The 144,179-nt window shown below is 39.9% G+C and overlaps 1 protein-coding gene and 1 non-coding gene across 5 annotated transcripts; both read left to right on the forward strand.

Annotated features, from left to right (window-relative positions):
- Positions 1 to 38,314: 38,314 nt before the first annotated feature.
- Positions 38,315 to 38,387, forward strand: TRNAK-CUU (transfer RNA lysine (anticodon CUU)). Its single transcript has one exon. It is a non-coding gene; the product is annotated as a tRNA-Lys (tRNA).
- Positions 38,388 to 59,409: 21,022 nt separating this feature from the next.
- Positions 59,410 to 100,873, forward strand: MORF4L1 (mortality factor 4 like 1). Of its 4 annotated transcripts, XM_020975969.2 has the most exons (14): positions 59,410 to 59,498; positions 65,221 to 65,267; positions 70,407 to 70,474; positions 75,436 to 75,552; positions 76,734 to 76,820; positions 77,897 to 77,977; positions 80,203 to 80,259; positions 86,391 to 86,416; positions 89,187 to 89,275; positions 90,429 to 90,530; positions 97,075 to 97,163; positions 98,634 to 98,806; positions 99,187 to 99,271; positions 100,158 to 100,873. In XM_020975969.2, the coding sequence occupies exons 1-14, from the start codon at positions 59,459 to 59,461 to the stop codon at positions 100,240 to 100,242; spliced, it is 1,146 nt and encodes a 381-aa protein (XP_020831628.1). In that variant the 5' UTR covers positions 59,410 to 59,458; the 3' UTR covers positions 100,243 to 100,873. The 4 variants fall into 4 exon arrangements, with proteins under 4 accessions (XP_020831628.1, XP_020831629.1, XP_020831630.1 ...); XM_020975970.2 differs by lacking the exon at positions 80,203 to 80,259; XM_020975971.2 differs by lacking the exon at positions 75,436 to 75,552.
- The last annotated feature ends 43,306 nt before the right edge of the window (positions 100,874 to 144,179 follow it).

Here is a 144,179-nt window from a genome sequence, read left to right on the forward strand (position 1 = left end):
GGGAACAACATAAACTGAATTAATCACTCTGCCAGGTTCAGCATTTAATGTACTAACAGTACTGAACCCTTAGAGATAGCAGCCAGTTAAATAAACACCCCAAGAATTTTTTTTAAAAAGTGTTTTCAGGCACATTCTATTCATTAGTTGATCCCTGAAGGGAGATTGGGACATTAACTGCAATGTTTTGTTGTTCTTGTTCTGACTGTTTTATCCCTCCAACAGTACAGAATGGCACTTATCTGGTTTTATCTCATCTAGTTTTAAGAGTGTTGTCTGCACTCTAAGAGGTTAAGTGACTTGCCCAGGGACACACAGAGGCAAGTGTTAAACTCACCACTTTGAGATTCAGAGCCAAATTGGGAATCTCCTGAGAGCAAGAGCCTGACAAGATAGGACCCAAAAAATTAACATGTGAGTCATCATTCAAGAGAGTGCCTCCAGAGGAAAGAGCTCACAAATGAGTCATCCTGAGGGCCGCTGTGAGGATTTGATCCAGGTTCTCCAGTTGGAATGAGCCCCGCCATGGAATAGTTGTCTGTTGGTTAGTTCTCAATGTTCTTGATCATGAAAAGATGGACCAAGAGACCCATGGCCTTACACAAGGCAAATCATGTGATTCTTCTGCTCAAAAACATTCTGTGGCTCCCCATTGGCCAAAGAATTATGTCCTACCTCTTTAGCCTGGCAATGGGTTCTTCTGCAACCTGGTCTCAACCTACCTTTCTACCCCCTCTCCTACTGATTCTCTTTTCTCCAGAAAGAATACAGCCTTTCCTATCTCCATTCTATTCGCTCATCTCTGCTGGAAATCCTAGCCATCCTTCAAGGCCCAGTTCAAATGCCATCTCTTCTGGGAAGCCTTCTTTGTTTCAATAACCAGGAAGGATCTTACTCCTTCTTCTGAACTTCTGTAATATTTGCCTCTACCTCTCCTGAAGCATCATCATCATAATCATCATCATCACCATCACCACCACCACCACCATCAGCACCAGCACCATCATCCATTATACAGTAGCAGTTTAGGGTCTGCAAAGCAATTTCCAAATGTTATCTCACTTGATTCTCCCAATACATAGGTGCTATTATTATCCCCATTTTACAGATGAAGAGACTGAGGAAAAGCCAAGCAATTTTGCCCAGCTAATAAACACCTAAAGCAGGATCTGAACTCAGGTCTTCCTGATGCATATGCACACTGCCATATTCTTTATTATGGTTATTTCTGAGTTTGTCTTTTACTAGTTTCTAGGGACTGTTTCTCAGTATTCCATAAAGGGCTTCTCACATGGTAAACACTCAGTAAATGTTCGTGGAATGAAGGAATCACTGAGTATAAGGCCTTAAATGAATGTGTAGTTTGCAGACTTCACCACAAGTGACCTAATAGTATTTTAAATGGAACTTACAGCAAAGAAATAAAGCCCAGTCACGGGGCTTTATTACACATTTACACATTAAGTATATACTTAGCCCAGTTATATGTATCTAACCCATGGCCTAGTGTTTCAAACTATGGGTTCAAAATTGGGAGAGCTTTACTCTAACCCCCAAACCCCGACATATTTCTTTTGCTCGCACTCAAACCTGGGGTTGCTAAATAGGCAAGCCCTTCACCAATGGACCTACATTATCCATGTAAGTCAGCATAATAGAGAAGTCCAGGTCTTTAGCTCCCCCACTTCATACCTTTAGTTCCTTCCTGATCCTTCATCCATGTGTGGAACCACTTGCAAATCCTCTTCTCTCTTCACAAGCCTGGTACTGTCTTCTCTCTTTCTCAAAGGCTAGAGAGTAGAGCTCACAGGCTCAGGGTTGTTTTAGAGCCAACCTTTAGGCTGGTGCTACACAGGAACTCTCTTTCTAAAGGCAGCTGGGTAGCACACTGAGAGCTGGGCCTGGAATCAAGAAGACCTGAATTCAAATCTATCCTCAGACAGTTACTAGCTTGTGACCTTGAGCAAGTCATTTAAAGTGTTTGCCTCAGTTCCATCAACTATAAAATAGGGACTGTAATAGGAAGCTATCTCACCAAGATGTTATGAGGATCAAATGAGATAATATTTATAAAGTGCTTAGCATAGTGCCTGACATAGTAAATGCTTAACAAATGCTTATTCCCACGCCCTACCCCTACTTTCCTTAGAAGACTAGTTCTTCGACTACTTGGACATATGGCTCTCCTATCCTATCCTGGGGCTACCAGGCTCTGTCATTGCATTTCCAGGCTGGGTTCAGGTACTCGTAGTGCCTTCACAGACACTTGTCTTGGGCTGAGCAGATAAGTACACCTCAACTCCCATGTGCCGCTGTCCCAAGACAACCATGATCAGCCCCATGGGGGCATTCCCCTGTCCTACAGCGCTCACGCCCCCTCTTAATTCTGCTGCTCTCTGCTAAGCCTTCTGGAATGGGGGAAAGGTCAGCAAAGAAAAATGGCTTTGGTAGCTATTGATGCTGTTTCGTCATTTTTCAGTCACATCCAACTCTTCATGACCCATTTGGGGTTTTATTGGCAAAGATACTAGAGTGGTTTGTCATTTCCTTCTCTGGTTCATTTTATAGATGAGGAAACTGAGGCAAAACAGAGTGAAGTGACTTGCCCAGGGTCAAACAGCTAGTAAGTGTCTGAGGCCAGATTTGAATTCAGGAAGATGAGTCTTCCTTACTCCAGGCCCAGCACTCTATCCACTGTGCCACCTGCCTGCCAATAGATGAGATATTATCAAATTCCAAAGACTCATAAATTACTTTGTCTTCTCAAGTTGATCAGAGAACTCCTCTAACTTACTCTCTGAATGAAAATTGAACCCTCTTTTCTCAGACTCTCCTCATTCTGTAGGCTATACCTGACCTTCATTTCTCATGAGTCTTCAAAATTGATCTGCATGTTAGCAGAGGCTTCATTCCTGGTACTCAGTGAGCACTTAAGAAATCCTTGTTGACTCACTGACTGACTGAGGTCTCAGCATACCTCATATAAGAAAATCCACCCTCTCAACCTTGTGTTCTGAGGAGGAAGCTATAGCCAGGAGACAGGACAAAGAGATCTCACAAGCTAGGACAGTTTCATCCAGATGAGAAATGGAGACAGAACCTCCTCCATGTTCAAAGAGTACAAAGCCTTAAGTCAAAGATCTGAGATTTTCCCTGAGGCACTTGCTTCATTGACTGATACAGAACCTTCTACACCTTAAGACTCTGTGAGTAACTGTGACCCTCAAACCCTTCAACACTTGGGAGCCAGCTCTGAGGATGGATAAGGGTGGTTCTTGGATGGCAGACAAGTGGCTCACTCTCAGCCCAGGCTAGAATCTTTATCTCTGGCTAGGATCTCTGAAGCCTTAGGGCATCTTGGCTTGGAGATGACTCTGGGTTCCTAACGGCTATGCCAATTGTAGTATAAGCTGGAAAAGCATCCCATATAGCCTGGCATTTGGAGGCCAGCCTGGAGAGTTTTTCCAAGAGGCTCATTACTAGGTAGTTGGCCAACAGATACTGATTTTCTTTTATCCACAAGAACTGCCAAAGGGTGGAAAAGTCATACTCCATGAATGGAGTGCAGACACTAGTGAAACTATGTATCTATGTATATATAAATATATAATACTACACACTTGTTTTCCTTTTTTAATTTCTTTATTCTAAACTTAAGAAACACAAAATAAAATGGGCAATTCCATATATACAGCAGAATATAAAAAGAGGCTTACACATCAAAGTGCATCTCTTTTGTGTGTGCTTGTTTTTCTGTTTAAATATAAAATACATTCGTCCTATAACCTTCAAGGCTATCCTGCTTGCCTGTGATTCTTTTTTTAAGGTATTTTTTATTTTTACTATATTGGTTTAGTTATCCATGAACAATTAGTATTTCTCCAATTATTTAGATCTATCTTTATGTGTGAAGAGTTTTATAATTGTTCATATAGCTCCTGTATATGTCTTAGCAGGTAAACTCCCAAGTATTTTATACTGTCTGTAGTTATTTTATGTGTATATATAGTTTTCCCCCAATTACATGTTAAATCAAGTTTAAACAATAATTTTTTTCTGAAGTTTTGAGTTCTAAATTCTATCCCTCCTTGCTCTCCCCTCCCCGCTTCCTGCTATGGTAAACAATCAGATATAGGTTATACATGTGCAATCATGTAAAACATTTCCATATTAGTCATTTCGTACAAGAAGACTCAACTAAAAGAAAAAGAATTAAAGAAAGAAAGTGAAAAATATCATGCTTACATCTGTATTCAAACAATATCAGTTCTTTCTCTGGAGGCAGACAGTATGCTTCATCATTAGTCCTTTGGGATTGTCTTGGATCACTGTATGGCTGAGAATAGGTAAGTCATTCACAGTTCTTCATCGTACAACATTGCTGTTATTGTATACGACATTTTCCTGGTTCTGTTCACTTCACTATGCATCAGTTCATGTCAGTCTTTCCAGATTTTTCTGAAATCATCCTGCTTGTCATTTCTTATAGCATAACAATATTGGTTAGCCATTCCCCAATTGATGGGCATCCCTTTGATTTCCAATTCTTAGCCACCACAAAAAAAGCTGCTACAAATATTCTTGTACAAATAGGTCCTTTTCCCTTTTTCCCAATGTCTTTCGGATCTAGACCTAGCAGTGGTATCGCTGGATCAAAGGGTGTGCTCAGTTTGACTGCCCTTTGTTGCCTGCGAGACTTTTCAGCCTTCTGCTCTCTTATGGGCATTTAAAAAAAAAGGCATCAATGACCCTGTCTTCTTTTTTCTTTGCTATCTTATCCCCCCTCCCAAGAAAAAACTGAAAAGGACAAAAGAAAACAAGCCTTTGCCACATATGTGCAAAGTCAAGCAAAACAAATACCCACCTTGCTAATGTCCAGGAATTTGTATCTGATTCCCCAAATTGAGTCCATCACTTGTCTGGAGGTGAGTGAGTAAGGTAGCAGGCATCACACACTTTTAAAACATCATACAAAGTACTTTCGTATTTCATTCTGTCCGAGGGTCAGTTTGGTATAAAGAAAAAGAATTCTGGCTCTGAATTCAAAGGACTAGGGTGAAGATCTCACCAATGAGGCAGATCACCTAACCTTTCTGGACCTTGGTTTCCTCAGTGTATAAGCAGGGGCTTGGAACTAGAGGGTGTCTGAGGTTCCTTCCAGCTCTAGGATGCTGAGTTTCCCAGAAGGCCTGTGAGCTGAGTAGATATTACCAACCCCCATTTTCCAGAGGAGCTTGGCCTCAGAGGTCAAGCCACTTGCCTGGGGTCACCCAGTAAGTGGCAGAGGGGACATTTTATCCCAGATCATTTGGCTCCAAGGCCAGTCTTCTTCCCCCTTAACCAGGCAGACATGGGCAGTGGAAGAGATGTGTGAAAGGTCAGGTCTGGCTAACTCGCTTGCCTCTCTTTGCCTCTTAGAGCACTTCTAGAAAGCTTTTAGCAGCCTTGTTTTATCTGTATAAAGGAGAAACTTAACAAGATATCTTGGGGCTGCTTAGTTTTGATCTCTGTAAACCCTTCTTTGTTATGTGATCTTACAATGACTTTGTTTGGGGCTATGGTGACATGTTTGCCCTTGGGTCTGGACCTCTACTCAGCTAGGATAATGGGCGCATACCAGCTCTCGGCATGACTTGGACCCCTTGAGCATGGCCTAATGTGTATTGATTCCAGTGCTTACCACATACAATCTTGATGGGTGGAACATTCCTCTCATTTGTCCAGGTTAGCCTCACCCCAATAATTCAGCCTTTTGGCATTTCTTAGATTGGTTTATTGGAAATTACTTTAGGAGAGAGCCAGAGAAGGTGTTCTTTGGGGTAATAACACAGCAGCTGCCAATAGACCTAACAAAGACCCCAGCCTCTCTCTCTCTCTCTCCCTGAAACAAACTGTGGGCAGTAGATAACAGGAGAGAAATCCTTTACTTCTATTATAGGCTGATATAATAGGATTGAGAAGATGCTGGGATCTGTTGCTAGGACTTAGAACAGCTCCATACAAGAATTAGACAGCCCAATCAATGCCGAAAGCAGTAAGCACTTCTGTTTGGCATATTTATGGGAAGGCCATGTAGTTTAACTGGAAATGTTCCAGGAGATATGGAGGGAAAAGCTGAGGCAGCAAAGGAAGGGTTCTACAGTTCTAGGGCTCAGACTAGGGCAATAGCTAACACCTGCAAAGTTCGGGTATCCTATTAGATCCTGAAGGTTAGGACTGGCATCTCCAAGCTAGGACAGTCCACTAAGTTTTCAGACTGGGACTGCCATTGAAACTGAGCAAGTGGGATGAAAAAGGGCAGGCCTTGGAACCATTTACACTCCATATGCATAAAAACATCTCTGGGGGCAGCTAGGTGGTGTAGTGGATAGAGCTCTGGCCTTGGAGTCAGAAGGACCTGAGTTCAAATCAGGCCTCAGACACTTGACACTTAACTAGCCGTGTGACCTTGGACAAGTCACTTAACCCCGACTGCCTCAAAAAAACCCAAAAACGACAACAACAAAAAAAAAACATCTCTGAGATGAAGAAAGTTTATGTGTTTTCTAGAGTACATTCAGCTGGGTCTGATCGGTTTCCTGCTGCTGAGGTCCCAATTAGAGAGTTGCCAATCAATGAGGAAACTGGAAATTTCTAGCTTGGAAGGTTCCAGGCATCTATAAAAAGGGAAATACAGGAAAAAAAGAAAGGGTGTGGATAGGAAGGAAACAGGATGCTGGACAGGGAAAGACTAAGCTCACACACCAGAGGTTCTTCCATACTATGCATCATGAACTTGACACCATTCACTTTCCTGGATGTTCACCTGCTGATCATGGTCCTTCCTGAAATATGACACCCAGAATTGAACACAGAACTCTAGATGTGGTCTGACCAGAGGTCTTCTGGTTCAGGCCCAAATTTTACAAAGGAGGAAACTGAGGCTTTGAGAAATTGACACCCCCTCAGGGTCACACAGGTAAGTGGCAGTGGTAGGATTTGAACCATAGGCCTCTGACTCTTCATTCCTCTCCAGGTTGCCCTGCTGACTCCTCTCCCCAGGACTTTCTCTACCGTACCACAGAATCCTCCTTACCTTGGAAGCTCACTTTGCTCCTAAACTACTCACATCCTACCCTTCTGGCCTCTCCCTTTGATTGGCCAGTTCCTCTGAGAACCTCCATTTTTAGGGAGAGGCCAAGGCCAACCATGTGTTCATCTCTCTCCAGAGTTCACTTCCAATTCATCTCCACAGGACTTTCTCTCCCATGCCCCACCACCCCCACTACTTTTGCATCTACTTCCTCCTTCCTTTTCAGCTCCCTGTTATGCATTGTCTTCCTCCATTAGAATGAAAGCTTCTGGAGGGCAGGGATTGTCTTTCTTTTTGCTTGTGCTTGTATTCTTAGCACTTAGCAGGCATTTTTGGGGGCACAGTGAAAGGGGCAGGTAGCTTTGGGTTGGGATTTTGTGTGAGGGGAGTTGAGGGGAATGGGAATACAGAAGCAGGCAGTAGAGAATGGGCTGTGAGGTTTAGATGATGGTCTACAGGATTTCAGAATACCTCAGATGGGGAGGGTATGACCAAGGAGAAGCTTGTCAATTAAATGGAAAATTAAGAGAGATTTTCAAAGTCAATAATACAATGACCTAGGGGTTGGGGCAAGGGCCAAGGGGGGGGGGCAGGGTCCTTTCAAAGTCTTGAGCAATTCTGGTAAGGGAGCAAGAACCTGGAGCTGAAGGTGTGCCAAGGCAGGAGATGAGGCCAGAGCCCACGTTCCATGCTTCTGAACCCAGCTTCTTTGACTCACGCCTTGCCCCACTCTTCTCCTTCACTTGGCTCATACAATGAGATCGCCCTTGTCCTTGTCAGGGCAAAAGCCATTCTAGCCTGTCTTCTCCAGCAGACTGCCCCCTGTAATCATCTCCCCTCCTCACTATTTTTCATCTCTTCCTGTCCCTGACTCTTCTGGGCTAAAAGAGACTGCAAAGCTGCCCATCTTCCCCCATCCTTGAAAAGTCCTCGTCCGATATATCCATTCATGGCCATTTTTCTCCTCCCTCCCAGAAAAGGCCTTGGTGTCTCCTCTCACTCTCTTCTTCACCCCTTACAGTCCAGCTTCTGGCCTTATCAAAGCTGCTCTCTCCAAGGTTACTAACAAACAATCTCTTAGTGGCCAAATCCAGTGGCCTTTTCCCAATCCTTATCCTTCTGGCTCTCTGCAGCTTGGACACATAAATCTGTCTTCTCTGGGATTCACCCTTCTCTCTAAGCTACCTCTTTTTTTCTCCTCCCACCCATCTGACCACTCCTCAGATCCCTCACTGAGCCTGAGTGAAAAAATGCCAAGGACTCCCACTGCACCCAGGGCCTTCTCCAGTCATCCTGATCGACATCTGGCCACTGGACCCAGATGGCTCCTGAGGACAAAGTGAGACTGGTAACTTTGCACAGCCCTCCCTCAGTTAAATCCAATTCACTTACAAGTCATGACATCAGTTTCCCTATGTCCTGGTCCTCTTTGAGAACAAAGGACAAACAACACAACAGCATTGGCCCTCACACTTAGTGAGTGTTTAACAAATACTTGTGGACTTAGTCCCTGGACTCCAAATCCAGTGTTCTTTCCACCTAGGGATGCTTTACCTTGCCTTCTGCACCCTCCCTGTTTCCTCAGATCTATATGGGCCCCAAGGTGCAGGGCCATGGTGATTCATCTAGAGGAAAGCAATACAGGAGTTACCAGTCCTCTCTCCACAGACCTGCAGACTCTGGGAACCTAGCGTTGCCATAAAAAATGTATCACCATTCGCAGCAGGGGCTTCTGTCTGCTCGGTTTTGCTTTGAAGTTTACCAGGTCAGAGACTGAATTTCCAAAGGCTCTTATCCTGCACTTTGTAGACTGAACCATCTTCAGACACTAGAGAAGGTAATAATGGAGGCCATACCTTATAAAGAAAGAGGAGCATTGGGTTGTGTGCTGGGCAAGATGACCTTGAAGGTCTCAGGCATTTCTAACATTCTATGAAACGTTTATAGGTTTTCACTGAAGACCAGTCCTGTCTCTTTTACTAACTTGCCCTGTAACCATAGGCAAGTCACTGGGCCTCAGTTTCCTTATGTTTCAAATGAGGGGTTTTGGAATAGACAAGTAGCTTTCTTAGGTAGTTTTCTAGTTCTAACATTCAGTGATTCTACTACGCCCAAGGCTAAGTCCCCTTCCCCTCTCACCCCAGTATATTGACAGTTTTAAGTTGGGGCTCTATGGCCTGATAAGCTCTTTACCTTTGTCTATACTGTTTGATAGTCAGGTCTCCATCTCATCACTCATGCCCACCAGAATGTTGATCCTCACTCTAGCTATGACCATCTACAACCCACAGCCCAACAGAAAAGATATTCACAACAACCTTGTGAGACAGTTACGATTATCTCCATTTTACAGGTTTAGAAACAGAGCTCTAGAAAATAGGATCACTGGTCCAAATTTGGTTACATCTGACAAAGTGAGATTGGACCAGTACGGGGTATTTTTCTATCACTACATTCCCAGAAATCCAAGCCTAGGATCCAAGCCTTTTGACCACCCAGTCCTCTTGCCTCTGCTTGTTAGAGTTTTTCTCTTCTGTCTTGAGCTATTATACAAGTTTGCCCCAATTAATCTCTTTGTGATAGTTAAAAATAAAAAGCATTTGGTATTGATTAAGAAAACAGTAAAAACAAATAGGCCTTTAAAAAAAGCCACAGTAACCTAAAGACTTTAACCCAGATCATTCTGGCTTTAAGGTCAGACCTCTGTCCATTAGATGATGCTGCCACTTACCTTATATATTGTAGGCACTCAAACATTTGTCAAATTTAAGTGAATGAAGGCTACATCCAATAAAAATCCAAAATTATTAAACAAAAACAAAAACAAAAATTCAAAACTGCTGCTAAAACCCAAGCAAAAAAAAAAAATCTTACCTTGTCTTTCAAGAATTAAAAAAAAGTTAGAAGTATCATGCTACTATTATCTGTCTTACAGATAATCTTGTCTAAAATCTTTATTTTACAGATAAAAAACTCAAATCTCAGAAAAAGGAAGCGATTTCACTTCAGTACACAGTCAGGAATTGTTTACATTACCTTTTCCTGGGTGTAGGGAACTTCCTCTACCACAGTGTGACAATTTGTAATTTTAGAGAGCCACCTAAGACTCTGAGAGATTAAATAATTGGCCCAGGGGGGCAGCCTAGGTGGCACAGGATAGAGCACCAGCCCTGGATTCAGGAGGATCTGAGTTCAAACCCAGTCTCACACACAAAACACTTACTAGCTGTGTGACCCTGGGAAAGTCACTTAACCTCATTGCCTAATCAAAAAAAAAAAGTTAAAAAAAATAATTGGCCCAGGGTCACACAGCCAATATATCTCAGAGGCTCTTCCTGCCTCTGAGGCTGGCTTATGTTTATTGTTGTTGTTGTTCAGTCTTGTCTGACTCTTTGTGACCCAATGGACCTTAGCACTCCGGGCCCTTCTATCCTCCACTATTTCCCAAAGTCTGTCCAAACTCATGTTTGTTGCTCCCATGACACTATCCATCCATCGAAACCTCTGCCGTGCCCTTCTCCCTTTGCCTTCAATCTTTCCCAACATCAGGTCTTCTCCAATGAGTTCTTTCTTTTCATTATGTGGCCAAAGTATTTCAGCTTCAGTTTCAGTATTTGACTTTCCAGCAAATAGTCTGATTTAATTTCTTTGAGTATTGACTGATTTGACCTCTTTGCTGTCCAAAGGACTCTCAAAAGTCTTCTCCAGCACCACAACTCAAAAGCATTAACTCTGTGGCACTCAGCTTTCCTTACAATCCAACTCTCACAGCTAGATATTGCTACTGGAAAAGCCATAGCTTTGACTATGTGAACCTTTGTCAACAAGGTGATATGTCTGCTTTTTAGCATGCTGGACAGATTTGTCATAGCTTTCCTTCCAAGGAGCAAGTGTCTCTTAATTTCATGGCTGTAGTCACCGTCTGCAGTGATCTTTGAGCCCAAGAATATAAAACCTGGCATTGCTTCCATTTCTTCTCCCTCTCTTTGCCTGGAAGTAATGAGACCTGTTGCCAAGATCTTAGTTTTTTTTGATGTTAAGTTTCAAGCCAGCCATGTACCCAGGACAAAAATCTTCAGCTCACAGAATTCTAGGCTTTAGAATCAGAAGAACTAAACTCATATAGAAACTCGTCTGTACAAAAGGACCCCTGCAGGCTGCATAAATGTAATACCATCTATGGTTTATTGCACTTTTTATTTTGTGAATTTCCCAATTACATTCTAATCTGGTTCAGGATGCACTTGGGAGGGTTTATCAGCCACAAACTGCTAGGTGGTGCTATAGTGCACCACTTGCTGTAAGGGAGACCTCAATTCCAATTCTACCTCAAGACACTTACTAGCCATATGACTCTGGGCAAGTTACTTGCTCTCTGTTTGCCTCAGTTTTCTCAACTGTAAAATGGGGATAATAATAGCACGTACCTCCCAAGGTTGTTAGGGGGATCAAAGGAGACAAGTAGTGCTAGATAAATGTTTATTCCCTTCTTATTCTTCTCCCTGCCCCCACCTTGTGTTCGACACCTCTGATCTTTTTTTTTTAAGGCAATTGGAGTTAAGTGACTTGCCCAGGGTCACACAGCTAGTAAGTGTCAAGTGTTTGGTCTGAGACTTCAGGGCTGGTGCTCTATCCACTGCACCACCTAGCTGCCCCCGACACCTCTGATCTAAAGAACCTTGACATATCTTGGACCCAGAAGGCAGAACTCAAAATAGTGGGGAGATGGATTGAAACTTTAGGTAGGGAAATGTCCTCATAATTAGAGCTGCCCCAATAGATATTGAAAATAGGGAAAGTTTCAAAATCAAATTGACCTCTTGAGAGAGATGTTGATGGAGGAATTCTTGTTCGATTAGTGGTTGGCTAGATGGTGTTTAAGGCTTCTTGTAATTCTAAAATTCTATAAATATCCAGTCTAATCCCCTTGTTTTGTAGATGATATAATGAAGGAGAAATGACTTACCCAAGGTCACTCAGGCAGAGTCAGAATTCCAACCCAGGCCCTTTGACTGTCTTAATCCAGGGAATGTCTTCCTACTAAATTATATGGCAAATGAGGTTAAGTTTACACGTCCGTGTTGCCTTGCCATGTTTCTGGGAGCTGACATGGCACAAAATTTGAGGCATTTGAATATACGGTTAGTGGAGCCATGAATTGTTCCTACCATTCTGGAAAATAATCTGACTTTTGCAAGAAAAGTCACTGAGCTGTTTTTGTCTTTTGGTACAGAAATTCCCCTTCTGGACATGTAACCCTAGGAGGTCAAAGAGAAAAAGAAAAGTCCCCTATATCCTAGAATATTTAAGGCAGCACCTTTTATGGTAGACTCAAAAAGGGAAGCAATAGAGGCCCTGTTCTGAGGTCAGAAAGACTCATCTTCCTGAGTTCAAATCCAGCCTCAGACACTTACTAGCTGTGTGACCCTGGGCAAGTCACTTAACTCTCTGCTTGCCTCAGTTTCCTTGTCTGTAAAATGAGGAGTAGGAAATGGCAAACCACTGCAGTATCTTTGCCGAGAAAACCCCCCAACAGGGTCACAAAGAGTTGGACACGACTGAAACAAGTGAGCAACAAAAGGAGAGGGAGAATCCCAAACCATGGAAACAAAATGGAAGCCAATAATTTGGTGACTGGTTGATTAAATTATGATGTAAGTATGTAATAGAATGTGATTGCAGCATCAAAAAGTCACAAATGTGAGAAACTCAGAAAAGAATGGAAAGATTTATATAAACTGACGCAAACTGAATTTCCTTTTTTTTTTTTAAGGCAATTGGGGTTAAGTGACTTGCCCAGGGTCACACAGCTGGTGTCTGGGGGCCAGATGAGGTCCTCCTAACTCTAGAGCCAGTGCTCTATCCTCTGCACCAGCCAGCTGTCCTGCAAACTGAACTTTCTAGGATTCAGAAAGCAATACATACAATGACTACAAGAACATAAATGGGAACAATAGTAAAAAGTGAAATTGAACTTTGCATAATTGTCATGAGCAGGCTTGGCTCCCCAAAGAGAGGAGAAGCTGTGCCTCTATCCCTTCTTTACAGAGGTGGGGGATTACTGGTACAGAATACTACGCATACTGTCAGACTCAGTTGATTTACAGAGCTTTTCATTTCAGTTTTTGTTCTTTGTTACAAGTGATGGCTCATGGGAAAGTGGAGGGGGAAATTTATGTTTGGAAATGAAGGTGCTACAAAATATATTTCATTGAGTTCTGTTTTTTAAAGAAACTTGAAATAAAGAAATGTAAATTAAGTACAAATTTGGTATAAAGGGATTTATATCAAAATATTCATAGCGGCACCATTTGTCATGGCAAAACCTGGGAACAAAGCATACTACTCAGCCAGGCAATGGTTGAACAAATCATGGTAGAGTCACGGAATAGAACATTACTGTGTAGTGGGAAATGACAAATATGAAGAATTCAGAGAAACCTGAGAAGACTGGTATGAACTGATGCAAAAGTGAAGTAAACAGAACCCAGAGAACGTTATCCAAAACAACAATAATAATGGAAATAAAAATGATACAGAAACTCAGAAGAGAATCAATGACCCATTTTAAGCCTAGAGGTCAGATGATGATAAATGCTGAATGTGGCAGACATGAATAGATACAGATGCCACCTGTGCTCCTTGGTTTGACTTGTTTTTTTCCTTGTGTGGGAGGGTCTGAAGCAGTGGAGGGGCTGGGAAAGGATATACAGGGAAATGGTTGTTTTAGAATATAAACACATTATTGATAAGAAAAAATCGTTAATGACCTGAGCAGTGTGCACGGTATCCTTCCAACCCACTCGTGCAGGCCTGGAGTTGCCAGCCCTTTTACTAACCTAAAAAACATCATCTTGTTCAACACAACACTTCAAAGGGCTGCTGTGTCCCTGAAGGGGACATGATTAGATGTCACAAAAGAAGATTATCCATACACTCCACCTCTGTTCCTACCATCAGGAAAGAAAGTCTCATTAGTACATAACCCAAGTCCCTGAGTGTGCGATTAATAGATGGCAGTCGACTCCAAGGTCTGCTTCTGATTTCATGTGCCTGTCTTTTAACTCGGGCTCAAAGGAAAGGAAAAGTGGTTTCCAGGGAGGGTCCTTTAGCTAAAAATAGTCAAAGACTAGATTAATCATGACTTGTACATTTCTTCAATGCTTAAAAGGATCCATGATTTCCTCTGTGTAGGTAAACCTTCCACTCAGAGTCCCTCCATGGTTCAGTCAAGGATTTTTCTGAATGGTTGGGGTAGAACAATCCCAAGTGGCCAGCCTTCTGGTCAAGCATCTCTCTAATCAAGGTTGGTTTCAGGAAGAAAGAAACATTTCCTTTCTGGTCCCTTTGAGAGACAGTGTGACATAGTGAATACTTGGAGTCAGGAGGGCCAGAATCCCAATCCTGCTTCAGACAATGACCAGCTGTGTGATCTTGGTTATATTACTGTACCTCTCTGGGCCTCAGTTTCCTCATCTGTAAAACTGGAGGGAGGGAGAATCAGTGGCTTTCAAGGTCCCTTCCAGCTCTACAGCCATGATTCTACATATGTGATGCATATTTTGAAGCCTTTCCAGCTTGCCAGGATCTGTCAAAGTTTATAATCTTCTTGCCCAAACTCCCATAGTTAGTAAATGTCTGAGGCAGGCTTTGACCCCAAGCCCTCTAACACCAAATACAGCATTTTCCCCACTGTGCTACATCACCTCTCTCAATAATACTGATTTCATTCTATAGCACTTAAGGGTTAGCAGAGCACTTCTCTCATGAAAAAGGTGTGAGACCAGTTGTGTCAGTGTTATTATCCGTATGGTTAAGGGCATAGGCTCAGACCTGGGGAATGACTGGCCTGGAAGAGACACTGAATGGAGATCTCAACACAGATCTCCTTTCTTCATGCCCACTGAGTGCTTCTCCCATTACACCAAGTTCTCTCTACAGCAAGACTTGCCATCTACATGAGATAGAACAAATAAATGCCAAAATAATATATTCCTTATACAGCAAATATCTGGGCATTAAAATGTGTGCATTTATTAAAATAATATAAATAAGCATCCCTTGCTTGAAGTATCCACTTCAGCCTAGGAAGCTGTATATTCTGCCCTCCCCCATTCTTGACTCCATGGTCGCAGAAAGAATACTGGACCAAGAGCCAGGAGACATACATTTTTGTCCCAGACCTGCCACTCACTGTGTGATCTTGCTCAAGGGGAATCACTATGAAAGGATCAGAGAACTAAATTCTTAAAGTCTAAAAGAACTGGGTTCCAATGCTGCTTTTGATACTTACTAGTTGGGTGACCCTGGTCAAGTTGTTTCACTTTGATGAGACTTAGTTTTCCAATCTGTAAAAAGAAAACACTGATCAGATGCTGAAGTGGTTTGCCATTTCCTTCTCCAGGCCATTTTCCAGATGAGGAACTGAGGCAAACAGGGTTAAGTGACTTCCCAGGGTCACACAGCTAGTAAGTGTCTGAGGCCAGATTTGAACTCAGGAAGATGAGTCTTCCTGATTCCAGGCCCAGCACTCTGTGCACTATGGCACCACCTAGCTGCCCCTGGAAAACCTTAAAGTGTTGTATAAGTGCTAGTATTTTATTATTGTTGCTAAAATAACTCCTATTTGAAGGACAATGATACCTGTAGACTCTGTATCTAGAGTTGTGAGTGAAAACCAAACAAGATAACAATGCTTGTAAAGTGGGGTATCAATGTCAGCTATGATTGGTAGCAGGTGTTGGTATTAAAATCCCAGTCAGAGGATAACAGACTGACATCTGGAAAGGATCTTCAAGGTCATCAAACCCAGTCCCCTCACTTTATAGGTGAGGAAACTGAAGCGAACAATGTTAAGTGACTTGCCCAGGGTCACACAGCTAGTTAGTGTCTGAGGCAGGATTTAGACCCAGATCCTCCTCACTGCAGGCCCAGCTGTCTGTCTACACTTCCCCCCCCCCATCTCTGAGGACAGGGGAGTCACCTTGACCATATGGCCATTCCAAACCTTTAGTGGAGGTCGTGAAGAAGGCATCTCTATCCACAGTTATTACCCACGGTGGAGGCAGATCAGGCAGCCATACAGTAGGACAGTGTGTGAGATGCCCTAGAAACCCACTGTGACCTTCCCTGTGCCTGGCCCCGATTCAGCTCCTCTGCGTCCTGCACCTTCAATTTCACCCTCTCTACTGGATCCTTCATTCCTGTCTACACATATACTGAGATCTCCTATGTCTTAACAACAAGCAAACAAGTCTACCTCTGACTAAGCTGGCCGCCCCTCCAGGTCTAACCCTACCTCACTCTCCCCCCAATGTCAGACTTCTGGAAAGAATCATCCATATTTTTCACCTCCCTTCCTTCACCGCTCACGTGCCCAGCTCGAGCACTCTGGCTGCCTCTGCTGAAATAGCTGGCTCCCAGGGGGGTTCCGCTTCCTTTTGGCCTTTCGTCTTTCTGTCCTCTTTCTTGACTTCGCGGGGGCAGCGGACGCTGGCCACCAGCTCCTCCTTCTTGAGTTTCTCTTTCCCTTGGTTCCTATGATGCTGCTGTCCTGTGACCCTCTCCTCCAAAGCCTCTTTGTCTGATTCCTCATTCTTCTTGTAAATGTGGGTATGACTTAAGGTTCTGTCCTTGGTTCCTTTCTCTTATTTCTCTCTTCTGCAGCTTCCATGATCACCTCTATGTAGGCAGCTCTCCAGGCTGTATCTTTGGTCTCGTCCCCACAGATTCAGTGCCATCTTGATGTCACATGGCACCTCCAACTCCACATGTCTAAAACCGACCTCATCACCCCCCCCATAAAAACCTTACGCTTCTCATTAATTTACCTGTTTCTCTCATCCCCACAACTATCTTCCCATGCAGTGAGTGAGGGACCTGCTTTAGAACCCAAGTTGACTTTTTATCCAAGAACTCCCAGAATTAATGTGTCTGAAGAATGAGGTATTGAGGTAAAAATTGTATTAGTACTACCTTGTTAAATGATATATGCAATAACTGCATTATATATAATATACAATTTATGTTTATGCAGACATACACATACATACCTTCCTCAGATGTATGACCTTAAGTAGTTAAAAAACAAACTGCACAAAACAGACCCCAAGATTTCCTATACAAAGCCTCTGTTCTTCCTTGCATGGTGAAATGTTAATGTTTTTTCAATGATCATTAAGTTTCACATTAAAAAATACATTTTAATTTTAAAAAACCAAAAAATTCAAAGCTCTGAAAGAACAAGGGAAGGCCCTCCTATTCAGTGACCACTCTCTGAGGGTCACTGTGTCTTCATGGTTGTTACTGTTGCCAAAGGTCAAGACCTCCAGTTTAAGAAGTACTGGCCTAAAGCATGAGGAGTCAAGTGACTTACCTTTTGTCACACAGCCTGGATGTTTCAGAGGCAGTATTTGAACTCAGGGCTACTTGGCTTAGAGGCTGGCTCTCCACCACACCAGAGTTATAAGTCCTATGGCTCAGAATACTCCCAGTGTAACCTGAATCAGATTACAATATAATTTGGAAATATTTACCAACACCAATGAAGATACAATTAAACACAAATAATGTTAATATGTAGCTTTCTAAGTCTATATGGGCCTGCAAGGATGTGTGAGTTAGTAGCTATTTCTACCTCACTACACAATATTGTCTCCCCCCAGTCTTTCCATTGTCCCACTGCTCTGCTGTCTCTCTCCCAACAGATCAAACAGGGCTGTGTGACTTTGGGTAAATCATCTTACCTAACTATGCCTCAGTTTCCTCATCTGTTAAATAAGCAGACTGGGCTAGCTGATCATTTCCAGCTCTAACCCACGTCCCAGGATGCTCAGGCTCCCCGTTCCCACCCTCCCATCCTAACCACCCTCCATTCTTTTCACACACCTCATAATTTAAGAACATGATTTACACCAAACAACTTACCTTTCCCCAATTAGTTTGAGCTTGCTCTTCTTTTTCTCTTTCTTTGTTAAGCTACACTTGAAGCTGGTAGAACTGCTGATTAGGGCAGAGGAGAGGAGATTTTATGAAGGTCTCCATGGTACTGATCCTTGCTCCTATCTCCATGGTGATACTAGCAAACGATGTGATTCCAACATGTAATTTGCTTATTTAAAATTTCATAAGAAAAAGAAATCGAAGAAATTAGAATAGTCAATGAGGAAACAAAACTATCACTCTTTGCTGGTGATATGACGGTATATTTAGATAATACTAGAGAATCAACTAAAAAACTAGTTGAAATAATTAACAACTTCAGTAAAGTTGCAGGATATAAAATAGCTTACATAAATCATGAGCATTTCTACATTTTACAAAACAAAGTCCGGGAAGAAGAGAAAGAAAAAGAAATTCCATTTAAAATAACTGAAGACAACATAAAATATAAAATAAATAATAATAATAAAAAAAAATAAAATATAAAAGACAAACCCAGGAACTATATGAACACAATTACAAAACACTTTTCACACAAATAAAGTCAGATCTAAATAACTGGAAAAACATCAGTTGTTCATGGGTAGGCTGAGCTTATATAATAAAAATGACAATTCTACCTAAACTAACTTACCTATTCAGTACCACAAAAATCAAACTACCAAAAAATTATTTCATAGAGCTAGGAAAAATAATAACAAAAGGTCAAGAATAAATAGAATCAGTAAAAAAAAAAAGTGAAGGAAAGTGGCCTATAAGTACCAGATCCCAACTATATTACAGAACAGTAATCATCAACAGTCTGGTACTGGCTAAGAAATAGAGTGGTGGGTCAGTGGAACAGATTAGGTACACAATACACAGTAGTAAATACCATAGGAATCCAGTCTTTGATAATAAACCCAATGATCCAAGCTTTTTGGCCAAAAACTCACTATTTGACAAAAAAAATGCTAGGAGAACTGGAAAGCAGTTTGGCAGAAACTAGGTATAACTAGGTATAGGTATAGCTTGGCAGCTAGCTGGCGTAAGTGGATAGAGCACCAGGCCTGGAGTCAGAAAGACCTGAGTTCAAATTTGACCTCGGACACTGGCTAGGTGCATGAACCTGGGCGAGTCACTTAACCTCGTTTGCCTCAGTTTCCTCATCTGTAAAATAAGCTGGAGAAGGAAATGGCAAACCACTTTAGTCTCTTTGCTAACACAACCCCAAATGGGGGTCACAACGACTTGAACACAACTCAACAACCAAAGGTGATTTTCTTCTTTTTTTAACCACCTCCTCTCCCCTGCTGCCTCCATCCCAGATCACCACCTTGTTGTGGTGAAGGGGCTTGAGCAGCTCAATGAAACTACGAGCTATGCCATGCAGGGTTACCCAAGACATATAGGTCATAGTGGGGAGTTTTGACAAAAGATGATCCACTGGAGAAGAAAATGGCAAACCATTCCAGTATCTTTGCAAAACAAAAACAAAACAAAACAAAAAAACAAAAACAAAAGCAGACAAACCTATGGACAGTCCTAAAATGATGAAAGAGATGGCATCAGAAGATAATCCCCTCAGGTCAGTAGGTATCCAACATGCTACTGGGGAAGAGCGGAGGATAAGTAGCTCCAGTACTAACGAACCAAGCCTCTGGACCAAGGCTGACAGGAAGTTCAGCTGCAGGTTCATCTAGTGACAAAAGGAAGTCCGACGCTGTAAAGATCAATATTGCATAGGAACCTGGGACAGAAGCTTTATGAACCAAGGTAAGCTGGATGTGGTCAGATGGGAGATGGAAAGATTAAACATCATCATCTTGGGTGTCAGTGAACTTAAATAGTTGAGAATGGGTGAGTTTAATTCAGATGAACATTTTGTAAACTACTGTGGGCAAGAATCCCCTAGAAGAAATGGAGTCACCCTTAGAGTCAAGAAAAGGGTGAGAAAAGCAGTACTGGAGTACAGTCTTAAAAATAACAGCATTATATCTGTTCGAATCCACAGCAAACTGTTCCATGTCACAGCAATACAAGTATTTGCTCCAACCACTGATGCTGAAGAAGATAAAGTTGATCAGTTCTATGAAGATCTATAACATCGTCTAGAAACAACACCAAAAAAAGAGAGATGTCACATTTATCATAGGGGATTGGAATGCTAAAGTAGGAATTCAAAAGATAATTGGAATGATAGGCAAGTTTGATCTTAGAGTACAAAATGAAGTAGGGCAGAGACTAATAGAGTTTTGTCAAGATAACTCATTGGTCATAGCAAACACTCTTTTTCAACAACACAAAAGGTGATTCTAAACATGGACATCACCAGGTGGTCAATTTAGAAATCAGATGGATTATATGCTTTGCAGCCAGGGGTAGAGAAATTCTATAGTCAGTTAAAACAAGACCTGGAACTGACTGCGTCTCGGATCATAAGCTTTTCACTGCAAAATTCAGACTTAAATTGAAGAGAGTAGGGGAAACCATCAGCCCGTATAGGCATGACCTAAAAAACATCCCTTATAAATATGAAGCAGAGGTGATGAATAGATTTAAGGGATTAGATCTGGTAGATAGAGTGCCTGAAGAACTATGGACAGAGGTTCATAATATTGCACAGGAAGCAGCAACAAAAAAATTCTAAAGAAAGAGAAGAGCAAAAAAAAAAGCAAATTGGCTGTCTAATAAGGTTTTGCAAATAGCTGAGGAAAGAAGGAAAGTGAAAAGGAAAGATATACCCAATTGAATGCAGAAATCCAGAGAATAGCAAGGAAAGATAGGAAGGTTTTCTTAAATGAACAATGAAAAGAAATAGAAGAAAATGGTCCAATGGGAAAAACAAAACATCTCTAAGAAAATGAGAGATATCAAGGGAAAGTTTCATGCAATACTGGGCATGATAAAGGACAAAAATGATAGAGATTTAACAGAAACAGAAGAGATTAAGAAAAGGTGGCAAGAATACACAGAACTATAAAAGAAAGAGCTTAACATCACCAATAACCAGGACAATGTGGTTACTGATCTAGATCCAGACATCCTGAAGAATGAAGTCAAGAAGTCAATTGGGTCTTAGGAAGCATTACTAACAATAAGGCTAGTGGAGGTTATGGAATTCCAGATGAGCAACATAAAACCCTAAAAGATGATACTGTTAAAATGCTGCACTAAATATGTCCAAAAATTTGGAAAATATAACAGTGGCCACTAAATTGGAAAAGATAAGTTTACAACCCAATCCTAAAGAAGGACAATGCCAAATAATGTTCAAATTACTGTACAATTTCACTCATTTCACATGCCAACAAGGTTATGCTTAAGATTCTGTAATATAAGCTTCACCATACCGGAAGAGCAGGCTGGTTTTTGAAGAGGCAGAGGAATTAGAAACCAAATTTCCAACATTTGCTGGATTATGGAGAAAGCAGATGAGTTCCAGAAAAACACATTTTCTTTTAAAAATTTTAAGTTTTATCACATCATATACCAAAATAAAGTCAAAATGGGTTCATGATTGAGATATAAAGGCTGATACTATAAGCAAACTGGTAGAACAAGGAATAGTTTGCCTATCAGGTCTATGGAGAACAGAAGAATTCATGACCAAACAGTAGATAGAGAACATTACAAAAAGCAAAATGGATAATTTTTGATTACATTAAATTGAAAAGTTTTTGCACAAACAAAGCCAATGCAACTAAGATTAGAAGGAAGGTAGAAAATTGGGAAAGAATTTTTACAACCAGTCTCTCTGATAAGGTTCTCATTTCTAAAAAATATAGACAAAAAAAAAATAAGACAAATTTATAAGAATACAAGTCATTCATTCCCCAACTGAAAAATGGTCAAAGGATATGAACAAACAGTTCTCAGATGAAGAAATTAAAGCCATCTATAGTCATATGAAAAAATGCTCTAAATCATTATTGATTAGAGAAATGCAAATCAAAACAACTCTGAGGTACCACATCACACCTATCAGATTGGCCAATATGACAAAAGAGGAAAATGATAAATGTTGGAGAAGATGTGGGAAAATTGGAACACTAATGCATTGTTGGTGGAGTTGTGAAATGATCCAACCATTTCGGAGAACAATTTGGAACTATGCCCAAAGGGCTATAAAAATGTGCATACCCTTTGACCCAGCAATAGCACTTCTAGGGCTATATCCCAAAGAGATCATACAAATGGGAAAAGGACCCACATGTACAAAAATATCTATAGCAGCTCTTTTTGTGATGGCCAAGAATTGGAAATTGAGAGGCTGCCCATCAACTGGGGAATGGCTGAGCAAGTTGCGGTATATGAATGTAATGGAATACTATTGTGCTATAAGAAATGATGAACAGGCTGACTTCAGAAAAACCTGGAAATACTTGTATGGTCTGATGCTGAGTGAAGTGAGCAGAACCAAAAGAACATTGTACATGATAACAGCCACGTTGTGGGTTGACTAATATTGATAAACTTAACCCTTCTCAACAATACAAGGATCTAAGATATCTCCAGAGGCCTCGTAATGGAAAACCCCATCCACATCCAAAGAAAGAACTATGGAAGTTGAATTGCTAACATTTTTTTTCTCTTCTGTTGAGTTTTGTTTCCTGTTTCTGATGGTTCCTCCTATTGGTTTTAATTTTTACTTACAACCTCACTAATGTGAAAATATGTTTAATAGGAATGTAAATGTATAGCCTATATCAGATTGTGCGCCATCTTGGGGAGGGTGGTGGAGAGGAAGGGGGAGAAAAATGTTAAACTCAAAAGCATACAGAAGTGATTGTTGATAAATCAAAATAAATTAATAAAATTTTTTAAAAATTTAAAAGTTTTATTCATGTATTTTGTTTTTACTTTAAAGATTACAGATTACTTCCACTTTATGAGAGCTCTCATATAACAAACTTAAATGTTAAGTAAAACAAATAATACAATAAACTAATTTGAAAATGTAAATGCTATTTTACATCAATAGCATTCCTCCAACTACTTTTTTTCCTTTTTTCTTCCCTCCCCCTCCTCCCACCCTAGAGATGGCTCCCATTTACACATATGTGTGTAAAATAGCTTATACATACTTCTATTTATCTATTCTTTCTCTGGATGCAGACAGTGTCTTTCTTCATATGTTCTTTGTAGTTAATTTGGGCGTTTATAATAGTCAAAATGACTTATTTGCTCAAAGTTGTTCTTAAAACAATATTGTTGTTACGTATACAACATACTCTTGGTTCTGCTCATTTTACTCATCATTATTTCTGCAAGTCTATCCATGTTTTTCTAAGATAATCAAGCTCATCATTTCTTGTAGCCCAGAAGTATTTCATCAGGATCATATACCCCCAACTTGTTCAGCCATTCCCCAATTGGTGGGCATCCCCACAATTTTCAGTTCTTTGCTACCACAAAGAGAGCTGCTATAAATATTTTAGAACATATGGGTTCTTTTCCTTTTTCTATAATCACCTTTGGAAGCAGACCTAGTAGTGGTATTGCTGAGTCAAAGCATATAGGCAGTTTAATAACTTTTTGGGCATAATTTCAGATTGCTCTCAAAAATAGTTGGATCAGCTCACAGTTCCACCAACAATAAATTAGTGTCCCAATTTTTCCACATCCCCTGCTTCAACATTTCGTCCTCGCTTTCCTCTTAAATAATTTTAGCCAATCTGAATGACATCCTAAATGATATCTCAAGGTCATTTCAATTTTCATTTCTCTAATCAATAATGATTTGGAACACTTTTTTTTGTATGACCATAAATTGTTTTGATTCTGCTCCATTGACTACACTGAAGCCTCTGTGTGGATCACAACAAGTCTTCAAAAATGTGGCAGTGCCAGATAATCTTACTTGTCTCCCAAGGAACCTTTATGCGAGCTAAGAAGCAACAGTTAGAACCAAACATGGAAGAACTGATTGGTTTAAGATTGGAAATGGAGTATGACAAGTTTGTATACTGTCACCTTATTTATTTAATTTGTGTGCAGAGTACATCATACAAAATACCAGGCTAGATGACTCAAAAGCTGGAATTAAAGTTGCTGGGAGAAATATCAATAATCTCAGACATGCAGATGATACCAACTCTGATGGCAGAAAGTGAAGAGGAATTCAGAAGCCTCTTGATGAGAGTAAAAGAGAGTATAAAAGCTGGCTTGAAGATTAATATAAAAAAAAACCCTAAGATCTTGGCAACTGGTCCTATCTCTTCCAGCAAATAGAGGAAGAAGAAATGGAAAGCAGTGCTTGGTTTTATATTCTTAGGCTCAAAGGTCACTGTAGATGGTGACTGCAGCCATGAGATTAAAAGACACTTGCTCCTTAGAAGGAAAGCTATGGTAAATCTGAACGACATACTAAAAGGCAGAGATATCAACTTGCTGACAAAGGTCCATATGGTCAAAGTTATGGTTTTCCCAGTAGCAAAGTATGGGTGTGAGAGTTGGACTACAAGGAAGGCTGAGAAAGGCACAGAATCAATGCTCTTGGATTGTGGTGCTGGAAAAGATTTTTGAGAGTCCCTTGGACAGCAAAAGACAAATCAATCAATACTTAAAGAAATTATTTCAGGCTATTCCCTGGAAAGTCTGAAATACTGAAGCTGAAGCTGAAATACTTTGGCCATGTAATGAAAAGAAAGGACTCATTGGGAAAGACCCTGATGTTGGGAAAGAATGAAGGCAAAAGGAAAAAGGGACAGCAGTGGATGAGATGGACACTATCTAGCATCATGGAAGCTACAAACTTGAACTTGGATAGACTCCAAGAGACAGCAGAGGAGGAGAGAAGGGCTTGGGGTGCTACAACCCATGGGGTCATGAAGAGTCAGACATGACATAATGCCTGAAAAACAAAAAAAGACATAGATCAATATCTTACACCATATACCAATATAAGGTCAAAATGGGTATGTGATTTAGATATAAAGACTAATGCTATAAGAACATTAAGGAAGAATGGAAAATTTTATCCATCTGATGTACAGGTAAGGGAAGAATTTGTGACCAAACAAGAGATAGTAAGCATTACAGGATATAAAACAGATAATTTGGATTACATTAAATTAAAAAGGTTTTGCACAAGCAAAACCAATGCAGCCAAAATTAGAAGGAAAGCAGAAAACTGGTGGTGATGGGGAGATTTACAGCAAGTTTATCTGATACGTATAGACCTCATTTCTCAAATATATAGAGAACTGAGTCAAGTTTATAAGAATACAAGTCATTTCCCCAATTGATAAATGATCAAAGGATATGACAGGCAGTTTTCAGACAAAGAAATCATAGCTATTTATAGTCATATGAAAAATGCTCTAAATCACTATGGACTAAAGAAATGCAAATTAAAACAACTCTGAGGTACCACCTCACACCTATCAGATTAGCTAATATGACAGAAAGAGAAAATGATAAATGTTGGAGGGGATGTGGGAAAACTGGGACACTAATGCACTATTAGTGGAGTTGTGAACTGATCCAACCATTCCAGAGAGCAATTTGGAACTATGCCCAAAAGGCTATAATACTGTGCATGCCCTTGGATTCAGCAATGCCACTACTAGGTCTGTATCCCAAAGAGATCAAAGAAAAAAGAAAAGGATCTATGTGTATAAAAATATTTATAGCAGCTCTTCTTGTGGTGGCAAAGAATTGGAAATTGATGGGATGTTCATCTATTGGAGAATGGCTGAACAAGTTGTATATGATTTTGGTGGAATACTACCATGCTATAAAAAATGACAAGCAAGATGGTTTCAGAAAAACCTGGAAAGACTTACGTGAACTAATGCAAAGTGAAGTGAGCAGAACCAGGAGATCATTGTACACAGTAACAGCAGTATTGTACAATGATCAACTGTGAATGACGTAGCTATTCTCAGCAATGCAATGATCAACATCTGAAGGACTTATGGTGAAAAATGCTATCCACCTCCAGATATGGAACTGATGGAGTTTGAATGCAAATCAAAGCATACTTTTTCATTTACTTTCTCTGTTTCTCTTGGGTTTTTTTTTTGGTCTGTATTTTCTTTCAGAACATGACTAATATGGAAATATGTTTTGTAAGACTGCACATGTATAACCTATGTCAAGTTGCTTACCCTCTTAGGGAGATGAGAGGGGAGGGAGAGAATTTGGAAATCAAAATTTTAAAAAACAAATCTTAAAAATTATTTTTACATGTGATTGGAAAAAAATAAAATATTAAAATTTTAAAATGCCTTCCCAGGCTGACTTCAATGACCTTTCCAGGTTCGTTCCCCATTTCTTCCCTTCAGGCACTCAGTGCTCCAGACAAACTGGTCTTGCTATTCCCTGAGCATCACAACCCATCTCATGGCTCTGTGCCCTCGTCAGGCAGTCTTCTCTGCCTGGAATGTATTCTCTCCTCGTCACAGAGAATCCCTTGCATCCTTCCCAGTTTGGTTCAGGTACCACGTCGTACTCAAGGCTTCTTGTGATTCCCTCAGTTACTGTCTTGCTCTGGTTTGAGCTTGTTGTACAAACTGTGGTCAAGGCAACCAAACAGGCTCTTTGGGTGACTTACAAAAGGAGAAGAGAAGTAAAAGAAAGAGTCATGCAGTCCCACCAGAATCCCATCTGGACAGAGGTCGAGTGATAGTCACTGGTCTGAATGGGATGAAGGACATTTGAGTCAAAAGACCCAGAGCAACCATACACTATCCTTTATATATCATTGTTCTCTTGGGTACTTGACTCTGTTGGACGATAGTCTTTCCTGGTAAGGTGCTGATGACCAGGAAAAAGAAAGCATAAGAAAAGGAAGACGGATGGAAAAGGAAGGGGACTTATGCCTTGTGGTCCATTCAGTGTAGGCATTTGGCCACAAAGTCAACGGTCACGTTTTGATTTGACAGTAGCATGATTTGGGATGGTGCTCAACCTCCACAGCTGCTTGTACTCCCCACCACTCAAATTATTTTGCTTTCATTTTCTCTATCATCTATCTACCTATCATACATCTATCTATCTATCTATCTATCTATCTATCTATCTATCTATCTATTTACCTATTATCTATCTGTCTATCTATCTATCTATCTACCTATCTATCTATCTGCTTATTTATGTGTAATGGAGGGACTGGCCGATGAGAACCTAGTCCTTAAAGCACATGCTGATTTGTTTTTCCTGGTGGGTTACGTAGAACATGCACAATATTCCCTGCAGGTTTCAACCCTACATGTAGAGGCTTGATGGGCCTACTTCAACCATGAATGACTGAGAGGCTGGTACTGTGGTGATGAAGAGTCTTCTAATTGGCTGAGGAATCATAATAGAGGATTTATACAAAAAGTCTGAATGGACTTCTCACTAACTGCCTTGGAAACTCCATTAAGGATGCCAGCCGTGAATCTCCAGCTGGGAGAAAGGTAGCAGACCCTATTTCTTTCTCAGCTGCCATGTGTCCAAGAATATATAGCACCTCTGATTCTTCCATCCTCTTCTCTGCTTATTCTTTCCTAATTATAGATAAGTGGGTAACCAGAGACACAGAGAGCTAAGTCGAGCAGTGGATAGAGTTTTGGACCTAATTTCAGGAAGATCTAAGTTTAATTTAGGTCTCAGATATGTACTAGCTGTGTGACCCTGGGCAATTCCCTTTCCTCAGTTTCCTCAACTGTAAAATGGGATAATAATAGCACTTACCTCCCAGAGTTGTTGAGAGGATCAATTTGAGAAAACATGTAAAGTTCTTGGCAAGCCAGAAGGCTCTATATAAGTGCTAGCTATTATTACACTGGACCAGGTTGTGATCTTGTGAGCCCTGAAAGGTTGGAAGAGCCAACAGTGTTCCCTCACCATCATGAGTTGGTAGCAAGAGACTACTGGAACTGATGACAACAGGAGCTGAGTTCAGTGAAATATGACCAGCTTGACCCAGTCCGGCTGGATAGACCTGTCATCTGAGACACCAAGTCCTTTAAATGAACAACTTATCCCCTGGCCATGACATCCCCAGAAGTGAACTTGGATCTCGCTGAGGAGGGAAAGAGATTCCCAGGGTCAAGAACTGAAAGGTACCCCTCTGCATCACCTATTTCTTAGTATTTTATGTTTCAAGTTTGAGCTCACTTTCTCTAGAGACTGAGTGTGTGTGTACAGAGGGGAGCACACTCCCCATTTGGAATATTGTGGGTTTTTTTGAATATCTTCTCTTTATGCTACACCTTCTTAATAAATATCCCTTTGTAAAACCTAAATGATATCAACTGTTTAATCAATATGAGAAGCATACTATATTGGGGTTCATGAGCAATACCATTAGAATTCCCCAACCTACCCAGTTGTCAATATCAGTGGAAGTTGGGGAATTAGCAAAGGAGAGTGCAGTACATGTGTGTACTACTGCTTCTCTTAATAGAATGTAATGCCTTTGAAGATGGGAACTGTTTTGTTTTTGTGTCTATAGTCCCAGGCCCTGGCACTTAGCAGGCACTTAAGGCTTGTTGAGTAAATAAACACAAGACTTTGCTGAAGAAACAATGGTCCCTCATCTCAAGAAGTTTTTAGTCTAAGTAAGAAGCAAGAAACTGTCAAGATCTAAGATGTGATTGAAGATGACTCTGTCAGCTTGAAGCACAGAATCACACAGAATTTCAGGATTGAAAGGGACAGCAGTGGCTATTGAATCCAGCCTGAACGTGGAAAAGAATCCCAGCCACCGCACTGTAGACAAAGGGTCTCATCCAGCCTTTGTCTGAAGACCTTCAGCGACTGGGAACATAAATAGCTATTATGTGCAGGGAACTATGCCAGGGAGAAGAGATCAAGGTAATTAAGATCTGGTTTCTTTTCTCAATCAGCCTAGCAAGAAGGAATGCAAAACACACTCAGAATCAGAAACCTCGGGTTTGAATATCAACTCTGCTATTCACTACCTGTGCAAACGTGGGTGACCCATTTAATCTTGTGGACACGTTGAGTGTGAGGTGTTGAAGGGTCGTCCAAGTTGAGATGTTTCAAAGGTAGTTGGAAAAATTGCAACTAAAGAGAAAAATCAAGACTGAGGATATAAATTTGGGAATCTTTCTGTGGAGGTTAGGGTTGGAATGGATAAGATGGCTGAGTAGGAAAGAAAAAAAAAAGAAGGCTGAGGATCAAACCTCTGGAGATGCCTGTACTTAAGTGTAGAGGGAGGAAGAAGAACCCCAAGAGACTTAGAAGGAGCTATCAGAAAGGTGGGGTGGGGGCTGGGCTTTCAGCTTGGCCCTAGACAACTGCACAAGGAGTAGCGGCTCGAAGTTTTGAAGGAGCAAGTTTATTCTTGGTAAGGAAACAACAAAGATGGAATGGGCTGCCTTAGCCGGCCGTCTTCATGAGGGGTCTTCAAGAAGCCCTTTCTTGGGCGGTCCCTCGTTGGGGATTCCTGTTTGGGTTCAGATTTGGCCCCCCGGTCTCCAAGATCCCTTCCAAAAGTTAGAAGCTTTGATTCTGGGATATTTTGGTGTATCTGAGGATTTGCATGCCTTGCATGTAGGGCAGACTGGACGTCTGAGTTGCTTTCTCCCATTAGTGGGATCTGAGGATTTTTTTTTGGTTACTTCTGATAAATAAATTCCTCTGTTGTCAATATATGGTGTTTCTTCCATTCTCTCAATGTTCTATTTTTGCAGCTGTCAAACTGACACTGCTGAGCCTTTAATAAGCTTTAGTCATTTCAACTCTTTCTTCTTATTTCTCTTCCCCAAGGCTTAGAAAAATCTATCTATTAAGCATGTTCATTTTTTTAGTATACAAACAGATGTACGAAACCAGTGGCCTCTCTCTACATTCCCTCTCCTCTGTGTCTCTGAAGTTTCTGATGCTGTTTACCTCTTCCGTGATTGAGGCCATCTATTATGAGCTCCCTCTTTCCCCCCTCTTTCCTGTGCTCAGAATCTACATTTTTACAGGTTCTGCATAGTGGAGAGAGCATCGGTTTGGAGTCAAAGGAGTTGGGTACAAATCGCAACTCTGAAACTTACCTACAATATAAACCGTGCAAATCATTTCCACTCTCTGAGGCTCAGTTTTCCTGCCTGTGGAGTGAAGGGGTTGGCCTAGATCAGGAGTGGGGAGCCTGTGGCCTCGAGGCCACATGTACAAATAACCTCCCGAAAATGTGCTGGTCTGAAGGAAATGCTGGACTCCTGACATGGTCTGACTAGGAGAAGGTAGAGTGGAACTCTAATTGCCCTCATTTTTAGCAAGATGCTTTCTAACTGCAGCCTGGCATACCATTAGCAAATCCCCATCTCCCCCTTTATCCCCCTTTGTCTTTTGGCTGCTGTGGTTACTCATAAGATCACAGAGCTAGAGTTGGAAATGACTTTAAAGGTGATCTCACTCACTTCCTGCCCCTCTCCCCCTTCACAATTTTACAGATTGGGAAACTGAGGTCCAGAGAAATAGAGTAGGCCAAGGTCACACAGGGACAGAGGCAGGACTTTATTTAAAAAAAAAGTTTTATTGATGTATTTTATTTTTACACTACAAACTTTTACATATTACCTTCACTCCTTGAGAGGTCTCTTGTAACAAAACAAGATAATTCAGCAAAACTAACAGCACACTGACCTCATTTGAAAGGGGTATGTACATCATTCCACATCTGTAGCACCATCCCAAGCTCAGTTTTTAAAACTGCTTTTTTAATGAACAGAACTGTAGTTTATCTCCCTCCTACACTCCACTCCGCCTCATTAGGAAAAAAAAAGAAAAGAAAAACAAATTCCTTGTAACAAATATGCATAGTCATGAAAAACAAATGCCCTTATCAGCAATATACAAAAGTATAAATGTCGGCCTCTCAGCCTTGGGGTGTGCCTAAGATCACATGAGTCACCAGACCCTGATGATTCACTGACCAGATGCATTTCCAGATGGAAATAAGGCAGGCCATGTTCAGAGAAGCCTGGTGCCCTTGTATCCTCATCCCATATTCTTGTTTTTGTTAGGGTAGAGTAAATCTCCTTTGTTAAATGTTCAAAAATACCTATTTACAAATGTCTCAATCTACACCCTAAATTCATCACCTCTGTTAGGTTGTAGATGGGCATATTTCATGCTTGGTTCTCTGGGATCATGAATGGTCACTGTATTGATCGTAATCCCTACAGATTTCAAAGTTGTTTGTCTTTATAGTGTTGTGGTTATTGTATAAATTTCTCTTTGAGTTCTGCTGATTTCATCCTTCCTTGGTTTACAAAAATCCTCAAAATTGTTTATTTTCATTATGTTGATAGTATAGTATAAATTGTTCTCCTCACTTCATTCTGCATCAATTCATATACATTTTCCATGTCTTTTTAAAATCATTTTGAAATTTTGAATTCAATCCATTTTGAAATCAATCCTCAATTCTTATAGCACTATAGTACTCCATTACATTCACAGACCACAACTGATTTGGCTGTTCTTTAATTGGTGAGCTTCCTTTTAGTTTCCAAGGTTTTTTTTTTCCTCACCCCTTCTCCCCACACAAAAGCCGCTATAAATATTCTTGTATAGATAAAACCTTTTCCCATTTCTTTCATATCTTTGAGGGTATAGGCCTAGCAGTATATGGATAGCTGGGTCATAGGGCTTGTACTATTTAGTAACTTTTTTGTGTATCATTCCAAAATGCTTACCAGCATAATTGTACCCATTCACAGGTCTACCAACAGTACATTCATATGCGTGTTTTCTCACAGCCCCTCCACCATTTATCATTTTCCTTTGAGGAGGGGAGGCACTTTTGCCAATCTGATTGGTATGAGATGGACTCTAAGAATTGCTTTAATTTTTATTTCTCTAATTAGTAGTGATTTGAGACCATTTTTTTCATATGGCTATAGATAGCCTGGGTTTCTTCCTTTGAGAATTGCCTGTTCATATCTTTAGACCATTTATTACTTGGGGAATGACTCATACTCTTATTCATTTGAATCAATCCTTTAAGCATCTTGGAAGCAAGGTCTTTGTCGGAGAAACTTGCTGCAAAGACTTTTAATCCTAATTTTACTGGATGTGTTTGTGCAAAACCTTTAACTTTATATAATCAAAATTATCCATTTTATCTTCTGTAAGCCTCTCAATCATTTATTTGGTTATGAACTTTTCTCCTACCCACTGATCTGAGAAGAATTTTTTTTCATGTTTCTCTACTTTGTTTATGATGTGTCAGGTTGGATTCAGGGCACAGATGTGACCTTATATCTAGGACATCTAGCCTTTTGGAGTTTATCTTAGTATAAAACATGAGGTAGTGTAAATAAATCTAATTTCTTCTACACTGCTATCCAATTTTCCTAGCAGTTTTTGCCAAGTAATGAGTCCTTATGCCAGTAGTTGGGGTCTTTGTGTTTATCAAATACTAAGAGGGTAATAGATACTTTTGCTTCTTCTGTATATTGTATAGCTAATCTATCTCACTGATCAATCTCTCCATTTTTAACTACTACTAAAATAGTTTAAGAATTACTGATTTGGGGGGGGGCAGAGCCAAGATGGTGGAGTAAAAGCAGTGACTTGCTTGAGCTCCCCCCCAAACCCTTCCAAATACCTGTAAAAAATGGCTCTAAATTCTAGAGCAGTAGAACCCACAAAAAGACAGAGTGAAACAAATTTCCAGCCCAAGACAACCTGGATGGTTGATTAGAAAAGTCTATTGTGCCAGTCTGGGAGAGGAGCATAGTTCAGTATGGGCCACATAGGCTAAGCAGGCAAAGACCAGGCCTCAGCGAACCTGCTGCAGTCCTGAGGAGATTGAATCAAGGGGAACTGTGGCAGTTTCCAGATTTCTCAACCTATAAACGCCAAAGACAACTTAGAAGGTCAGTAAGAAAAGTCTGTGACCTCAGTGGGAGAGAAGCTCTGTCCCAGCCCCAGTCCCCGATGCAGCCTGGGGTAGCGGCTGCTTCTGGAGGTCTCGGCCCACAGACTGATGGAGAATCGTGTGACTGATCAGAGACGGATTCCAGGGATCTCTTTGCTGGTGCTGAGGCAGAATTCTCTTGCTTTACCTGTACCTGGATCTGGGTCACAGTTCTGGATGGCGATCCTGTGGTGAGGAGGAGTGCTGGCATGGTGGAGCTTGTGGTGGCAGTAGAGAGGGAATCCTCCTCATAGTTCCAAGAAAGAAAAGAGTGCTTGTGGTTACTCATAGACCATAGTACAGGCCAAGAAAGGCCTTGATCATACCACCTTGGAAGAACTGAAAATTTACAGGTCCCTACAAGTATCTCTGAAAACAGCTGCATAAAAACCTTTAAACTTGGGACTGTACATTTTCCACACAGGAAGCAGACCCCTACCTTCACAAAGAGTTTATAACTCAAGAAACTGGCTGGGATCATGAGCAAACAAAGGTGCAAAAAAAGTCAGATCACAGAATCTTTCCTTGGTGACAAAGATCAAAACATACAACCAAAAGAAGACAACAAAGTCAAAGCTCCTGCATCCAAAGCCTCCAAGAAAAATATGAATCAGTCCCAGGCCATGGAAGAGCTCAAAAAGGGTTTTGAGAAGCAAGTAAGAGAAATAGAGGAAAAACTGGGAAGAGAAATGAGAGAAATGCAAGAAAATCATGTAAAACAAGTCAACAGCTTGCTAAAGGAGACCCAAAAAAATACTGAAGAAAATAACACCTTTAAAAAATAGCCTAACCAAATGGCAAAAGAGATCCAAAAAGCCAGTGAGGAGGAGAATGCCTTAAAAAGTAGAATTGGCCAAATGGAAAAAGAAATCCAAAAGCTCACTGAAGAAAATACTTCCTTAAAAATTAGAATGGAGCAATTAAAAGCTAGTGACTTTATGAGAAATCAAGACATTGTAAAACAAAACCAAAAGAATGAAAAAATAGAAGACAATGTGAAATGTCTCATTGGAAAAACAACTGACCTGGAAAATAGATCCAGGAGAGAGAATTTAAAAATTATTGGACTGACAGCCATGATCAAAAAAAAAAAAAAAGCTTAGACATCATCTTTCAAGAAATTGTCAAGGAAAACTGCTCTGATATTCTAGAACCAGAGGGTCAAATAGAAATGGAAAGAATCCACCAATCACCTCCTGAAAGAGATCTCCAAAGGAAAACTCCTAGGAATATTGTAGCCAGAGTTCCCAGGTCCAGGAGAAAATATTGCAAGCAGCCAGAAAGAAATAATTCAAGTATTGTGGAAACACAATCAGGCTAATACAGTATTTAGCAGTTTCTACATTAAGGGACCACAGGGCTTGGAATATAATATTCCAGAGGGCAAAGGAGGTAGGATTACACCCAAGAATCACTTACCCAGCAAAAGTGAGTATAATCCTTCAGGGGAAAAAAATGATTATTCAGTGGAATAGAAGACTTTCAAGCATTCTTGATGAAAAGACCAGACCTGAATAGAATATTTGACTTTGAAATACAAGAGTCAAAAGAAGCATGAAGAGGTAAACAGGAAAGAGAAATCATAAGGGACTTATTAAGGTTGAACTGTTTACTTTCCTACATGGAAAGATGATATTTACAACTCATTAGACCTTTGTCAGTATTAGGGTACTTGGAGGGAAAAAAATTACATGTATAGATAGATTGATAAATAGAGGGCATAGGGTGAGTTGAAGATGAATGGGTGATATCTGGAGAATAAAATTAAGGGGTGAGAGAGGATTATACGGGGAGAAGAAGAAAGGGAGAGGTAGAATGGGGTAAATTATCTCATATAAAACAGACAAGAAAAGGCTTTTACAGTGGAGAGGAAGTGGGGGAAGGTGAGAGGGACTGAATGAATCTTATTCTCATCAGATTTGGCTTAAGGATGGAATAACATACACACTTAATTGGGTATGGAAATCTATTTCACCCTACAGGAAAATAGGGGGGGAAGGGGACAAGAGAGCAGAGGGTTGATAAAGGGGAGGACAGACTGGGGGAGGGAGTAATCAGAAGCAAACACTTCTAAAGAAGGACAGGGCCAGAAGAGAGAACAGAATAGATGGGGGGGGGGGGCAGGATAGGATTAAGGGAAATATAGTTAAGTTTTCCACAACATGACTATTATGGAAGTGTTTTGCATGACAAGTATAACCTCTATCGAGTTGCTTGCCTTCTCAATAAGGGTGGATGGGGAGGGAGGAAGGGAGAAAATCTGGAACCCAAAGTTTTAAAAACAAATGTTAAAAAATTGTTTTGACAGACAACTGGGAAATAAGATATACAGGAAATGAGGTATAGAAATCTATCCTGTCCTACGGGAAAATAGAAGAGGAAGGGGGTTAGAGAAGTGGGAGGGGGATAGAAGGGAGGGCAGATCAGGGGAAAGGTATTCAGAATACATGGTATCTTGGGGTTGGGGGAGGGACGAGATGGGGAGAAAATTTGGAACTCAAAATCTTGTGGATGTGAATGTTGAAAACTAAAAATAAATAAATTAATGAATCTTTTTTTAAAAAAATTACTGATTTGCAGCTTGAGATCTGATACTGTTAGGCCTCCTTTGTTCCCACTTCTTTTCATTATTTCTCTTAAGATTCTTGATCTTTTTTCCCCTCCCTATAACAGTGACAGCTAACATTTATATAGAGCTTACTCTCTGTCAGGAACTGTGAGAAGTGCATTATAATATGTATCTCATTTGATCCTTAAAACAATTCTGGAAGGTAGGTGTTTATTATTCCCATTTTACAGATGAGAAAACTGAGGCAACAAATCGAGTGACTTGTTCAGGGTCACACAGCTAATAAGCGTCTGAAATCAAAACTGAACTCAGGTTTTCCCAACTCTAGACTCAGTGCTTTATCCACTGTACCACCTAACAGCCTCAAATACGAATGTCGTTATCATTTTCCATTTTTTAGTATAAAGAGCTCTTTTACGCTTCAAAAAATTCTCAAGCCCTTCCCCCTCTAAGCATGAGTTGTGCTAACAATATGTATTGATTGGGAAAATTCACAATGACAAAAATCTATGATGATTTTGAACTCATGACCATAACTTTATAGTCTTAAGGAATTGCAAGGATTTGAGAGTATAATTGACTTGCTCAGGGTCACCCAGCGTCAGAGGTCAAACTTCACTCACTTGTGGCTTCAAGCCCAGTTACTGCTCGTATCAGGGCTGCCTCCCTAATCTGAATTCATGTACTTTAAAATTAATTTGTATTTCATTAATCACAATTGCATTTCTGTCCACTCGAAAAAATGTAATGGGCATATGGAGAGTGCTGGGCTTAGAAACATTAACTAGGTAAGCTACCCACAAGAAGTCAGGTAACTTCAAGCAAATTTCTAGGGTTTCTCTAGTAGGTTTATGTATGGGTTGCAATCTGTATGGGTGAAGAGAGTTCTCACAATGGGACTTTGAAACACATTTATGAAACCTTTTTCTTGGAATAATTCCTCAGCTCCTCAGGAACTCTGAGCCCACTGATTTGTTGGAAGGGCCTGTTAAAGGATGTGTTAATTTAACTAAAATAAAGCAGGCTCTAATGCTGAGAAAATTGAGTTTCTGTTTCTGCTGGTGCTGTTAACTAGCTATATGCTCTTCATCTTGAAAGAGCTCACTAGGGTCTGGAGCATGAGACCCTTGGGTCAAGCCCCAGCTCTGCCAACTTCTTACTTCTGTGACCTTAGGTAAGTCATTAGGCCATTTAGCCTCAGTTTCCTCACCTCTAAAATGAGAGGTTAGAGTCAATGACCAAAAGAGTTTCTTCCAAATCTCAAAGTCTTGGTTTCACTGCTTTCTTTCAGAAGTCCACAAAGCAGGCATAACTATTTCTTCATCCAAAATCTGACTCGGGAGCCTTAGGTTAACTTCTGCTTGGGTTTAGTTTTTCTGAAAGTCTTACTGTACCTTAACAGATGATCACATCTTCATCAAGCCAACAAGCACTGAGCAGATAAGGAAAGGCAAAGGACAGCTCCAGCTCTCAAAGAGCTCACTGTCTGATGGGAGGATCAAGATGCAAACAAGAAGGATACAGGACACATTGGACATAATCTCTGAGGGAAGGCACTAAAATGAAGGGGATCGGGAAAAATTTCTTGCAGAGAGTGAGATTTTAGTTCGAAGGAAGAAGGCACGTGGCAGGAGTTTATCTGGTGACATGTACATTAGATATATTCTGAAGACACGCAAAGTAGCCTCAGGAAGGCAGTGACATGAAAGTGAACCGAGAAAGGCTTCTTCTTGCATAAGGTGGAATCTCAGCTGAGTCTTGAAGGAAGCCAAGAGGCAGAGATGGGGAGGGCGCATTCTAGGCAGGAGGAAACAGCTAGCGCAAAGGTGGGAGATGGAGAGTCCTTTGTGAGTTGTAGACAGGAGAATGGTCACTGGATTGCAGAGTGCACGGTAGGGATGGAGGAAGTACGGGTCTGGGAAATGCAAAGAGGGAGGGGATCTCGAGTCACAGGTCCAGGGTTTAAATTCTCTTTAGGACATTACCGGTGTGGCCTTGTGCGAGTCACTTAGTTTCTTCATCTGGAAAATTAGGGGTTTGGGCTAGATTGTCCTCTAATGTCTCTTCTAGCTCTGTGATCTAGCGAGCAATCAATCGATAAGCAATTTATTAAGTGAAATGTGCCAGGCCCTATTCTAGGCGCTAGGAATGTTAGGACAAAACGAAGTGGACCCTGCCCTCTAGGTATTCATATTCTTCGGGAACATGGAAACTGATAATTATATACAAAATATACCTAAAGGTCCTGCAGCATAAAGTCACAGAAACTTAATCTCTGTGCCTCATTTTCCTTATCTGTAAAATAAGCCAGCTGGACTAAATGTCGGCCACAATCTCTTCTATATTAAACTGTCTGCGAAGGTTCCCTGAAGTCACTCTCTCACCCCTGCCCCCCAACCCCCGCGCTCCCAGAGGAAGGGGATAACAAAAGCATAGATCGTCTTATTCTCCCGCATTTTCATTACCTGCCACAGTAGCTACATTCTCAGGTCTGGGTTCTGTAAGCAAGGGTTTTTCCTGGTGATCTGCAAGCCAAGGCAAAGAAGTAATTAGTACATTTACTAGGCAGGGCAGTTGCAGGACTGAAATGGGGGAAGGGGTACTCACCACCAGGGGGCAGTGACGTCCTTGTGAAATCATGGGATTAGCGACTCAGAGTTGGTTGGGGGGGCGGTGTATGGTCTTAGAAGGGACCCACCCGAGAATCGCAGAATCAAAAGTTCAACCCAAACTCCTTAGAAGCAGCAAAAAAAACTTCCCCGAAGCAAAAAAGTGCTGGGTGAAACATCCCGCTCAAACTGCAATCCATCACGTTCCTTAAAAGGAAGTGCAGCTTCTAATCTATGAAGGGACAGGGAAAAGCCCAAATTTCCAACCTGCCCGGCTAGCTCAGTCGGTAGAGCATGGGACTCTTAATCCCAGGGTCGTGGGTTCGAGCCCCACGTTGGGCGGGATGTAATTTTTCTCCGGCCACATTTTAGACCCGGATTCTCAAAAGATTAAAAAACAACTCTAGGTCGGTTTCCCGGCTAATCGACATAATTTCCAGCAATCAGCAGAACCAGAAGCTTACAATGTATCCAGGGCAGAACGGTGGAAAGACGCGGGAAATAATCAGGCTCGCTGCGTCATTGCTTTCAACCCGGGCTCGGGCGGGACGTCTCTCTGGCTGCTTAGCTATTTGTTCCCCAGAAGAGGCTTTGAAGGACACAGTGAACGGATGGAGAGGAGAACTAAGATCCCACATTCTACAGGAAGCCTTTCACAATCCCTCTTGCTCTGTTAATTATTTCCTATTTATTCTGTACATAGCTTGCTTTTTATGTTGTCTCATCCGTTAGATTGTAAGCCCCTTGAGCGCAGGGGCTGTTATTTTGTCTCTCTTTATCCCCAGCGCTTAGCAGTCTGGCACACAGTAGGTACTTAATAAATATTTATTTATTGATTAATTGATTAATATAGACTCTTGCAGATAACTCTTTGGAGAACTCCCTGATCTGCCACCTCCCTGACGGAGATGCTCTTTTAATTCAAACTACTGGCCCCAGCTTTGCTTTTCTGCTCATCCTTAAGGGAGGGTTTAGCCAGCAACCCCAGAGCTTCACAGTGCACTTTTAGCTAAAAGGGACTTGGCCGAAGGTATAGACCAGTTTGAAGTTGCTAGAATGAACTTCATGTCCGATTAGCACCCCCGACCCCCTCCCTTTTTTCCTTTTCCTTCTGGTTACTCTGTCCTTATAGAGCCAGACAAACCTTTATCTTCTCTCTCCCTCCCTGAAGTGTTCCAAATGCATCCTGAGAACCAAACCCTTTTTCCTCGGCATCCATCTTCCCCCAACAATCCATTTCAAGGGAGGACTTGGCTCTCATTTTGCCAACCCCAAATGCTAGAGCCCTGACCTGTATTTGTAAGTGCTTTCTGGCAGTCCTCAGATATTTCTCCTGATGAATTTCTCTGGAAGCCAATATTTAATTTACAATGGAAACCATTTCAGGTTCCTGGGCCTCGACAGATTGTGCTGCAATTTCTTAACAAAAACTGTCAAATTTCAACAGCTTGACCTGAGCCCTTAGAAATAATGAAAAACCGCAACCATCCCGCTATCATAGAAGAGGAGCGATGCTCCGTGTGGAGGAAACATTTTCCCAAGAAAAGCTAAATTAGGTTTCACAAAAAGGAAGGTGGAAATTGACAAGAAATGTGTCCAGAGAGTAACAAAGAACAAACACCCACCTTTAATAGAAAACAAACAGCTCTGGCCAAGTTGTCAGTTTGGTTTTGATTCTCTGTCTTCCTCCTGGGTTGGTGGGGAGTGCGGGTTTAGGAGGGGATAGAGTGCTGGAGGTGGAATAAGAAAGAACTGGGTTCATTGGAATCCAGACATAGACCCATACTGGCTATGTGACTCTGGTCGAGTTCCTAAAATTTTCAGTGCCTCGAGTCACTTTTCAAAGACTTTCAATAGAAGAACAGTTGCTGATCTGTTTTGGTAGAGAGAGTTTCCCCAGGAGGAGGTCCCTACAAGAGTGAAATTACAGGTCCGGCCTTCCTTCCCATCCTTCCCCAACATCCCAAATAGCAGTTACATCATAGGGTTGTTGCTAGAATTGACTATGGAAAACATTTTGCAAACCCTAAATTGCAGCACAAATGCCTGTTACCATTTTCTGAGGTGTAAGTGTTTTTGTCTCTATTCTCCTTCCCCTCACAACCCTCAAATCAAAAAGCAGAAAGAAAGGACCTGATTCTGGAGTTTTTGCCTATAAATCTTAGCTTCACTTATAATACACTGTTTTGGAAATAACTACTGGACTATGAGCTCCTTGAGGGCAGGGGCCTTAGCTGATTTATCCTTATAGTTCTGCACTCCCTCCAGCTCCTAACCACACGGCATGCAGCTGGCACTTCATAAATGACTAATAAACAAATAAAGAATGAATGAGTCATCTAAAAGGCCTAATTTGCCCATTTGTTCCATGTTTTATTAAAAACAGAATTAAAATAAACTAGTATGCAAATACAAAAACATATAAAGTAAAATAATAATATTTCCCTTGCCTCTCTGATTTTGTTTTTTGTTTTTCTCTAAATGGATGATTTCACCGGTGTGGGGAAACTCTTAGTGTGGAAACTCCTTCCACTGACACTGTGGTTTGTAACTTATAGCCTCAGAGAATTGCCTAGGCCACTGACAAGTTGGTACTTGCCAAGGGTCACTTAGTTGTGTCAGAGATAACACTTGACACGTGCCTGATGTCAAAGTTGGCCTTCTCTTTTGCCATGCTGCTTTTCTGGGAAGATCATTTTCCTGCTACAAACTGACAGAGGAACACTTTGGCATGCAATAACTGAACTCCTTGTTCCTAACAAAGAACAAGAAAGCCAGTACCATCTGACCCTTCAGAGATGGAGCCTGTGGTAGAATCCAAATTTGCATTATTCCATAAACAGCCACAATTTATAATGCATCTTCCTATGTCTGCTCTAGTTTCTCCACTGGGTTGTAAATTTAAGAGGGAAGAAATATCCAGATTATAAAGCCAAAGGAAATAGACCTTGACTTAAGAGGCCTGGGTCTGAGTCCCAGCTCCATCCAGTACTGAACCTGCACCTACATATACCTTTTGTCATCTTTCTGAGTTACACTTTCCTCACCTGTAAAATGGGGTAATAATATTTTGACTACCTGCCTCACAAGGTTGTTCAGGGTGCTTTGTAAACCGTGAAATGCTGCATAGGGAGAACTATAATTACCCTGAAATGAATCTGTAGTCTTATCGATGTGTACAGCTCCACTGAGGAGTTCTAGCAATAATGATTATTTATGCAATCTTGTACTGTTAGTGGCTGATTAGGTGGGGGTGGGGAGGAGAGGAAAGATCACTGAGGCTTTAAGTTTCAGGTGCCTGGGAAAATGATGATACCCTGGCAGAGATAGGGAAATTGGGAGGGAAATGTGGATGGATATAGGCCTGTAAATGGGATCATTGATTTAAAGCCAGAAGGTGCCTGAGAGACTGTCTAATCTAACTCATTCATTTTATAGATAGAAAAGTCCAGAAGAAGTTAGTCAAGAAACATTTCCTAAGCACCTATTATATGCCAAGCAGCTTGAATGATTTGGCCAAGGACATATGAGGGGCCTAATGACAGAAGCAGGATTTGAAGCCAGTTCCATTTCTTCTAAGTCCACTACTCTTTGGCATGTTGGATTTGGGATGGTGGCCTCCAAGGGGAAATGCCAAATAGGCAGTTGGGCTTGTAGGGCTAAAAGCCTAAATGAGAGGACAAAATAAGAGATAGAGATTTAAATTGTAAGCAGAGAGGGGAAATCACGAGAATAATGGAGCTCAGTGATGGCAAGAAGAGATTGGAGAAGTGGGATAAAGAGGATTTTTTTTTTTAACCTATAGCTCCTCGTGGATGGCCTCTGCAATCCCTTCCAGCTCTGAGATTCTGGCCCGTGAGAACAACATTTTACAATTGTGTAGCGACACAGAACAGACATAGACAGATGCCGGAAGAGCAGACGGAGGGACTGGACAATTAAACAGGCTCGTAGAAACAGAACTTCTTAGTTAAACACCAGAGGCAGATGGCAATTTGCTTCTGCACTTCAAGGATCCATGATTTTCATCAGAATTCTTGTCTCCACCCACACAGATTGCTACTGTTCCTAATAGGTGTTTTCTCTGAGTTGCCATGGCTGATAAAATCCACCACCTGTTCTCCAAACCTCAGACTATGATCTTCCTGGAATTTAAGCACTCTTTATTATCTTTGAAAAACCTGCAAGAATTCACATTTCACTTCACAGCCTTCCAGAGTCCAAGATCATTGCCATATTCTAGATAGGTGTTAGACTAGGACTTTAGTCCGAAGGATTTAAAGTTTCCACATTACAATTATTTTAAAGCTTTATGACTTTGGACAAATCATGTTTGGGTCTCAGTTTCTGTACCTATGAAATGGACCAGATAGTCTCTAAGTTCTGTATCCCATGATACTATATATTTTTGTCTTTAGAGATGTTTTACCCCTAAATTAGAGCCCTTGAACCTGCCTGATTCTCTTTAATTAAAATTAATCAGCTCAGGAAAAAAATGTGTTCTACCCTCTATCAGAGATGGGGAATCTTTGTCCTTGAGGCCATATGTCCTCAAGTGTGGCCCTTTGGCTGAATCCAAACTTCACAGAGCAAATCCTTTTATTAAGGGGATTTGTTCAATGAAGTTTGGATTCAGCCAAAAGGCTACACTTGAGGACCTAGAGGGCCACATGTGGCCTTGGGGCCCCAGGTTCCCCACCCCTGCACTCTGACTTAGGAGTATATTCTTTCTTTTCTGTGCCTCCTGTTAGATGATCATCTTGCTATTCATTTTTAATTAAATTAATTTTCTCTTCAATTAACAAAAATCAATTTTTTCTCCTTTCCTGTTGTCCTCTTTCCATTGGAGAAAGAAAAAAGAAAAAGAAAAACAACCTCCTTGTAATAAGTGCACATAATTCAAGGAAAACAAATTCACAGATGTAATCATTTCAGTTGGTCATTTTTATTCAAGGCTGACAGAACTAAGGTGTGATGATCTGGAAACCACAACGATATACGAAGAATAGAAACCAGGGATATTTGATGTGGGGAAGATGAGAGTTAGTGGAGGCATGATTTCTGTCTTCAAGTATTTGAAAGGCTATTATGAGTGAGAGAGAGGAATACAGTTTATTCTGTATGGCCACAGACAGCAAAACCTAGACCAGGGGTGGTGTTTTATAATAGGATTATAATAATCTTTTAATAATAAACCCCTTAATAAAAAGATTTGCTCTGTGAAGTTTGGATCCAGTCAAAGGGCCGCACTTGAGGACCTAGAGGGTCATATGGGGCCTCAAGGCCACAGGTTCCCTGACCTAGACTATATATCTCTTATACATACTTAGAAATTTACATGTTATCTCCTCTATTGGAATGTACTCTCCTTCAGGACAAGGAATGACTTTGTATCCTCAGTATTTAACAGAGTGTCTAGTATACAGTAAGTATTTAATAAATGCTTGTTCACTGACTGATTGGATAAAGTTAAAAAGAGGGAGAATATGAAAGACTTTTCTAAAGATGAGAATGGTTTCTGAACAGAACTGAGGGCCTTGAGAAATAGTAAGCTTCTCATTTTTAGCAGTGTTCAACCAGAATCCCTGTTTGAGAGGCTCTTAGCAGGATCCCTGCATGGGCAAGGAAATTAGGTAGATGTCTTTTGTAGAGAAAAAAATGGGAGCCAATATACTTGGCTTTCAGATTGTGAGACATTTTTTATTCAGTTCTTGTATTTGGTATCCTCTTAATAAACATGTCAAATGAATGAACTCCTCTCTTAACGCCTGCCTGCTCTTTGGTGTTGTTTGTCCTTTGCTTTTGAAGAGGACCAGTGACATCATGGGTGATGGCCTGACTTGAGGGAATTAGATTTAAGTGAGGCAGAGCTATGCAAAGTTGCAAGAGCTTGACTGTCTCTTTCTGAATCATCGAAGTGACAGGACAAAAGTAAGGATGATTGGCAATGGCCTGGGAAGCAGCCTTGCCTCTCTGCTATCTGACTAAGCTCTAAGCATTCCGTAGCACCTGCATTAGGCCCCACCATGGCCATTGAAACAAATTGTTCTCATCTACCCACTCCTCCAGGGGCAGTCTTCTCATGCTTGGGGTAGACATGCCCCTCCCTCACAGACAGGTTTGAGATCTGTCAGTTCCCTCAACTTGGTTTAGCCTGTCTCCCAGATGGTTTTGCCAGGGTGTGGTCACTGAGCATGGAGCTTCTTGGAGCCACAGACAAGACACCAAAGGTGGATGAACAGCTCCATAAAGGGCCTGGCAAGCCCTCACACCAGAGGTGCTAATCCTCCCGAACACCCCATAGACCCCCTCATTGTCTACCTTGTTTTAACTGGAATAATACCCCAGACCCCCCTCTGCTGAGTCTTTCCTATCTCTGATTCCTCCTTTGTTGAGGGGAGATGTCTAGGATTAAAAAGTTCCCAGAGGCCAATGGAATGAGGTATCCTCTCTCTTCCATCCATTCTCTACACAAGCCTAATATTCCTAAATTCTTAATGTTAAGGCGTGTTATGGTCAAAATTAAGTAAACTGAGGCACAAAATTCCAAGAACTATCCATTTATTAGTAAAGCATAGATTTGCCAATAAATAGGACCTCAGATTCCCCTACAAAGAAATCATAAACTAAACATTTTTAAAGCATCACAGAAGGCAGAACTCTGACACTTTTAAAAATAAGTATGAAAAAATGCCTGGTTTGTGTAGAGGGTGAACAATACAATTTTATATATAAAGTCTTGAACCCAATTTTTAGAACTTATTATTAGAACATACTCAAGGCCCCTAGATCTCATTAGAATAATTTACATCTGACAAATATAATTGTTTGGTCTTGTTGCTTTCTCAACATTTTCCATTCTAGCTAATTCTGGGATTAGGAGGATGAGACACTTTAGGGATCTAATCCTAAACAGGAAAACTGAGCTAACAGGACTCTTGTAAGCAGCTGACTTTCATCCCTAGGTTCATTAGCCACACAAATGGACTTCATAAAAGACGCTTATTTCACTTCAATTCTAACTGAGAAGCTTGGGATGGGATGTGTAAATATATTAAGGATTTAATCTCAGATTGTATACAGAGAGCAGGGAATATTTCAAACAAGCTGTCTATATGCAGATGGCCAGCACTTCAGGACATGCCCTACATATAGATGTTAATCCCAAATTAAATAATAAACCTAAGTAAAATTGGATTTCCCTCTGAGAAAACACAAGATATTTCATAAGTTACTATCCTCTGTGGTAACTGATTGCGTGTAAATTCTTTATCTTATAATTAAACAGAAGATGCTTCTGATTTTAACCTTACCAATTAACAGATTAATATCTTTGTCCCACAAACTTCTTCACTTATTCTCATCTCATTCTGAGATATTTCAAGGACCTTGCATCCTATTATAGCAGTGAAGAGGTAATGGAGTATTGCAACAAGAAGATTCTTTATTTAAAAAAAAACAATACAGTTTTACCTGCCCTGGTTAGAGAGGTTTTGCTATGAAAGGAAGAAGCAGGGATGTGGTTACAACAGCATCAACACCAGTCCTCAAAGCCTAAGCCTAAGGGCACAGAATGATACAACATAGGTAGAACAGGATCTCAGTTCTGTTTGATTTCAGTTTAGAGTTGTATTTGCTATTTGGAACAGTCAATTATCATCGAAGTTCCACCTTATTCACACAGTATCATAGCCAGACTCAGGATTAATCGGGTGGGAAACATTCCTGCTGGGAAAGGAATTATCACAATGAGGAAACTGAGTCAAGAGGCTCTTACCTGAGCCCAATCCAAGGTCATCCCCTCAACCTTTCCCAGGCACAGACATCCACCTGCAATAGTTCTCAGACTGGACTCCCTTGGATCAAGCTAGCGGCATTTCTTTCACATGGTGTATTACTATCTTCTTGACAATTACACCTGAATTCAAAACTCAAAACAATATCAAGTTACAGTTCCATGACATTTCACCTCAAATAACAAAGTTTCACAAATCTTAGCTTAGGGATGGATGTAATTATTATTACTCTCACGTTGTTGCTGTAAGTTAGTTACTACAAAAAAAGTTACCAGGCCTTCAAAAGAAATTCAACATTTTTTTCTCTTTTTCTTTTTCCTGCACGGTAATTTTAATTCTTCCCTTCAAAAATATACTCCATTAAATACTTGATAGGTAGGGCCACTAATAACCTAATTAATAATTACATAGTACCTAAATCAAAAGGAGTTAAAATTCTCCAAAGACACAATTTCGTTATCCTCCTAACAGTATTTTTTATATAATGGTTTCCCAGAATTTACGATACTAGAAAATTTAGAAACACAGTAGTAACAGTCACAATATCATGAATTTAAAACCTGAAACAAAACTGATTACATCAGATGGCATGAATTCAGTTGAATGCATTTCCAAATTATTTTACGTAGAAAATTATTCATTTATTATGTTTAGCAGTGTATACTAATCAACTCTAAAACCCAGTACAGAGTCATCTACTATGGAGCAGCTGCACTCAATTAAAGAAGTAACAATAATCAGCGTTTATATAGTGCTTACCATATGCCTGATCTTGTATCGAGCATTTTACCACCATGTGATTTTTGTAAAAATCCCAGAATGCAGGCACCATATTTATCCCCTTTACAAATTAGTAAACTCAGAAACAAAGTTACTTGCCTAAAATCACACAGCCAACACATTTACAGAGATCGGATTCTTTAACTCATATTTTCCTTGATCCATGCTTTCTCAGCATTTTGCCTTAATTCAAACTACATTATAATTTAGTTTCAGGACAAAACATCAAGTCTAGATTTACAATCACAAAATCAAAACTTCAGTTTTCCTAAGGGACAGATATTTCCAGTACTTCACATTATAGGACTTGCTACTCTCAGTTAACTTACTGCTAAAGATTTAAAATGGCAATCTTGTATTTTCATGCCCCTCTTTAGGGGCCATGAAGATTTTATATTCCTCACAGAAAACCTAAAATGTATTCTTCCCATGGTCCTTCAAGAACAGAAATTTAGTAAACTATCTTCAAATAATTCCATGTTGGAAAATGTTACTAAAGAATAACCACATGGGGGCAGCTAGGTGGTGCAGTGGATAGAGCTCAGGCTTTGGACCTGAGTTCGAATGTGACCTCAGACATTTGACACTCACTACCTGTGTGACCTCGGGCAAGTCACTTAATCCTGATTACCTCACAAACAAAACAACAATAGAATAGAATAACTACATAGTGTTTCTCTTATCAAACACCTTTTGGTGACTTATTTCTAATTTACCGAATCAGTTAAGTTCTGTAAACATATGTTCTGTAAAGCATTTTTCCAAATGAAATTTCACTTACATTCAAATTGCTCCCTTAAATAAGCTTCTCTTTTCATGGGCAAAAAACAAGACAGTTCTTAAAATTGAAATTATAAACTTCCTTTGAAATTAGCCCAAACTGACTTCCCTTCCTTTAAGCTGCAGTGGTATAAGCCCTCTGGGGATCAGGGTAGAGATATTGGTTCAGATTTTCCTTTCCTCTGTTCTTTCTCTCACATACAATTATGGTGATGCTTCTAAGTATGCCTATACCCTTCTCATGCCACCTAGGGAAGAAAACTAAATATACCATTTTAAATTGCAAACTTGTTTTTTTTCCTCCTTTACTTTGAAAATTGATATTATTTTCAAACTAGCTTCTTTCTAATCAGCAAAATGACCTTCCTCTCTTAGCTGTAAAACAATAAAGCTGTCATTCTCCTGGGGAGGAGTGATAAAAGGTCTATGTAACATTCACAATTATGTTCTTAATGTCCTTAAAACAAATTCTAAAGAATGTTAGCCAACTCACGAGACTATTTTGGCATTTATAAAAAATATTCAAATTGCAATTTGAAAATTCACAGTAGAAAACTTACATTTTAGTCACAAATTCAGTTTCTAATTAGTTTATGACATCATAACATTATATGGTCTGAGGGAAATTATTTCCTTTTCTTCTTATCTCTTTTTCTCTCTGCACTCCCAAAACTTGATTTAGAAATGTAGAGAGAAAGGGAGAATGCCTTTTTGAAGACTTAGAGAACTGTTCAGAAAAGTTCACACTCTTTTTTCTGAAGAAAAAGTTATTTTGCAAGATGCAAAGAGAAGCATTTGCTAGTGGGGTTTTTTCTTCATAACTTTGTAAATACAGTGACAATAAACATCAAAGTTTCCTTTAAAAAAATAGTGTGTGGGGGGCAGCTAGGTGGCACAGTGGATAGAGCACCCCTGCCCTGAAGTCAGGAGGACCTGAGTTCAAATCTGGCCTCAGACCAAACACTTAACACTTACTAGCTGTGTGACCCTGGGCAAGTCACTTAACCCCAAGTGCCTAAAAATACAAAAATTTTAAAAAAATAGCATGCACAGGTGAAAAGTCTCTTCTCAGGCCAAATATCTGACCACTCCAGATTCTGATATATCTTAGACTAATTTGGTCCCTGGGTGTTGACTAGGGAGATTTTCCTTATCATTCAACTTAATATTCTGACTCCTGTTTTTAGGTGCCCACCTTTTGACGGGGAAGAATCCACTACTGGTTTATCAATCATTTACCGTTTTGGTTATTTGTGATTACCAGCTGTGCCACTTGCCAATAATGTTACTTGTGACATGGGGCTGCCCCAGCCCCTTTTGAATGGCTTCACTTTTCCTACTTGCCAATTATAGCAAAACGCCCAGGACTTAACCTCCCCTTCCTGCTGAGGGCAGTGAGTGGCCTGGGACTTACTTTATGACTGCCCTAAATGGGCACCACTGACATGAATCTTTTGATCACTCCTTGGCTTGAGCCAGGAATTTCCCTTAAAGAAAATTTCTTCCTGGGGCCTATACTTCAGGGGGATTTCCTGAGTTTCCTACTGTCACTTATCACCAAATGATCGTACTTAGGACACAAACAGGACACCAAGACAAACAGAGCTACAGCTTCCCCAGCAGTGTGAGAGCTTACCTCAGCTTGGAAAGGCTGGGACTGGGTGGGGAGTGAGGTCTTTGGGGCAATCCTCTGCAAAGAAATCCCCCCTGGTGAAAATGTCACCTGAGGACTCTTGGGAGGATGGGGAAAGGGGGCTGAGAGGTTACTCCAAGTACTAGCCTCCCATACCCAATCCTTTCGTGGTTGCCAGTTGTTGTGGTCAAAATAAGGTAACCTGAGGTACAAAGTTCCAAGCACGATCAACTTATCAGTAAAGTATGAATTTACCAGTAATTAGAATCTCAGTTTTCCCACCAAAGCTAAGCTCCTGAGGTGTGGAATGGTCACTTTTTTTCATAGTTTTGAGGGAAGTGCGGAACAAAGAACAGGACTTTGTAGGTGGGGAACAAGTTGCGATCGGTTAGGAATTGGGGATGAGGGTCTAGAAATAACCCCCTCCTTCCCTCCAGTGCCTACAAATGTGCATTGTTTGAGTCCACCTGCAGGGTTAAAGACGGCAGATCAGACTTCTCTGGGTAACACATCAGACATAATTCAACAGTACCATTCCTGGACACAAAAAACAGAACAGTGATTAACAAGAAAATTGGATTTCTAAACTTTACTCATGAAAGAACAGCTGAATTTCTGAACTAGGTTCAGAGACAAAGAATCAATCTGATTATTTCAGGCCGCTGGTAGCACAGTAGAGAGAACACCGGGCAAGGAATCAAGAAGAGCTGAGTTCAAATTCAGCTTCAGATCTTTATTAGGTGTCTGACTCTGGGCAAGTCACTTAACATTGGATTGCCTCAGTATTCTCAACTGTAAAATGGGGATAATGATTACACTGAGCTCCCAGGGTTGTTGTGATGATCTGTAAAAAGTACTTAACACAGTGCCTGGCATATAGTAGGTGCTTAATAAATGCTTATTTCCTTATGATACTCCACTACTTAAACTTTGGCTCCTTGTTTCCTACGCAATATACACTTTGGATTCTGGTGCCTTTATGCTGGCTTTACTTTCTAATCTTATTTCAATTGACTCTCTTTTAATTGCTTCAGGTCCCAAACAAACTGGATTAATCTCTGTCCCCTCATCTTCTCCTGCCCTTCTCTTTGCTCCAGTCATTCTCTACTCTTGAAATCAATATCACAGGGGAGAGGCAGCTTGGGGTTTTTTTAGTTATAAAATGGCAGCGTCTTGCAAAATTATTGTAAGCAAAGTGCTTGAGCAATGGCAGATACTTCTCTATGGGAAGGGCTTCCCTTCTTTCCTTGGTACTTCATTTAGTCCAATAGCCCTTCATTTTTTTTTTCCAGACGAGGAAACTGAGGTTAGGTAAGGAACTTGTTCAAGATTGCCTGGCTAGGAAGAAGTAGACCTGGGACTCCAACCTCCAGCCTTAGACTCCAAATCTAGAATTCTTTCTAAAGCTCGTGAAGCCTTCTACAATCTCCTGGCCAACCTTCTTGGAGGAGAGTTTACCTTCTTTTTACCTTTTAAAATAAATGCTTGTTCAATTGAATTTCATCATAGTTACTGGTGTCTTTCCTCTTCAATTAATCTTAAACTCACACCCCTACACTCCCAGTATAGAATCCTATGCACAGCTTGGTATAATGGATATACAGTGGAAACCAAGCGACCTTGGACTCAAATCCTATTCTTGCTACTTACTAGCAGTGTGACCTTGGTTCTCATCTGAAATGAAGGGGTTGGATTATGTTTTCCCTTCTCAGGTTTCTCTTGGCTTTATCTTCTAGACTCACCTTGGACTCCATCTTCTGCACGAAGCCTTTCCTGTTCCCTCTTCTCTTTGAGACTACCTTACATCTACTCTGACTATATATTGAATATTCATGTCAAGTCGAGTCACCTAGCATTAATTATGCATCTACTATGTGTCAAGCACCTTGCTAAGCACTAGGGATACAAAGAAAGGCAACGATTCCCCTCTCCTAATCATAAGTATTTATAAACTAAAACCCTAGTCATAGTTATTTATGAACTATCTCCATCATTTGACTGTGAGGTCCTTGAGGGCAGGAACTTTTTTTTTTGCTATTTTTTTTTGTATTCCCAGTGGGTGGGATTGAGACCACTTACCCAAATAAAAACTCAGAGGTTTCTCCAGGTAGAAAACAGAAGTTTTATTCCAGCAAATCTCGCGTGAGAGTTGGGCATCACCTACCCAGGCTGGACTGGAGTAGGGAGGAAAGATCCAAGCAGCAAACAAGCAGTTATATACCCTTAGACAAACAACTCTAAGAAACCCCCCCCCCCCACTTGTTTACCTGAATCTCTTTATCCCCATTGGCTGAGGTAAGAGACAAACAACTTTACCCAGGAACTGAGATACATTTTACCCAAAACAAGCTTGGAAGCTAGCAGATTGCCTTATGTGGGAAAGATAAGGCTGGGGTAGTGATTACAAAACAAGGGAGGGGGTGGGCAGCTGGTGTAGGACTTTATTTCCCCCAAAACATAAGATTTACAGGAAAGTTAACTTAGGCTCAGGTCATGCTAAAGCCTTACTACATTTTTGGAGCATAGCTTCCGTTTTATATGAGAAATTTTCAGTTGTCCCACACAGTTCCTCCTTCTCATTTCATAGTTGAAAGTTTCTCACACCAGAACTGGTAGGTTTCTTCAGCCTCCCTATTTGCTATTCCATCAGGATCTGGCCCTCCTTCCTCCTGATCGACTGCTATCCACCCTTGATTCCTTGGTATCATTAGTCTTATAGACTCACTGACAGGCTCTTTTAATGTAATCATTCTAGAGAGGGTCTTTTGTACAGTAGCAGTAATGAATTACACCATACAAGGGACACACACTGGGAGTAGTATGACTCCACTTACTGCTATTAACAAAAACCATAATACCTGCTTCCACCAAGATCCCCCAAACCAAGACCACCAAGGAGTATTAAATGAAGAGGACCAGGTCTGCACTGGAACATGGGCAATCTTTCTGATTTCCTTATTACTATCTCTAATGGTTTGTCTCACATCATCTATTTTCATACAACAAGTGGACAGGTTCAGTTTTCCACAGACACCCCCCCCACCCCCCCCCAGCTAAGAGATAATCCAAGACTGTTGTAAGAGCTTCCCAGCTTTGGTCTACAAAAACAGACAAGATGTCAGTAGTCACAGCAGTTTGATTAGTAATAATTTCCACCACTGCTTGGAGTCTAATTATCCTGTTAAGCATATATATCGGGTCCGGTATCCCCAGCTCCCATCTTGCACCTAAATAACAGGTCCATATTCCTTTATAATCCTTTCAGGGGGCCAAGTCTCTCCCCACCCATTTGCATTTCCCCTGCTAGCAACAGAGGTGTCAATGGCTCATTTGTTCCTTTCTAAATCATCATATACTTGTACCCCCAAATGTTTGCCTCCTTGTCCTGGGAGGAAAAAGAATTTGGGCCTAATTAGCCTTATGTAACAAGTGCCAGTGGATCTGCAGATCCCATAATGTCCTTTAAGGGCGGGTACTGTCCGGATAAATATTTGGGGCTCTGTTAGACACAAATGGATAATACTGCATATCTTCCCCTCCCAGAGACCCTCCCCAGCGAGAGTTTTTGTATTTGCATCTCCAAAGTTTCTGTTCCTCCTTCCATTTGCATGTTTTAATATATCCCCATGTCTGATTCTCTTTACTCCAAAATTTCTGGAAATACCCTCCCTGCCCAAGTCACGTTTTCCCATCTCCAGTTATAACAAGGGAGCTGAGTTCTCCCCTCGAGGGAGAACTTGAGGTTCATTTGCTTGCACTTGAGCATCCTCTGGGCTTCCCCCACATATTTTGGTGGGGACTTACAGCTGCAGGGTGGATCCCTCCCATTCAGTACATACCCACACTCCGTAGACTAATTATTCCTTGTAAGCTCATCTATGTTTCAATTCTTACATGGTCGCCAAGTCCCATCATCACATTTAATAAGAGTGACATTGCCCCTGCCTACAAATGGGGTGCAATCAAAGTTTACAAAACTGATCTGATAAATGTAGGTATAGTCACAAGTACTGTTATCCAATTGTTTCCCTTCCCCAGCCTGTCTCAGACAATACCTCCCATGGAACTCTGCAGTCAGAGGGCATTCGTGTTCCTTCTGATCTAACCAAAAACCAGTGCCATTATGGACTTCTGACTTATTGCTCAAAATCCAGGCTGGATGGAGCGGGACTGGGACCCAAGGCCAATATTCTAACTGCTGTGGCCCTCCACATATCCAACAATTAGTGAGGTTAAAGGTATTGGCTATAATCTGAACACGGCTTTGGAAGCTATTGTCCCGGGGATGCCAGGGGATTGGGAACTGGAGAGTAAAGGGAGGACAAGGTCAATAAGAAAATAATCAAGGGAACCCCCATGGCATCACACTCTGATTACACCACTGGAGGGGAGAGGGGAAATATTCTTTGGTGAAAAGTGTGGTCCCCAAACAGCTAAAAATGCCCAACACCAAAAGGAGCAACAGAGCAAAGGCTCTGAGGATCACAACAGCCAAGCACTTCCAACCCTTATTGTTCATGACTCTGGCTCTCTAGGAGGCCCCCGCCGCAGATGCAGTCTCAGCTCCTCAGGATGTCTGGATTCGACAATCCACACCGGTCCTTTCGCCCTCGCCCTTGTGTAAAGAGTCCAATCTTTTTCCTTAGTCCGAATGGCCATATCTGAGGTCAGCAAGACTTCAAAGGAACCTTTCCAGGTGGGAGTAAGCTTCTCCTTCCAAACTCTGATCAGGACCCAATCTCCGGGCTCATACCTGTGAACTGTGAATCCCAATGGTGGGGTTTGAGTGATTAGTTCCTTCATCTGAAGAGTATTCAAATATTTTGCCAGGGAAGCTACATATTCTCTTAAGAATTTATCCTTCTGTTCAAATTGAGGGTCCCAATTCCCTTCCTCTCCCCCAGGGTAAGGGTGTCCATACAAAAGGTCATAAGGAGAGAGCCCTATGTCCCTGCAGGGTTTAGTTGGGATTCTGAGAAGGGCCAGAGGCAGGCATTTGGTCCAGGGTAATTGGGTTTCTAAGGCTAACCTAGTAAGTTGTTTCTTAATCTCTTGATTCATCCTTTCAACCTTACCAGATGAGGGAGGATGCCAGGGGGTGTGAAACTCCCAGGTAACGTCCAAGGCTTGGGCTACAGACTGCAGAACCTTGGCTGTGAAATGGGTACCCTGGTCCGAATCAATCCATTTTACCACTCCATACCTTGGAATTATTTGCTCTAGCAAAATTTTTCCAACCGCAGGAACAGTGGCGTGTGGCAAAGGAAAAGCTTCGATCCAAGAGGTTAAGTGGTCCACTAGGACCAGTAGGTATTTGAGGAATCCTACAGGGGGTGGCTCAGTGAAATCCACCTGGATGCTCTGAAAAGGTCTAAGACCTGGGGGCCTTTCCTCTACTGGAGTCTGGCACAACGCAGAGTTGTTTGTCCTTCGACCTCAAGGCACCGGTTTACCAACTGCCGAGCCAAGGTATAAAGACCAGGAGACATGTACCGAGTCAGGATGGCATCACATAGGTTCTGAACATCCCAATGACTACCCTGGTGTAAATGTTGAAGGACCCGCCTCATACCTGCTCTGGTCAGTACCTCTCTTCCATCTGGGAGGAGCCATTGCCCGTCCTTCTCCTGTGCCCCCAATGCCAGCACCTTCTGTTTTTCTTCCTCGGTAAAGGAGGGAGAAGGGAGACTCAGAGGAAAAGAGGGGATCAGAACTAATGTGTGACTAAGTAGCTCAGGTTCTGTCATCCCTGCCCTTTTTGCTTCCTCATCTGCAAGGCAATTGCCCCTGGCCTCAAAGGACTGCCCAGATTGATGGCCATCCACCTGTATTACGGCTACGGCCTCGTGCAACATTAGATTCTCTAAGATCTGACTAATTAAAGTAGTATGTGCTAATTCCTTTCCTTTATTGTTAACCATTCCCCTTTCTTCCCAGATTTTCCCAAAAATATGAACCATTCACCAGGCATACTTTGAATCAGTGTAAACATTGCCCTCCTTTCCTTTTAATAATTTCAATGCCTGATTTAAGGCATATAGTTCACATATTTGGGCAGACTAATTTATTGGTAAACTTCCTGTTTCAACCAAGGATTCTTGATCCCCATTAATAATAGCATATCCATTTCTTCTTTTCCCTTCTACCACCCTAGAGGAGCCATCAATGAACAAATTGATTCCTCTGGGAATTGGGGATTCTTGCAAATCCTCCCGGACCCGAGTTTGAAGATCAATAAAGTCAATACAATAATATTCTAACTCAGATGCATCTCCACCCCCTGAAGTCAGAAAGGAGGCAGGACTTAAAAGTGATTATCTTGTGATAGCATTAAATCATCTTTCTCCAGTAATATGGCTTCATATTTGAGAATTCTGGAATCTGTAAGCCACCTCCCTGCCCTTTGATTCAGGATGGCTCGCACCTGATGGGGCACACTCACTTTCAAGCTTCCCCCAAAGGTCAGCTTCCTACTCTCCTGCAGTATAGCAGTAACCCCTAATGCTTGAATACTGGTCGGCAACCCTCTGGCCACAGAATCCAAGATTTTTGATAAGAAAGCCACAGGTCTCTTCTGCGCTCCCCTGATTTTGGTCAAGACCCCCCAGTGTTACTCCTTTGTCTACGTTTACAAATAAGTGGAAGGGTTTCTCCAGTGAGGGAAGTGTCAAAATGGGAGGGGAGGTGAGGACTTCCTTCAACTTCTTAAATCCCTCCTCCCCTTCAGGGCCCCATCTAATTTGCTCTGGTTCTTCCTCCAATAAGTATTGGTACAAAGGTTTTGTGAAGGAGCATAAGAATCAATCAAATTTCTACGGTATCCTACTAACCCCAGGAATTTTCTGAGTTCCCTCTTTGTTTTCCGGAGGGAAGTTTGAAGGATTCCTGCCACCCACTCTGGGTCCAGCTTCTTCTGCCCCTCACTGACTAATGTCCCAGATATTTCACCTCCCGTTCCACAAATTGTAATTTGTGCTTCAAAAGCTTTCTTTATATTTTGGGGTTTTGGGGTGGCATTCCTGATACCAATAATAATCAATTGTCTCAGATCCTGCATATGTGTTCTGTGGGCTGCATTATTATAATCCCACCTAGGGTCAAGGGTTGGATATTTTTGGTCTGCCAGTATCACCCAGGCCGCAGGCGGGTGCCTCAGTTCCCATTCTACCATAGCGGCCCTTCTAATCATCCCTCTCTCCTCAAAAGGGTATAGGACATTCATAATGGACATTAGTTCACTCCAAGTATAAACATTTGGGCCCAGAAACTGATCTAATTGCTCTGAGAGGCCACTTGTGTTTTCCATCAAGATCTTCATCTCTCTCTTAAAGCTCCTAACCTTAGTGGTGCTCAAAGGAGCGTTCACAAACCCGAAACCCTATTAGGCCAAAGGAACTTCCCTTAAAGGGAACATGTTTGATTGCTTTGGCTCAAGAGGTAGGTTTTCCTGGTCCTTCAGGAGTTGTTTCAACTCTCTCTTTAAGGGCACACGGGGAGACTCCTGTAAATTGATAAGACCGCCCTTTGGGTCCTTCTCAGGGGGAGCCAGAGTTGGTATAGGACCAGGATTAGGATTAGGAGCAGCCCCTGGAGGAGGAGGAACATAGGGAGGGCGTAGGGAAAGGAGAGGGTCCCAAGGTTGAGGCTGAATCTTTTCCTTCTCTCTTTCCCTGCCCCTCACCAACATCTGCTGCACTTTAGGCATCCAGAGTGCCGCATAGGAACTCTCCTCCTGATTAAAAGGTTCCTTAGCATTCACATATAAATTTAGCTTCTGGCATATCCAATCTTCGGAGGATCCAAATTTCTGCCATGCAGTGCTGCCCGCCAATATCCATTCTGCCCACATGAAACAACAATATTTAATCATTTTCTTCCTATCCTTTCCTCTATATTTTCGTAGTTCATTCCAATTCTGCAATCGATTGCCTAAAGGACTGTCTATAGGTACCTCACATTTGCACTCCGACTGCACAGATTTAGATTGTCCCTTTCCCATTTTTAGGGAACCCCTAGGCCCTCACGTAGGGAATTTACGGGAGTTGTCACCGAACTTCCGAGTCTGAAGACTCAACCGAATCACCAAGAAGCATTGCCCACTCCTCACCAGTCACCCGTGAAGCTTTCTCAGACGCGTCCTTTCGATGAGGTATTTATTCCAAAATTTGGTTAGGCCCAGATTCTGCCTAAACTACAGTCTGCCCTAAAAGGCCCTCACCCTATGCCAATTACCTCCAGACCCCTGAATGCTTACCTCCGGGTTGCGCGCATACAAGTTACATTGCTCTCACTCACAGGTGGGCTGGAATTTCTCGATTTCGTTTTTAGTCGTTGGAGCCCTAACAAGCCCTCTGTTTCTCTGAGTACCTCTCTTCGGGTTTATTTCAAAGACTGGGCAGCAACCTCCCTCCAGGGCTCAACACCTCCAAGAAATCTCGGATGCATGCTTGGTCTTGACCTCTGTAGGAAAGGCCCCTCCTCAAAGAAAATACCGGATGAGCCCCAACTGAGTGGGATTGAGACCACTTACCCAAATAAAAACTCAGAGGTTTCTCCAGGTAGAAAACAGAAGTTTTATTCTAGCAAATCTCGAGAGAGAGTTGGGCATCACCTACCCAGGGCAGACTGGAGTAGGGAAGTAGGATCCAAGCAGCAAACAAGCAGTTATATACCCTTAGACAAACAACTGTTAAGAAACCCACTTGTTTACCCGAATCTGTTTATCTCCATTGGCTGAGGTAAGAGACAAACAACTTTACCCAGGAACTAAGAGATACATTTTACCCAAAACAAGCTTGGAAGCTTGCAGATTTCCTTTTGGCAAAGATAAGGCTGCAGTAGTGATTACAAAACAAGGGAGGGAGTGGGCAGGGGGTATAGGACTTTATTTCTTTTTTTTTTTGAATTCTTTAAAAAATTTTATTAATTTATTTTCCATATGCTTTTGAGTTGAAAATTATTCTTCCCCTTCCTCCCCCCACCCTCCCCAAGACGGGGCATAATCTGATATAGGCTTTACAGTTACATACCCATGAAACATATTTTCACATTAGTGAAGTTGTAAGTAAAAACTAAAACCAATAGGAGGAACCATCAGAAAGATGCAACAAAACTCAACAGAAGGTAAAAATAAGTGATAGCGATTTGACTTCCATAGTTCTTTCTTTGGATGTGGACAGCATTTTCCATCCTGAGGCCTTTGGAGACTTCTTAGATCCTTGTAATGCTGAGAAGGGTTCAGTTTAACAATATTAGTCATCACACAACGTGGCTGTTATTGTGCACAGAGTTCTCCTGGTTCTTCTCACTTCACTCAGCATCAGACTATACGAGTCTTTCCAGGTTTTTCTGAAGTCAGCCTGTTCATCATTTCTTATAGCACAATAGTATTCCATTACATTCATATACCACAACTTGTTCAGCCATTCCCCAGTTGATAGGCACCCTCTCAATTTCCAATTCTTTGCCACCCCAAAAAGAGCTGTATAGGACTTTATTTCCCTCAAAACATAAGAGTTACAGGAAAGTGAAACTTAGGCTCAGCTCATGCTAAAGCCTTACTACATTTTTGGAGCATAGTTTCCATTTTATATGAGAAACTTTCAGTTGTCCCACACACCAGCACAGCACAATGCCTGGCACATAGTAAGTGGTTAATAAATGCTCACTTATTTTGAGATTACCTTTAACTTATCCTGGATATAGCCTGCTTATACATAGATAACTGCTTTGTGTTCTCTCCCCCATTAGGCGGAGAGTTCCTTGAGAGCATGCAATTTCCCTAACATTCAGCACAGTGCCTAGTAAACAGTCGGCGATTAATAAATGTGTTTTGACTCAGAGATGATCTCCAGTCTACCCTTTCTATTGCTCATCTATTAGGAAATTATCTCCTTTGGCTAATATGGAAAGCGGTTTTGAGCCACTTCCCGTGGATAATGGGTAAATTTGCCTTCTCAATGGATGGGGAAAGGAAGGGAGAGAATTTGGAACTCAAAGTAAAACAAAATGAACAGCAAGTAATCTCTCCCATCTGAGCTCCTCGAGGGCAGGAACGGCTTTCTGCCCCGTCTGCGGCAAATACCAGGCACTTACTAAACGCTCTTCTTGCCTTTCCTTAAGGAGCGACATGGGGATAGGTGAAAGCAAGCCAACTCCCGTCCCAGCATGCCTCCGGGCGGCTCGGGGCGAGCCTGCGCGTGCGCCGAGGCGTGCGCATGCGCGCTCAGTCACTGCAGTCCTTGGCCAGGGGCGCGCGCGCGGCCTGCGGGCCGTCGGGCGAATCAGGCCGGGGGCGGCTCCGGGCGTGACGCGCGGCTGGGCGTGGCGCGGGGCGGTGGCGGCGGCGGCGGCGGCGGGGACGACGACGACGACGGAGGGAGGAGGCGGAGAAGCTGGAGGCGGAGGCGGAGAGTCGTTCATAAATGGCGCCGAAGCAGGACCCGAAGCCCAAATTCCAGGAGGGTGAGTGTGGGCCGCGGGCCCTGGAGGGGGCGGGGGAGGCCGGCGGGAGGCGGGGGGAAGGCCCGAGGAGGCCCCGGCTGCACCCCTGCTGCTCCCCCAAGTCGCCGCGGAGGGTCCGAGGCCGGGGACGAGGGGGCTTCCTGCCCTTTTGGCCGACGGGAAAGCCGAGGCCTGGCCGGGGGGAGGGGACCTAGAAGCAGAGCCCCCGGGGCCGCGGAGTGGGTGGAGGAAAGGGGTGCACCTTTGTTGTGGTGTCGGACGGGGAGCTCCCCGAGGGCAGGACCTGCCTTTTGTTCTCCTCTTCTCCGCGGCGCTCCGTGGATGTGATCGTTGTTGGTCGGCTCTCTGACGGAAACTAGCATTTCCTTCAGTTACTTAAAAGCGTGATTCTGGCCGGGGTCCGAAGGCTCGAGGACCCCGGATCTGGTCCATCCAGAGAGGGAAACTGAGGCCCAAAGAGGGGGAGCGGCGAGCTCCTCGTCCCCTGCCCCACCCACGTCCTCCTGTCCCACCGAGATATTGTGGTGGGCGCAGAATGGTGATTTTCAGGGTTCGGAGGGGCCCTGAGGGGTTTCCCAGGCCGCCCCCACATTTGACAGATGAGGAAACTGAGGTCCAGAAATGGAACATGATTTTCCCAAGGCCTCCCAGGTAGGTGAAGGGAGGGTCTCCGACCAAGCCAGCATGCCCCTCCCCCTTCCCTCTCCTCTCTCGGTCCTGGGGACCTTCCAAGTAGGGAAAATGAGCGAGGAAGAGGGCGGAATCGGGGAGGGTTTTTGCAGGAGAGAAGGGGGAGAGTGGAGGAGTGGAGCCTGGCGGAGACGGGGAAACACTGAACAATTGGGGGCGGGGGGCGGCCAAGGCCGAGGGACTCTGATGCTTTGAGCAGGTCCTGAGAGGTCAGCTTGGGCTTCAGCAGGCTTCACCTCCGGGTCCGTAGAAGGAGAGCGCTTCTGAAAGGTGCCTGGGCTTTTCTTCCCAGGCGCTTGGGCTGCTGGTGCTGCTTTGTAACATGGCTGCCCGAGACACACCTTGAGCCTGATGGCGGACCAGGGCTTGTTAGGGCTGATGCAGCATTTTAAAAACCAGGCTTTTGCGTTGGCTTCAGGGTGCTGGGGGGAAGAAAGAGGCCGAGAGAGACGTTAATCTTACCTCCCTTTAAAAATTTCGCTTCGCTTTGTTTGAGATCACAGTGTTGAATTTTCACTTTTTACTATAAAACCTTGGAAATGTGTTTGTTCTCTAAAATGTAAACTGTCAAGTTCAGCTCATAATTTTACCCTTTTGTTGTATACTTCTTTTTGAAAATTTATTAGACTATTGCACGTGTGTTATTTTTTATGTCACCACCCGTGACGTATATTATTCAGTGAGGTGTAGTGCTGGATCCTAGACAACCTTGCTTCCACAGCAGAATTACATTTTATGTGTTATCTTAAGGAACTTTTCCTTTCTCAGCAAACATTTAGGAGGGGATCTACTAGCTTTCAGCTCCAGTGCCTTTGATGTGTGGGCAGGCAGTAAAAGAAGGGTAAGCCAGGTCTTTAAGCTAGTTGGGGAAAGGAGACTAACACTTAGCTTGAGTGGTATGTGCAGCGTATGTGATGCCAGATGTGTATTATGATGTTGGAGTGAGGCTAGGAGTGGTCAGGGAAGGGTGGTTCTGTGGAGGATGAGGGAATGACTATAGGCATTAAGTGGGTTAAGTAACAGCTGACATTTACATATTCTTTAAAGTTATCCTTGCCGTTTTCTTCCTTACAGCCACTCTGTAGGGATGGGGAGTGGACCTAGAATTTAATTGGTACTGGGATCGAAAGGATAAGAAAGGAAACTCCCACTACCATTTGTAGGTCAGTGTTGTTTCTGCAACTTCTATTTTTAGGGTGTTGCCTAGAACACCGAGAGGTTAAGTGACTTTCTCAGAGCAACCAGCTAGTATGTGTTAGAGGCAGGACTTCACCGGAGTCTAGTTCTTTCTGCTTCCAAGGCCAGCTCGGCTTGCTGCCCTGTGCTGTCTTTGTGAGAGAGATCCTTTCACTATTGTATTTCATTCATTAGAACTGAAGCTTCTTGAAAGATTCATAGTTTCATTCTTTGTATTTGGATCTCTAGTTCCTCCTGATTAGTATGTCTGTTCTTTTAGACTACAGGCCTAGAGGGTGGCCTTGCTGGCAGAAGGCCTGGGTTCTTGTCCAGGGGTGCTACTGTGTGTTCATAGGTAAAGTCACTTGACTTCTCCGGTGGATACCCCCTGCTTGGTAAGTTATAAAGGACTCACGGATCATTCGTGTACCCTTACACGTCAGGGAAATCACACACCTGGAGAGGGGAAGTGACTGGCCTATGGCCACACAGCTAATAAATGAAGGATTCAGTATTCAAACTCTTCATTGCTTCAGACAGCTTTTGCTTTGTGTGATGACAATACTAGCCTGTTTAGAGTGTAGGTGGTGGGAGGTGTGGGCAGTGTGTTGAGTAAGTCTTAGTGTGATACTGGATTTTACATATTAAGGATTTTGGATTCAACTCAACATTTCTTTTTCTTCTTAAAATTTATCTGGTTTTAGTTTTCAGCATTCACTTTTATAGGATTTTGAGTTCTAAAATTTCCTCTTTCTCTCTCCTCTCCTCCCTTCTCCCCTCCCTTAGATGGCATGCAATCGATGTAGGCTGTACATGTGCAATCATATTAAACATATTTCCACATTAGTCATATTATGAAAGAAGAATCAGAACAAAAGGGAAAAACCATGAGAAAGAAAAAAACAAAAAAGAGAGAGTAGTATGCTTCGATCTGCTTTCAGACTCCATAGTTCTTTCTCTGGATGTGGATAGCATTTTCCATCATGAGTCTTTTGGAATTGTCTTAGGTCATTGCAATGCTGAGAAGATCTAAGTTTATCAAAGCTGGTCATTGCACAATGTTGCTGTTACTGTGTACAATGTTCTCCTGGTTCTGCTCACTTCACTCAGCATCAGTTCATGCAAATATTTCCAGTCAACTCAGCATTTTTGAGTTGAATTGTAGAATGTAGGTATTTGAATTGAATGCATATTAAATTGAATTAAATATTTTGAATTGAATTATAGGATTTATGTACTATCATTACATCAGTATTTGAACAGGCATCAGGACCAGACTGCAGAAAGTTTTGAAAGCCAGGCAGAATGGTTTAGATTTGTCATGTGTAATCACAAGCTCCTGTCAAAAGTGAATCTCAGGGCAAATTTTTTTCAGAAAGTATGATTAATTAGTTTACAATGAGATAGTTTACAAGAATATCTTGAGGGGAAAGTAAGATCTGTTAATATCAAGATGGAATTTGTCATCTTAAGCCACAACAGTGCATGGATAATATATGACTAACAAAAATCAATTTGGTAAAGCTAGGGAGTCCTAAATTTTCATAATTCTTCAAAGTAAAATAAAAAGAGTTTGTATCTTCCCTAGAACTAGTAATAATATAAAAGATCATCATATTATTTTACCTCAAAGTGCCTTTCTTTTAAAAAAAAGTTAGGATCCTGTCTTTGGTACCATGCACTTCGGACTGACTCAGGAAGTACATGAAACAAAGGGCAAGCACATGGTATTCAAAACGTAAGAAAATTTTCTAAATACAATATAAAGCCATCAAATTATATGCTTGAAAGAGAATTCCATCCATCATTTATTCCATCCATTCTCAGATAGTGCAAAAGATAAATGTAAGTGAGGGCGACATTCTAAGTATAAGGATAGTAAGAAAGGCTTAGCAGAACAGTCTCGCCTGAGACAAGATTTGCTAGCCCCTAATGAATATAAGGGTGGGGTTTCAATCCTTAATTGACCACTTACAATCTGTGTGATCTTTCACAAATTGGTTGATTTCTCTGGGTCCTAGTGTCCTCTTGTAAAATTAGGGGACTGGATGAGTTAACCCTCATGTTTGTTCTCTTCTCACACTGAATCTATCAATCTGGCTTCTACTTTGTGGAAATTCAGTGTTCTTGGACTTAAATAGTTTTTACTAAATGGTCTCTGATACTTTGTGCTTCATTGAAGTGAAGAACATTGCAGAGTTGAGAACAATACCTTATAAGCAGTTAATGCTGTAAGGGCAGCCAGGTAAGAGTGTCAGGCCTTGTTTGGAGTCAGGAATACTGGAGTTCAAATTCAACCTGAGACACTCAATAGCTGTGTGACCTTGACAACTCACTTCACCCTGTTTGCCTCAGTTTCCTCATCTGTAAAATGAGCTAGAGAAGAAAGTGGCAAACCACTCCAGTATCTTTGCCAAGAAAATCCCGAAAGAGGTCACAAAGAGTTAGACATGACTAAAATGACTGAACAACAACAGTGCTATAATGAAACCATTCCCATGCTACTGTGTATTTAAATGAACATTTTGCTTTAAAACGTGGATTATTCACCTTTTTTGAGTCATGGATCCTTTTGGCAGTCTGGTGAAGATTGTGGACCCCTTCTCAGAATAATGTTTTTTGAATGTGTAAAATGAAATACATAGGATTAGAAAGAAAACCAAGGTTTAGTGAGGGGAAAAGAAGATGTAATTTTTTTTTCCATCCAAGTTTATGGACCACCTGAAATCTATTCATACAGTTCTGGAGCTGGGCTCCTTGAATCCCAGTTTAAGAATCTCTGTTCTAAAAGATCAGGTTAGTGACATATGTATGTGTTAAGACTAATAAGTAAACTTTTTTTTGTGATGTCTCAGTACTTCATTTTTAAAGTACCATTATTTTTACACAAGGGACAATGGTCCAATTTGTGTATGCTCATTTAACTATTGCTCCTTTGTGAAAAGGGGAGATTGACTTTTGACATCCTGTTTTCAAAGCAGAAGCTACCAGAAAAATTGGAGAAAACAATTGTATTTTAAACCACTTTTTGATTCAGAAATAGATCACCTATTTGAATCACTTGAACTCTTTTTAACCTGTAACAACTTTGGAGCCTGGTGGAGTGGGCTTATTGGTATTCTTTTTGATTTCATTAAAGACTATGTTGACCCTATTGATGAGCCTAATTGTACTAAATAACTTAGAAACAATAGAGTTATACTTACCTCTAAGCCTGAATTACCTTCAGGGATTCTTCTCTCTTTTTTTGATCTGCAGGGAATTTAGGGACAAGAACTAAATCAAGAATGTACAGACCAGGGCTGGAAATTTAGGATTCACCTCTAATTTCCAACTGATTTTAGGCTTGCAGGTTTCATCTAGTCATTTGTATAACTGTTTAGCTTTTAAAATTGTGTCATGTGGATTCATATGGAATGGGGTACCCTCAAAATGCACGGCATGCGGGGGGAAAAAAAGGCAAAAAATGGAATTTTGAGTTGAAGGGCCCTTAGAAGAAAGATGTTGAAGTTTCAGTATATAGATTATATTGCCTCACATTCAGGTAAAGGTCATGGGAAAGACATAGTTTCTGCTCATGTAACAAACTAACAATTTCAGGTATATAAACTCTACCTTTTTTTAAAAAATTTCATTGACTGCCTGTGTTTGTCTCAGGTTCATGTAACAGAAACCTGCTCATTTGTATATATGTTTGAAATTTGACCTGAAATGTTGAAGTTCTCCTTAGCTCCACTTAGCTTTATGATTTTACTGGTTGTATAGTATGAGGCATGGGTAGTTACTTTATTTCATTATCGATTATCTTGAACCTATACAATTATGGATTAATTGAATAATTTGAAATATTTTACAGGTGAACGCGTGCTGTGTTTTCATGGACCGCTCCTTTATGAAGCAAAGGTAGGAAACCTCTTTTTCTTTTACCAGGTTCCTGAGAGCTACTTCTAATTGGTTTTTCTTAGATACAGTTTTTCTTCAGCATTCTCTCTTTATCTCTTGCTTTGGTAGGATACTTACTTTTTTATCCTTTTTTCCCCCCTGTTTCCATACATCTGCTTAACTTCTTTCCTTCTAGTACTCATTAAACATTGTCCCTGCCAGGCTGCTGAAGGAGGAACTGCAGGAGTTGTAAGGAAGAGGCAGCAAGGAGTTGGTTTTTAATATGTAGAAAAAACACATGCGCTGTCTATTGAGGGAAAGCTGCCATCTTTTATGCTTTATTTTTCAAGTTATAAGTCTGGGTTTAGATATTAGCTATATAAGGTCATGTTATTATGCAAACAGATGTCAGATAAGCATTTCATTATACCAGGTTAAATGTTAAGCCTGACATTGAAAAATTAGTTAAAGCAGTGTATTTGACTTTCAGTTTCATGTGTGTAGAATTACCCATTCTGTGAACTATCTTTGCCTAAGTTCCAATTTCAGATTTGTTTTTCCTCTATCTTGCAAATGACACTTTATGCTCAGTGGAAACAAACTAATTTTACTAGTAAACTTGAGTGAATCTCATCTGTTTATTCCCTTCAACAGTGCAGATTGCAAGCCATTCATGACTTTTCATCCTGTGTGAATTTTGTCCACGTGCTTCCATGTAGCTTCTCTGGAGGACCTACCAAAAGAGGAAAGTAGACCTGATTTGAAGTCTTCCCTTGATATTTTAATATCTCATGGAAAACACTGCTGCCCTTGGACTGTCCGTATAGTGTGACTTATTCTTGAAACATGACTGAACTGTCTTCCTTTCGAGTCACCTATCCTTGATATTATCTTTTGAACCACTTCGCGTTTGCAGATCATTATCTGTGGTATTATAGCCCAGTTATACCCACCAGGTTCTTTCTTCATTGCCTTTTGGGTCACCTGCAGTTATGGTTCTTCTGGGATTGTACTGTTCTGTTATTTTCACGTGAGTAACATTGCCAGAAGAATATTAGTGTGGCTAGGTTGGTCTTTTGTACATTAGCATAGTTGGGGCTTATTGGAAGTGCTATGCATTTTCCTGAATGAAATCGATCTGTCTCCTTTTCCCCTGTTCACCTCTGGGTCCTGGATTGTCGTCCATCTGCAGTGCCTGTTTACAGTATGTGTACCTATTTAGTTAACTTGATGACTGCTAACACTATGTCATCATATGGGCAATGAGTATTTTGCATCCATTTGGTTTTTCCTGTATAGATTGCTTCGGCCAATCTTTTTTGAATGGCTCTGGATTTCATGAGGTTCTCTTAGTGGGCCATCTGGCACAGGATCATCAACGGACTGAGGGCTCACCACCCATAAGGCCACGTTCCACGATAGTTTTTGGTACTGCTTCCTATTTTATGTTTATGCTCTGGGTTTTTTAACAAAGGTCTATGAATACACACTTTCAAAGAATCTAAATGTGATATTGCATTTGTGGTGGAGACCTTATTGGTGGGAAGCTTTTAAGACCTTTTTGCACTGTCCAAGTTGGTCACATGCAGATAGGGAGAGATCCTTGTGGTCTTCCCACCCCATGGCTGTATGATGTGCTATACTCATCTGCAGAAGGTTCTTATGTTTTCATCAAGGACATCCTTGATTACGTGTATAGGCTGTTCTTATAAAGATTATAAAGATGAGCAAAGGCTGGGGTTGCTTATGCCTTCCTGCTTGGTTTTTTTTTTTTTGGTGTAATAATGTTAGCCATTCTTTGGGATCCTCCCCTGTTTCCTTTTTTCATTCTTCTCTAGCTAATTTGAAGTTGTTTTGCCTCCTTCAAGTATTTCTTCTGTATTTGGTCTGGTCTTTAAAATGTCATTTTTTTAGGCTCCAACTTCTCCTTCCTATAGCATCTTCAGGTCCTGGAATCTAAATGTGCTATTTCTGCTGTCATTTATAGTGAGAAGTCATGTGAAGACACTTGAGGGACCTGCCCCACTTCACTCAGTGCTTCCCATTCCCAGTGTGTCTGAGATCATATGGTTTAGTTGGGCGTCATGTTAAGCTTTCTGCACCCTCACTTTCCTTACCATTGCCTTTTGCAGTGTAGTGGGGTGAATTTTAGCAAATCATTGGTGATCTTTCCTGGTGTTTTGCAGATGCGCTTATTTTCTAAGGAGATGGTGTCCTTGGTTATCGTCTTTAAGCTTTATTGTTTACCAACATAAATCATGGATTACATGCCTGCTATATATGAGGCACTGTGCTACGTCCTAAAGAGATATATACCCTTTTCTCAATGAGTGTATAGTAGGAAGAGGGAAGATTATGTTCATAAATAACTAATGAAAGGGAGAGTGCTAAATTGAGGAAGGCGGGGGGGGGAGAGAGAGAGAGAGAGAGAGAGAGAGAGAGAGAGAGAGAGAGAGAGAGAGAGAGAGAGAGAGAGAGAGAGAGAGACGAGAACGAATGAGAGAACACAGCTTATTAGCCTTGTTTTGGGTCAGGAGTCCAGGAAGACTGCATGGAGTTATAGGGGATTTCAAAAGGCAGAGATGAGGGAGATAGGGGAGGGCAGAGAGGGAGGAGCATGTTCTAGGTATGGGGAACGGTACAGAATGAAGGCAGGAGAATAGAGAGGCTTGGATTAGGACAGGGTCAAAGTGAGCATATCTGGCTTGTTTGGAAGGTTGTATCTGTGAAGTATTAATTGAGTAAGGTAAGTCTGAGATAATCTGAAAGAATAGAACAGTGATGCTGAAGAACAGATAGGGCTAAATGAAGGGGCCAGAGGGAGGAGAGAGGAAGGTGAGCTTCTTGTTAGGAGGAGCATTTCAGAGTTTAGGACCTTGAAGGTGTACCAGATGCCAGCAGCGGTGAGATCTTTTTTTTTTTTAAGGCAATTGGGCTTAAGTGACTTGTCCAGGGTCACACAGCTAGTGAGTGTTATGTGTCTGAGGCCAGATTTGAACTGAGGTCCTCCTGATTTCAGGGCCAGTGCTCTATCCACTGCACCACCTAGCTGTCCCAGTGGTGAGATCTTAAGGTATAACTTCCTTCCTCACTGACTGAAGTAGAGTGGAAATGGAGAGGTGGTGGAGCCCAGTTCAAGGAAGTATGAGAATAGGCAGTTACAAGGCCTTGCAGAGTAAATAAAGTTTAAAAAATCATATTTAAGTATTTAAAGTATTTTTGTAGGGAAAGGGAACAACATTAGGAAGGAGAGGGATGCCCTTTATTTCTCTTTCCTAGCACCACCGCCTCTAAAAAACAAGGTAGAAAGGAATGTTGGGTTTTATGCTACCGATTCCCTTGATTAGTACCGGTGTTCAAGGTGGCCTTGATTTTTAGCAAGTGTATTGTGATTTTGCCTTTTAAAGATGTGTGGGTTGATACAGTGTTTGCCTACAGATACTATGTACCATGTTAATTCATTTGTTACTATGTGTATAAAAATAACTTCTCTATGTTCTGTAAGTTGTCACATAAATAGAATGGCGTAAGTAATGAGACTAATTTTCAGAAGTTTCCCATGGAAACATCCACGCTTACTGCTGATACCTGATATAAGTGTACGCATGTATGCACCCTTTGAATTCTGAAATTGTTGCATTCAAAATATCAGAAGCTTCAGGTATTCTAAGTTGTGTTTTTTGTATATGTTGTAGATATAAATATGGATCTTAATGAGATCGATAAAAATAAATACATGGTGCATCTGTTGATTCCTTTAATGTTATTTTGTCAGCTTAATAGTAAGTTGTCAAATTTTTAACTATGGCAGCAAAAAGCTAAAAATTTTAACTATAGTACTTTAATTGAAATGTCTTTTAATTATTATTTGAACAGCAGGACCTGTCTTTATTTGAAGAACTTCTTCACCTGAATGTGACTGAAACATTGTCAAATAGAAGCATCTCAAGATGAGAACTTGTTTCTTCAATAGGACTACCAAGATTAAAGATGTATTTTTAAGAATCTACCACAGTTAGTGAAATTGTAAATAAAAGTTGCCACCAGTTTTTGCAAAACTCATAATTTGATTGCTGCCTATAGTCAGTTAGAAATAACCAGTAGCCTTTTTAAAAACAACTTTAAAGCATTTTAAACTAGGAAATAGTCCAGGGTGTCTCCAAAGTCTTAGTGAAGCTTTTGAAGCTTCAGTAGCTTGAAACTTAAGACTGAGAACACTCTGTATATCAGTTTGAGTTAGTAGCATATATTGCTGGCAAAGGTATCCTAAACAATGTAAACTGCAGATGAACCTTGTTCTCAAGAGAGCCATGGATAGTGAAAGTCCCTCGCCTCCTCCAAATAGACCGATAAAAGCAGGGGGAAAAACTTCAACCGTATCTGGCGAGTAATTTTGTGAATTTATAGATTTGAAGGTTTGTAATCTTTACTGAGAAGAGAGACATTTGCTCATTCTATATTAAATGTTTTGAAAATATTTACTTATGCCTCTTTTCTTGGTTCTAAGGGGAAAAGAAATGTCAGTATAAATTTTGTGTGTTGATGTCTCTGCTGCCCTTTCCCCTCCGTGTTTCCCTCTGACCACTTAGTTTTTGTTGGCTTTTTATGTAAATGAACCATTCCTGGTTTCCAAACACCCGAATTTGTTCCCTGAGAACCCAACGGTATGGTAATCTTAATTTTTAAAATATTGTTGATATTGTTGACCTCTGTTAACTCTTGATATTCCTGCAGTGATAACTTCTTTTGGGTGTGTAACTAGTTATTTAAAAGCTAGCCTTTTTTTGGATAGGTCTTTTTCCTAGTAATTCTAATTTTTGCTTCTGTTTTGACAGAATGTTTTCTTTTAAATTATATGTTTATGTCATTTAAAAATGAATGTGGTGTTTTAAGAAGTTAGCATATGACTTTTTTTAGTTAATTCTAAAAATCTTTTTCTTTATTACATTATTTTAAGTAAAACTGATTTCTCTCTACTCCACTTAAATTTGACTAGATTTTGTTGTCAGCCATCCTTTAAAATCTTTAGGCTGACTAAATTAGCTTATAGACTTAACTCTTAATTAGCAGTCTTTCTTGTAAAGATGCTGAAGACTTAAAGAATTTGGAGACTTCTAAAAAGTGATATATCTGAGTCAATTGTTTTCTTCTTTGTTTCAGTGTGTAAAGGTTGCCATAAAGGACAAGCAAGTGAAATACTTTATACATTACAGTGGTTGGAATAAAAAGTGAGTATTGGAGCTCTGCACACAAGCCTTTTTTTTTTTTTACCTACCCTTTAAACCAGAGTAAAGTCACAAAAGAGTTTGGGTCATGAACTGGCACAAGCTTGAGCTTCTAGAAACTTGATGTTTTCACAAGTGATTTTAAGCTATGGTAATGTGACGAAAGAAATTAAGAGAAAGCACATAAGGTCCTTTTTAGCCATTTCATTTATTTAGAATATACTTAATTCTTTGGAGCATGAGTTAAATGTTCACTGAACTAAGAACCTAGATCCTTGATTGGCAACAGTTTACTTATTAAGAAAGAATTGCTTGATTTGAGAATAAGTGTGTTTGTCTGTCTGTGCACAGAGTAATTTCATGATATGATTTAGTAACAGTGATCCCAGCCTATTTTGTTCTATGTCAGATTTTAGTATTATCAGAGGTACATTGTATGTGAATAGAATGAATAGGAAAGTTGGGCTCATAACAAGATAACTGTCTTCTCCTTGTGCAGAAGGCTTCTCAGTTGACTTGGAAACGTAAGCTCTAGTTTCAGCTTTTTGGCCTGTTAGTATACAGCTACTCCGCAGTGAATCAGAACTCTCAGTGGCTCCAGAAGAGCATTTCTAGTTTATGCCAGGAATATGCTGTAAGTGGCCTTTTTCAGACAACTGAAAGTCCTGTGCCACATTGGGATAGTGACCCTGTATTGAAGAGGCAGCTGAAATAGAAAAACCAGCTTTTATTTCAGCCCTTCATCTCTCTCTGTATAGGCATACATTATATATAGTGTAGACATATGCTGTCTTCAGATACAATTTGTCAATATGTCATTCATTTTCTGTACCTTGAAACCTTAATGCAAGTTTTTTTTTTTAAAGCCAACAGATGTGTATTGTTATAAAGAGGTGATTATTTCTCATGGGGTGACCAAAACATTAAAAAAGGATTAAATAAGCCCAAATTCATAATGCTACTATCACACGTTTTCAGAACGTGATTTCAAATTTGGCACCTTTTTGTACAAGGCATTTTTAGATCAGGTGTAGAATCTTAGTCACCCAGGGCTATTTCTCATCTTGAGAATTGGTCTGCTGTGGGCTTTGGGTCATGATGAATACATGTGCCCATGGATCTCTGAGTCAAAGACCTCAGTAATTTTGGAATTTGCTCACCAGTTTCCAGGAAGATCCAGATGTTATTTTTAGTTCTCCAGGATGATGGAGCACCTGTAATTTCTTTTTTCACATGCTATAAGATTGATTAACTTTAATTTAACCAGCAGGGTTTTGTCCTTCAGCTGCAAAGAGAATCCCCCTTCAGTAAGGCATTTGTTTTGAGTTTTCTGTAGTGTTGGTAGCTCTCATCAGGCTTTTCAGCATACTATTACTTGTTGTTTCTTGGGACCAGCATCATCTTTTGTAGTCTCTCTGTCGGTCTGTCTGTCTGGGTTCTGGTGTGCACTCATGCAAACAGTTGTTTGTTTCCTTATGAATCTGCCTGGCCTGTGAGATTCTTGATGTAGAAGCTTGGCCTTGTTAGATGCACGTGGTAAGTAGGAAGGCGCTGAAAAGTGGGGCACAGACTGGCTGGCGATTGGTGTGGCAATGTTTCCTAGGCACAAAGTATTTCACTTTTCCGCCTTTGATTTTATGTTTCTTTATCCTTTGGTGTCATCTGGGCCAAACAGGTTTGATTCTGGAGAGGTGGTGGAACTATTTCGTTAGCATAGTGATAATTTGGCAAGCAATCTCACTTTTAAATCTTCCATTCTGTTAGCAAATTTTTTGGAGCTCCCGAAGGTACGTGTTATATATTAGACATAGTAACTTCTGTTAATGTCATAGAAAGAGAAAAGGGTATTTTAGTGTTAAGGATGTGTGATTATTACCTGTAGTCTGAAAAAAGTCTCATAGGTGTGAACAGGGAGCCTGTTACATTGCCACTTAAATTCTAGCATTGTGCTTTGTAATCTCTGTTGGTTTCCACCCACATGTCTGCTTCCCAAAATGATTTTCCCATCAGCAGTTACCTCACTTACTTCTTTTAGGGGTTAAGATCTAGCACCTTTCAGGATCATATTGCTGCTTTTTCTTTGAACTTAAGTACTAGGTTTTTGAAAGCGTGTTAGTTTATATTCACATAACATTGATTAGGCTAACTTTTTGTTCTTGTCTCTATGAAGCCAGTCCCAAAGTATTATTTTCATCATTCTGACAGACAATAGCATTATTGTATATGTTTTTGTAGTAGCTGCAGGGTACTATTTGTGATGTCTAAGGAGCTAATTAAATGCCTACTTATTTCTTTGATTAGTGTTTTAATTGGTGTTAAAATATGTAGTTTTGTTGTTGTTTTTTATTTTCTATTTTTGCATACACCTTTAATTTCATCAGTATGGTGAATTCTGGGGTGGAACCTCCCTCCATTAGCATGGTCTTGAAGCTGATTTGTATGTAATGTAATTGTTGCCAAATAGCAGTTTGTAATAATTGTAATAATTTAATAGATTGAAAAGAAAGTCCAGCCAGCAACACTAAGCTTTCATATTTAATAATTTGGGAAATAACTAGGAGCTCCAGTTTTTTGGCCTGTTAGAAATAAGGTTTCTGTGTCAGTAAAATATATACTCCATTTGTTCCATTACCTGGCAGAATCCATTTGTTAATTGTTTATCCTGTAAATCTTGGTATGTTGTCTCACACAGTACGTGGTTTTCTAGTAGATTGTCATCTTCTCCTTATTTGAAAATTAACTGTTGATGTGTAGACGTTGCTCTCTTTTCAGACTTCTAGTCTTCTAGTGACAGCCCATCGGCATTCAGATAGTCAAGGAAACAGCATTACTCTGTGCTTAAAATGCGTGAAAGAAACCAGGGAAGAAGGAGTAATAAATTCATTGGTTAAGTAGTTAGACTTTCTGCCTCCTTAGAGGTGTGAACATAAGAAAAGGTTTACAGATTTTTGGCTCCCTGGCATAAACTTGGAGACTGTGGCAATCACATGTATTTGTGAAGATTGTCAGCACTAAACTCTCTTTTTGGCTCTGATTCATCATCCAGGAAGCTCTGTACTCTTGTTTGTGAGAATCTTGCACTTGATAGATACATAAAATACAGTCTTATAAGTGTTGTGCAACCCAAAGCCACATTTAGGGGATCGGAGACGGGGTAGTGAGGTCATGTCTGGGTCTTGTAGAATCCTTAGGAAAGGTTGCATAGTGAGATACGGGAGTCCAAACTACCTACAAAAAAGTTAGGGCAGCAGATGTGGCCAACTGAGATCTTCTTTTTAATACATACTTTCATGTAGACATGCTTAATTCTGGGTTTATTTTTATTGGGCTTGTAGTTTTATCTAAAGTTAGGAAAGCAAAGAGTAGCTGCTTTTGTTCTACATTTTGGTAGCCCCCAAACCCAATTAGTCCATATAAGGAGTGTTCAGGTTTGGAGTTAATATTCTAGCATTCTGAGCAAATTGCAAGCTAGAGCCAATTTTAATTACTTTTTTCTTTTAACAAATTCAGCCTTGTATAACCTTTCCTTAAAAAAAATTAGATGTTAAAGATAATTTTTACTTATCCCTAAACTCTTTATGTACATCGACAGAAAGTAAAATGCATCTGAAAAAAAAATTTCCATTTTCTGTCGGTGACTTAGGAAAGAAATAGGAGTATATGTAACTTCAGAAAATTGGTCCTAGATTTGCCTCCCAGTAGTCATACTGGAGATTTCTAAATTAAAACTGATTTGAAAAGTTCTAGCCTGGCAGTAGTGTCCTGAATATTGTATTTCAGTCTGTAGGTAGACTGGATAGCTTTTGGGTTTTATTTATTATTTATTAATCATTTGTCAGCTATTTGACACTTTAGAAAATGAGACTTTAATCAATAGATTGGCAACTTGACAATTGTATCATAGGCAATATGTGTAATCTTAAATTTTCATATTTTTATTATTAAAATATTATCTATAACATATATAACAATATTATATATAATATATAATAGAATATTATACTATTTTTATTATTAAGTTTTCATGTTTTAATCATCCACTAAGCTGTCTATTAGTAGTGATGTCAGAACAAAGGATATTTGACTTTTGAATGCATATTTCCTAGTAGTTCAGTAAAATTATTTAGCCCAAAATAAATAAAGGGAAGTATAGCAGTGACTTTATTTTTAGTTGAAGTTTGAAAATAGAAAAGGTGTTTATTAAAAAAATAAAATTATCAGAGGGACAGTGTGACATTTATGTATTTAAGCTGCTAAATTAACTTGATAAAATTTTAGGTTAGAAAGTGTTAGCCATTTATACTTCCTGCATAAATTGAAGTATTAACTACTCATTATAAATTGATAATTATATAGAAATGTTGGCCAAGATGAATACTTTGTAAAAGGCTTTAAAAATCCTTTGGGGGAGGGACAACAGAGTGGCTTAAATTTTTTTTAAAGCTTCTTGATGTCAAAACTGCGTGTTCACATATTGGCAGGCTATAAGGAGGCAAGCCTCTGTTAAATTATCTAAAAGAGAATCAGACTATTAATCCTAGTAGTATTGTCTCATATATTTTAATGCAATTTTGAGAAGGGCTAATGGGGAAGTTATTAGTAGTTGGAAGGCTCATGGAAAATAATTAGTCATATCTTGATTCATAACTTGTTTTGAACTTGTTTTGAACTAATTCATCAAAATGGGGATACAATGTTTCCTTTAAGAAGAAACAGAACAAAACCCCAAGCCAAAATTTGAAATTCCTTTTAAACAAATTAATGTGTAATTTTTAAAAGAAGTTCAATAGTTCTGCCAATCCTTTATGCTAAGATACTTGTTCTAATCTAAAGTCTTCAGAACCTATTAGAAATGATTGATACAGCCATTTAAATACTCCATTTGTAAATAAATCTAAATAAAGCTTAAGCTAAATTCTGCACGTAGTTACTGAGATTACTTTGTACTATGCTGTCTACATCAGAAGTGCTGTGAGGCCCAGGCGCTCTGAAAAAACTTTGAAGACACGTGAGGATATTGTAGCCATTTTTCCTGTTCCTGAAGGAGCTCCCTCAGTACACCACCCCTTCCTGACCTCTAGGTAAATGCATGTTTTAAAGTTTTCTCTAGGAAATCATATTGAGGATTATGGGGATGCCCTCCCTCTTTTTTTCTTTTTTTAAGATAGAAAGTGTGGTTTTTCCTTTCTTTTTCTTTTTTTGTTCATTTTAAATAGGAGGTCAAAGAAGTGGGGAGTTAGTCAACCAAAACTTTTCCTCTTTGCTTTGAGGACACAGTGAACTGTGTTACTAAAGGAGCTCCATCAGCAGGAGAAAAGGCTTATTACTAACTTTGACACCCCAAAAGGCCGCATCCCTTCGCTAGGGTTTTCTTCTTAATTTTTTTTTTATTTGGGGATGGCTTTTTTTTCCCGCTCTTTTTTCTTTGCAATATCATACCAGAAACTCTTGATTGGAAGGAGCTTTTAGAATTGGGGGTGGTTGGTGTACTTGACCGAATGGCATTATAAAATACCTTAGCAGCAACAAGGCAGGTGAAGGAATTGTCCTGCCTGCAGTAACCTGTGATAAGGGAGACTAATGATTGGAATGGTATCCTCTGTAAGTTTTAGCTGTAGTGTATATGCTAAAGATAATTTAAGTTGACCCCCTGAGCATTTTGGAGGGGGAAAAGTGTTCAGAAAACGTTTTACGACTGTCATTCATAAGAAAACAACAGACTGAATAATATCTAGATTGCTTTAGAAATACATCTGTAGGACCACATGTTGAACTATTTATTAATAATCAGAGAAAGCTAGTCAACTTTAATCTTTAACAGAATCAGTTTGTAGACTCTTGTGCTTCGTTATGGCATTTTAAACTTTTGGATTAATGTAATGCTTTGCATAGTGTTGAATATTGCTTCTGTGAATCTTGTAAAGGTGCAGTTTTAAAAATATATATATTTATACACATTAACTACCACTTTATGCCAATTCCAAAATAATTGTTTTAAAACTGCTTTTAGAATTGTGCTGAGAAGTGTTAGAATTATAACGTTGCTTGGGAGAGACTGAAAAGCTTTTTGGACTCTGCTGGAAAAAGAACTCGAGTTGGGGAGAATATTTTTAGTTGCTCCCTGACACATAGTACCAGTTCATCGAATTTAATTCAGAACAATCTTGTTTATCTGCTTGGGTCTCTCAAATAATGATTGGGAACAGATTCTAAGTAGTGATACTAAGTGTTGACTGATCTTTTAACTTTTTTCTACCCGCAGCTGGGATGAATGGGTTCCAGAAAGCAGAGTACTCAAATACGTGGACACAAATCTTCAGAAACAGAGAGAGCTTCAGAAAGCCAATCAGTAAGTTTATTTTGGAAAATAGATATAAGGCTCATAATCCCTGTAAATTAGTTTTTGGATGCTTGACTGGAAGAACATTTGACTCCGCTGTAGAGTAGTTGTAGGGTACGTGTTACCTATTGGATTGTAACTGAAACTATACAGGCAAGACTTTTACTCTCTGCTAAGGAAATGGAGGTGCCCCTGCAGGCTTTCAGTGCTTGTTACTGCTTGAATCTCTGTCATCAGAGCCAGTCTAGAAGCAGAGGAGACAGAAGCATTAACTCCACTGTAGGTGGAATTTTTATAGCTCATTTTATTGAGTGGCTTGGAGAGATTATACGTTATAAAATTTAAGTCCTGAAAGTTTCACATAAAGGTGTGGGGTGGGGAGGATGGGGTGAGTCATATATGATTCAGTGCTGTTCTCAAGTTTGCTTCCTAGTGATGTACCACTGTGTTCTTTATCCTCCAGGAGCAGGAGGTCCTTGGAAGATTCTAAAGGACTGTGGAATAATTCTCCCAAGCCCTTAGCTCCCCCCCTTGCTTTTTTTGCTCTTTAATTTTTTCTAAAGGAAGTCTGATACAAGTTTGTGATTTTGATGTTTCATTTTTTCCATCTGAGGTTTTTTTTCTCTTAGAATTGAAATACGTTTTAGATGATAAAATGGTATTAGAAGGGAAACTACTCTGAGTAGTCTTAAGGCTTTGTTTTGAGAATAAAATAGAATTGTTTTCCAAGTAAATGAGACAGAAACTTCTCTAGTCTTCATTTAAATTTATTTTCAATATGGCTTTTAGGCTTCTTCCCTTTCTCTTCTTAGGGGCTTTTTATGGACTTTTAAGTTATAGGTTAGATACCCTTTCTCCTTATACTAACACTGAACCCCGTCTCCTTATGTTGACGTTGTACCTGAGCCTTAATAGTTTTGAGGAAGCTTCCCTTTGGAAATCCACAGAGGACAGCTGAATTTTTCTTTCTCTCACTTGAGTGTTATTGGTATGGATATCTTAGAAGTAGTTAAACCAGCCCAGTATCCTTTCTTTTGGAATGCTTTAATTTTAAGATTTTTTTTTATTGAATTCATTTTTTGAAGGGAGCAGTATGCAGAAGGGAAGATGAGAGGGGCAGCTCCAGGAAAGAAGACATCTGGTCTACAGCAGAAAAATGTTGAAGCGTAAGAAGCTTTGTCTTTTATTTGGTGTGAGAGATTGGCATTTTATATATCATCTTTTATAGATACACATTAAGCTTCTTTGTGTAAGCTTTTTATCATTGTTTGGCTTTATACAAATAAAACTCCATGTTTGGGAACAGTGAGAATAAATTCCAGTGTGCATAATTAATATATTAAAGTTGTTGAATATGGCTTATGCAAAGCTATTTTTCCATCAGTTTTTTCTTGGCTATTTTTTTCTCTCTTCCCCTTTTTAGTAGGGTGTGTATACATAGATGCCTGTGATAAGTTATCTTTCACATATGAAAATGACACGACTGCCCTAACACTTGGAAGGATGAGCTTTCAGATGCTTATTTAGTAATGACAGTGTCTGAGCCACCCACACTTTTACCTAAATCACTTTGTAACTGGTGGCATGAATTTGTGAGGTGGCTGGCTGGAGATGAAGGGTCAGAAAAAAAGCAAGGAATTTCCTTGGGAAAGCAAAAGGCTAGTCTAGGGATCAGTATGGTGACTCCAGTTTCATTAAAGAGAGTTAAGTAGGATAAAGATTATAGATATTAACATATTTCCCATCTACATGTACATGTACATGTGCATATAAGAGGGTGGAAGAAGGAAGCTTTTCTTCAGTAAATGTACTTATTTATGAATGAGGGTTACTAAGCGCAGAACAGAAATTCATTACCTCTTGGAATAGGTGATAGAATTAATTTCATTCTTTCTTATGTTAGAATATAGTGTTTACAAACCATTTCTTTTGACTTCTGTGTAGAAGAAACCTAGAGTAACCATCAATATCCACAACTCATACTTGTAAGCCATTTCAAAATTCATCGTAAGTTTTTCATGTAACTTCCAATTCTCAGTTTTTCAGATGTGCACAATTCTTGTATTTGCCATTTTTGGGTTGAATTTTAAAAGGCGGTTTTATTTAATAAGGCCAGTATTTTCTATTTATGTAGCTATCTTCCTGCCCTAGTGCACTTTTTTTAAAATCAAAAAAATTAGTGGTATAGTTCATCACATCCTGTTGATTCTAGTTCTACTTAGAATTGTAGAATTAAGGGGCAGCTAGGTGGCGCAGTGGATAGAGCACTGGCCCGTGAAGTCAGAGGACCTGAGTTCAAATCCGGCCTCAGACCGAACACTTGTCACTTACTAGCTGTGTGACCCTGGGCAAGTCACTTAACCCCAATTGCCTAAAAACTTAAAAAAAAAGTATTGCAGAATTAAAATTGAAAATGCAGTTGATGCATGTTAGAGGTTTTCATTTAAGTTGGTTCATTTTGAAGTTATAAATAATATACACTAGTTTTGTATTTTGACCTTTTTAAAAAAGTTTATCTTTTATTTGTAAGAAAATAAGTGGTGGCATTTTTTGTTTTTCTTAAAATAGGAGTATTAACTGGTGGTCTTAAGTCACTAGGTACTCTTAACCACTGTTTAGTTGGTATTTAATAGGTTTCCTTTGTTGCATGTGTTAACATTTTAGTGATTTGGTTCTTTGGGAAATTAGTCTTTGTAGTAGCATGCAGTAAGAGTGGTAGCGAATGAGATATAAAAATGCAGTAAGCTTCTGATTCTGTAGAAATGTAAAATTAAAGTAATGTTTTGATTTACATCAAGTTCTTTAAGGACTGTATGTTAAACCTGGGATAGAAATGTAAACGAAATATTCAAGAAAAACTTTTTTTTACTAAATAAAGACTTAGGAATTCAGAGATACTGCATTTTGTCCCTGGGATTATTATATAATATTAAATTGAATAGTAAGTGCCTACTATATGATATGTATTTTTATATTAGACTATGAAATATTTGGTGGAGTCTCAGCCACTAAAATATAAGGATCGTTATTAAGAAAATCTACAAAGTGAAGCTTCCTTATAATACTTTGGGGGAAGAGTTTGAGTTGCTGAAGCTTACACACGGGCTAAATGCTTTAAGGATTATGTTGTTTTAGGAACCCTTTGCTGAGACTATTAGAAACAAGTTAAGGCTATGAAATATAAGGATGGAGTGCATTATAATGAAGTTTCACTGCATAAAAGTTAATTTGAAGACACACCCTTATACGTCTAAGTTCTTTCATGGAGGTCACATGGAAATAGCTTCCATTTAAGAAAAGCTTTGGTTTACTTTGGAAAGTAAGGTTCATTTCTTTGAAGACTATACATCAGGTCTGACACTCTGTCCTTACCATAACCCATTGTGCCTAGACTTTTTCAGAACAGATGGATCACTCGCTGTTTGGAGACCTCTGCAATATCAATGCGGTGAGTTAAGGATGGATTGTCATACCAGATTTTCATCCTGATATCCGTGTTCCCTTGCTTTTGTAGGTTTAATAAGAGTGTTCTTAATCATGCATAATAGAAATCTTTTAGGCTTTGTTTGGATTTTATCATTGATAACTTTGTTCAGTTGGGTGTATTAGTACTCAGATTTTTAAGTTTAGGAAATAATCTCTTGGAGTTTCACTGAGTATTTTTTGCTCAGTTTATTACTTTTGGAAACTTTTGCATCTCTTTTTTGATATAAATGTGATTATTAGTAAACAAAATTGTCAGCTGTTTGTACATATTTTTGTTATGTAGCTCCTCGAAAGATTAAAGATTAAAGTTGTTAAGAATAAGTTGTGGCAGCAGTGGCCTAAAGGCCTCATTAAAATTGCACTTATAAATTAGTTTCAGTTAGAAATTGAATCATAATGACCAATGTTATGTGTAGTCAAAAGATATACATGTAGCATTTCTCTTTTTTGCTCACAGTTGGTCTTTATTTGAAGTATCAAACTGAAGTCAGTAATTTGATTCATAGTTGAACTCTGTGTCAAGTTCAATTTTGAATCAGTATAAATGTTCTTCCTTTGATGAATTAAGTTCATCATAAAATATTGGCATATACCATCATTTGAATAAATTATTGACTGGATTCTGTTACTTATGTCCGAAACTTTTTGTGAAGTTAGTTACTGTCAATAAATTCATGGTCTGGATTTAGAACTAGAGAAGCAAAAAAGCCAGTCCGTAATGCATTTGCAATGAAGGCCTTTCTTTTCTTTTGAATTTTGCATTTTCCGATGCCATCATGTTCACAGTATTAAAACAAGCTCGAGAACCTTGGGCTTGGGTTCTTTTTTGTTTATTACACAATAACTTATGTTTATGTACTACTTTAATGGTTTACAAGTTGCTTGTTTGCCCTCTAATATAGCAAGATTTTAAGTTATAGGCTGTTTGTTTTTAAAAAATAAGAAACTCAAATATTTTCACTGTGTTCAGTACAGTAAAGTGTTTATAATAGAGTTTTTAATTCCCCAAATGAATAGTTACATAAACTGTAAGGGACATGGGACACTTAATAAGTGTCTTATTTATTACATTAATTTTATGAATGCTTTGTAAAACATTTTAAAATGTCTTTAGGTGGTATATTCATGGGCCTAATATCTAGTTTTTTTTTTATAATTTATATCTTCAATACCTGGGCTGCTGTGAGAACTACATAATTTTTGTTTGTGTAGGTTGTTTTTTTTTTTGGCGCCTTCCTTTCTTTCTGGTTCACTTTTCAGTAATGGCCTATCCAACTTTGTTTACTGAATTCTGTTTTCCTATCTTTCCCACCAAATCTTGGCCCAGGTATCCTACTGGATTATCTCAACAGCTTCCATACTTTACTAGTTATTCCTGTTCTTTGTATTTGTGACAGCCCATTTTCCAACTAACTCTCTCTTCATTGTGTTCATTCACCTGTCATCATTAACTTTTTTCTTTTTAAACAATCACAATGTTTTAGAATTTGCAGGGACACTAGAGATCTTCTAGTCCAAGCTTCTCATCTTACATTTGAGGAAACTGAGGCCCAGAGAGGTTGTTACTTACCCAGGATCACAAGATTTTTCCATGGTGCTGTAGGTGGGAGTCTTGAAAAGTGTAATGTTTAAAGATTTTTAAAGTCAGGGGATATAATTAGGGATGAAACAGGTAGGTATAGAGACAAAAGGATATAGCTTCTGTGCTTATATCTCTTGAGTTATTGTCTGACCTAAGAACTCATGGTAGCTTGAATATATGATTCCTGGTACTTTCTTGTAATCTTTGAGACACATGTAGTACCAGTCCTCCTTTTCTACTCTGGTAGAGGCCCCAGTTATAGGAATGGGGAAAAGAGTCTCCCCTAGGGGCCATTGAAACTTGGACCTGAAAGAATGCCGAGGACACACCAGGAATCAGGTGTTCTGGCTGAAGGCTCAGATGTGTACATGTTTAGGACACCTTGAATTAAATTTTGGGATCCCTACTTAAGCATTTGGTAATTTGAAAAAAGAAGCCATGGATACTTTTTCAACTTGAAAATGTTATGTAAAAACTCTATGGTAAATTTGCAACAACTATGGAATTTGTTTGATGATTGGGGTGAATAGAAATTTCATATATTTGGAAATCTTTCGTACTTTACATATCAGTTTTGCTGAAATTAGAGCATTGCTGTAGATTTTTTTTAGAGGAAGAATTGAGGCCTAAAATCTCCTAAAAGCCTAAGATGTGGAATGGATTCTCTGGGTAGCATAATGAAACATATATTATTTCTTATACTGGTAGCCTTTTAATGCCTGAAATATTTAGAGGGTTGTATAGAAAGAGAAAAACATAGAGCAAAGGGGAGTTAAGTAATAAATTTTTCTTTTCCGTTAGGAAATAGGATTACATGCTTATCATGTACATTATATAGAAGAATCTCAAATTTGAATAATTTAAAACTACTTTTCTCTCCTTTTCCCCAGTGATCCATAATCAGTAATTCAGAGTACATTCGCTTTATTTTCAAGTCCTTTGAATTCATAAAGTTTGATTAGGGTGAAATGTCCTTGTAGCAAGTATGATTTGATAGGATTGTTAGGCTCACATTTGCAACAGGTGGTTAAGAGTTTAGATTCCCTCTTTGTGGGCTTCAAAACATGGTATCTCATTGGCTGATCCTGAATAGAGATGCATATAATTGGAGCACGATGATTTAGAGCCAAGGGTATTGTGGGCACTGGGCATCTGGTGTAGTCCCTGTGTTTTACAGATGAAGAAGCTGAGGGCTAAAGAGATTAAGAGGCCCACCCAGGGCCACCCACGTCATGTCAAGTTTGTGATTTGAATAGACCTTGGGCTTAGGACCCAGGGTTCCTCTAGGCCACACTGTTTTCTAGTTCTTTAAATTTTCTCATAAAACGTCTGAATTGGCTGCTCATTAGTAAGAAGAAAAGCTGATAGTGTTTTACGGTTTACAAAATACTTTATATTTACTATGTCATTAGTTCTTCACCACAGCAGTAGCCTTATGAGATAGCGACCACAGGCATTGTTTACAGATGAGGAAATTGAGGCTCAAAGGTCATGTAACTATCAGTATCAGAGGTGGGATTGGTGCTCATGCCTCTCCAGACTCCTGAATCTATTATCCTGTCTAAAATATCTGTATTGTGTCCTAAATGCTTACTGTCTAGTAATCATTTCTCTCTTAGTCCGAGCAACAACATGTTGTGTGGCTCCATCTGGGTTAACATTTGTTGTATTCCCACTCTATAACTTCTTTAGTGTAATAGAGAATTTGAAATAGAAACAGTGACCAAAAGAGACATCGAGTAATTATGAAAGTAATGGTTTGTAGAATCTCTTGCCTATTCCCAGAAATTGGCATTCACTCTTTGCTGTCAGAATAAAGAAGGTAAATGACACTGTTGCAGATGCCAGATAGTTACTGACTTGTACATGGTTGGTATGACTGAGCTTGTAAATGACTGGATGAAGCAAAGTTATAGATAATTTTGAGGCCCTTGATCTCTAGAATGAGCAGGGGATCTCTCAGCTATACCTTTGTGGTCTTTATGAGTGGGAACGAGGTGGTTGGTCTCCACTGGAATAGTGCTTCTTTATGAGACTGCACCTTCTTTTCATAGACTTTGGGGAATAAAGACTGAAGAAGTTAATTTTTGATCTATTTACTTCTCACAGTCCCAGCCACACGACTGCTAGAGAGAATGAGCAGCATTCCCTTCCTTTTACAGAAGAGGGAGTGGAAGCTTAGGTTAAGTGACTTGCCCTGCTAACTAACACATGACAGAACTGGGAATCAAGCCCAAGTCTTAGGATTCCAAATCTAGTGTTCTTTCCACTGTGTGCCTGCTAGTTATGTAAGTGAAAAAAATATACGTTTATGATTATGGATGAGAGAATTTTATATTTGAAATTTGGTTTGTAAAGACCTCTTCCATGTAGTAGTAAAAAAAACCAAAAATAAAAAACCAGTCCATTGTCTAGCTAGTCATGAGACCTGAACATTCATTATAAATAGGTCATTCCACAAATCACTTTGGTGAAATTACTATGAGCTTGATATGGATGACTTTTGAAGTTCCTTCCAACTGTAGAAGCTGAGTACCTAAAAAATAAAATATTCTTCATTCTTTTAAGACCCTATTTAATAACAGTTAATTTTGAAACTGTACAAATAGGCACTTGGGACAAGTAAATTTGGATTGTAACGCTAATCAAACTGCTGTTATGTTTTCTCTCAACACAGTCAACATTTGTTAATTGAACATTTTCTGTGTCAGATTTCTTAACCTGCAGTTTGGGAACTTGTTTTTAAAAAAATATTTTGTAATTATTTTGTTGTAATTGGTTTCCTTTGCCATCCTGTGTATTTTATTTTGTACTTTTAAAAAAATGCTGTGGAGCAGTTAGGTGGCGCAGTGGATAGAGCACTGGCCCTGGAGTCGGGAGGGCCTGAGTTCAAATCTGGCCTCAGACCAAACACTTGACACTTCATAGATGTGTGACCCTGGGCAAGTCACTGATCCCCAATTGCCTTAAAACAAAATGCTGAGAAGAGATCTATAGACTTTAAGTGGACTGTTTAGAGAGGTCCATGACACAAAAAGAGTAAGAACTTCTCTTCTACCTTCCTTCTATTTTGATGAAAACCAATGGAAATTAAGTCCATTTAACCTTTTTGGATATTTTCATATATGGGTCTTTTTTTTTTAATGTTTCAGTACTTCAGGGACCCAGGATTTACTCTTTTTGACATGCCCTCCTTGGGTGCCCCATCACCCACAAAACAGGATAGGCAGATCCCACTGTTTTGCTATCCCTTAGTAGGTATTGGCCTTCAGAAGACATCCTGCTTTCTGGCATGGACGTTGTGCACATAGCTTTTATGCTCGTGCTCTGGTGACACAGCTGTATGCTCTCAGGCTTTCTGGCGTGGATGGAACCACATCCTTGATGTAGTCTTTGAGAAGTCAGGGTCCTTTCTTGGCTGTGATGAAGCGTTGGAGGAGGTTTTGGTTAGTACCAGAGGTAATTCACGTGGGGGTTCTATAGACAAGATAGTCTTTCCCGTTTGATGATAAATAACATTTATGTAATGATTTAAGGATCACCAAGTGCTTTATAGATGTAATCTCATTCAGTCCTCACAGCAGCCCTGTGAGGTAGGTGTGCTACATATTATTTCCATTTTACAGATGAGGAGACTGAGACTCGGGTTAAATGTTACCCAGCTGGTAGGTGTCAGACTCCAAGTCCAGTACTCATCAAGTGCTCATTCAGCTTGTGGTGTAGTATAAATGGAAGACTATAGGTTAAACAAATTGTTTCTAAACACAGAAAGGGGAAAACGTGGACTTGTGGCATGTTAACTGGGGCTGTGCAAAATTATGCACCGTGATGTTGATCTTCAGGGACGTGTCTCCTACAGAGCCATTGAAACCAAAGGAACTTTGGCTCAGAGGAGTGCAATGAGAAATGGCCAAAACGAAACCCTTCAATGCTGCTGCTATTAAAGATGATTTAAAATCTCATTTTTGCCACTTACATGTTAAAAGCTTTTAATTTAGAATTAGGAATAAAGTTATATGTAGAAGCATTAAAGCATCACTTATGTCAGCATGAAGCCAGCCTATTTTCCATAAAAAAGATTATTGTGATGGTTGTTTTCCTCTTGTTTTAGATTATATACTTAAATAAGACAACTGGTTTTAATGATTGAATCTTGAAATATTTGTGTTAAAAAGTGACTCCCATGGAAGAAAAGCAAAGTATTTTTATGGCAGCCTTGATGATACCAGTGTCCCATGGCAGCCTCCCCAGTGGTTTTGGATTTCTTCTTCCTCATCCTTTGGGAGATGATGTGAATTCATCTAGTTGTTTGTGTAGCTTTTTAGATCTGAACAGGAGAGCATCTGTATGCTCCTGTGTCCTTTGCAGATACTGTCATTGCTGCACAAATTGACCAGCAAGATTGAGTAAAGTGAAGGGAATGACATTTTTTTAAAATTAGGAAATAACATTTTACTTAAATTAACTTTTTGTTTCTTCTCTTCCACTCTTTTCTCCTCCCCACCCTCTAGGAAAACCAAAAAGAACAAACAGAAAAGTAAGGACGTTAATTTTCTTCCTTAAGACTATTTTCATTTTATTAGAGGTCTAAAATTTAAATTCATTGTTTCAATTGAATTTGTCATTAAATTATTGTAATAGAGTAATAATGTTCGTTGTAAATATGGCACATTTTATATGACAGGAAATACTTTTGTTTGAAAGGTATCTTTTTAACATTTTAATAAAGGTCATTTCAGTATAATGTGCCAAGTTTTGAACAGGGTGTTTGTAGAACTCCACTAGCAGAAGACTTGGAAACTTGTAATTTTATGTGCTACTTCTTAATTTGCCTGGCTAATCATTGTTTAAGCAAGAAGGCTTACTTAGTTTCCTTTCCTTGACCTTGTTGCAAAGTGTCTTGCTTTTGTCCTTCTTCCAACCCATTTCAATTGTGAAGAATATAAGTTAGTTATAAAGAGTACAAGCCAGAGACATGACCATCCTTTATGCCTTCTGTGAAATTTAGGTCAGCTTTATGTTCAGCCTTCTCCCTTGCTTATTTCCTACTTAACTGTTTTGAGCCAGAGAACGTATTTGTTCCATCTTCTTTGTTAAAATTTGTTAAAATTTCATTTTATCTTTGCCTTCAAAAAAACAAAAAGAGTAGCAGTGCATGTTTTTAGGGGAAGAGCATACACCTCCATATTATATGATGTGTTAACAAAAATAAAACACTTCATAATGAATAGGTATTTTTAAAAATTTGACCTTTTTCTTTTTGATGTTGCTTCGGAAAAGTATCTATTAATCTATTTTTTACATAAAAAACTTGTAATTGCTCATTACTAGTAGAGAAACTCTTTATTTGAAAACTCTTAATCTGTTCCACAATGTAATATATAGCTGTTTCTATAAAATAAATGCATGGTATGTGGTTACAAATATTCTCCTTCTGTTCAAAAAGTTTTATTGAGCAGATCCCATATGTAGAAGATATTTGGAACAAAGTAGAACTGCTTCGCTTTGTACGGACTTTTAGGAAATACATACTTAGGGTATTTTCAAGTTTAATACGCTGAGCTTGTTGCTCTTTAGGTTGTGGTACTTGATAAGTATTTTAGGGCCCTGTAGCATAATCGTAGTAATGCACACTGAGAGCGTGTAGGGCGTTGATTTTTATCTGTTGGTTTTATGACTCCCTTATTTGTGCCACAGTGTGACCTTACTTCACCTTAAAAGTATGCTGTTGTATATGTTTATTAACATTTGTTCAGCAGCCTTTTTTGGAGACAATACTCCTCAATAATAGTTGCTATCTGCTCTTCTACCTTTCTCCCTCCCCACCAATATTACACAACCAAGTTTAGGAAGTACTCATTTGAGGTCAAGTCGGATGATTTAAGTGAGCCGAAACACTGGTTAGGATGATGATGATGATGATGATGATGATGATAAATAATAACAATAACAACAACAACAATAGCTAGCATTTATATTAAACCTATTATGTGTCAGGCACTGTGCTAAGCACTTTGTCCCATTTGGTCCTCACAACAATCCTGAGGTAGGTGCTGCTATTCTCATTTTACAAATAAGGAAACTGAGACCCAGGTTAATTGACTTGCCCAGGAGCACCCAGATAGAAGTGTCTGAGGCTAGATTTGAACTCCGGTATTCCTGACTCCAGGCCTTGAATTCCATCTCTTGTACCACTTAATTTTTCTAGTGTGTTATACATATGATGAGTACCTTGCTAGGCATTTTGCTAATGAATTTATTATAAAAAATATTTCTTTGGAAGAAAGTTTGGAAACTAAAACATAGCTACAACTTTTCTGTCACTTTCACTTTTTGACTTTTCATTGGGAGAGAGGCTAAGTCCTTAAAGGTGATGTTCCCAAATGTTTGTCCTTCACCTCCTTTTCTTGTGTGTATGCTTGCTCTCCCTTGATAATATTAACTCTTATAGCTTTGATTTCCCTGCAGATGGCTCCCAGGTCAGTATCTCTAGCCATAACTTTTCTCTGGGGCTTCAGATTTGCATCTCAAGCTTACTAGAGGTTATTCACACCTGGATGTCCAACTAGATGATAAATTTCACATGTCCCAAATGGAGTAACTTCTTTCTGCCAAAAGTCTGTTTTATTTTCTAATTTTCAACCACTTAACCAGTCAAAATGTTTGAAACCTTAGTATTATCTTTGTCTTTTTTCTTCTCATTGCCTGTGTCTGTAATCGGTTGTCAAAGTGTTATTCTCCAACATATCCCACTGATGCCTTGCTTTCTAGTTCCACTGCCACAAATTTAGGATGTTACTTCATTATATGCAGCCACCACTGTTGTAGTAGTCTCTTTAATTCATTTTCCTGCTTTTTTATTCTCTTTCCTGAAATATAAGGATAGGGAAATACGGGCCTTCCTTCTCATCTAGTGTAGTGATTAAGAAGTGCTTGTTGAAGCTGCTGAAAATGGTCAGTAGAGAAAATGGGACCTAATTATAAATCAATAGCCTTGATTTTTTGGATTTCATATCTGTTAAATGGGGTTAATGATCTTTGTCAAGGAGATTTAATGAGTCCCAGGAAGGTAAACATACATATACAAAATGCTAAGATCCTTACATTTTGCTTGTGTTAGTTGAGTGGAGGAGATACATTACAGTTCTTTAACTTGACTTTTAGTAACCTCTAGATAATGGATGTAAGGTTGAATGATAAGAAAATGGAAAACAATCTGTTAATTGATATTTTCTTTAAAGTGGTAAGTATCTTATTAGCAAAATGTTTGTTAAAATCATTTTACATTCTTTATTTTTTTCTTTTAGCTCCTGGAATTGGAGAAGGTAGTAGTACCAGTGAGACACCTCAACCACCTCGGAAAAAAAGGGCCCGAGTGGATCCAACGGTTGAAAGTGTACGTTTTTGTTTCTTTGATTTTAAACTACACATAAATATAAATCCATATCTCTTCACGGTGTGCATTTAGGATCAGAATTCTAAAGTACAAAAGTTTTTCTTGACAGCATCAAAGTATTATCGTGGACTCGTTATATAGTTAGTATTTGAAAATCAGGTACCTCATACTTTGTGCAGTCACATTTGACACACTTAGCACAATGGTGCTTTTAAATTCATAAATGACCAGTATAGCTAGTTGTCTGATATGAAGTTGAATTTCTTAAAGCTCAAAACCAATTTTGCATCTATTTAAAATGGGAATTTATTTACCAAACTTCCTCCTTGCCAGAAACTCTGTAGCCGAGATATGGCACCTCTGTGTTTTTGACTGACTACTTTTTTACTTTTTTTTGTGAAGTGGCTTTTCCTTTGCTCTCAAGACATTTAATAGCTGAAGATTGACAGACCTTTCGTTCTAGTTGAGTAGATATATGATGTTTAACCTGGCCAGTAATTCCATATAATAAAAAACATTGTAAAATAGTTCATCTTATTGTGTGTATTTATAAATATTAGTTACATAGTTCTTTTGTAATTAATATTTTGAAATCATTTAAGTGTTTAATATTGTCTGCTAAATATAGACATATATATATATATATTTTGTTGCTGTATTCTGTTGCTTTTGGTTGACTACATATTGTGAACTTAATGATTCTAACAGTTTCTGTGTTTGAATTAAAATTGTAAATTATAAATAGTGGTATAGGCTAGAAATTGCTGTCTGTAGGCAATTACTCCAAACTGAACTAGAAATCAGATTGTAGTTAGTATTTAGGGATGTCCATATATTTCTTATTGATTGAAATGTCATCAATAAATATGAAACCTCAGATCTACGTTTAAAATAATTCTAAGATTTAAGGTTATAAGTTACAAGTTAGCTTTACTTGAGAAGATTTTTTTCCCCATCTGATTCAGAATAATAATTTTTTCCCAAAGTAGCTGGGTTCCTTTGATTTCATTTGAAATTTTTGAAGTGGTAGTACCATTCAAGTATTTAAATATATTGTATAACTCAATCATTTTTAGGGCCTAGAAAAATAATATGTTTTAGGATTTTTTTTCATCATGAAGAAAATATTCTTTTTTGTTTGTTCATTATTCAGGAAGAAACATTTATGAACAGAGTTGAAGTTAAAGTAAAGATTCCTGAAGAGCTGAAACCTTGGCTTGTTGATGATTGGGACTTGATTACCAGACAAAAACAGGTACTTTTTCTGTTAAGAAAATTTGACCTTTACAAGGAATATTAATTATTTGTGCTTATCTCAAAATAGGCTAGTGGCAAATGTTGCTGTCATGAGTATAGATAAGGAAGGTATTTTTAGGTGTTAGCAGCAAGTCTGTCATTCAGTGGAAAAACACTTATGTAGCTCTTTTTGCTTTCCTGTCCAGTCTTGACTTCTCAATCATGTAAGACGGTGGTAGTGAGAATAGCGTATTAAGACCACCTAACTATAGAATTTACATTTAGCCATTTTGTTATCACTTGGCCCTTCAGAGTTAACCTCTTGTAGGTGATCTGGTGCCATTTATTTATAAGTAACAATAAAATTAACATACAACATTTATGAAGGGCATAAATAAATGAATGAACAGTTTATTTTGTGCCAGCAGATGGACCTTTTTTTTGATTTTTCCTTTTATGCACCTAGTTCTTTATTCAGTACAGTTGACTTAAAATTTGACCTTTTTTAGACTCCATTGGTACTTAAGCTATCTGTATATCAGATGTAGTAAAAAGTAATTAGGGACAGGGTATAGAAACTGGGCCTGTGATTTTCCCATTGGTCTGGGCAGTTTCAGGGTGAGCAGACTTACTCTACCACCTTATGGCATCTTCTTTGTAATTTATAGTCTTGCAGAGAATTGCCGTAAGTAGAGATGTCGGACGTGTGTGGGACTACACTCCTGTGTGCAGGCAACAGTAGAACAGAGAATGTTAATATGTGGTTTTCTGAGTTGGTATTCGGCCGGCAGGTATCCTTATGTACATATGCTTGATTCTGTTGATGTTGCATGCCACTGGCCTAGAGCACTAAGGATTTAAGTGACTTGTGTGGGATCACACGGCTAGTATGTGCCCAAGGAATTCGTAATCCTTCATTAACTTTAATGATGGCTACATTAATGACATTTGTGTCATAATTTTTTTTAACTATCTTTTTGTTTTTACATAACATTAATTTCTAAATGTATTCACTTCCTTTTCCCAAACCAGAGCCATTTCTTATAACAAAAAATAAACAAAAGAAAACAGGTCCACAAAACTTAGCCAGCTGTGAGCTAAAGTTCATTGTATTCGCACTGCTCCACAGCCGTGGGCCTCCTCATCTCATCACTTTTTTTTTTTAAGGCGGTTGGGGTTAAGGGACTTGCCCAGTGTAAGTGTCAAGTGTTTGGTCTGAGGACAGATTTGAACTCAGGTCCTCCTGACTTCAGGGCCGGTGCTCTATCCACTTTGCACCTAGCTGCCCCTGTCTCATCACTTTTATCATGGCATAATGTACTTACCAAGATCTCATCTGGGCCAGTTAGCATTATGTTATTGAATTAGGGGAGACTGTCCCCTTGAGGGGACATGGGTGCCTCTTTCAGGTCTTTGCCCACCAAACCTTGGCGATATTAAGGAGGTTCAGATAACTGAGCAAGGTTGGTAATGGTGTATTGAACTCCTTTCAAGGTAAAAACAAACTGCCTTTGACTAGTCTCAGCTATGAGAATAGAGAAAACAGTATTGGTGAAATCAGTAACTTCATACCAATAGTCCTGGGCGTGGGCTACCTGGTCTACCATGTTGAAAAGGCCAGAAATGGCTGCAGCAATTGGCTGAACAACATTATTCAGCTTTTTATAACCTATAAATCACTATGTACTATCTGCCTTCCTCAATTCATATAATGAGGTACTTCAGTCGCCTTTATCTCCATTACTAGGGGAGAAATAACTCACACATCCCAGCTCAGTCTCTGGGCCCACATTGTTGAATATTGACATTTCATGCAACTCCAGTGACTACAGTTTAGCTCTGCCTTCGTATGTGTTGCCATAAGCTCTCTTGCAGTTTGACTCCTTGTGATATCCGTATTCCTCCTTGTTAACCAGCGTGCCTGAGACCTAAATAGCATCTTCTGCCCACCTTCGCCTCAGCAAGAAAGCTCTTTTCCTTGGTGGTCTTGCACCCTGACCCTTTTCCCCCTAAACAAAACAAAACAAGAAAACCTGATGGAAACTGAGGTATAGGCCCATCGAGGTTCCTGATAGAATATCTGGCAGCCCCTGATGTGATGCTGTGCCCCCCTGTCTGGGTCACAGTGACTCAGTCATATGATTTCCAGTTCCTCTGAGGTCCTGTACTTAAACAGCCTGATCTTGGGCAATCTTGGCCCTTGCTCTACTGGAATTTGTCAAAAAAAGTCCCTCGAGTTGACTATGATTTTTAAGAAGTGTCCTGAATTTAGGTGTGGCAAAAGACTTTTACTGCTCTGGTCCTGGATATTCTCTTGGGCACCTCCAGTAGGCTCATCATCAATCATTTTGTCTGTCCAGTGTATGTTTTTTCTTGGCAGAAAAGAGCATCATCTCTTTCTTGTCACTAAAATAGTGGCTGCACTTCTTTCCTGGGGCCCTAGGTGGCGCAGTGGATAGAGCACTGGGCCTACAGTCAGGAAGACCTGAGTTCAAATATAGTCTCAGACACTTACTGGCTGTATGACCCTGGGCAAATCACTTCACCTTGTTTGCCTCAGTTTCCTCATCTGTAAAATTATCTGAAGAAGGAAATGGCCAACTGCTTCAGTGTCTTTGCCAAGAAAGCTCCAAATGGGGTCACAAAGAGTCAAATGTGACTGAAAATGACTGAACAACTACTGCCACTTCTTATTATTCCCGTTGCCCCCCCTTTTTTTTTTGTGGATGGCTGGTTATATTTATTAGGATAGCTGCTTGGGAGTACCCCAGTCTTGATCTGACACTACACCCTTTGATCTGCCCAAGTCTTCATGGTGGTCTGGTAGAGAAGACCCAGGACTAAAGCTCAATTCCATTCAAGTGAGGTTCTGTCCAAAAGGCAAGATCTCACTCTGCCTGAAAGAGCTGGGGAGCAGATGTAAGTCTGTTCCATCTAACCAACCCATCCTTCCTTGGCTATTTATGCTCATCTTTGTGAGGACTTGTATGCCAAACTCCCTATTTTAGCCATCTAAAAAGGGACAAAGTGTCAAACTGATCTGGATCCTAGCTGGCTCAGCTGGCTTTCCAAGAGCAAATTATCTCTAAGTAGATGGGACTCCTAAAAAATATTTGGGTACATGTGAACCAAGTGACTTTCTTACTTTTCTTGGATTTGTCGATTTCTCCATCATCAAGTTACTGTAGTATGACTTGTGCTATGGTGGAGTAGTAATAACAGCTCACTTTGTAGACCTTTAAAGTTTGCAGAATGCTTTACTTACACTCATATTTCATCAACAGGAAGCCAGGCATTACTGGTTGTTTCCTTTACCAGTCTTCTATGGAAAAAAACATAATGTCATTGACTAGTTTTAAAAAAATTTAGTCAGTTCCATGGCAGATTGATAAGTCAAACTAGTGGTTGTTTGACTTTGTGTAGAGAAGTCCATTTGATTGATTTGCCTTTCTCTTTCCCTTTCCTTTCTCCCCTTCCCTAAGATACATAACTTTTTGACTTGAGTTATTTTACATGAAAGACAGATGCGTATTATAATAATTGCGTAAGGAATTTTGATTTATGTAAATTACTCTTCTTCCTTCCCTCCTTCCTCCAAGCTGTAGAACTGTTTGACTCTAGTTACCATGGGTTAAAGGATAGATTTTGTGTGTGTGTGTGTGTGTGGGTGTGTGTATTTATGTATATAGTGTTACTGAATTTCTTATGAAAGTTTGACCTTGGTAAATCAGAACACACTGCCTTCATAAACGTGTGGCTGACTGACTTAATAATAGTCAGGCCCACTCTTATTAAGCAGAGAGCGGTGGCACCACAGGCGGCGTGTAGCGTTCGTTTGGAATGTAAGTTTGTGTGTGCATTTTTGAGGATGGCGGGTGATGAGCAGTATCACCTCTGAAGCAGAAGCACTAGAGCATAAAACCCGTTAAAGAGTTTATTAAGCGGCCCAACTGAGCAGAGCCATTCCAGAGACGTTAAGGAGGGAAGCGCACAGAGGAAAACGGGAAAGATCTGCACACACCTTTATCACTTTTTTTTCTTTTTCAATCCTCCAGGACCGTTTGGTAGATAGGCATTGGACTTGGTGTCAGGGAGACCTGGCTTCAAACCCTGCTTTAGACGCTGGACAAGATCCTTAGCCTCTTTGGGTCTCAGGGTCTTGACCTATAAAGTGAGGGGTCTTTAGTGGTCCTTCTGGCTATCAGTCTCTGGTCCTGTGACAATAGAGCCCCAGTCTTGGACAGAAATGGGCAGAAGGGCTGGATGACACCAAGTGTACAGAGAGGAGACTTGTCTTGGAAACAGCACGATGGTGACAACTTCAGAGCATAGAGTCTCATGGTATATGAATGAAGAGAAAGACACCAGAGGCTTGGTAAAAACTCAGGAAGACTCCCTTGCCTGCTGACCTGCGTGCTTCCTTGACCATCACCCCAGAATTTCTGAGAATCGTCTACATACATCCACTGAGGGCTTCCTCAGTGAGGGCAGTGGTAGGGAACAGGCAGGCCTTCACAAATGCTGTTTCATGGTGGTCTGCATCTTTACAATCACGTGACTGGATGAAAGAATAGAGAATACACGATCTTTTTCTGCTTATTGTTGGTCATAAGAAAACCTTGATTTGGTAGAGCAAAACTCTACCTTAAAGGATTACTTCCAACATCTATACATAGAAGTTGTTGAAGATTCCTTGAAAAGCAGAACACTGGGAACTTTGTTTTATGGCCCTCTGATCATAAAGATCAGGTGAGGAATAATGCAGGAAGTCTCATATGTTCACTAGAGGTGCTTGTCACTTTCAGAGAGGAAATCCAGCAGAATCTCAAATTCCAGGGCTTCCTTTTATGAATGGTGTGACGCTTCTGTCAAGGGCCTGAACATTGCAGTGCCTCCTAGGAGAGATCTGGAACCCCTAAAAAAATCCTGGCCTAACCAGTCATACAGAGAAAGCTGAGTGGATAGAGCGTGTCAGGTGCAAGTTAGGATGTGCAGTTCATATGAGAACCTGGAGAACTTATCTCTCAGTATGAATATCATGGACAGGCAGTAGAAATGGGTCACAAATGGATCAGTGCATTAATCAGGAGGAGGCCATCAGGCCGGATTGTTTTCAGGAAATTCCAGAACTTTTTTTAAATGACCTTAGACTTCCCTGAGAAACAAAGATCCATCTTTTTAACAGTGAAATTCTCTGGATATTGTTTGATAGTGAGTCATACAACCCAGCAGTGTCCAAGGAATTAAAAGTGAGTGTCTCCACAAAGGGAAATGGGCTGTAACAGAAACAAGTAAAGCATTTGGAAGAATTAGAGTAAAGGATGCCAGCCAAATTAAAAAGAACATGGGCAGGGCACCATGAGATCACATCTGTCTGTTGGAGTACTTTGGAGATGATGTGTTGAATTGTTGTAGTTTCATATGCTGAACCCTTTAATACTGATGCTGGGATAGGGGTTACATCTACTTAATAGGTTTACGATGCTGTCAAACTCATGCTCTCATCAGTTAATGGTTGAGAGAGAGATGACTAATGTAGCCCACAGGATAGTTGTGGAAGCAGGAAAGATGTCCCCTTCCTGTGATTTCATTGGTGTGTGGAGTGCCTTAGTATGAAACACTCCTAACCCAACTAAGTGACTGAGTGAACCAGCTGCAGTTCAGCACTGGTATCTTAAAAGAGTCTTTGTGGGGCCCTGAGGCTAAGTGACTTCCCCAGGATTTCATGGCAGGTTTGTGTCAGAGGTAGGACTGGACCCCTTTCTTCAGTCTGGGCCCCTTATTCATATTGCCATGCTTCTTGTCCAGCTACTGCAGCATGTTAATAAAAGGGCTATTGAAAGTCATTTGTAATAGAATTCTGTTATTTGTGATAAAAATGCATTGTTGGAGAGTACTTTAAAATGGCAGACCTGAAAAGAATGCTTGTAGAGAATTCAGATTAAGCAGATAAAGTTTTGAGTACTGAAAAACTGGCAAATGATTTATTTTTGATTATTGTAATTTTGTACGTAGTGTTGTTTAATGGGCAGGGCTGTAATTTTTTTGATTCCACTTTTTTATAATTGTATTTTAGAAAACTTTTCTTAAGTCTTTTAGGAGTTACAGTTTTTCATGTAAAAATAAAGTGCATCTGTGCTTTGAAGGAACTTTTTTTTATGTCACTCAATCCATTGCTTTCAGGAGTATAAGAGAATGGTGTTATTGTCTTAAATTGTTAGGCAGAGTTGATATAGTGGTTATGAGAAAAACACATCTCATTAGATTCATGTAGTTTAGTTATTCCTTGGTCCAAAATAGAAATTTTATATATATTAGGACTAGGATGTAGTTGCCCTACCCATCCTTTAAAATTGAGGGCCAGAATAGGCACCAACGTATGGTCATCTTTGCCACTATAGTCTACATAGGTTTGGTCAGCAGATTATGAACATTTTGGAAAACTTTATTGTTCCTGTCTTGTAATGACCTTCATTTGAGCTTTAATGCCTTAAAGCTACCCCAATGTTACTGTTTTTTTTAATGGGTAAGACTGCTGGTATTGAACTATATTGGTTTTGTAGCTTTTTTATCTTCCTGCCAAGAAGAATGTGGACTCAATTCTGGAAGATTATGCGAGTTACAAGAAATCACGTGGAAACACAGATAACAAGTAAGCATGTTCTATTTTCTTAAGGGAGTGAGATGACTTTAACTAAAAAGAAGCTCCTTGTAGGAATGCCAGGTATAGCTTTTATGCAGTAAATACAGCTTCATGGCTTCTATTTGTAATTTAGATGGATCACCTGGAGTTTGTACTTAGCTTGAAAATATACATCACCAGAGACTAGCCAATTAGTATGTTCTACATTTGAAACTGGTAGAGCTGGACTCTTCTTTTTTAGTAAGCTCCTCTACTCCCATTCTTTCCTAATGCCTGTTCCAGTAATGAACTTCCCTGCGAAAGGGAAGGGCAGTACTATAAAAACGCTCTATACTCTATGGCAATGCTATAAAAACATTTCATTTAAATATCTAGTCCACCCAGCCATATAAACTTACTTGCTTATATGTTCTATAGTCATTATCCAAACTAGAGACAGACTCAGTGATGTATAGGAATTGGAAATAAATGGAATTGAGATTTGGAACTTGTCCAGATGGTACTAGCTAGATACCCAAACTTTCATGAAATCTCTAGCAAAACATCTCCAGGTGGCTATCCTATCTTTTGTTCAGTATTTGTAGAGATTAATTTGCTTGCTACTGAATTTTGTCTCTGTCCACTTACTTTACTTAATTATGCAGTAGTGGGTTTTGCATGGCTTACTTAGCCTATTCTTGTTCCGTAACCACAGACTTCACTCCTGGCTTCAGCTTGTCCTGGGGTGAGGTTAGTGGTCTGACTGGCCATAGAACACAGGCTATGGCTAATTCAACCTATGGCCTTGACCTTAGTAGTAGTAGTAACAATGATATGAGCAGCCTGAAGAGTTACCACGTATCTAGGTGTGCAAAGTTCTCTCCTTTGATCGCTAGCCCCAGGATATGGCAGACAGTCAGGTGACACTGTTGGAAAAACTATCCGTGCTAGTTAATCTAAGGCCTCATTGAACTTTATGTTCTTATTGCATTGGCTTTAGATATTCATGGAGACTAATCTAACAATTTTAGATTGAGCCTTTTGAGCTGTAATGTCTGATACCACCTTATCCTGATGAATGAACAAAACCCAAATTCATTACTGTTGCTTTTCATGTTGTAAAATGGAAGTGCCAGCTAAGTCTCACAGCTAAAGACATTGCTCACCAACCTAGGTCCTAGAGAGGAGGTTCTAAGTTATTTTGAGAAGTTCCCCTCCAGTCTTGTCAATCTGATGAAACAGCAGACGGCAGTCCCTCCTTGGGGTAGGCCGGGGGATGCACTGGTAATCCACTGGCAATGATTTTGTAGTCTGGTCAGGAAGATGTGACACAGAGAAATGAAACATAAGCTTGGATAGTCATTGCAGTGAAGCAGTACTTGACTGGGCGTGCTGCCCCCAGGCCTGACTCGCACCAGAAGTGCCATTTCTCACATTTGGTCTTCAGTCGTGACGCTGGTCTCAGCATCCACTCATGCTCAGGGTGGCTTCTGTTTGTAGGGAGTATGCCGTAAATGAAGTGGTGGCAGGGATCAAAGAATACTTCAATGTCATGTTGGGCACTCAGCTGCTCTACAAATTCGAGAGGCCACAGTACGCGGAGATCCTCGCTGATCACCCCGACGCACCGATGTCGCAGGTCTATGGAGCCCCGCACCTGCTGCGGTTATTCGGTATGTGGTCGTTGTTCCCTGGCCTCTCCGATGCATCTGGCCACTTGTATTTGTGTTCCTGGCCTATAATGGGCACTTAAGTAGTGCTTGTTTATTTGATTGAGACTTAATGATAAATGTGAAACAATTGTCTGAAATGAGGGATAGCATTCTGATTTAGATTTCTAAAGTATTTATTATCAGTCCTAGCCTGGGAAAGTCAGAGGTGGTGGATTTTCTGAATCTAGACTTCATAGAATTTGATGTAGTTAAGCTTGAGCAGCTTGAGCTTCATTTTCAAACATAATAGGATGTTACTATGTAGTTTTCGATTTTGCCTCTAATGGAAACTTGGCAGAGAGAACATTGATGCTAAAATTCTGTTCTTTTGTTTTAAATAGTGAGAATTGGAGCAATGTTGGCCTATACACCCCTTGATGAGAAGAGTTTGGCTTTATTGTTGAACTATTTGCATGATTTCTTAAAGTAAGTATGTTGGTGTACCAGAAGGAAGTAAGGGCGGGTCTGTAATGCAAAGACTGCTGCCGTGGGAGTCACACCGGCTGCTAATGTGTCTGTGTCACTGACTGGCTGGTTCTTCTTGGGCGCAGCCCTTCCTTCTTGACCTGATTGTTCTCATTTGTAAAATGTTGGGGTTGGATCAGATTTTCCTCCAGGGTCACTTCCACCTCTAAGCTTTGATTTTAGGAGCTTTGAACGTCTATTCATACCTCTAAGACTAGATGTTGCAGAGGAGGTGTTGACCTGCATTGCTAGAGGGAGTCCCCTGTATTAGGGAATTATTGTATTAGAGCTCCAGTCCCTATCTTTATTGCAGATCTTAATTTTTAGTGTTTGCACAGAGCTTGATAAATTGATTTTAAAGCACTGAAAGAATTCACCTTAGATATTATCATTCTAGAACTCTGTATGTAGTCAGACTTTTGATACTTGGTGTGTCTTAAGCCAGGAACCAATTCCACTTGTATACCTTCTGATAACTGTTTTTTATTCAGTTTTGTAGACCTATTTTTGGTAGTCTTTAAATAGCTAAACTATCTGAATTGTGCTTCCACATTTTAAAGTAAGTGTGGGTGAGAATAGTTTGAAAAATGCTGAATAGAACAGGAAGGGACATGTAAGAGAAAATGAACAAAGAATGTCTTTTCAGGATTATAATCTTTGATGGTTAAACTCAGGTCTGCATGTTAAATATTCTTTGAACAAGGCTTGTTTAAGGGAATCTTTAAAGGGAATAAATGTGTAATATGTATGAATAAATATTATAGGCATGGAGGAGTGGTGCTGGGAGCAGCAGGTTCTACTTGTTTCTAAGTTCTCCTTTTAACCACAGACTCTTCTCTTTGTCTAGATATTTGGCGAAGAATTCTTCAGCGCTGTTTAGCGCCACTGACTATGAGGTTGCCCCTCCTGAATATCATCGGAAAGCTGTCTAAGGAGTCAGATGCTTTTTGTTGTCTTTGGGTCTCTGTTAAGCTATCTATATGTTCTATTAGTCCCTCTCTTGCACAGATATTGTACTTTAAAACTGTGTTTATGTAAAACAGGACTGATGTTTAAATAGTCTCTTTTGTTTGAGATAGAAAGTACAAAGGGGGGTGGCTTCAGCCCTTCCTTCCCTTTCTGAGTTGCTGCCAGTGTGTGCACGAACGGACACAGAGAGTGATATGCTGTATATAGGATGTCTCAGTGTATATTTGACAAAGCTGCTTGATTTCTGGTGGTTTCATCCCTTTGACACTAAGCACTTTGATGATCCCTGTGAATGCTAAGTGACAAAACACCCTGATTCCTAGTGCCAAAGGTTTAATTCATATATAGCTCCTGACTCATTTGTGCTCGTCTTTCTTCCTAGTGCTTGAAGTAAACATGTTATTTCTCAAGCCTTTTTCTCCTCACCCACATTGTTGAAGAACGGTGGTTTGTGTTTCTGTTTTCGTATTTTGATTCTAATGCACATTCTCACGGTAGAAAAAAAGCGTTATTGTGTATCTGGTTTTCTGGGAAAGGTGATCTTTCAGGAGTTGTTTTACAGTCTTGGAAATAAATCTTTTTTATTTAAAAATAGTTTTGTGCTTGTGTAGTGTGTTTCAAATACACAGAGTTTACTTTGTGTGCTGTCTGGTACAGGTAGTTACCAGTTCAGTGCTCGTGTAAAACCTTTGCTTCACGTGAAGCAGAAATCCACATTTGCCTTCATGGTTGTCTTTGGAAAAGTTGTCCTATCACAGCAATTACCTTCACTCTGTAGCATCCACTTAATGACAACGCACCGTTGCCAAAGGCTCTTTCATCTCTGTTAATATTAAACATTTTACTTTGATCTGTGCAGTGGCACATTTTCTGACAATCACATATTGTCCATTTTTGAAGCAAACGCTTCAGATGCTAAAATATTTGTCGCAGAGGCGAGGACAGTTAAATTGGGTCTCTTCAGATTGCTATGGATACTGCAGTGCTCTAGAAAGCAGCTTTAATTTGAGAGTCCATTTGGCTTAGAAGGATACCAAGTTTATTGGTGGGATGACGACAGTTGTCGGACCAGTCCTAATGAGGTTAGCTGCTTTCCAGCCGTGCTTTTCATAGGATCATCGGATTTAGAACTATAGGGGACCTGAGAAATCACTTCTCTTTGGCCTACCCTCAGAATTGCTTCCCTGGCAGTTATATTTGTTAAAGTCCAGCTGACCTTGCATTATCTTCCTCTTCAAAATTAGCTTGAAAATGACAGGAGTGGTGTTGGGTGGCTCCTCTATCAAAATGCCCTCTCCTTAAATGAGTAATAAACAAAACATTTTACAAAGTTAAACTTGGAAGAAGCTAAAAATGTGATTTGGAGAAAAATTCAGTCAGTAACTATTTACTGAGTGCTTGATGATACGTAAGGTTTGGTGTGTAAGCACTGAGTGAGTTAAAGGTTGGCTTAAAAGATGGGAGAGCTTGGAGTCTGTTGTGGACACAAATGAGAAAGTGTTAAGTGCCCTCTGTGTGCAAATTCCCATAATACATAGTTCACAGAGTTGGTCTTAAGATCAAATGAAGTAATATCTGTAAATTTTGCAAACCATAAAATGTTAGGTTACCATTAGAATTTAGGGGTGGGGACCCTGTGGCCTCGAGGCCGCATGTGGCCTTAGAAGGTCCTTGGGTGCAGCCTTTTGACTGAGTTCAAGATTTACAGAACAAATCCTTTTATTAAGGGAACTTGTTCTGTGAAGTTTGGATTCATATATGGCCTCAAGGCTGCAGGTTCCCTGCCCCTTTGTTAGAGGATGAAAAAATTACCCTTTATATTCTCAAAAGTGAGTGGAGAGGCTGGTCCTTAATTTTGCCCTTTAGAGAACCTCCCCATCCTTTAAGGCCCTATGCTGTGGAGCCTTTCCTGATCCCACAAGTTGGAAATAATCACTCCTTGCACCACACAGAGCGCTTTGGCCTAGATTTTCATTAGAGTCATTTCTTCCTCTGGGGTTACTGGACTGCTCCTGTGGCACCATGTCATCTTTTCTTTGGAGGGCATGAGGCTGGTTGTCTTTCAGAACATACATGTTCCTCTCTCTCCTCTTCTGGAAGAGTGTTAGCTGTTCCTTCCTTAGCCTGCCTGTCTAATATGATACTATCTCATAGTGCCAGATGGCAGCGAAATGGTGAGGTGGGTAGAGTATGGACTTGGAATCTGCGCAGCCTCAGACAAGTCACTTAACCCTGTTTGTCTCAGTTTCTTCATCTGTAAAATGGAGATAATAGCAGCACCTACCTCCCAGGGTCATTGTGAGGATCAAGAGGAGGTAATCTTTATAAAGAACTCTGTAAACCTTAAAAGTGTTATAGCTTTCTAGCTATATATAAATGTAAAAGTATTCTTGGATTCAAAAAAAATCTTTCCAAAAGTATAGGATTGGGGAGGTATGAGCAATTTTTTAGGAAAGATCTGGGGATTTTAGCTATAAGTTTAGTGTGAATCCCTCAATGAAATATAGCCAAAAAAGCTGGCAGAGTGTCCAGGACGGGGGAGGTGGCAAGCCCACCATGCCCTTAGCTGGGAAGGTCATATCTGGAATGTTGGATTTTATTTATGTTTTTTTGGTGAAGCAATAGGGTTAAGTGCCTTGGCCAGGGTCACACAGCTAGTAAGTGTTATGTGTCTGAGGCGGGATATGAACCCTGGTCCTCCTGACTGCAGGGCTGGTGCCTTTATCCACTGTGCCACCTCGCTGGATTTGATTCTTGGTGCTGTGTTTTAGGAAGGATATTGAGAAATTAGGAGAGTGTCCACCAGAGGAAGGCAAATGGCTTGTATGACCCTGGGCAGGTGCTTCACCTTTCTGGGCCTCAGTTTCCTCATCTGTGAGATGAAGTTGGCTCAGATGATCTTGGGTTCTTGTGAGCTCTTGATCCATGTTCTTTGTGCATATGTGTTGGGGGATGGGGTGGGCCTAAGAAAATAGAAATAGAGCTGGAAGGGCCCCCACAACATCCAGTGAAGGAAGTGAGCATGTTTAAGGTGGAGAACGGTCAGTCATGAAGCATTGATCAAACATTTCCTATGTGCCAGGCACTGGGCTAAGACCTGGGCATACAGAGATGGGCAAAAACAGTTCCTGCCTCGAAGGAGCTCACAGCCTAATAGGGGAGGCAATGTGCATGCAGCTGTATATGTACGAAATAGATACAGTATAAATGGGAGGTATTCTCAGAGAGAAGGCACTAGATGCAGGGAGGGCAGACTAGGAAGGACTCCTTGAATAAATGGGGAGCTCGGGCAGAGGTGCTGAGGGGGAGCATTCCTGGCATGGGGAAAAGCTACTGTCATGGAAAAGGAATTGGTCTCGTTCTGCATGGGCCCCAAGGACCAAACTTCTCCACCTAAGTTCTTGATCCCATCAGATAGTCAGCAGCAGAAACCAATTAGGTGTTATCATTGGGGATGGCATGAAAGATGGTTCATTGCCATGCATCTCCATAGGACCCTAGGGGGACCTTCCCTGCTGACCTGTAGCTGACATCCCCTATGTATTAGAATGTGAACTCCCTGAGATGAGGGGTTTTCTGTTCCTATCCCTAGTGCTTAGCACATTCTTTTTCACATAGTAAGCACTTCCTGCTCTTTCTTTCATTTCGTCGTTCTTAGCTCAGCGCACAATTTTCCAACCAGCTCTACACCCACCTCTCTCTCCTTTTGGATGCATTTACTTGGCAATTATTTTTGTCCCTAACATCCTCGTAGAGAAATTGCTGTACTTGGAGTCAGACCAGACCTGGGTTTATACAGTGCCTCTGATCCTGGCTATGTGACCCTGGGCAAGGGATTTAATGATCCTGTGCCCCAGGCCACCTTGTAAGACTTATCTACAAAGTTATAGATGGGCTGTGATTTGCTTCTCTCGGTGTGGGAACCTTCCACAGGTGAAGTCACCAGTGGATGCAGAGATGATTGTGCCCATTGTACCTGTATACAATGAAGAGAGCTCTTAAAGGAAAGATACGGTCTCTGCCCATCAGGGACTCTTACTTTGGTGGCCAAGAGAAAACAGCAGTCTCCCTTGGTTGTGTAGCGGAGGACTGGGAAATAAAATGTGCTTGCTTCTCACTTAGGCTTAAATGAACCTGTCATACCCTTCTGGAATTGGCTTTCTCTCCTCATTTGTGGATGCTACGAGTCACCCAGACTTGCAAAGGCAGGCTCAGTTTCCTCCCTGATAAAATAAGACAGTGTGACTGGATTATCTTCAAAGTCCATTCTAGCTTGATCTGTGGTCTGGGGTGGGGAGCAGGAGTAAAGTGGGGTTGGGAGCTTGGGTTTTGTCCTGTCAGGGCTAAGAAGCCATTGGGAGCAAGCGATGAACACGATCCCAGAATCTGAATTTCTGTGTTCTGGCATTGGAAAGGGGTGCCAAACAAGAATCGTCTCTGTGATATTCCTGACAAGGCAGATTTATTTCCAGGGAGAGAACCTGCTAATGTATTCCCCCTTCCATGTGACAGCTCTTCAAAGCCAGTAAGACCTGAATTCCTTCAACTGACTCATGTGTGGTGTTTCTTAGTCATTTCATCATGCTTGTTCAAGCTTACTAGCTTGTAACATGTCCCTCAGAACCCTTTTAGTTAGATTCATAGGATTCCAGGAAATAGACTAAAAAAACCAAGCTGTTAGGTTTAGGCTATAGTCCAGACAGTCAAAACTGTTCACAATTCCTGTCTTCTTTACCAGGAGTTTGCTTCCCAGATTTGCATCTTGACTCTACAGAGCTTGCCTACCATCCGTGGCAATAATGAAAACACTAGCCATGCCCCTATGCTTTTCGATTTTTTTTGGCCAAAGCTTCATAATCCTTAGGAATGATTAGCAATGTTTTCTTGATTCCTTTTGGCAGCATCATTTTTGCCCATGTTAATCACCAAAAGTGAATGGATAGTAGTCACCTGGTTAGAAAAGTCTTGGGAGGTTCTCTGTTTTTATCCTGGAAACATGCTGCAGAAAGACAGCATACCTCTGTATTGTTAATATCAGGTCAAGGCATAGCTACTGTGGATAGCTACCACAGTACCCTGCATCTGGGAGTTACCAAACCCCGCTACTTGTGTTCTTCCTTAAGGCCCACTGTCCCTAAAGGTGTTCCCAACCCAGACACGCCTGTCAGACCATGGGCTCGTTCATCGTACTGTGTGTTAAGCATTGGGAGTTATGAGATAGCATACCATCAGAATGACCCTGACTCTAGGCCTGCACCTATCTGGGGTGAGAATGCCCAAGCAGAGAGCACAACTTCTGTGGAGATGCTACACTGTTATCAAATTTTTTAAAAAGCCAGCACAAAAGTGTCTATGTAAAACAAGTGAATTTGCTCCATTAATAACCGTATCTAAGTTGGATATGAAAAATGCGTGCTCTAGCCATAAGAACCCATTTCTACTTCTTCCTTCCAGAGTGAAAATATTCCTTCCTTCTGTCAGCCTTTGGTGTTTGGTCTGGGGAAGTCCCTTAAGACGCTACAGGGAAGCAAAAAACTAAGCAAGGACGGCCCAGGACATTTAAAAAAATGTCCTGCCAACTGCTAGCCTTCTTAACCCATCTCCTGTGCTTTGCAGGGCCATTGTCCATACCCTGCCTCCTACGCATGGGTGTGCCTTGGGGCTTTGTCCTGGCCCGCCTTTCTTTCTGTTTCTCTTCTCTGTGTCTCTCTTCCTGTCCCCTAAGGTTCTGTGATGTTTAAAAAGTTTGAGAGATATAATTTCTGGGTAGTCATTTTATTAGTAATGGTAGCATTTTAATAAAAGATGCCAATGGCACTGTCAAATGTCAAAGACAGTCATGGTGGTGGGCTCATGGCTTATATGCCCTTGGAAGAGGGGTGTTCCTGAGGGTGGCAATCAACTCTGATTGGTTTATGATTAATGAGAGAATGAATATTATAATGAGGAGCTGGACCTATTCTAAGGAATGTAATTATGTAATTTACTTCTAAATTGCCCAGCCTTGGGCAGTCTATTCAAAGAATTTATCCCCACCCAAACCTGATCTAGATTGAGGAGAGTTAATTCAATCTCGTCATCAGTCATGTCCTTCAAGAGACTGAACTTTGAAATAAGGACTGTAATAAAAGGGGAGAAGTCAGGATCTCCCCAGATCATTGCTTATTAATAATCATTTCAGTTGTCAGAGGGGTTAAGTAACTTGCTCAGTGTCACAGAGTTAGTTATTGTCAGAGCATGGACTCAAATTCAGATTTTCTGACTCAGAATAGAGGTCTTCTCATTGTGCTGTGTTAACTCTCTGCACACCGTCATGTTCCTTGGCCTCTCCCAAAGCATGGGGACTTGTGTACAGTAAGTGCTCAGTAATTTCCTGTTGAATTAAATTCCAGGCTCCTGGCTGCCTCATTCACAGAGCAGAAAGCCTGTCTTCCTGTGTCAGCAGCAGAACAGTCTCAGAGCTGGTAGGAAACTGTGACGTGTATCATGCTGGCTGTGTTTTCTCTTGCAGATGGCACGTGGGATTCTTAAAGGTCTGCCCTGCTTTTGGAAGGGCACGCCATGGTTTTTTAATCATAGGTCTGGGCAGAAAGGGGACAGAGCATGTCTTCATTCTGCCGTCTGACACCACCTTTTCTGAGCTTTGAAATCATGCTTCCAGAGAAAGGTCTATGATTCATGCAGAATATGAGAATGACACAATCAAACCCAAGGTGTTTGGAACTGATTAGATTATTTCAGCCAGTGGAGAGCTTATGTGGAGAGAATCAGAAAATGACCAAGATGAAGAAAAGTATGATAGCATCATAAGAAGAGATTTGAAAAATCTGTTTGTGGTTGGCTGTGAACTTCCTAAAACCTTTGGCAGTCAAAGGTCATGAGACCTCGGTGGTCAGTGTCAGTCATAGGACTCTTGCGGTCAGAAATTGTAGGACTCTTATCAGAGGTGGTTGTACCCTTGGAGTCCAAGGTCATGGGATCCTCGCAATTAGAGACTGTGGGACCCTGACAGCCAAAGGTTATGAGATCCTTGCAGTCAGAGGTTATGGGACCCTAACAACATGGGTTCCAGGCTCCTGCAAGTGCTTGCTTTTCCCCCCCCCCCTACATATTGTTCTCCAAACAAAACACAGCTCTTAGATCTTTTCAGGGCTAGTTTTGTGAGGGGCCAGTATGTTCTATCTGTGTTCATGTGACATTTAATCTTAGGAGAAGTCAGAACAGGACAGTTGGTGGGGGGTGGGGGTGGATAGGGGATCATCCTGAGAAGAGGATGCTCTGAGCTGTTCTGTCTGGGAGAAAACCTTCTACTGTCTTTCACTTTCTCCCCGTATCATCTCACCTACGGTCACATTTCCAGGCAGTGAAGTTGTCATTACCGTCATCTAAGCCACAAGAGCTAGTATGTCATGAAATTCTGAGGGCACAGCCTGGGTCTAGTCAGTTGTGGGGAGAGGACGAGACTAGTTGGTTACTTAGAAAGATGTGGTGCTAATAAGTCCAGTCCAGCATGCAGCGCATTTTCACTGGGCCTGTGTTTGATCACTGTAGCCTAGGAATTAGTCTAGTTCTTGACCCCAGGGTGGAGAAAATCCTGTGCAGGATAAACACCACCGGGGTTAGGTTGAGCTCAGCCTTAGTCCTCTCCGCTCATGATTCTTGGCCTGGAGTTCCTACTTAGCTATGATCTGTACCCCACCTCCCATCAGCAAACACACACCTCTCTGAAGGGGCAGAGCCCTAAGCTTAACAGAAATCCCACATCTGTGTGGAGCAGACTTTCAGTGCTGACCGAAACGTGCTAATACAGGGAGCAGTTCAGCAGTCTGGACCTCTGCCCCACCTGTGCCTTAACGCCTCAATCAGGAACTCTACTATACATATATACATGCAGAAACGTGCAAACACCCGTCATCCTCACTTCTGTAGTGAGTTTTCTCCAGCTCTGGCCATCTTTGGTAATATAATATTTGACAATTGCCTTTTTTAGCTGATTTACTAGGTCAGGGGAAGTAGAATGACTGGATTGGCTGCAGCCTAACTCAGACCAGTACACAGATCATCCCTACATTTGGGTCATATAGTAAAAGGGAGATTTTCTGTTGTGGATACATCCCCTATAAAAATGTGGTCTTTGTCATAAGAACGGGGTTGAGGGAGGCATATAGTAGGTGCTTAATCAATGCTTGTTGAATGAATGAACAAATGACACACGATGCCTTAACCCAAAGGAAAAATACAAATAGATTTTTCAATAACAAAAAAAATCAAATCATACTGCCCTTGACATGGTCTTCAACATCTCTATGGGAGGAAATGTTCCTTCCTCTTACAAGGGAGGATAGTGAGAAATAGAGAGGAAATGGCTGACCCAAGGCTACTTACTGAGTGAGTCACTTGTGCACTTGATGAGGAAATCCCTGTCTTACCTCTCTTTGCTTTGAGTTGCTTCTCTCAAGGAATGCGAATGAGAGGAAAGGAGCTGGATGACCAGTCCTCTTAAGTTTGGATGCTGCACCGTGATGGAGGCAGGAACATGGCCTCCTCTGGCAGCCTTTAGCCTGGCTTGACTTGGAGCTGGCCCACTACCTCTCCAGTGGACTTGTTCTGCCTACGAGCTCTCAGTAAAATCAAGATGTGGATTCCTTTAATCTCAGAGTCTACACAGTGACAAGAACAGAGAGTGTTTGGGATCATGTGGAGGGCGAAACTTCAACTAGCTCATGTGCAGAGAGCCCCTGCACTTCTCACCAGTGCTGTATTCTGCAGCAGAATAGCCTTGGGCTAGTAAGCTTCCACGTTCTGAGGGATAGGGGCAAACAAATTCTCACTCTAAGTTGCTTAGAATCATCTACAGCTTTGATAAGTGTGGGATTCGTGACTTTATCCAAGTCATTGCAAAAATATCAAACATTACGGGGTCTAAGACAAATCCTTGGGTAAGTTCACCAGAGACCTTCCAAGCTGGGTTTAGCCATTCGACCTCTTCTGAATCTACCTAATTGTACTATTGTCTCCTTGACTTTTTTCACAAGAACAAGATAGGGAAGCGTACCACCTGTGTGGCTTATTCCTGGTTCTACTCCTGTCGGATGGGGTTGGGATGTTATGGATGCCACAATCTCCATTGGCCAAGAAATGAGCACGCTGCATTGGTTGGGTTTAGCTGTTTTTGTAGGAGGTCATTGTAGTACAAAGACAAAAGGCACCCAAAAAACTTAAAAGTTAAAATAAACTCAAGTAAACTTCATTCATAGTATTTTTCTGATCTGCCTATCTAGTAATCTTTCCCAAAAGGGAAGTAAATGTAGTGTGGCATGACTTTTTTTGGTGATGCCTTGCTGAGTCTATGGGGTCACTACTTTCATTTATAGATATTCACTCACTGTCCCTGTAATATGATCTAGAATTTTCAAATTTGTATTTCTGTTCTTCTGTAGTCCTATGAGACCTCTTCTCTTCCTCAGGATCTTTCAGAGATCACTAACAGTGGCATGGCATCTGCCAATCCTTTCAGTACTTTGGGGTGTATGTCGTTTGAGACAGGTGACTTGAACTCAGCAAGGGTACCCAGGTGCTCCTTTAAAAAAACCCCGAAACTATTTGCTTAGGTTGGGCATCAAATCTCTCATTTTTTTTCTATTTACCTTACTTTGGGTATTAAATTCCTGTGCTCTTACTGGAAAACACCTTTTCCTCACCCCCCCAGTATGAGATGGGGAAAAGAAGAGGATGTAGCTAAGTTCAGCTGTCAATTCGAAGGGACCCTTGTTTAATTATTGTTCTTCTGGAATTGCATTGATCAGATTTGTTTTTCAAAGATACAACATTGTTCTATCTACTGTTTTCTTGGTTCTGTTCCTTTTGCATCAGTTCATACAAGTCTTCCCAGGTTTCTCTGAAACCATCCCTTTCATCATTTGTTACATTACAATAATATTCCATTGCATTCATACACCATAACCTTGTTTAGCCATTCCCCGACTGATTGGCACCCTCTTTAGTTTCTAAGTTCTTTATTATGACAAAGAGAGCTACTCTAAATATTTTTGTACACATGAGCTCTATAGTTGTTAGAGACCACTCTACTCAAACGGTGTATTCATTTATCTATTTATCTATTGAACTCTTCCCTCACCCCCCCCCCCCAAAGGAAGAATGCAAGGTCTTTGCCATGGGGACTTTTATATTTGTCCTTGAATTCACAGGGTTTAGTACAATGTCTTTCACATTTCTTTTTTTGGTCCAGACCTATGACTTTTTCAGTGGGGAAATCCAAGTTGTAGAAAGTTCTTTCCATGATGCAGTTTGATAACTGGCTGATAACTTAGAGGTAAGTCTTAGAGAGCTGCTTAGGGAACTTGGAGGTCAAGTGACCTGCTCAGGGTTGTGCAGCTAGTCTATGGCAAAGATAGACCTTGAACCCAGTTCTTCCTGGCTGCTCTATCCAGTATGATGTGCTACCTCTTGCCTTGTATGTGGTAGACACTTGAGGGAGTGGAGTCAGAGGACCTGGGTTCAAATTCCACCTCGAAAATTTAGTGCTTGTGTGACTTTGACACTTACCTCTTCGGGCCTCCGTTTCTCCGTCTATAAAATGAGAGGGTTGTACTAGAAAGTCAATGGCTAATAGTCAGTACACATTTATTAAGCACTTACTATATGCCAGACATTGTGCTAAACTCTGGGGATACAAAGAAAGGCAAAAGATAGTGCCTGCCCTCAAGGAGCTTATAATCAAATATGGGGACCCAACACATAAAAAAAAGTTAGGAGATTCTGTGGTCCTCCATTTGATTAGGCATATGAATGGTATATCAGACATGGGGAGAAAGGATTCATGGACAAAGAATCTGAATAGTTTTTTTTTTTGGTGAGGCAATTAGGGTTAAGTGACTTGCCCAGGGTCACACAGCTAGTAAGTGACAGAAGTCATGGCTTCATTGAAGTAAGTATAACAGTGCATTTGCTACTAGTACCAGCTTCATGAAAAACCAGGTTTGTTTTTCAAGGACTAATCAGGACTTCTTAAACTGTGGGTCACAACCCCATATGAGATTGTGTAACTGAATGCGGGGTCACAAAAAATTTGGCAACAGTAAAAGGTTTCTGAACATGCAATGACTGGAAATTAATTCAAAATCAAATGCATAATGAATTTGAGGTGTTTCTGCAAGTGCTTGCCTGTGTTGCATTGCACAGCTTTACTGCAGCCGTGGTCCTGAACACACATGTGCATTTTACAGTGCTCATGCCATCACACCATGCGATGCCAACAAATGCTGCCAGAAACAGCTTAGCTTAGATTGAGATCATTGTATGTTATGAATTGCAGTGTTTTTATTGTACTTGAAAAGTTTTCTTCTCTTATAGAAACATAATAATTTAATTATGGAAAATAAAGACTTTTAATATTTTCGTACCATCATTCCTCAGCATGTAAGTATATCTTTGGATTGTATTATGTTAGAATATTTGATTTTAAAAATTGCTGTTATCTCCTTCTTTTACAGAGACATAAGTGTTTAATTACAGCAAGTAAAGACAAAAGCCCTTTAATAATATTTCTCCACCATCACGCTGTATGTGTATGTAAGTGTGAACACCATTTTTAAAAAATTAAGGGAGCATCTACGTGGTGCAGTGGATAGGATTCAGGAGGACCTGAGTTCAAATGCGACCTCAGACACATAACACTTACTAGCTGTGTGACCCTGGGCAAGTCACTTAACCCCACAGCCTAAAACAACAAAAACCAAAAAAGAAAAAAAATTAAGCACAAACAAATGTAACTTCATAAACAAAAGCTAGTATTTATCTGAGAAATTTTTAGCAATGTTTATTTGTATTTTAGGACAAAAATATTTTTTGGTTATGGATAAGTCGCTAAATTTAGACAGAAGAGTTAAAAATAAGTCTTTGCTACCGGGTTGTAGTACACCTACATTGACAAGAAAAAGAAAATGTGCCACATCACTTTTGCAATACAGATTTACTTCTAATAGTGATGATAGTGTGAAAAACCTCTTTGCTTAATTTGTAATGAAGTTTGGCCGTGAACTAAACAAAACTAAAGTGATATCTTAATACCAGGCATGCAGTGTGCTGAAATAAACCAAAGGAATATTTTGAAGAACTTTTAAAATATTCAAATAAAGAAAAACAGTGTTTTGAGAAATTTATTACTATCAACAAAAAGTATTTACTTGCATCTTATGAAACTTCTTGTTTCATTGCAAAAACTAAAAAGCCCTATGTGATAGAAGATCTTGTGTTACCTGCTGCTATTAAAATGTCAAAAATAGTTCATGGGAAAAAGTATGGGGATGAAATTTGTAAAATTCCTTTATTGAATGATACTGTTTCCAAAAGAATTTCTGAAATTAGTAATGACCAATTACAGCAGCTTATCACCAGGCTTAAGGACAGCTCAAAGTTTGCAATGCAATTAGGTGAAACAGCTGATATTTCTAACATGATGCAGTTGTTACTTTATGTAAGATATGTTTATAAAGGAAGTGTACATGAGGAATTATTATTTTTATTGCCCTTTGGAAGGACAAACAAGAGGGGAAGATATACGTGTATCTTAAAGTGGATGAATTTTTCACGAATGAAGGTTTACAGGGGAAAAATTGCATTGGAGTCTGTACAGATGGTGCTGGAGTAATAATAGGAGAGAATGTTGGATTTGTAGCAAAAGTTAGAGCTAGTGGCGATGAACATATCACTTTTACTCACTGCGTGATCCACTGGGAGACTCTCATAGGCAAAAAATATCACCAGAGTTAGACGTTGTGCTTCGTGATAACTATCAAAATCATTACCTTCATTAAAAGCCATGCCCGTAACAGTTGTTTGTTTTCAAACCTTTGGAAAGAGATGGACTCCAGTTACCAAAGCTTATTACTACATGCAAAGGTAAGTGAAGTTTAAACAGAATATTGAAATTGAAAGATGAAGTTGTTATGTTTTTGACTGAGCAGAAATCTCATTTTGTTAATTTTTTTTCATAATGACTTACGGCTTTCAAAACTGTGTTATTTGTCAGATGTTTTTGAAAAATCAGTGATTTAAATATGTCTCTTCAAGGAAAAAATGGTAATGTATTTATATTAAAAGATAAAATTTAAAGTTTTACTAAAATAGATAATTAACATGTGGAAGAATAAGGTGGAAAATGGTTCATTAGAAATCTTTACAGCTACAAATGATTTTATAATTAAAAATAGCCTTCTAAAAGATTTAATTATAAGGGTTATAATTGATCATCTGAAGTGCCTGGAGACACAGTTTCAGAAATACTTCCCTTCAAATTTTGATTCTAAAAAACTTAAGTGGGCTCATAAACCATACTCAATTGAAATAAAAATTATCAGTCGTCTGCCACTAAAAGTTCAAGAAGAATTTGCCGAGTTATCAAGCAACACAGGTTTAAAACTTGAATTTCCTAAAAAATCATTAAATGCACTTTGTCTTGGGATTAGGATAGAATTTCCAACAATTTCTGAAATGGCCCTAACCATACTTCTGTTATTTTGTACTGTGTATTTATGAGAAGCGGCAGTCTCAGCATTGATGATTATAAAATCAAAATACTGATCAACTCCGAAAAAGTTGAAGATGTTCTACATCCTGCAATATCAAATATCCTCCAAGATTTAAACAAACACATCATCTCATTAGTATGCAAATTTGCTTTCATCTTTAATAAATGGTAAAATTATATGTATACCAAAGAATTGTTTTAAGATAAATTTTTTTTATGATTTATTATCAGTAAATGTTTGATTTGTATACCTATTTTATATACCTATATACTCACAGTTGTGTAAACATTTATCAGGTGTAAAGTAGTCATGAGTGAAAAAAATTTAAGAAGCCTTGGACTAAATCATGTAAATCTCTCAGTTTATATAGTTGTGCTTTGTATTTGTTATTGGCATCACCATCCTTCCAGTCACCCAGAATTGAAACCTTAGAATCATCTTTGACTCCTTCCTGCCTCTCATTCTCCAAATACAGTGTGCCACTAAGATTTGTGAACTTTGATTCTACCTTTCACCATCTGTCAATGGATTCCCTCTTATCCTCACCCTAGAACAATCTCTCATGATCTCTCACTTGGGCTGTTGCAGTAGATCTATAATTGATCTCCCTGACTCCAGTCTCTTCTCTACTCAATCTCTCTTTGCATGCATCTGGAGGAATCTTCCTAATGTCCTGCTGTGATGTTAGCTATTATTCCTGTACTCCAGTATAGCCGCCAGCTCTGCATTGCCTCCCTAGGAGAGACCAGGCAGTGATAAGTTGCTGGAGGAAGTCTGACAAAGGTTAACAGTCCTTCACTTTTTTCCAGCCAGTACTTGTATTGCTCTTTACAGAGAATAGAAGGTCTGATTAAGTGAAGGCAGTGAGGGATTCCATTAAGGCAGAGGTAAAGAGGGAAAACATTTATGGGATAGGGAATGAGCAATGCAAAGGCATAAAGATGGAATTGGAATGTCACGTGTGAGGGACAGAGAGACAAATTGGCTATGTGGAGAGGGGAGTGATGTATAATTAGTCTGGAAAGATAGGTTGGGGCTGAGTTGTAAAGGACTTTAAAAGCCAAGCAGAAGAGCTTATATCTTTTCCCAAAGACAATAGGATAAGAGCTTACTTATCCAGTTTACACAAGAGTTTACAAGAGTAGGGAGGTGATACGGTTAGATTGCTTAAGGAAAATCCTTTCAGAAGTGGAGTCCTGGGGATGTGAGGGTATGATAAGCTCTAAGAATTACAATGGGTTTGTGATCATCAGTTAGGTGACAGAAAACGGGGGGGGGGGGGGGGGGGGGGGGGGGGGCTTAAAGGAGAAAACAGAGTTTGACTATTAACAGCAGAGTTTAGAAGGAAAGCAGTTAACAGAAGAGTAAAAACAAAAGTGTTCAAAGGGCAGGACTAATCTCAGCATAGGTCTCTTTCTCTTTTTGTATAATGTGGTTGACAGGAGGAGCTTCTTAGTCATTGGTTGATAGGATTGACTGGGAAAAAGGCAGAGATTTTCTTGGTCATTGGGTAAAAAGACTGCTTAAGAACTGATGAAAACCTCAACTTTATTGGCTAAGAATGTTGACTGAGGATCACAGTAGTCTCAATGCAGGAGAGAGGTTTTGTAATAACAGTGTCTCTAGTAGCTGGAGGACATAGAAATGGCTCTGAAGATAGTACCTCAGCTGGGGACTCTATCTGAGGCAGAAAAAGAAGTTCAAGGAAGTAGGCTAACAGAGTTATAGCTTTCTTCTGCAGGGGAGAGGCTTATTAGTCATTGCACTTCCTGTTAGACTGTGGATGTAGCTGAAAGAGCTTGTGAAAGACCTGTATCATATTCCTTGTAGGGGAGAAGATTGCTAACTACAGCATTTCTAGTGAATTTTTGACAGAGTGCTAGGCTAACAATAGATTGATAAAGATAATGGTAAGGATAGCTGGAATTTAAAAAATATTTTCAGTTGTGCAAAGGGAAGTGAATAAACAGTTTTATAATATTATCTCATTTGATCTTTACAGCAGCCCTGTGGACAAAGTAGATTCTGTTAACTGTCCTTATTTTAAAGTTGATGAAACTGAGACATAGAGATGAAGTGGCTTGCCCAGGATCACGCAGTTGCTAAGTGTCCAAGGCCAAATTTGAACTCAGCAATTCCTGACTGCAGGCCCAGCACTCTATGCATTATGATGTCACCTAGCTGCCACAAGAGAGCATGTGTTCCTTGAGTATGTACTCCTTCATATAGTTATGCTTGTCATATGTATTACCAGACATTTTCCCATCCCACAAATGATTCCTATGCAGCTCTACTTTTCTCATTAAGTGTGCTTTACATTGTGAGAGAGTGAACCCTAAGTTTATGAGGGAAGGTAGAATGTTCTGTTATTACATTCTGCTTAATTAACATGCCTATTTTTTTTAGATGTGTTCTTTTTTTCGGGGCAAGGCATTTGGGGTTAAATGACTTGCTCAGGGTCACACAAGTAGTGTGTCAATTGTCTGAGGCTGGATTTGAAGTCAGGTCCTCCTGACTCCAGGTGTGGTGCTTTATCCACTGTGCCACCTAGCTTCCTCAAAATGCCTTATTTTTGAACTAAGCGCATGACTGGTAACCAGTCAAACACATTGGTGCATGAACTCTGGTTTGGAGGGGATTCGGATTCACAAAATATCCAGAAACTGGAGTAACTAACTGGAGTCCCCAGAGAGAGAGGGACCCAGGTGCAACATGAATAAACTCTTAATTTCCTGACCTTGTCATTCAAGGCTATCCATCGTCTCCCTCCAATTAACCTTTCCAGCATTATCTCATGATACTTTGCTTCACATGTTGAACATTGCAGAGAAATCAGAATCCTCTGTTCTTGTCTCACTCTCTCTGGTATTCATGCCTTTCCTCATTCCATTCCCTAAGACCTAATCTGAGGCTTTTGGGGTCCCTCCTTTCCTTCAAGGCCCAGTTTAGGCGCTGCTTGACCTCCCAAGGTGATTGTGATGTCTCCCTCCTCTCATTTCCTGTAGTCCTTTTCTGAATCTCCTTGATGTATGTCTCTACCCTTTTTAGGTTGTGGCCCCTTGAGGGAAGAGCTGTATGGGGTCTGCCTCTGCAGCCTCCATATTCATCCAGGTCCTGTACATGGAGGTGCTTAATAAATGTTTGTTGAATGTAAGCAAGGAGCATTTTGCAGACTATCTCCTTAGTTACAAACACTCTAGTATCCCGGCATGGCCACCATCTGAGTGATATCACAAATGGGCTAGCCGAAGGGTTCTTAGGGGCATCCTAAGAGACTACCCCTGGCAATTTTTGGCTTTACTTTTCTAGAACAAATTGCCTGCAGGCTTTTTGGTGAGATAATTGTGACTAGAGAGGTTGTGCTGCCCTCTGCAGGCCAAGTTGGGAGCATCTTCAAAAGCAGTCCTGGGCAGGGAAAACTTGGGGTGTCTGAATTTCAGAGACTCTCAAAATTTCAGAAGTGGAAAAAGCCGTGTACCTCAACCCCTTCAACCTATCCCTAAGCATGAGTCTTTTCTGAAGTATCCCTGACAAATGACAAGCATCCCAGACTTTGCTTGAAGACTTTCAGAAATTCACAAACATGAGTACCCGTATGCATAGCCTTACCGGGGTAGGTGGTGTAGGACGGTCAGACCTGTAGGTCAGGAGGCTTGAGTTAAAATCTTGCTTTAGATGACCCTGTGTGAATTGTGTCACCCTGGGCAAGTTGCTTACCCTCTTTCAGCCTCAGTTTCCTCATCTGTCAAATGAGGATAATAATAGCAGCCACCTTACGAAGTTCTTGTAAGGATCAAATGAAATGAATCAGATGAAATAACATCTATGAAGCACTTTTTGAACCTTAAAGCACTGACTAAATCCTACCTTGCTTGGAGCTAGTGTGTTTATGAGTATTAGCTTCATCCCTCTAGGGAGGCTCAGGCCAAGATACCAAAAATTTCAGAAGAAAGGACAAGAATCTATTTCCCCCTTGCTTACCTTCATTGCCCCCAGTCCCTGTCTCTGCTTCCTTGCTGAGAAAACCTGTTCCTTCCTCATCATGCCAACCCTCCAAAAGAAGACAGTTATCATGGACTGTTAGAAATGGAAGAGGCTGCAGATGTCATTTTATAGGTAAGGTTTAAGCTTAGAGAGGCCCAGGGAACTATAGATCAAGGTCATAGAGCTATTGAGTAGACTTGAATCTGGCTTCTTTCTCTCCAGGAGATAGCAGTGTCATGAAAACCCAAGGAAGAGCAGACACCTAGGAAGAGGAGGGGTAGTTAGCAAAGCCAAATACTGCAGAGATGTCAAGAAGAATAAAGACTGAGGGATAAGGCTATTGCCTTTGGCAAGGAAGAGGTCACTATTGAAGAGCAATTTCAGGTGAGATGAAGCTAGAAACCAAATTGCAAGAGGTTGAAAGGGAACAGGAAGAGGAAAAGTGGAAATAATGAATGTAGATTGCTTTTTCTAGTTTTGCTGCAGAAGTGAGGAGAGATATTGGAGAGTAGATTGAGAGGCAGGTAGGATGAAATGAAGTGTTTTGAAGGTTGAGGGAGATTTGGCCATGTCTGAAAGCGGTAGGGAAGGAGCTAGTGGATCAGGAGAAATGAATAATTAGAGTGGATGATAAAAGGGATGAGTGCCCAGAAGAGAGGGAGGGGAATGGGATAGAGGGCACAAGTAGAAGGCTTGGTATTTGCAAGAAAGGACACCTTTTCCTCTAATTCTGCAACAAAGAGGGGGCTAATGGAGAAGTGATTTGGTTGTAGAGTTGAGGAGTAGAGAGATCTTGTGATGGATTGTCTCATTTTTTGTTTTGGTAAAGCATTTGACGAGGTTGTCTGGTGAACTGGAGGGGGAAAGGTACAGGATTTGAGGAAAGAGAGGTTTGGGACAGCCATTGTGGGGCAGCACAGAGAGTAGATTAGGTGAGAATAAAGGATGGGCTGGGAGCATTGCATTTTTTTCTTTTCTTTTTTCCTTAGTAGTATTTTATTTTTTCCTCCAAATTTCACATATAGATAGTTTTCAACATCCATTTTTGTAAAATTTTGAGTTCCAAATTTTTTCCCCTCCATCCTTTCCCTTCTGCCTCCCCAAGAGAGCAATCTGATATAGGTCATACATGTACAATCGTGTTAAACATATTTCCACATTAGTCATGTTGTGAAAGAAGAATCAGAACAAAAGAGAAAAACCATGAAAAAGAAAAAAAAACCCAAATCAAAAAGCAAAAATAGAATGCTGTGATCTATATTCAGCTTCCATAGTTCTTTCTCTGGATGCAGATAGCACTTTCCATCATGAGTCTTTTGGAATTGTCTTTGATCATTGTATTGCTGAGAAGAGCTAAGTCTATCATAGTTAATCATCCCACAATGTTGCTGTTGCTGTGTACAATGTTTTCCTGGTTCTCTTCACTTCACTCAGCATCAGTTCATGCAGGTCTTTTTAGGTTTTTCTGAAATCTGCCTGTTCATCATTTCTTATAGCAGAATGGCATTCCACTACATTCTCATACCACAACTTGTTCAGCCATTCCCTAATTGATGGACATCCTCTCAATTTCCAATTCTTTGTCACCACAGAAAGAGCTGCTATGAATATTTTTATACTTGTGGGTCCTTTTCCCTTCTTTTTAATCTCTTTGGGATACATACCTAGTGGTGGTATTGCTGAATCAAAGGATATGCACAGTTTTATTGCCCTTTGGGCATAATTCCAAATTGCTCTCCAGAATGGTTGGATCAGTTCACAACTCCACCAATAATGCATTAATGTTCCAATTGGACCTCCTCCCTCTGTGGTAGCAGCTCAAGTGTAAAGTGCAAAAGGCAGACAACAAAACGGTCCAGGACTGGGATTTGGAAAGGGATGAGTAGCAATAGGAGTAGGGGACAAAGGATACAAGACTAGAGGACAGTGTAAATTTGGATTGCTTAACTACCCAACTATGTGATGGTCAGCATTTTGAAGGGAAGAAAGTAAGGTCAGAGTAGCTAGAAGACAGGGAGGAGTGGAGTGATTAGAGGCTGCCCTGAGGATGAAGAATGGGAGGGGGGAGGAGAAAGATGGCTATATGATAGAGTGATAGAGTAAAAAAAACCTGGCTTCAAAGCCTACTCCTAGTACTCACAAGCCCTGTGCTCACAGGTCTATAACCTCTCTGTGTTTCAGGCAACCCTCTAATCGTTTTCTATTAAATTTCTAGATGGATTATGATCTGCTTGGATGTTTTGAAAAAAAGTATCTTGGGCACAGATGTATTGGTCCCACACTATTCCAAGCTTCTGACACTAGGATTTTGGTGTTTAAGTAAAATCCACACACCCATTTACATAATAACAACTAGCATTTCTGTTACTCTCTAAGGTTTTCAGAGTGCTTTATGTATACTATTCCTTTGATCTTTAGAACAAGCCTATGAGGTAGGTGCTATTATTCCCATTTTACAGATGAGGAAACTGAGGCAGGTAGAGGTTAGTTCACTTGCCCATGGTTCCATAGTTAAGGAAATATCTGAGAAAGGATTTCAACTCAGGCTTTCCTGACTCCAAATCCAGCACTCTATTTATTATGCCATCTAGCTGTCATGTAAATACAAATACTCTCTGAAACCTACTATAATAATAATAATATCACATTCACATAGTTCTATAAATATTGCAGAATGCTTTAAATGTGATTAAATAATATAATTAATTTAAAATTTAAAAGAAATTCACAAATATGAGCACAATATGCATTCCTCATTTTGGTAATAAATTTATGTGTTATCCTAAGGGAAAGTCTAGGGAAAATATAGCTTCATCCCTAGGGAAATGCTCAGACCAAGATGCACAGCATCTCAGAGCATTAGAGGCTTTATAGACCACCTGGTTCAATTGGTACCTGAATAGGAAAACAATTTCTTCTAAAAATACCTCCAAAATACCCTTGAGTGGTCTCCCAGCTTTTCCTTGAAGATGTCCAATGATAGGACCTCCCAACACAGCTCATTTTGCTTTGGGATAGCTTTAAGTGTCAGCAAATTTTTGCCTTACACAATGCTTTTGACTCTTTGTAATTTCACCCCTGTTGGTTCTGCTTTATGGGGCCAACCTGAAAACAAGTCTCTTCTGTCCTTCACATAACATGTAGTTCCCATAAAAGCGGGTGGTATAATGGATAGAAGAACACTGGACCTGCAGTGAGGAAGACCTGAGTTCAAATTCGGCCTCAGACACACAGTCGCTCTGTCTCTGGGCAAGTCACTTAACTTCTGTATGCTTTTAGTTTCCTCATCTGTAAAATGGGATAATAATAGCCCCCACCTTCCAGGGCTTTTATAAGAATACAATATGATAATGTTTATAAAGCATTTTGCAAATGAACATATGAATAAAATAAAATGTAAGTAAATCTATAAAGCCATACATAAACTAACAACCCAATATATAAATATTATAAATATATAATATATAAATAAATGATAACTTTTATATGCATGGTGCTAACTTCTCAATAGGCTGCATTATCCCTTTTGAACACTAGGGAGTGCCAAGAGGCTGATCACTGAGGCTAAGCATTTTTCACTTTCCTTTTTGGTGCCCAAAGAGTCATTAATCTTTTCTCAAGTCACCATTTCCAGATTCCTAGTCCAGGGAATAAAAATCACAATATAGAAATTGCTGCAATTATCTTGACTCTGGCTCCTACTCCTTGGGAGAATTCACTCTGTGTATCCATTCCTTAGGCAGGCAATGTGAGGATGACTGCTGGTTTCATATTAATGAAATGCAGAAAAAACTCTCTTAAGGGGATAAAGGCAGGCATTTTAATACCTGTCTTTTCATCTTCTTTGGCCCAATCAGCCAATTGTGCTGAATCACATGGTTTGAAGGTGATACTAAGGTAGAGGAAGTGTGGTGAGACCACTGGTCATGGAATACAGGAAGATGGAAAAGTCTCCTCCTGTGAGAGAAGCTCAGTTCAGCAGAGGCAGGTTTCCACTCCCAGTTCTCTCAAGATCAGCAGCTGGGGCTTGTCCCATCGAGTTTAATTTTCCCCCTCCTGCAGTCTCCATCTTGCACCACAGAAGCTAGATATAAGGGTGGGTGGGAAGAGAAAGTCTTCATGTTGCCCTGGAACCCTCACATAGATCGTACAGCATTGAGTGGTGTCAGGACAAGAGGCAGAGCCTGGGGGTGGGACCACACACTGGAGACTGGGTCATGGGCCTACCGCCTTGGTGTGATATTTTCTGCCTGTCTCAGGAGCCCTCCACGCAGTCCAAGGGTATCTGTAGTGCCACCCTCATGTTGAGTGATCCCTTCTAACACAGCGATTGAATCTGTGAGTTCATTGATATAGAGAGCTCCAAGAGGAGGAAATTTCTTTTATCAATGTAGACCTGACTCTGCTCTGCAGTTTATAGACTTAGGGAGTTACCTGAGTAGCACTGAGAGACTTTGATTTTGTTCAATGTCACATATTTTGTATATATCAGAGACTGGACCTGAACCCCAGATCCCCCTGACTTCAAGACCAGCTTTCTCTTCACTATGCCACACTGCCTCCTGTAATTTTTGCTGCTTTTTGTTTGATTTCTTTGGTGGTAAATTTCATTCTATACTTTATTTAAAATTGTATATTACTAATCTCACATTTTGTTTAAATGACTAGTTTTATACAACTGTATTCTAGCCATATAGGAATAGGACCTCTTTTCCAAACTCTATCTGCTGTCTCCTGCCTCTGGACATTTAGGTCATCTGTCCCCCAAGCCTGGAATGCCTTCTCTCTTTATTTCAAGCTTGTCAAAAGCCTTTTCCTCGTCAAGTTTTAGTTTAGGTATCACCCTTTCCCTGATTCTCCTAGCTATAAGTAGTTTTCTGCCTAAATTTTTCTGGATCTCTTTGTATCTCAACCTTGCCCTTATCATAAAGTACCCAGCATTATGTATATTTGTGTTTATGTTATAACTTTTAAGCTCCATGAGGGCAGGGATTGTATCTCTATCTTTGTAATTGGTGCTTAATTAGTAAGCCCACATCAAGAGCCTGTTATGTGTCAGGTACTGTCCTTGGTTCTGGAGATACTGAAAACAAAAAGGAGACATCCCTGTACTCAAGGAGCTCATATTTCACCAGGGAGGCAACATATTCACAGATGAGTTATATGAACACATGTAGATATTTCCCAGAGTAGATTGTTAGTGGGGGCATATAAACCAAATAGAATTTGGCTTCAAGCATCCCTTTAGTGCAGTGGTACTTAACTGGTTTTGTGCCACATACCTCATTGGCAGTCTGATGGAGTCTGTGGAACCTTTCTCCGAATGATGTATTTAAATTCATACATTCTATCAAATGATAAAAGAAATCATTTATGCTGAAAAAGTTCACAAAACTTGAAAAAAATCAAGTTTATGGATCACAGGTTAAGAACCATTGCTTTAGGGTCACCCATCGAAACTAGACCTGGGCCACACTTGTGTGCCCTTAGCCCTGGGATACATGTGATTCCTATTACCATTTTCAAATACATCATTCTCCTCCAAACAGGAAAGCCCAGACCAGCTGTTCATCACTTGGCAACATAAAATTCTCCCAATATCTTTTTTTTTCCTGGGCAATGGGGTTAAGTGACTTTCCCAGAGTCACACAGCTAATGAGTGTTATGTATCTGAGGCCGGATTTGAACTCAGGTCCTCCTGACTCCAGGACTGGTGCTCTATCCACTGCACAGCCTAGCTGCCCCCAATATCATTTTTAAGATCATGATTGCTCCTCCTACTTTTTTTGCTCCAGTTCATATTTTAACTGCACAAATCCCTTGTGTTTCAAGTGGGATTCTTATAAACAACATATTGTTATATTCTGCTTTCTCATTTATTCTGCTATCCTCCTTAGTTTTATGTATGAGTTAATTTACATTTGTGAATGTTAATTGTGTGTAATTACCTCCATCCCATTCTCTTATACTTTTTCCTCTCTGTCCCCTCCCCCTGCATTCACAAATAGGAACATGATGGTGAAGACAGAACGTGCTCCATGATTGATGCAATATGCTTCCACCCAGCCTGCCATTTTCTCTTTCTTCTCAGTACCTAATCATAGGTTTTTACCTTCCCTTTTTTTCTTTAAAAGTCTCTTTTCACAACCTCCACTTTCGCTTTAGAGTTTGTTTGTTACTTACATCCTTCACTGAATCTAGGATCCCTCTTGTTTGATAGAAGCTGTGTGATCCTGGGTAACTCTATTAATCGCTATCTGCCTCAGTTCCTCAACTTTAAAATGGGGATAATACTGGCTGTGTAACCTTGGACAAGTTACTTACCATCTTGGTGTCCCCAGAAGACTCTTTAGCAGAATGTTTCAGAGAAAGTGCCAATGTGCATTAGGAGAGGACATCTAGCAACAGGAACTGAGGACATAGCAGAATCTCACATCTAATTTTTAAGAATGGCATAGCATATAATTGGCATGATTATAGCAGGGTTTTGTAGTAGGAGACGCTTATATGGAGTTAAAAGACATTGGTGCAAATCCTGCTCTGCCACTTCCTGGTTGTACGTATTTGTGTAATTCACTGAACTACTCAGGGCCAGGGTTTTTGCATTTGAAAAATGAAGTGATTAATGCTTGCACAACTTACCTCACAAGATTCTCATGAGAATTGAAGAAAACAATGTCTGTAAAGAGCTTGGTAAACCATAAAGTGCTAAGGAGAGTCACAGGATCACAGGTATAGAGCTGGATAGAAAATTGGAAGTCATTGAGGCCAACTTGACAGATAAGAAACTGAAGCCCTAATTAGGGCAAGTGATTTGACCAAGGTCACATGAGTAGTAATCAGCAGAGCTTGGATTTGAAATCAGATCTTCTGACTCCACATCTAGATCCCTTCCCAGGATACCAAGCTGTGTCCCTAGGCACACTGCTGGCCTCACAGGAAACTTGTGATGGTCAAAGGAGATGGTGTACCCCAATTGCATTTTATACTACAAAATACTATAATTGTGGTTGTATATGAGTTGAACAACTATATAAGGGTCTGATAATGGTGTAGCTCTTCTCATTATTAGCTCCAAACTGAACCTCAGCATAGAAATTGGAATGAAGTAGAATTCGATCTTGTCCAGAATGCTCTGCAAGGTTTGGGGGTTTGATGCCCCCAGTGCCATTTTATCCTCAAATGGGAACACCTGGAAGACCTCACCACCCAAGTAGAATCCTTCTAGATCCCCACCATGACAGTGTTAAAAACTATTCATGAGCATGTGTCTCCCTGATAATAATGATGATAATGATCTGAAGGTTGATTCAAAATGAGCTCCCTCCAGAATCTAGGTCACTCTTTCTTGTCCTTGCACCATGCATCTTCCATCTGTGTAAAACCAATAGGCAGTAATTAAATAATAGAACTGCTGAATTAGGCACAGAGATAAATTTTTTTTTAAAATTGAAACCTTGCTCATAAGTTCAGTGCAAGTTCAAAAGTGGTCACCAGGGCCCATGTCTCCTACAAACAAAGAAAGAAGTTCAGCTCAATTTGGGTGAGTCCATAGTCCAGGCAGTATCCCAGTTTTAGCTGCTGCTCATTGGGTGAATGGCCTTGTGTAAAGCCCTTCATATCTCTGTGCCAAATTTCCTAATGTTTAAACTGAGTAGTGAGGATTTGTTAGGCAGAGTGGGGATATCAGAGGATCACAGTGGTTCACTCTTTGACAAGTAGGTCTTCTAGTCCAACACTCTCAGTAACCAGGGAAGGAAACTGAGGTCCAGGGACGAAGCTCAGAATGGTAATGGGGGAAGATCTGGACTGTATTTCTGCTATGATTCTCACATCACTTAACCACCCATTTGGCTCACTTTCCACATCTGTAAAATGGGGATAAAAATAGCATCTACTTACTTGATTTGTCATGAGGATTAAATGAGATAATACTTTTAAAGCTTTTAGCATAATGACTGGGACATGAATAGTATCATAGAAATGTTGTTGTTGTTGTTACATACCTCAAGGGTTCTGTGACTGTATCAATGAAAGCACTCCTAACAATGGAGAAGTTAAGCCAGTCATACCTTTTCAGGAAAGGCAGCTCTTATGTAAGTACTCCTAAAAATCCTCCACAGGGGCAGGATATGTGGGTGGGCTGGTAAATGTTTAACATCCGGCTTCCCAGAAAAAAAAATATACCTGTTACACTTTTAAGTTGAATCTGCACTATTAACATTTTCTTCATCACTTTTTTAAGTCTAGAAATACAACAATAAATCAAGCCCTGATTTGTGGTATCTGTCAGATGTCCAAGGTATAAATGGTCACACTTAGAAGTTAACAATCAACTCTCTTGAGATGGACTGAGCTGGCTCTAGCACACTCCTGGGCAAGAATCTTATTTCTTTATCTTTTTATTTTCTTTCTGAAACTCTCAGAATCACCTTTGTTCCAACACAGCAAAAAGCTTTGGTGGGATATCACCTATAGGCAAACTTTGCAGGTGATGGATTTCTGTGAATGGAGGAGGGGGTGATAAGTGAATGGTGACTACGTAAGACCCTACCCAGGTGTGTACAGTTCTTCTTGAAGTGTTCTCCATGTGCTGACCACAGATGGCACATTAGGTTATCTTTGAAACTTTAAAGATCTGTGGGCAAGTCAGTCATGGGGGTGAGGCATACATTCTGATTGATGCTCAGAGTCTTGTACCTGACATGGAAGCAGAGGTCAATATGAACAGAGAAATGTATTCCATATCAAACAAAGGGGGAAGACTAGAAAAAATAAAAGTACCTCTGGTCACAGTCTCAAACCGAGATCTGTGGTTGTTCACAAAGCTAGAAAGGGGCAGGCAATCCATGGAAGTGTGTGAGAGAGATGGGTTCATGCCCTACATGAGGTGTCATTAGTAGATGAGGGCATATAGCAAGAATGGTCAGAGGGTGAGTATCATCAAGGATTGATACTAAAAAAGGCACCAACGTGAAAGATCAGGGTAAGAAAGACTAGAGCTCAGAAGACATTTAAGGATGTAAAAATGTTGGGAACACCAAAGGTCCAAGCAAGAAGAAGAAAGGGATAGATAGTGGGGAGGGCCCCTAAGACAAGTGGGCCACTACTCAAAGAGGACAGAAAGAAGGCAGGGCATGTCAATGCCCATTTCATTGTCATCTTCTTTCTCGTGAAGAATTTTTTTTTTTTAGGCAATTGAAATTAAGTGACTTGCCCAGGTTTACACAGCTAAGAAGAATGTTTTTCAAGGTGGAGAAAGAACAAGCATGGTTAAGAAGTCTATTAAGGCCAATGCAGTTTAGGAGATAAGAAGACAGGAGCTAAACTCTTCAATGTGAGGTGAAGCCTACAAGATCTTAGGATATGTATTCTACAACCACCTTCTTTCAAGTTGAATTTGGATATTTGCTCTCTCTTTAGCTCAACACACACCCATAGGCCAATAGAAATTTGATTGTTGACAGACTGATTGCCAACAAGATGAACTGGACAAAGTACTTGCATACTCCCACTTTCACTGAGGTTAGAGGCAGGAACCGATTCCAAAGCAGCAAATTTATACACATTTCCTTAATAACCTCTTGGTTGCTAAACTAATCAAAGTTAATGGAAAACTATTTTTGTTTGCCTACAAGAAATAAAAAAGAGCTCAGAAAAGAGCCTTAGTGGGTAGGAGATGTCTGATGATCCAGCCATGTGGATTGAGAATAAGCAGCCAGAAGTGTAGCAGAGAACCAGAAGAACCCAGGATCATGGAAATAAAGAAGTAAAAGTTCTCCAGACATTTTTTGATTGCCCACATTCCTACTTCCTCCTCTTTCCATTTTTTTTGTGTGGAATTTTGACTATTTTATTATTTCTTAATGTCTTATGGATCCATTAGCCTCAAATCATTCCAAAACCAAATTTCAAAAAGAGAAAAAAAAGAGTCTGTAAAATAAAAGGGAAATGAGCTTTATGTCAATTTTTGGGAAATTTTGATACGAGATCAACAAAAATATGTTCAGTGCACATCAAGGAAGGGACACAGTGATTCCAAAGAGCCAGCCTGTCTGCATCCAGAAGAGACAGTGCCAGGTTAACTTCATGTCCTTTGACAGAATTATGCAAGTGATACCACTTCAACTGCACCATTAAATGGAATATGAAACATGGCAGTTTCTTTTGCACTTGAATAGAGGACAGAAGCAATGTTTGCTACTGGAAACAGTTCGAGCTAAAATAATCTCCATTGCACATTTGTGTGGTAAGGGAGATTTTGCTGCTTCTTTGTTTTTTTTTTTTTTTTTACTTTTGACTTCACAAGAGGTGTATAAATTTGCTTGATATTTCTTGTATTTCAAGTAATGTTAGTTGCCATTCAATTGATTTTACTGTGGTATAAGATTTACATAAGTACTATTTTGCCTTGGAATTTTAGGTTGAATTAATTAAGAAACATTTTCAAGGGTACAACAAAACCTAGGTCTTGGCAGCCTAGAGCAAGAGTCAGCAAACTTTTTACATGAAGGACCAGACGGTAATCATTTTAGGCTTTGCAGGCCAAAAGGCAAAATCAAGGATGTTATGTAGGTATATAGGTAACAAGCAAAAAAACCCCACAAATTTTTAGTGATGAAATTCAAACTCTAATAATGCTAATTAAGTATAGTTTATTTTGTGGTAGCGGAGAAGAGCCCAGAAAAGGACAAAGACAAACAGGTAGTTTTATTACTATCACATTAAATTGAAAATACCCTTCCAAACCACCCATTTGTGCATAACAGAAGGTCACAGTTTCGTATACTATTTCCGTGTCTGTTCTTTGCCTATTTGTGTCCCATGCTGTGGACCTACTCCAGCAACTCCCACTTGCCTTAGCAGGCTGGGTCTCCAGGGCTTGGGTACCTCTTACTCCCACACATGCTGGCTGTAGCCCTGAAGAGTTGGGATGAGCTTTTCTATTACTAACAGCTCACAACCCTGGTGTGTAATATTAATGGTTAGCCAGACTTTATTTGCTTTTGGGAAAGGGTAATATAATAAGAATTGTTGATATGAAATATCTCCCCAGAAACCCGTGTCATGTTTCCTACAAGTACATATGTAGTTTAGGTGGATATGGGCTCAAGAATACAAATCTGGTAAAGAGGAAACTCACATTCTTGCAAGGCCTTCTTATGGAGTCTTCAAGGTTTTCTGCTCAAGTGTTTTTCTGCCAGGCTTCTCGTAGAGCCTTGAAGCTGACCTTCTTTATGGAGTCATGTCCTTGAATCAGCAGGTAGACATAGCCATCAGTTATTCCAATAATGCTGCTAGGATGCTTGTGGAAACTCTTATATCTTTTATATCCTTAGAAATTCAGGAGATCCTCATCTGACCAATGATGGGGGAAGGAAGGAAAGTATAACCAAGAGTTAGGAAAGACCAGGATTTTATCTCTCTTTTTTTTTTTTTGGGCTAGGCAATGAGATTAAGTGACTTGCTCAAGGTCCCACAGCTAGTAAATGTTACATGTCTGAGGCCAGATTAGAGTCAGGTCCTCCTGAATCCAAGGCTGGTGCTTTATCCACTGCGCCTCCTTGCTGCCCTCTTCTTCCCCCTCAACTCCAAGAAAATACTTCTCAAGGGGTTAGATAAAAGTCTTTCATGATTAAACTGCTAGATGTTCAAATCTTCAGGTTCTTAATTGGCTTCCAATTTTATACAAAACCTCTAGGGTTTTTCAATAAAATGTTTTAAAGAAGTGGAATCATTGGGTTGTTAAATTTTCTGTCTGACTCATTAAATACTGAGGAAGGCTGTGTGGTACAGTGGATGGAACACTGGGTCTAGTGTCAGAAGGCCTCTGTACTTTGATACTTTGGGGACTCACTTAAATTGAATTTATGGGAGACATGGACCCTGGTGACCGCTCATTAAACTCTTCTGAACTTGGCATGAAGTTCTGAGCAGGTTTAAATTTCTTCAAAACTTATGTGTGTACCTAATCCAGCACTGCTATTATTTAATTCCTATTCATTGGTTTTACACTGATAAAAGGTGCATGTTCCAAGGACAATAGTGACGTGATGCTAAAGAGAGATCATTTTGAATCAACCTTCTGATCATTATTATCAGGGAGACACATGCTCATAAACAGCTTTTAGCAATGTCATGGTGAAAAGCCAGAAGGATCTAGTTTGGGTGGTAAGGTCTTCCAGGTGCTTACATTTGGGGGTAAAATGGCACTGGCTGCATCAAACCCCCAAACCTTGCAAGGCATTCTGGACAAGATCGAATTCTACTTCATTCCAATTTCTATGTGAAGTTCAGATTGGAGGTAATAATGAGAAGAGCTACATCATTATCAGACTTTTATATACTTGTTCAACTCCTACACAGCCACAATTATAGCATTTTTTACTGTAAAATGCAATTTGGATTCACCATCTCCTTTGACCATCACAAGTTTCCTGTGAGGCCAGCAGCACAGAGTGAGGTGGCTTGGTATCCTGGGAAGGGACCTAGACTTGGAATCAAAGGATCTGGTTTCAAATCCAAGCTCTGCTGATGACTCCCTATGTGACCTTGGTCAAGTCACTTGACTGAATTAGGGCTTCAGTTTATCATCTCTCAAATGAAGCCACTGGCCTCAGTGACTTGTGATTTCCCATCCAGCTCTACATCTATGATCTTATGGTCTCTTTAGCACTTTATGGCTTCCCAAATTCTTTACAGACATTGTTTCCTTCAATTTTCATAAGAATTCTGTGAGGTGGGGCAGCTAGGTAATGTAGTGTATAGAGTACCAGCCTTGGAGTCAGGAGGACCCAAGTTCAAATCCAGCCTCAGACACACAACAGTTACTAGTGTAATACAGAACATTATTTTGCCATTTAGGTAGTAGGGCCCTTTAAGCCATGGAAAGCAAAAGTTGGTGCTTAATCTTGCCCCAGACCTCTTCCCTCCTAAATCTAAACAATAGTGAAATGTACTCTCCCAAAGCTCAGCATAGCCTGTACCTCCAAGGCAAATGGGTAAGAAAGCTTGCAATATAATTGCTTTAGATAATTATGTTTATACCAGAGACCAGAACACCTGGTCTGCTTTGTGTGATCTCTGATCCGTAATAATGGGGTGCTCAGGTGCTTGTGCCCCAATTTCTCCCTAGTCTCAGAAACACTGTCTCTAACAACCATTCCCCAGCCCAAGGACACTGTGCCTAGCAGTTATTCATGCATGGGCCTCAGCATGACCCTTATCTCTCTCCCTGGTACAGCTACACAGAGCTGGGCTGCTCAGGCCCCGGCCCTCAGATCATGTGTCTGGAAGCCTCCCAATTCCTCAGGAAGTTCCTGTGTTGTGAGAAAGCTTTCCCTTGTTGCAGAGCATTCTCATGTCAAGACAGAGGGAGAGGGGTGTCCTTGACCAGCCCAAGAACTCTTCCTCTTGCCAGACTTCAAAGATCCATCCCCCTCCCTGTCCTGTATACTCCCTGCACTTTCCCATCCATAGCCCCCAAAGACACCTGCATCTTTGGATTCCCTCATCAGTATTCCTCGCATTTCTTTCCCATGCTCTTTTCTATATAAACCCTAGCTGGACCCCTGATGGGTGCTGCTTGATTTGGATGTGCATACCCCTGGCAGCCGCACACTAAAAAATCCACATCTTAAATTACATGTGGATCTCACTCGCTGATTTCTCGGTACAACACTAGCTGTGTGACTCTTGGCAAGTCACTTAACCCTAATTGCCTTGCAAGAAAGAAAGAAAGAAAGAAAGAAAAGAAAGAAAGAAAGAAAGAAAGAAAGAAAGGAAGGAAGAGAAAGGAAAAGAAAAAAAGAATTCTGTGAGGTGAGCAGGTCAAGCATTACTCACCTCATTTTTCAAATGCAGAAACCTAGGCCGGGGGTGGGGACCTGAGACCTTAAGGCCATATGTGGCCTTCTAGGTCTTTAAGTGCAGCCTTTTGACTGAATCCAAATTCTACAGAACAAATCCTTTTATTTTTATTAATACATTTTGTTCATCTTTATATGTTTATTTTATTTGATTACAGCTAAATATTAATGTGGCCTTCCAACATGAAAAAGTTCTTGATCCGTGACCTATGTTGAGTGATTCAGTGATTTCTGCTGCTGCTGTTTGTCTTTTTTTCTCAAGGACAATGACATCAGGGAGGTGATGTCATGACACGCAAGTGAATAGGATTTAAGTGAGGGAGAGCTGTGCAAAGTCACTAGCCTCACTCTCCCCTGCAGCCATCTGGATCCAATCAGGATGTCTGGATGTGGGTAAGTTGCGATGGGAGGCCTTGGACTTTTCAAGCTCAAGTCTTTAACACATCTCAGTTTGACTAAGGCAACCCCACTCAGGGATGCTTAATTTAAAAAATGAGGCAACGAATCACCTCTTTAAAAAAAAAAATAGATCTGAGAGGGGAAGACCTTCAGGGTTTCAGACCAAAAGAAAAACAAATGCCATTTACATTCATTCTGAGCCAATCAGGGCCCAAACAATAACCAAATAGGGCTTAGCTAGGGATCTATTATTGACCTATCAGTGATAGCCACAGTGATTAGGAGAGGAGGTTGATTTAAGGTTAAAGCTGGACTTTAAGGAGAAAAAAAAAAGGTGCCAAGATTAAAATTCACATAGCACTCTCTTTAGGACTTCATGATTTACCAAGGTGAGGTGAGTGGGGCAAGCATTACTCATCTCATTTTTCAGATACAAAAACCAAGGCCCTGAGTGATTCAGTGATTTACACAAATATATTCAAGCAGGGAGTGGCAGAGCAGGATTTGAACCCAAGTCTTTAACTCCGCATAAAGCTTTTCCTACCACAACTCCCTCTTCTGATCATGGCAATTATGTGCTATGTCATTCTTAAAAATTAGATGTGTGATTCCATTAGGGCATGAGTTCCTGTTGGTAGATGTCCTCTCCTAATGCACATTGGCACTTTCTCTGCAACATTCTACTAGAGAGTTTTCTAGGGACACTGAGATGGTAAGTGATTTGTTCAAGGTTACACAGCCAGTAAGTGAAATCAAGTCTTCCTCACTCCAGGGCCAACAAGTTTTCTACTCTGCCACATAGGAATGGAATGTGGGGTTGGAAGCATAAAAGAAGAAATGAGTGAGCAGCTTAGGTTAGCCTGCTGGGTACCCTGTAGATCATGGAAAATGCATTAGCTCCTCGCCATTGAGTATTCAGCAGCAGTTCTCTTACAACATATAATGGGATGCGGCTATTATTTATCTGGAGAAGAAAAGAACTGATCATTTTCAGGGTGGTTTTTGTGCATTGCATCCCACACGTCAAAGATGGTATGTAAACTTGGTATTAACACAGTTCCCAGTTATTTAAGTGTTGGATTGAATTGAAATTAATTGAATAGATTGAAATCAAAGTGCCACGACTATGAGGGCCAGTATCCCATCTGAGCTAGAATTGTAGGGAAGTCTGTATTTTCTTACAATTCAGTTAATTTTCTTTTATTAAATTTAGATGCTATGACATTTGCAAAATACACTGATATTGGTGTGTCTTCTATGGTCCTTTGCAGATAATATCATCTCCTTATTTATCTTTATTTACATTTTTTAATTTGTTTTTAGTTTTCAACATTCATTTTTATGAGATTTTGAGTTCCCCCTCCCTCCTTTCCCCCCTCCTAATGAAGGCATTCAATCTGGTATAGGCTATAGATATACAATCATATTAAACATATTTCCACATTAGTCATGTTGTGAAACAAGAATCAGAACAAAAGGGGAAAACCATGAGAAAGAGGAAAAAAAGAGAAAATAGCATGCTTCAATCTCCATTCAGACTCCATAGTTCTCTCTCTGGTTGTGGATAGCATGTTCCAACATGAATCTTTTGGAACTGTCTCAGATCATTGAATTGCTGAGAAGAGTTGAGTCTATCAAAGTTCATCTTCCCACGATGTTACTGTTACTGTGTACAATGTTCTCCTGGTTCTGCTCACTTGACTCAGCATCAGTTCATGTAAGTCTTTCCAGGTTTTTCTGAAATCAGCCTGCTTACTGTTAGTTATAGAACAATAGTGTACCATTACATTCATATACCACAACTTGCTCAACCATGTCCCAACTGATGGACATCCCCTCAATTTCCAATTCTTTGCCACAAAAAGAGCTGTTGTAACTCTTTTTGTACATGTGGGTTCTTTTCCTTTTTCCATGATTTCTTTGGGATACACATGTAGTACTACCATTGCTGGATCAAAGGGTATGCACAGTTTCGTAGCCCTTTGGGCATAGTTCCAAACTGATCTCCAGAATGGCTGGACCAGTTTGAAATTTTCTTATTACTCTATCAGATAATATAATTAGAATTTATAATATTTTGAATTAAATTGATATGAAGGGTATTTTGTTCAAGGCTTCATTTTTATTTTCTTGATGTGTTTACTTTTTAGGTTTGTTTCTTTTAAGCAATAGATTGTAGGGTTTTGTTTTCTTAGTCAATATATCACTTTAATTTTATTGGATTATTTGATCCATTCACATTTAAATTTTGAAAGTTGGTTTTATATTTCCTCCATTTATCTCTAATATTGCTTTTTTTTCTGAATTAGGGTCTTTTTGTTCCTTCTATTCTTTTTTTGGTAATTGGGGTTAAGTGACTTGCCCAGGATCACACAGCTAGTAAGTGTCAAGTGTTTAGTCTGAGGCCAATTTGAACTGAGGTTGTCTTGATTTCAGGGCTGGTGCTCTATCCACTGAGCCACCTAGCTGACCCTTTGTTCCCTTTTATGGCCAGTACTTTGTCTCTTCAGTTATTTTGGCTTGATGTATTTTAAGACAACTCTACCATGTGCTTTCACCATGATACTTTTCTTTCTTCTTTACTATTTATTCTCCTGTTTGGGTCCATGCCCTCCAGCCCTTCCGGATTCTGGTTTCTACCAGGAACTCTGGTTCCCTTTTCTCCTTGGAAAAGATGCTATTCAGGGAATCCCAGTTCTCTCTCAGATGTGTTTCAGATTACACCCATTGTAAAGTCCCCCAAATCCATGTAACAGAATATATCTCTCTGCACATTGGAATGTTCTTCAGTAAGACCCCTCTCATCACTGAGGCAAGTTGTTTCCCTTTACCATGTTCCAATCCCTCCCTTCAACACCTTGCTCATTTTCCCACAGTCCCTCTTTTTTTTTTAAAGACTACAGGAGTTATTTCCCTTCATTGTGTACCATTGATTTCATTATTCTTTCAATTCTATCTCTCACCTTCTCTCTACCTTTTTATTCATGCTCCTACTCTGCTGTTTAGCCCCACATAGCAAACATTTATTAATTTCTACAGGAAAGGTGTATATGAATTAGCCTGTGGTATTTCAGGACTGTTTTTCCACCATGACTTTGATTTCTTTAAATTCAGCTTCCACATTTGCCCCCTTGTGTACTTTTGGGAAGAAATCTCTGAATGATCCTTCTTCTATTTCCTCTTTAAAAGCCTAATAGATTTCTTTTTCTTTCTAGTTTGTTCCTCCTTTTAATAGTTTCTGGAGATAGGGTAATCTCCTTCATTATTTGTGTTTTTCTTGGTAGCTTTATTTAATTTACATTTATTGTGTTTCTCTTATCCAGGATGTTTGCAAATTGAATAATTTCTATGCATTTGGGGTTTTAATTTTTTTCAGAGCAGCTGAAGTTTCTCTCTTTGATTGAATGTCCATTGTTTTTCATTAATGATTATTCTCAGGTGAACAGTGTATGTCATTTTTGGGTAGCATCTTGAGCTCAGTTGCTTTTCAGAATATATTATTTGATTCCTTTCTGCAGTTATCTGGTGAGGGAAGTATAGTTTTATGTTATTTCAACTTCCTTTCCTTTATACTTAAAATTCTAGGCACTTGCAGAATTTATTGTTTTTTAATTGCAAATATAAAATTTAACCATCATGTTTCTTAAAGTTTATAGCTTATAAGCTTTTTTTTTCCTTCTCCAGATGATCTCTGTGGATTCTTTTAATTGGTGTTTTGTTTTATGTATTCAGAAGTTGGGTTATTTTTCCTTTTCTTCAGTACCCATGCTACTCCTTTCCTCTCAGATATAGATAATCTGGACTCCAAAGCAAACTTACAAAAATACACTATCCAGCTGTAACACATAATTCTTCTCTTCTTTGTTCAGTTTGCTTCTTTATACTGGGGTCCTAAAGTTAAATTAAGGTACTTTCCTAACTGAAAGTCCTGTGGGCACAAGACCTAAAAATTTAGAATATTTTGATTCTTTTTCCTGACCCTAGAACCTTCATGCTATGTAATATTTACCCTCTTCCTATCTCTGTTTTAACTTAATCCTGACTGCCACCCCGCAATTCTTGGTTTTAGTATATCGAGAGAGAGAGGGAGAGAGACAGAGAGAAAAAGAGAGAGAGAGAAAGAGAGAGATACATAGAAAGAGAGATTAGAGAAACCCAGAGGGAAGAGAATATATGGGAGAAGAGGGTAGTTAACAGTGTCAAATGCTGTAAAGAGGTCCAGAAGAATATGGATTGAGAGAAGGCCATCAGCTTTGGCTCTTCAGAGACCATTAGTAACCTTGGAGAGATCAGCTGGAGTTGAGTGTTGATGACTAAAAATATACTGCAAATATTTCAGAAATGAGAGGAGAGGCAAAAAGAGTAGACAGCTTTTGTTACAAGGTGGCAATGCCCTCTGCATCCTATGTGGCTTTTTTCCGTGTCTTCCTATAAATCTTCCATGGGTCATCTACCCAACATGGACCCCAGACCCTTTTTACAATCTCCTTACACTGGATAGGTACCAATGGAGCACAGAGGGAAACTGTGCCTGAGAAAAATTCTGTGCCATATAATGACAGGGATTCCTGAGGAGCATACTAAAAGGAATGAGAATACTACTTTGTTGTCCCACAACTTATGCCTTCATATACCCAGAATTCATTAATAACATATTGTCCGATACATACAGAGGTAGACATATATAGCACATTATGAGGTGGTTGTGGGGGTAAATTCCAACTTTTCTAAAGTTTCATAATGAACCTGTTCTTATTTCTTGGCATTCTTTTCACAGCTGGTTGAAAAATATGGCCCCATCTATACTCTTTATTTTGGAACTGAGCGTGTTGTGGTGCTACATGGATATGACATTTTGAAGGAAGCTCTAATTGATCAAGGTGATGGTTTTATAGGGAGAGGAATTATACCACTGTGTGAAGATGTACTCAAAGGACAAGGTAAATTTATTTTATTCAAGAGTCACTGAAAAGTAAAATGGTACAGTAGAGTATATCCAGTAGAAAGTACCTCCCTGCCTTCATCCCTGTGGCATAGTTACTGGTTTCATTTTTATTGGCCTTTTCTCAGCACTTAGGACAAGAATTTCATGTGGTAGGTACCTGATACCTACCATACTATATTGCGTTGTGGTTTGAATTAAATAAAATTAAACTTGATCAATGAATTAAGCCAAAAACTCCAGGGTCACCATGCAGACTGTGCCCTCCAGCACCTCCAGCATTAGAATGACCAATATCCTGTTCTTCTCTTTTGTCCAGGAATTGTTTTCAGTCGTGGAGAGAGGTGGAAGCAAATTTGCAGATCCTAAGGCACTTTGGGATGGGAAAGAGAAGCAATGAAGAGAGAGTTCAAGAAGAAGCCCAATGCCTGGTGGAGGAGCTCAGGAAAACAAAGGGTTGGTTTTCAGTTCTTTCCTCCTGGGCATGTGGGGTCCAGCTGCTCACCCATCCTCTGTCCTAAATACTGCTTGCTTTGGGAGTCATTCTAAAAGTCTCTACATTGGTCCACTGACCAGGTAATCCCTCTGCTGGGCCAAGGAACTCCCTTCTGTCTTCTCATACTCAGGTATTGTAAGCCTATCTAGTTTTCCTATAAGGGGTAAAGGAAATTGTCCAGGAGAAAGACATTCATTGGCCTTTGAGGAATTATATCCTCATAACCAGGTATAGGCAGAAGAGATGTCCAGCTCCTTTGTGATTGGAAACATTTCAGTTAAAGCTGTTTTTTCCTCCTTTGGTAACTTTTTCTACATTAGGTCAGCCCATGATCCCACCTTCATCCTTGGCAGTGCCCCATGCAATGTGATCTGCTCTATCCTCTTCCATGATTGATTCAAGTACAGTGACGAGAAATATCTAAATCTCATGAACTTGTTAAAAGAAAATTTTCAGGTGCTTAACTCACCATGGGCACAGGTAAAGCCAGAACTGTGTTCTTATTCTATGGTTATTTGCTGAATTTCGGCAAGAGAATGAATGTACCATAGGCTCTCATCTCTTAGCAAGGTCCCCAACACTCATGAGTATACACACACACACACACACACACACCCCCACGCTGACACTCTAAGACACATTCACATATCATGCACCTGGATATCCCAAGTGGGAAAGTGGTCACAAATGTGGCCAAGTAAAGTAGTTATCAACAAAGAGCCTGCCCGGGGCATTCTGGAGGGATTAGGGAGGATAGCTGGCCAAAGCTAAGTCATCAAGCCACTTAGGCCAATAATCTACACTGATTCGGGGAAATGCTATGGCCTAGCCTTTATAATGGATGGACATATAGGATCAAAGCCTTCATTCACTGAAGTCAGAACTAAGGTTCCTCACGAAAGCAGCTTTCTTTTCTTTGACCCTTCTTCTGTTCCACTTTCCATCCAGGATACATATTCTAGCTAAACACCTGTCTGGTAGAATGAAAGATTGTTTAGAATGAGGACTGCTTTATTGTTGTCTATGTTATTGTGGCTTAGCACAGGTCTGCGCTAGTGAGTGCTAAATAAATGCTTGATGGATTTTATTAACATAATGTGAATTCAATTGAATTGAATTCAATGCCTTGGAGTTTCTTTGTTTTCTTTTTTTAATATTGGTTTTTCCAAGGTAAGTAGATTTCCATTAACTCAAATTTTAATTTCTTTTGAACAAGGACATAATATTGTGCTTTGTGGTCCCCCCTAGTATTTAGCACAACACTGTGTGAATTAGTTTTGAGATATTTGCCAGTTTAGGCTTAGATTTGAGAAGACTTATGAAACTCTTGGGATTTTTTCAGAGCATCACACTACTCTTAAGTACTCAGGAGTGCTATTCCTCTGACTGCTCCTTTGATTGAGAGATTATAAAGTCATAGAATTTAGGGAAAGAAAGGAATTTAATGAATAGAGGGATAGGAACTGGAGTGAGGAAGAATGAATCTGAAACCTCCCTTACACATTTAATGCTTGTAGGGTCCTTGGAAAATCACTTCACCTCTATCATCCTCAGTTTCCTTGTCCATAAAATGGGCATAATAAAACACTTACCAAAGATTTTGTGAGGCTCGAATGAGCTAATATAGTTAAAGCATTTTGGGCACATTTACAGTTCTACATAAATGGTAGGTATTGCTGCCATTATCATTATTATTACAGCAGAGAGGAGGAAACTAAGGTAGAGGGAAATGACATGATTTATCTGAGGTCACCATGTATGTCACATGCTTACTCATCTCTTCTGACTCTAAATCCAATCATCTTTCTACTTAATTATTCTCTGCTGAAGAGCAGACAACCTCATCTTCACAAAAAACAGACATGAACTACTTTAGCAAGAAACATGAATCTCTAACATCTCTAGGTCCTTTAGTTGATATTTTGAACTTCAGCACCACAGTCGACTCAAACATCCTCACTCTTGGGCAAGCAGAGTGAGGGGTAATCAATTCATGGATGGCTTAGTTTCCATCTTCAATATTATAGGAGTCAGAGATGATCCTGTTCTTCACTCACTACCCTGTCCCTTTTTGTCTGATAACCATCAATGCCACCAAGAGAACGGAAGCACCTAGGTTTGAGGCTGCAGAGATAAACTAGCTAAGCTTTTCCAAGTGGTAGAAAACAGCATCATGTCTGTCTGGGACTGCAGACCCTCCAGATCTGGCATCACCTTAGCTCTTCAGCTTGATCCACCTACTACTCCCCTCCATGTACGTTACGGCTGAGCCACATGGACAGTTGTCTGTCCCATATCAAACCCTGTGCTTTTTTGACATTGTGGCTTTGGTTTCCTGTCCCCTATTCCTTGAGTGTCCTTAAGGTCCCCTTTTTACCTGTTGAGTTTCTACCCATTCACTAAAGTCAAACTTGAATCCCACCTACTTTATGAAGCCTACCTTGTTCCCTGCAATCAGCAATGATCTTATGCTTCAGGATCTCCCATAGGATTTTATATGAATCCTTCTGATACACCAATCATGTCTTTTTTATTTAAGAGTCATCAATGTGTATTTATCTTATTCCCCTTCTAGAGTATGAACTCTATGTGAGCAGGGATTGTATCTTTTAGTCTCCTTATGTCTTTCTGAACAACCTAATATTTCGCTCTACGTTGGTTAAGTACTTTATAAGTATTCACTGACTTGACCTATATGGATTGGTAATTGGTTAGCACAAACTCATTTAGTTGAACTTATAGTGAGAAAGCTCATTGTATAGCATACCTTCTGACTTCTCTGCCCTTAAACTCACACAAAATACTAAGGACATGCTCTAGCTTCTCTTGGAAGCCTTTCCATACTGGTGAGAGCTTCCAGATCCTTTGACAGTCCGGGATCACCTCCATACTGGGACTAGGCAAAATAGGAGGACTTCAGTAGAGGAAATATTAATGACTACTTAACCCAAAAATGGTCTTTCAGTTACCAACTTTAACAAAGTCATCAGTGTTTCTGTATGTTACCAACAATGGTGAACAGTAAGTGATAGAAAAATTCCACGAAATTTATAGAACATATAAAATGTTTGGAAATCTACCTAGCACAACTCACACAGGAACTGTTTGAATATAACAGTTCCCTTTATGGAAATTAAGACTAACCAAAATAATTAATGGAATCTTAATTGGTCATAGGAAGGCTGAACTAATATAAAATGATAATTCCACTGCAATTCATTTACTTATGTAATGCCATACAAATCTAAGGATTACTTGATAGTGCTAGAAAAAATGACAAGTAAATTAATCTGGAGTTGTAAATGTCAAGATCCTCAAGGGAAATCATGACAAAGTGGAAAAGAAGAGAGCCTAGGAGTACCAGATCTCCAAATGATTTGTTATTAATTTTGAAATAGGTAGATCAGTCAAATGAAGTATACTAAAATTAGAAACAGGCTAATCTGATAGCCTAATGCTTCATGTACCAAAAAACCCCCACAAAGAAACCCACCAGCTATTGTGGTAGGAAGTCACTATTTGACAAAAAAAAAATGTGCTGGAAAAGCTAAGAAATATTTGGGCAAAAAAAAAAAAGTGGTAAGACCAACACGTCACACCTAATGAAGATTGGCTTCAAATTTACATATGACAGATATAAAAGGTCACGTTCTATACAAAGTAAAGATACAAGGAAGAGATTGCCCTTCAGATCTACAAATTGGGAAAGAATTCATGAAAATAAACATATTTAGAGAATCACAGCAGATGAAGGGAGCAATTTTGATACATAAAGTTGAAAATTGTTGGTAGAAACAAATTAAATGCTGCCACAATTTGAAGGGAAAGAGTTACCTAGTGGGAAGTGTTTGCATCATTTTTCTCTGATAAAAATATTAATGACAAAATTTATAAGGAATTGAACCAGATTTATTAGAGCTATTCACGAAGTGATAAATGGTTAAATGTTATGAACAAATATTTCTCAAAGGAAAATATCAAATCTATGAACAACCATATGAAAAATTGTTGCAAATCACTACTAATTAAAAAAATGAAAACTAAATCTCACTCTCATTTGGCAAAGATGATAAAATAAGAAAATGACACATACTGATGGAGCTGCAGAAAAATTGGCACATTAATATGATGTTGGTGGAGTCCTTCTGGAAAGCCATTTGGAACTGTGCTTCAAAAGTCAGGAAACTGCATATCCTTTCAATCAGCAATTTATTTCTTATTTTTAGTCCCTATATACATCAGAGAAAAATTAAAAGGAGAAAGAAAAGCATAAATGGAGAGAAATAAGATGGAGAGAAAGACACAGATAGTAATCATAACTGTGAATGAGAATGGATGAACTCTCCCCCTAAAATGGAAGCAGATAGCAGAATGGATTAAAAACCAAAATACTCTAATATGTTGTTTACAGGAAACACATTTGAAACAGAGGGACACATTCAGGGTAAAGATAAAAGGATGGAGTATAATATATTATGCTTCAGGTGAAATAAAAAAAGCAGGGGTAACAATCCTGATCTTGGACAAAGCAAATGCAAAAATAGATCTTATCGAAAGAGACAAGGAAGGAAACTACATCCTGCAAAATGGTACCATAGACAATGAAGTATTATCATTACTAAACATATATGCACCAAATGGTATAGCATCCAGATTCTTAGAGGAGAAGTTCAGGGAATTACAGGAAGAAATAGACAGGAAAACTATACTAGTAGGGGGACCTCAACCTCCCCTTCTTTGAACTAGATAAATCTAACCACAAAATAAATAAGAAAGAAGTTAAGGAGACGAATATAATCTTAGAAAAGTTAGATGTGGTAGACCTCTGGAGAAAATTGAATGGGGATGGAAAGGAATTTTTTTTTCTCAGCAGTACATGGCATATACACAAAAACTAACAATGTACTGGGGCATAAAACTCTAACAATCCAGTGCAGAAAGACAGAAATATTAAATGCATCATTTTCAGATCACGATGCAATAAAAATGACATGTAATAAAGGGCCATGGAAAGATACACTGAAATTAATTGGAAATTACACAATCTAATCCTATAGAAGGAGTGGGTCAAACAACAAATCATAGAAACAATCAATAACTTCATCCAATGGAATGACAATAATGAGACTATATACCAAAACTTATGGGACGCAGCGAAAGCAGTTCTTAGAGGAAGTTTTATATCTCTAAATGCTTACATGAATAAAATAGAGAAAGAGGAGATCAATGAATTAGACATGCACCTAAAAAAAACTAGAAAAAGAACAAATTAAAAATCCCCAATTAAATACCAAATTAAAAATACTGAAAAGCAAAGGAGAGATTGATAAAATTGAAATTAAGAAAGCTATTGAATAAATAAAACTAAGAGCTGGTTTTATGAAAAAAAATAATATAGATAAACCTTTGGTTAATTCACTCTAAAAAAGAAAGAAGCAAATGAAATTACCAGTATCAAAAATGAAAAGTATGAATCCACCACCAATGAAGAGGAAATTAAAACAATAATTAGGAACTGTTTTGCCCAACTGTATGCCAATAAATTTGACATTGTTAGTGAAATGGATGAATATTTACAAAAATATAAATTGTCCAGATTAACAGAAGAGGAAGTAAAATACTTAACCCTATCTCAGAAAAAGAAATTGAACAAACCATTAATAAACTCCCTAAGAAAAAATCTCCAGGGCCAGATGGATTTAGAAGGAAATTTTATCAAACATTTAAAGAACAATTAATTCCATTACTATGTGGATTATTTGGGAAAATAGGTGAAGAAGGTGTCTTACCAAATTCTTTTCATGATGCAGAGAAGGTGCTGATACCTAAGTTGGGAAGAGTCAAAATGGAGAAAGAAAATTATAGACCATTTTTCTAATGAATACAGATGCAAAAGTTTTAAAGAAAATATTGGCAAATATATTATAGCAACTTACCACAAGAACAATACACTATGACCAGGTAGGATTTATACCAGGAATGCAGGGCTAATTCAATATTAGGAAAACTCTCAGCATAAGTGATCATATCAATCACAAAACTAACAGAAACCATATGATCATCTCAGTAGATGCAGAAATAGCTTTTGACAAAATACAACACCCATTCCTATTAAAAACACTAGAGAGCATAGGAATAAATGGAGTCTTCCTTAAAATAATAAATAGCATCTACCTAAAACCTTCAGCAAGCATCATATGTAATGGGGATAAGCTAGAAGCATTTCCAATAAGATCAGGGGTGAAACAAGGATGTCCACTATCACCACTGTTGTTCATTATGGTACTGGAAAGAGAAGAAAAAGAAACTGAAGGTATTAGAATAGGCAAAGAAGAAACAAAGCTACCACTCTTTGCAGATGACATGGTGATATACTTAAAGAATCAAGTAAAAAACTACTTGATATAATAAACAACTTTAATAAAGTTGCAGGCTATAAAATAAACCCACATAAATCATCAGCATTTCTATGTTACCAACAAAGCCCAACAGCAAGAGATAGAAAGAGAATTCCTCTTAAAGTTACTGTAGACATTATAGAGTATTTAGGAGTCTACCTGCCCAAATAAACCCAGGACTTATATGATCATGATTTCACAAAAATAAAGTGAGATCTAAGTAATTGGAAAAACATCATTTGCTCATGGGTAGGCCGAGCTAG

Source organism: Phascolarctos cinereus, unplaced genomic scaffold, assembly GCF_003287225.1.
Source record: "Phascolarctos cinereus isolate Bilbo 61053 unplaced genomic scaffold, phaCin_HiC Scaffold_3;HRSCAF=262, whole genome shotgun sequence".
Taxonomy (NCBI): Eukaryota; Metazoa; Chordata; class Mammalia; order Diprotodontia; family Phascolarctidae; genus Phascolarctos; species Phascolarctos cinereus.

Excerpts from the sequence above, each read along its gene's own strand:
- MORF4L1 (XM_020975969.2), top strand. The coding sequence starts at position 59,459 with ATGGCGCCGAAGCAGGACCCGAAGCCCAAATTCCAGGAGG. Across the intron at positions 70,475-75,435 it reads TACAGTGGTTGGAATAAAAA|AAGTGCTGTGAGGCCCAGGC; the intron begins GTGAGTATTGGA and ends TGTCTACATCAG. Across the intron at positions 80,260-86,390 it reads ACCTCTGCAATATCAATGCG|GAAAACCAAAAAGAACAAAC; the intron begins GTGAGTTAAGGA and ends CCCACCCTCTAG.